A 122,998-nucleotide genomic window follows, 5' to 3' on the forward strand; every position below is an offset into this window, starting at 1 on the left:
TTCAATTTTGCCATGGAACAGATGGCTTTGCCGCTGGCCACTGCCGTGGGTCGCCTCCCGTGTGTCAGGCAATAAAAGCGACAGCGACGAATTTCGCTGATCGCGGTCGTTTGTCGCCTCCCGTGTGTCGAGCCCCTTAGTCCCGCCTCAGTTGCCTAGGAGGTAAGTCATCAGGAACCGCCAAGACATGTTCCAATTTTCATGTTCTTCCGAGGCGTCTGTTCTCCTTTTGTTAGCCATTTAGCTAGCTGAGCAAGCATACATGGGAGGTGTCTTGTAGCCTAGACTTAGTCAAAAATTTCCAAGAATACACCGCAGCATTTTCAAAAGGACGGTGGATCAGGAACCGGCCGCTACTTTGGGGACAAATTTCAAGTTTAAATGTAAGTCAACTAACTGTAGCTATCGGGCTGATATCTAATATATATATATATATAAACAAGTTGATATCTGAAATGTTTTTTTTTATATCCAAAGCAGTTAGCTATGGTTAGTAGTTGCAGCTTCAGTGGCTAGCGGGTAGTAACTCACTTATATTTTTAAATTAATAAACATATATACAATTTAAAAAGTAAAAGCCTCGTTATATATTTATATTGAAACGTATACGTATAAAATATAACGTTCTCTCCCGTGTCATGTGACGTTACGTGCCGCTGCGGAAGCCGTGGTCACATGATGCAAGTCTGTTCCATTTAACCGTTTTCTTTGACCAAGGAAGGACAGTGTCCTCGTAAGCAAGGCGCCCGGCCTCGCAAGACATCACCTTGCGAGGCCGGGCACCTTGACATTGAGAAAGACCCCTAATGTATGCTAAAATGTATACAACAGGTACAACACAGAACCTCTTAATGCATCTGAGTAATTGCACCATTGAATCAAAGGGGAAATAGTACTTTTGCCAAAATCATCCACAATCCTTGAATGCACTTTTGGCAAAAGCAACCCGGTCATACTGTCATCCATCCCATTTAGTTATGATATGCAAGGAGAAGTCTCTGGCTGCTCTCAGTCATGCAGTACATGATAACTGCTGACGCTGGGAAAACCTTCAGCAGAGGCCCCACATGGACACACAAAGATTACAGCTGATATCTGCTGAAACCTGCTGTTTGCCTTGACACAAATCCAATCCCTTGGCAGTTCTGCAACTGTGACAATGCACTGAAATCATGAAGCCAGCCGGCAGGGTGGCCGGCCCACGCCTGATGTTCCCTGGGCGCAGCATGGAGCCGGGCTGACCGGCGATGACAGATGGGGCGATGAGATACCAGAGACCTGTTAGGCAGCCACTATACCCCACAGACTGTGTGTGGTGACAGCAGCGAGCCACCTACAAAGGACGGAGGGGGAGAAGAGGAAGCATATGTGAGAGGAATGATGGGTGGGAGATATAGTGCCAGGCAACAGACTCCCAATTCACACAATGGGATCAGACATGGAAGTCTTAACCGACAGCTGCTGGTGAGGCTAGGAGGCATGTCAGGACATGAGATTTTTTTTTCTTTTTGACCTCAATTATACAAATGAATCAGATTGTGCCTTTTGTGCTTTGGATTTATGTACCTTTTGGTCCTAAAAAAATCCTGCACTGAATCACATATTTCCAAGGCCGTTAAATGTTTCTTCATTTCCTTTGAGACACTTCCTAAATCAGAAAAACCAAAACCATCCATCTATAATTTTATTTTTAAGAGAATCATTAAGTAGGACTATTTAACAAAAAGAAATATACCAAAACATTCATCAACAGCATCAAACGAGTTGATCTTACCTCCTAGCTATGTCAAGCAGAAAAATGTATTTACTTTATTGATTTATTTGTGAAGGTGATTTCTTTCTTAAAACTCTGAATGCGCAGAGATTTTTACCATTTGAAATTAACACCAAACACTCAGTCGTTTTAGGCATAATGCAGGCCTTATTCGATCATCAAAACATTACCAGAGGCATTCTTGTGAGGTCAGACGGACACTGTTCTCCTGGTTTGTCATTGACCTCCTCTATTTTTAAAATGTTCGTCATCTCATAGCAAGGAACTAGGAGATTTGTTGCTGAAATTGTGGCAAGGACAAGTTAAAACATTAAAAGCACAAATACACCATGAGGAGAGACGTATAGTATCCATGTGTCGTATCTATGCTAGCAAAACAATACTAGATGGAATCTCACAGGCCAGCCACACCCTGTTAGCACGTTCCTGTGCAGAGGTAAATTTAGTGTTTGGGAGGTTATGAATCCATTCAGATTATGAAATATTCTGTTCAAATTCTGTTTGACTTTAATTTTCACCCACTGTGGTTGAGACAAGCTAACAGCTAATCAAAGAAGCATCAAATAACAACTCGTAGCAGCTCAGTGTTGAAGACCTATGAACCGTGTTGCTTTTTAGTCACCGTTTTTTAGTTTGGCTGTTTTTAACTCATTTCTTTGGCTTCACATGAAATATTTACCATTCTTCTCCATAGTGCATCAACAACTTGGTTGTTGGGGACAAAACCAACCTCACATTTCATGAAATGCCAAAATATGACCTAACATGGAGGTCTAAATTATGGCTGTGATGGTTTTGTCTGTGACTTTCTTTCTTTACTTGTTGAACATTGCGTTTTAAGTGTATTAACATCATTTCATCACAACTACTTTCCTGAAATGAATGAATGGGTTTGTTTTCTTGAGATGTCACCCAAAATTTTCCAAACTATCACACATTTGCTGACCCTTGGGTGGCCTCTAAGGCCCAGTTCACGTAACCAGACATTTATGAAGATGTTTTACCCGATTCCCTACTTTCATACAATCGGATGCGTCTGATAATGGCTCTACAGATAATCGTACCGGATATTCCTGCTGTGTGTCAAGAGTGCTCTGGTCTGTTTGGATGGACATTGGAACCACTTTGATCACAAATCGGGGATGTTTTGCTTGTTCGGTTGTCTTGCCCCAATTACACGGACAAACAAGCATGCTGCCTTTTTGAATGTGACATGCAGCCAATCAGAAAGTGAGGTGCACATTCCTTCTCTACCAAGTTTGTTTACTTCAAAGTCACGATTGATTCAATTCAAGTGTATTTATACAGCGCCAAATCACGACAAGAGTCGTCTCAAGGCACTGCACACAGTAAACATTCCAATACAGTTCAGGTCATTAAGCCAATCACTGAAATGTTTCCTATATAAAGAACCCAGCAGGTTGCATCGAGTCATTGACTAGTGTCAGTGACTTTACAGCAATCCTCATACTAAGGAAGCATTTAGCGACTGTGGAGAGAAAAACTCCCTTTTAACAGGAAGAAACCTCCAGAGGATCCTGGCTCAGTATAAGCAGTCATCCACCACGACTCACTGGGGATCAAGAAGACAGAGCAGACACACACACACACACACCACCCACCCACACACACATCTACAACAACAACAACATATATACCAAGTAGTGTTTCTATGGTTACCTTGTGATTTCTTAGTAAATATTCTATTTAGTAAGAGATAAACCTTTTTGTATTTATCCTAGAGAATCTATAATTAATTCAACAGGTCAGGCAAGTCTTATGTGGTGTATAATTTTGCCGCGTGGCCACACACGGCAAAACCTAAAGTGTAGGATTTTTAATCATCACAGGTGGTCTTTAACAATTTAAAAATCTTGCCTTGGTAATGGAGTGTGAAACACACACACTCAAGTCAAACTTGCCCGTGAGGAAGATAATACTTAAGGTTGACTACTTCGTAAAAGATGCCAAGTTTTAATACCCTTCTGTCAGTAGCTTGTTAAGACTTCAAACTTTTGAGTTCCTCTCCATTCTTCGAAGTTTCTTTTCGACTACGACTCGTTTTTCGTACCCCTTAAATTATGTGTACACGACACGCATCACAGAATGAAAATACAATGTCTTACATCAATGCTAATTACACAGATCTATACCTTCTCTGTTTGCTGAGACTCAAAGCTTGTGCATATAATTAACAAATGAGTTCAGAGTGCAGGATGTTGATTTAATTTATCTCTGTCTTCAGCAGCCAGCTGCTTCTCAGTCGGCTGAACACATCAATTCAATCTACATAACTAAACAATGTCAAGGCTATTTGTTTTAATGTTTTATATCAACGTATCTCAGCTGCATCTGCTGATATTGGAAAGTTTCACAGTCAGAGCTGTTCACAGTGAGCTAACGTCAGGGATAGAGTCCAACTCTGATGAGTTTCATTTAACCCTTTAATATTTAACACATAAAAACAACCATCCAACTTCAGGATGTTTAGACTCAGTATTTTTATCTTAGCACTTTTTTACCCACTTTAGGTGACAACCTAAATGCATCAGTTTGACAAATTCAAATCATGTCTTTCAGGAGTGACGAGCTATAAAATAGCCCAAAGTGGGGTTTTCCATCTTTAAATTGTTTGAGTATCTTATTTATTGTTTTACTCCAAGTGTGGTCCATGCAATGTTTTATTAAACCTTTACATTATTGTCAGATTTCTATTACAAGGAGCTATGTGATTACTTATAGGCATAAATATCACCACCAGCAGCTGAACGTTGCACTTCCTGTGCACCCGGGGTCACGTCCGGCAGTTATGGCTTTGTATTTTAACACAAATGTAATGTGAAACTGACAATGTTGCTGTAATTTGTTTCCATGCCATGCTCACATGTCAGGCAGTAATGATTGCATTTTTGCCCACCTCACCTGCTCTATTTAACCTCCCCGCCACAGAAGCTGTGCCAGATTAACAGTTCTGTGTTTAGATGTCCACCAATCCTTCCCCGCCACTGTTTGATCTTCTGATAATGACCTCGCTTTTGCGCTCAGCTTTCGTTGTTCCATCTTATGTTTGCCCTCAGGTCGTCCCGTGCCCGATCACCCTACCGCCTGCCTCGGTGTTTCTGTCACTCGCTTACCTTCTGATCACTCTTCTCCCAGCAGACAGATTCTGCCGTTTGGTGAATCTTGCACAGAAACCTTCCTGAACTCTTGCGTGAGTTCTCTAAAACCAGGTGCAAAGAGCAATGTTGATTTGACCAGCCCGGCCCCTTCTGAAAATTTCAAAGTTGCAACGATCTTATCAGAAAATCCTACCTTTGTGCGCTCTGGTCTGCTCGGAAGGGCGTTGGAACTGCTCTGATCATACCTCCGGGCGCTGAAACATGCAGATTTGGCCTCATTTTTGTAGTACCTGTTGAATGTGACGTCTAGCCAATCAGTTTGTTTACGTTAAAGTTTTATCTCATGAGATTTCCCATCTGAGACTGCACTATTCATAAGTGAAAGCAGCTCATGTGTAGTGTGTGGTGTTGAGTTGCTGCACCACACACTGTAGGATGTAGGAGGATTTTTTGTCACTTTGTGTGTGGTCTCTCTGGTTTAATTAAACATTGCATGGACCACACGGAGTAAAAAAATAAAGATGCTCAAGCAATTTAAAGACAGAAAAACCCCACTTTGGGCCATCGGCTTGAACACTGTTGCTAACCATTTAAACATTCTCCTGATTATAACAGTTTACTTTCTTTGACATTGAATGTGCTACTACTAGTTTACCCATTTAATTATATATTCACTAGGATAAATACAATCAACTACGGGGTGTATCTCAGTGTCTGAAATGTCAGCCAACAATGAGCTGCTGACTAGAAAATAATCCAAACGTGAATGAGAGAGATGGACGTGTGAGAAAAAAGTATACTCTCTACGGTTAGGATGAAGAGATTGCAATGCATCACAAAGCCCATAATTACTCATGTACTGTTTAATTATATTAGTGGATTGCCAATTGCGCTGAGTCCCAGCTGTACTGAGCCTGTCTGTTGAAGAATTAATCCAAAAATTAAAATCACCTCCAAGTATAAGTGGACAGTCCAAGTGTTCGGAGAGTACAGAGAAAAAATTATGAAAGAATGAAGGGTCATCAATATTTGAACAGTAAATGCTGACAATACATAAGCTTTGGTTCTGTACAGATATTTTTAACATTATAAACTACCCTCTGGATCAGAGATTGTGTCCAATACTGTGAAATTGATGTTTTTGTGTATTAAAATAGCTACATCTCTTTGCCTAGAGTTATAGCAGGCAGAGAACATGCTGGGAAACTCAGGTGTTTTAAGTTCATCTGCGGATGTGGCAGATCTATGAGTCTCTTGTAATAATATTACGTCTGCTTGCACTCTCTTTAGTGGATCAAAAATCTTTAATCTTTTCTCTATGGAGCCAGCTCCATGTACGTTCCATGAGACAAATCTTAGTGCACCCATAGATGTGTGTGTGAGTAGCTAAAATATGACGCCTTCATGTGAATAAGATGGAATAAGTATCTAAATGTATAAAATAGTATGTTAATAAATAACAGAAAAGTAAATAATAATAATAAAGTTCCAACATTGTTTGTGGTTGTATTATTTGACGCGTAAGTTATGATATTGTGCTGTGGATTTAATATATATATTTGTGTGTGTGTGTGTGTGTGTGTGTGTGTGTGTGTGTGTGTGTGTGTGTGTGTGTGTGTGTGTGTGTGTGTGTGTGTGTGTGTGTGTGTGCCGGGTCTGACGCAGTGTTGGAAAGTTGTGTGGTTGTGCCATACAGGTGTAAAGGTACAGAAGCAGGTAAAGAGGAAAGGACAATACAGATACAGGTTAAAAAAGAAGAAAGAACTAAAAAGAAAAGGTGATAGGGGTGTGAAGTGGTGATGAACATGTGATCTTATCTAGAAAACGGATTTAGCAGCTGTTTAATCCTGACGAGCTCAGTGAATCCTGATAAGAATAATAAATGTCTGACCAGATGTTGGGCTAATACAGCCAGTCAGTCACTCCTCACTCCTTGTAAAGCTTATTGTCCACATAAAGCTTATCCACTGAGATGACAGCCCTCTTCCCATCCTGGATAAACTTTTTGCGCAGCGGAAAGAGGACTCGGCGCCGATCCAGGATTTCCTTAGGGAACTGGTCATTAACGCTGAAGTCTTTCCCTTTGAGCTCTCTTCCGTGACTTTTAACAATCTCCTTCTGCTTAAAATGTTCAAATTTAGCCACGATGGGACGAGGTCTTCTGCTGTCCACTCTTTTAGCTCCAAGGCGATGTACCCGGTGAAAGGTGATGTTTTTTACCGTTTCTTCGAGTGTCTTCATTTGGGTCTGGAGAAAGTTTTTATCGTTTGCTCGCAGTTCTCCGCCCCTCCCGCCTGCTCCGGCAGGCCTGCAAACACCAAATTATCCCTCACGCTACAGGCTTGAAGGTCCAAAACAGTCTCCTTCAGAATCTTGTTGTCCAGAGTGATCCGCGTCATTCCCTCTTCCAGGGAAGAAACGGACTCCCGCAGAGACGCGTTCTCAGCGGCGAGCCGCTCCACCTGCTCCTGGCTGAACTCCAGAGACTGACGGAGGTTCTGAAACTCCTGGTGTAGAATCTCAAGCAGATGAAGTCGCCCCTCAAATCCCAGAAGCCGTTTATCTATAGAATCTAATAATTCCAATATGTCCTTACGGGGAGATGAGGCCTCAGGCGAGTCCTGAGGACGGCTCCTCTTGGTCCCAGGTGTTTCAGGCTCAGCTGCTGATTTCTTCGGACCCATAACGAATAACTCAAAAACTTCGTCAGTATAATTTAGTAAACTTTCTAAATTTTCTTCACTTACCTCCAGATTGAGTGAGTTATATTTACCAGATTATTTTTTGCATTGTCAGTAGATAAATTAGGCAAAAATGCATCTTAATTGTTTGTGGATGTTTGCTAACGAGCTGCCATCAGCTTCAAACGCTGCCGTGTATCCGGTGATCGGCCGTCAGCGCATGCTCAGCTCCTCCTCTCCCTTCTGTTATTTGTTTTGCAAAAGCACTTCCTTTCATTTCTCCACCTCACCCACAAGTACCTCAATTTCTGCTTCTGTGAAATTGTACTTCCTTAATCTGCCTTGATTTACAGTCGCCATCGTCATTGGCTGAGCACTGTCTGCAACAGCCACAAGGCACTTTGCATTGACTATTTATGGCAGTAAGTGGGCGTGGTGAGGGTGGGATGTGACTAAAAAGCAGCTGAGAACCTTTCTAGATAGTTTCTGATTATGAAGCGGAGATTGCGTGCAGCTGTGCATACTCCATGTTTGATAGATCACAAACCTACTTAAGTACATTTTTTTTTGCTGAGCTTAAGTATGGTTTTAGTAAGGATTCTACGCAATGTTTGATAAATGAGATCCCTGACCTGTATTGGAATGTTTACTATGTGAAGTGCCTTGAGACGACTCTTGTCGTCAATTGGCGCTATAAAAATAAACTTGAATTGAATTGAATTGAAAACTGAATCATGCTTTGAATACTGTCTGAACATCCTGTCATTTTCAAGGTTCAAACATTCAGATACAACAGATGCAGCATCGAGGAGGTGCTCCCGAAGGGTTCAGTGACCAGTCTTTTGTTCCTACCAGTTACAGACTTTGAATGCATCTTTTAAAACAAATGCTTTTTTGAGTTACCAGGTCTCTTGTGGCAGATTTTAAATTTGCAAAGTGTTATGATTTGGTGGTTATGTAATTTTTGCAGGATAATGTGTGTGTGGTATGAGTGTCTGCCCTGAGACTGGGAGATTATGGACTCAAATCCATGGATGGGTCATACAAGACTTTAAAAATGGGACCCAAAGCCTTCCTGCTTTACACTCAGCTTTGAGGGGTTGGACTGGGTGGTTAAGCCACCAAATAGTTCCCGAGCACGGCCGTGTCTGCAGCTCACCACTCCCCCAAGGCATGGGTCAAATGAGGAGAACAAATTTCACACACCTGTGTGTGGGACGTTAACTTTACATTTAACTTAACTTGTAAATGACCGTGTACAGAATAAGTCATTGTAAAGGTTTGCAAATGGATGTCTCAATTTCTGCTGTCACATTTGAAGAAATCTGAGATGGCGCTATTCACTGTGGTCTTGGCTTGCCCGAGACTAGCCATTAGCTTATCAATCCTGCATGATGTAAGGTTCAGGAAGCTTTTTACACAGAATCAAACTTCAAACTGGTCAGAATATTCCTTTAAATTCCTCTTTTACTTCATTACACTACACTTACCTTGCTCTCCTGGGCTAATCTACTGCGTCAGTCATCCATCTCATGCATATGCAACACGCTGCTTATAATGGATATTAATGAAAATAATTGAAAGACATAATTGGTTTATGAACTTTTTATCTTATAGCTACCAACACACAAAGTAAGAGTGCAAAAATACAGCTACAAAGTTATCAGGTATGACTAATTAAAGCATAATTAAATGTAAGTTGTCCAATATAATCTGAACATGGACATCCACCAGGTGCCTTTGAGGTTTTATGAAACTTGCAGCACCTCTTTAAGACAAATGAAGGGAAAAAGGAAGTAGTGCGGTGCATCCTAACTCCGCTCTGGCAGCTTTTTATATTTCATCTTTCATGTGGGCATATTCACTGGCCTGACTCTATTTATCAGTGTGTTTTATTGCTCTTAAAGCTAGAGCAGATCTGTGATAGCTCATCATTACACCCCTTGAATGATTTCACAGACTATAGATTCATTTGGTCCAGTGAATAATGTGATTATATGTGCAGAGTAGTGCCAATAAAATTCCTGCTGAGGCGCACAGTGTGGCATTAGTGCAGCAGACAAAGTAGATACAGAAGTCACACTAAAGTAATAGACTGTGTGTGTGTGTGTGTGTGTGTGTGTGTGTGTGTGTGTGTGTGTGTGTGTGTGTGTGTGTGTGTGTGTGTGTGTGTGTGTGTGTGTGTGTGTGTGTGTGTGTGTGTGTGTGTGTGTGATGAGAATAGTGGGGGAGACAGAGCGTCATATCCTGTTATGATTGCAGAGGTGTCATGGTGCAATGAGCTATTATTCACATTACAAGCTGACATCGGGAGATGATTGGTGGGGGGGGGGTGTTCACTGAGAGTTGGGCACGTGACAGTAGCAGCAGTTACAGAGTGCTTGTTAGCCCAGACAGAAACAGTTCGTTATCACTGGCTCAGACTGCAGCCCAGACTCTTGTATGTGACACCCGGGGACGCCGTGATCATCTCGCTCATCACTCACAAGCATACTGATGTCGGAATTTCTGCATTCAGCCCTGCAGCCGTATTAGTGGAGAGATTTTTCTTTCTGTTTGACTTAAAGTGATGTTGATAGGATCATCAGACATGATTCTTAAGGGGATTGCACTGATCAAGCAGAGTTCTGTGTGGAAATGCACCTATTCTAGATTCAAAGGCCAATACCAATTTTTGACTCTTGTACAGTGCTGACCCGCTGATACCGGTTTAGGTTGATTCAGTTGTATCTGAAAGATCTATAATTAATATACGACTTAACTAAAAGTTAAGGGTCTGGTCTTGGTTTGACTTCCTGCCAGAATTGACACGCCAAAAGGATCCCTGCACTGCGCGAGCCTTTATCGCGCTTCTCAGGTGATGTGATCGAGACCATAGGTTAACAAGGGCGCCGAACAGAAGCGCTCGTTGTTCTACAGTGCTTCGTGGCGCATTGTCGGGCTTCCGTGTCTGATGTGATCCAGGCGTAACACAGCACAACTCAATTTGGCTCTACTCAACTTTACACAGTTAGAGAGGGACTTCATCACAACAGGACAGCTCTGGTGGTGGTTTGGGGGGGGGGGGGGGGGGGGGGGGGCTTCATCAGAGCAAGGTAGCAAGATCTGTACCTGACATCATGGTATCAAGGTCATGGTAGCGATGTTGAACGTATGAGATGGACCTCGCTTGAACATTTTGCTCAATCTGTGGCTTTTTGTCAGATTCCTAGAAGAAAAGCCCCAGAAGACGCTGCAGGTAGCAACCACCCCTAAGCAATCAGTGACACCCTCGCAAGAACGGACGGAGTATGCCCTCTTTTCTAAACATCCGTCGAGACGGAGAACAGAAGCTTGTGATTGGTCAGCACGCCGCTGTCGTCTACAGCGCCGCCATTGCGCCCTCAAAAACATAAAGAGCAGAGGATATCTAGCGGCAGACAGAGAGAAGCTTGAAGAATACCTCACGGAAAAACTCTAAAATGTGAAAGTTTTATTCCCCCGTGACTGGAGGAGTGTACAAAGCTCAAAAATTATAGATAACTTATTTTGTAATGTTTCAGGGGGGTTGGAGAGTGTTGGAATCATAATGACTGATATTAGTGATCATCTGCCAGTTTTCACATGCTACAAGAATGATCAGATTAGACATAAACCTCAAATGGAAAATCTTATAAGGGATCGGTCACAAAAAGCCATAGACTCATTTAATAGAGCCCTAGAACAGCAAAAATGGGATGAAATATATATATAAATGATGTAAACTTGGCTTACAGCTCTTTTACAAGAATACTGTGCAGTCAATATGAAAAAAACTGTAAAATAAAAGAACTTACAAAAAAAGATAATAATAAACCATGGTTGACAAAAGGACTGCAAAATGCCTGCAAGAAAAAAAGCCCAATACAGAAGCTTTTTAAAACAAAGAACCAGCAAAGCTGAGCACAGATACAAAAAAATATAAGAATAAATTTGTTTCAATAATAAAAAGACAAAAATAATTATTATTATAACAATCTACTAGAAAAAAATTAAAACAATATAAAGGCAACTTTGGGAATAATAATGTTATAAAAAGAAATTAATCAGTTTCAACTGTTCTGAATTTTTTTTTTAATGAAGACACTGAAATAAACGATCCAAACTAAATCATCAATGAATTTAATAAATGCTTTACTAATGTGGGACCAAGCTTAGCAAACAACATTCCAAAAAGAACTATTATGACATAGGCGAAAAAATTATAAGTCACAAAAATAGCATGTTATTAAATCCAGTGACTAATGAAGAAGTAAGAGAAGTTGTAAAAAAAACTCATCAATAAAAGAACAACTGACTGCGACAATTTAGACGTAATAATAATAAAACACATAATAGAGAATATTATCCATCCTTTTACTTATATATGTAACTTATCATTTACAATCGGCATATTTCCAACCAAAATGAAAATAGCTAAAGTCATTCCGCTTCACAAAAATGGAGATAAGCATATCTTCTCCAACTACTGACCTATATCCCTTCTGTCACAATTCTCAAAAATATTAGAAAAACTATATATTATCAGATTGGATGCATTTCTGAACAAAGAGAATATCTTAAATGACAGTCAGTATGGGTTTAGACCAAATCGCTCAACTTCAGTGGCACTAATGGAATTAACAGAAGAAATATCGGAAGCCACTGACAAAAAAAAACATTTGATAAGTATCTTCATTGACCTAAAAAAAGCATTCGATACAGTAGATCATGACATTCTTCTACAAACACTTAGTAAATATGGCATAACAGGAACAGCCCTAAAATGGATACTGAGTCATTTACATGACAGGAAACTATGTTCAAATAAACAACATCAAATCCAATCTGGATAATATTACTTGTGGAGTACCACAAGGGTCGGTACTAGGCCCTAAACTATTTATTATTTATATAAATGATATTGTCTTTACATCTAATATGTTAAAGTGTATCTTATTTGCAGATGACACAACTTTTTATTATACAGGAGACAATATTGATCAAACAATAGAAGTGATACAAACAGAGTTGGAAAAAATCAAATTATGGTTCGATGGAAATAAGCTTTCATTGAACACAGATAAAACATATTTTATGATATTCAGTAATAGAAAGTTGAATATAAACACATTAATAAAATTAGATGAAATCTGTATTAAAAGAGTAAAGGAAGTTAAATTATTGGGAGTCAAAATTGATGAGGATTTATCTTCGAAACCACATATGAACAATATCAAAACTAAAATAGCTAAATCAATCGCAATATTACACAGAGTGAAATGGTCACTAGATGACAAATCCCTATATTTATTATACAATTCATTGATCATACCGTACTTGAACTACTGTGTTGAAATTTGGGGAATAACATATAAAACCTATACATATTCAGTTTTTATCCTACAAAAAAGCAATAAGAATTATAACAAGAAGCAATTACAGAGATCCATCCAGCCAATTATTTATCAAATTAAAAACATTAAAATTTTACGATCTAGTAGATTATACTATTTTGAAATTTTTGTATAAAGTCGACAAAAAGCACCTTCCAACAAATTTGATCATAAGTTTTATGGAAAGAATGAGTAGTTATGATTTGAAAGGCTACAAAATATACACAATACCAAAACATAGGACAAATATAAAGGAACGTTGTGTATCAATATATGGAGTCGAAATGTAGAATAAATTAAGTACCGAAATCAAGAATTCCAAAACAATATATACCTTTAATAAACATATCAAAACTGAAATGCTTAGCTTATATGATGCTATGAGATAGACGTATTTATGAAGTAGAGAAAATGAAAGTGAAAACACACATTGTATGTTCTACTTTGTTTCTTTTAGCTATTATTTTTTGTGTGTTTTATTTTGGATTATTTGTTTTCTCCTTTCATTAATATAAGAAGAAAAAAAATTGTGTACATATTTGTTTCCTCTCCATTTTTTGCCAAAGCTAAATCAGTAAACCAGGTCAGACACTTTTTTCTAACTATAATAACTTTGTTGTCATTTGTATTTATTTTGGTTAAGGGGAACAGATAACATAAGTTTTGCTTCTTTCTCTTCCTTTTTCATTTTTTGTTTTCACAAACCTGTTTTGTGTTTTGTTTTTAATTGTGAATAAATGAAAATAAACTAAATAAATAAATAAATAAAAGACACACAGCAAGCATTTATTCATGGATCAAAATGACGGGAAACGTGGGTTTAGAGGTGGCGAATGCATGAAGAGGTGGAGGAGGACGAGTGACAAATTTGTCTGTATTAAAAAGTCTCTTAAATACAAAAAAAACACAATATAAACACATTATCTTGGACCGGGTACATGACAGGAGACCACAGAACAGCACTACGCCCTCTGTTGTCCTGGCGGGGAGTTGCTTTGCAACACTCTCCAGGAGACAAAGAAGTCCAAAGGCAAAACGTCTCCGTCCATCCGTGTGTGTCTCTCCCTCGTGGAGCTGAAGGAGAAGTTTAAATTAGGTTTCAGAGGTCGCTGTCTGGAAAAGGTTAGAAGCCTGAGTCAGCAGTTGACCTGAATCTGCGGTCCCCAGGTCTGCAGCCATATACTATTGGTTTTAGGCCCAGCTTGGTACGCTTGGAAACATTTTATTTTTACTAATTGCACACCTTCCCCGGGTGCTGTGTTTACACTTTGTGCTTTAAAAAAGAAAATGGAAAGTCCCATCTCCCCAAACAGCTAAGATCTTTTTAAAATGTAATTAACGTAACAATTTGACACACAAATTTCTGAAAAGGCTAATTTCCCTTATCTCTGTCTGCAGGATCTCCATTTATCTCACCTGAATTAGCACCATTGCTGCACCATCTGCTTCACTTCTTCCTGCGTTTGCAGCTTTTCAAACGATAACTATTGTCCCCCGGGAGAACCCCTGCCACATAATAGTGTAATTTGTATTAATGTTTTTATTAATATTTTATCATGTATAGACCCTTTAGCACTTCAGTGAATATGTTCATAAAACATATGACTGTGTCAAATGTGCTTTTCATGAAAGAAAATTCTTCTCACTTTTATCTTTTTAGTTTTAAAGACCAAGTTCACTGAGAAACTATTTTCACTCGTTATTTTTTAAATATGGTCAAACACTCTTGAGTTTCACTGTCGTGGGTTCGTCCTACAAAATTTGTAGAAAAGGTTCCACAACGGAAAAGAAATATCAATGGCCAGGTCGGTAGTCAGGAAGTCGTGTATTTATTTACACACCTACGATCCCGTCGTCGTCTTCCTCCATTTACCCGGGTCCGGGGCGCGGGGGCAGCATCCTAACTAGGGAGCTCCAGACCACCCTCTCCCCAGCCACCTCCACCAGTTCCTCTGGCAGGACTCCAAGGCGTTCCCGGACCACAGTAGAGATGTAACCTCTCCAACGTGTCCTGGGTTGACCCGGGGGCCTCCTGCCGGCAGGACATACCCGAAACACCTCCCCAGGGTGGTGTCAAGGAGGCATCCTGACCAGATGGCCAAACCACCTCAACTGACTCCTTTCAATCCGGAGGAGCAGCGGTTCTACTCCGAGTCCCTCCCGAATGTCCGAGCTCCTCACCCTATCTCTAAGGCTGAGCCCGGCCACCCTACGGAGGAAACTCATTTCAGCCGCTTGTATCCGCGATCTCGTTCTTTCGGTCATTACCCAAAGCTCATGACCATAGGTGAGGATTGGGACGTAGATCGACTGGTAAATCGAGAGCCTGGCTTTCTGGCTCAGCTCCCTCTTCACCACAACAAATCGGCTCAGCGTCTGCATCACTGCAGATGCTGAACTAATCTGCCTAACGATCTCCCAATCCCTCCTACCATCACTCGTGAACAAGACCCCGAGATACTTAAACTCCTCCACTTGAGGTAGGACCTCTCCCTAGACCCGGAGTTGGCAAGCCACCCTTTTCCGGTCGAGAACCATGGTCTCAGATTTGGAGGTGCTGATGCTCATCCTAGCCGCTTCACACTCTGCCGCGAACCTACCCAGCAAGAGCTGAAAGGTCAGAGCTGGATGAAGCTAGGAAGACCACATCATCCGCAAAAAGCAGCAACGAGATTCTCCTGCCACCAAACTCGACACACTCCACACCACGGCTGCACCTAGAAATTCTGTCCATAAAGGTTACGGACAGAACCGATGACAAAGGGCAGCCCTGGGGGAGTCCAACCCTCACCGGGAACAGGTCCAACTTACTACCGGCTATGCGGTCCAAAATCATGCTCCTCTGGTAAAGGCCCGTAACAAAAGGCCACCCACGCCATACTCCTGGAGTGTCCACCACAGGGTACCCCTGGGGACACAGTCTTAAGCCTTCTCCAAATCCACAAAACACATGTGGATTGGTTGGGCAAACTCCCATGCCCCCTCCATCACCCTTGCAAGGGTATAGAGCTGGTCCACAGTTCCATGGCCAGGACGAAAACCACATTGCTCCTCCTCAAGCTGAGATTCAACTATCGATCTGACCCTCCTCTCCAGTACCTTGGAGTAGACCTTTCCAGGGAGGCTGAGGAGTGTGATCCCCCTATAGTTGGAACACACCCTCAGGTCACCCTTCTTAAAGATGGGGACCACCACCCCGGTCTACCACTCCACAGGAACTGCCCCCGATGACCACGCAATGTTGCAGAGACGTGTCAACCATGACAGCCCTACAACATCCATAGCCTTGAGATACCCAGGATGAATCTCATCCACCCCCGGGGCTCTGCCGCTGTGTAGTTGTTTGACTACCTCAGCAACTTCTGCCCCAGAGATTGGACAGTCCATCCCCAGGTCCCCCGGCTCTGGCTCCTCCTCGGAATGCGCGTAGGTGGGATTGAGGAGCTCCTCGAAGTCTTTCTTCCACCGCCCGACTATAGCCCCAGTTGACATCCCCACTGTAAACAGTGTGAGCGAGTTGCTGCCTCCCTCTCCTGAGGCACCGGACACTTTGCCAGAACCTCTTTGGTGCCAATTGATAGTCTTTCTCCATGGCCTCACCAAACTCGTCCCATGCCCAAGATTTTGCCTCAGCAACTGCCACTGCTGCACCCCGCTTGGCTATCCGGTACCCGTCGGCTGCCTCCGGAGACCCACAGACCAGCCATGCCCTGTAGGCCTCCTTCTTCAGCCTGACGGCTCCCCGAACCTCTAGTGTCCACCAGCGGGTACGGGGGTTGCCACCATGACTGGCACCGGCCACCTTGCGACCACAGCTAGCAACAGCCGCCTCAACAATCGCAGAGTGGAACAAGGCCCACTCGGATTCAATGTCCCCCACTGCTCTTGGGACGTGGTCAAAGCTCTGCTGGAGGTGGGAGTTGAAGACCGTCTTGACAGGTTCTTCTGCCAAGCGTTCCCAGCAGACCCTCACTATGCGTTTGGGTCTGCCACGTCTATGCAGCATCTTCCCCTGCCATCTGATCCAACTCACTACCAGGTGGTGATCAGTTGACAGCTCCGCTCCTCTCTTCACTCGGATGTCCAAAACATACGGCCACAGGTCAGATGATACGACTACAAAGTCTATCATCGACTTGCGATCTAGGCTGCCCTGGTACCAAGTGTATCGATGGGCATCCTTATGTTCGAACATGGTGTTCGTTATGGCCAAACTGCGGCTTGCACAGAAGTCCAATAACGAAACACCACTCGAGTTCAGATCAGGCGGACCGTTCCTCCCAATCACACCCCTGCAGGTCATGCTGTCATTGCCCACGTGAGCATTGAAGTCCCCCAGCGGGGCAATGGAGTCCCCTGATGGCGCACTATCTAGCACTCATCCCAGGGACTCCAAAAAGGGTGGGTACTGTGAACTGATATTTGGCCCATAAGCACAAACAACAGTCAGGACCTGTTCCCCGACCAGAAGGCGCAGGGAAGCTACCCTCTCGTCCCCCGGGGTAAACCCCAACACACAGGCAGAGAGTCTCGGGGCTAACAAAAAGCCAACCCCAGCCCTCCGCCTCTCACCCGGAGCAACTCCAGCAAAGGAGAGTGTTCAAACCCTCTCAAGGATTTGGGTTCCAGAGCCAATGCTCTGTTGAGGTGAGTCCGACTATATGTAGCCGGTACCGCTCAACCTCTGCCACAAGCTCATGCTCCTTCCCCGCCAGCGAGGTGACGTTCCATGTCCCAATAACAAGTTTCCTTCTCCGGGGATCGGACCGCCAAGGCTCCCACCTCGGTCTGCCACCCGATCCACACTGTACCGGACCCTTCATGTTCCTCCTGCGGGTGGTGGGTCCACAGTTGGATGAGCCCATGTATCCGGTTCGGGCTGGGCCCGGCCGGGCTCCATGGGTGAAAGCCCGGCCACCAGGCGCTCGCTCACGGGCCCCAACCCTAGGCCTGGCTCCAGGGTGGAACCCCGGTAACCCTTCGGGCCGGGTACTCCAACGCTTTGTTTTTACATCCATGAAAGATCTTCTGAAGATCTTCTACGATCCCAAAGTGCAAAACAAGGCCAACATTTACACAGCGAAATAAAATATTTATAATGAGCTCTGTCCTAACAAAAAATTTTCCCCGCTTTCTTATTCTACCGAGCATTTCTCATCCAGCATATTTGCCCAAAAATGACGACAGTCTGCCGGTCCAAACACACCTTTTTTTTCCTTTATTTATTTTCATTTGTTGACATTAAAATAAAAATACAGAACTAAATTGCTACAAGCCAAAATGAAAAAGGGGACAGAAAGAAGAAAAACTTATGTTATCTGCACCTTTTACCTAAAGTAACATTTATGCAAATGCCTCTCGTACGGCAATTACTTCCTTGTCTGCCCTTCCACCCCGCCCATCTCCTTTTATCAGTGAAAAACACATCCATTTATACCATATCCAAGAAAACATTAATAAAACGGGAACATAACATTCCCTTTATAGCTCATTCCCTCCAAGAGCACAAATTACAAATGGTAGCAGTTACAAAAACCCACATTTCATGCATAGACACAACTTAGAACTTCATTTCAGACATCAATATGGGCATATCCAAGTGTGCACCCCTGGGTGTGCCACATACTGAGGAAACAAAAACGTGTTTTCATGGGACGGCACTACCCCGTCACATTCACATACAGGTTGAATCGTCTTCTACCCCTATTTCCTGCATTAGCCAACAGGGAAATGCTTGTATTAGATCTTCGTCACACTGTCACTTAACATTCATGGATTCACCCATTTTGGCTTGGGACAAGGAAGGCTGTTGTTGCTTTATCATCCAGGAAACAGCACATCTCGAGCAGTAGAAGCTAGCTGTTAGCATTAGCAACTCTACTGCAAAGCAGAACTCCTCCATGCTTATGCTATTTGTGAACATAAAATATTCATGTTGCAAAGCAAATTAAGTCAGTGGTAGATTCTTGTTGGTTGTCCAATCAGAGAGAAGATGTCCGAAATTCAGGAAGTGAGACTCAAAATCCAGCCTTCTTCCCCTTCGGCTAAGTTATTCTTCTTGAAACAAGAGCACCACACTTTTTTTCCCCACAGAGCGACTCAAAAGGCATTCATTCATACTAGAGATTTCAGAACATAATAAATAAAAAAACAAGTGAAATTGTTCTTTAATACCAACATAATATAAAAGAAATGGTTGCAAACTTAAGTTACTGTGACTAGTTAGAATAGATGGTGTAGGAAAACTCTCAAAGTCTGGAGTTTTGTGACTAATCTTTCTTTGTTACTTTATTTTAAAGTTACCAGGAAGTGACTAGGGCCGGGACGACGCGTCGACGTAATCGATTACGTCGACACTGAAAATACGTCGACGCAAATAATTTGCCTCGATGCGTCATCACGTTCAAAAACAAACATGGCAGCAGCGAGTAGTGGCAACATGAGCGGGGCAGTCGACTTAAATCACTCAACCCGAACTCGCAGTTCAAAAGTATGGGACTATTTTAACAGAAAATGAAGTGATTCAGTCATTTGCCGGCTTTGTAAAGTGGAAATGGCCTATCATATAAGCACGACGGCTATGCACCGGCACCTCAAACGAAGGCATCCAGGAGCAGCTTCTGCAAACGAAAAAACACCGTAAGTTTTCAACGTTTTTTTTCTACTAACGCTGTTTTATAACATCCAAACACCACCACGTAGCCATGCATTAACTCACACACACAAGCAGACCCACTCACACACAAAGATAAACACTCAACCCCTGGAACTCACTAACCCTCATTTAAGCTGCTTAGCAGTAACATATAGCAGCAGCTTTTACCTGTTTTGTTTGTTTTTATTCGTGGCTCATGATGGCCAAATGAGTCGGAATGCGCACGTGCTGATTATGAGAATCAGCGAGAGCTGAAAATGTGGGAGAGCGCTAATTGTCCACAGTAAAAATGTTAACAAAGACAATGTAGCACCTGCTAAATGTAGCCGTCGTGGACATTATTACAGTATTGTTGAAGTGCCTGCAAAAGCAAAAGGACAACGGACTCTTGATTGTCAAGTTTAATGCCTCATCCTGTTCGAACGTTATTTTTATACATCATGCTCCTCCAGCTTGTTGATCTTATAGATCTAAGTTGCACCATCTAATGACTACAAAAATGTGCAGCATTTTGTGTTAAAAACCTCTTTTTTAACAAATCTTATAGATTAAATATTTTGATTAAACACTAAAATACAGATCTTCAAATTATTATTTTGATATTATGCTTTCTACATAAATATTTTTGTAATAATTTTAATTTATCTGTGTGTTGTCTGTGTGATTTATGTTTTCAGGAACAAACAGAAAAGTCTGGAGGACTACTGTCAGAAAAGAACACCCTGCACCCCCCAGGAGGTGGCTGTACTTACTGAGAGCGTCCTATCTATGATTCTGAATGACATGAGGCTACTTGCTGTGGTTGAGGGTGAAGGATTCAAAGAAATGTGAACCACTTTTCAACCAGGTTACACTCTGCCTTCTAGGCGCCATTTTACAAGCATGATGGAGAGAAAGTATCAAACTTCAGTTGAGAAACTAAGGAACAAACTAAAAAAGGCCTCATCCAAAATCTCCTTTACCACTGATGCTTGGACAAGTCTAGTCACAGAGTCCTACTTAGGTTACTTATGTTAGATTTTGTTTGTTAAAAGACGCCATTGCTGCTATTTATATATTTTTTGTTATAAATTTTCCTTGATTTATATGAATCGTTTGCACAACATTTAATTTTTTGTTAAATGTTATCTCTAACAAGATTGTACTACTATTACAACAACTTTATTTTTGAATTTTTGTTATTAAAATGTGTTCAAATGAAGAAATTTGCATTTATTTCATTGAGATACATAAATTAGTAATAATCAAACTGCTATACAAGTCAAATAATTGGGAAATAATCAATAATTTAATCTAATCAAATTAACAAATTAATCGTTAGATTAATCGATGCATCGAAAAAATAATCGCTAGATTAATCGATTACAAAAATAATCGTTTTGCCCAGCCCTAGAAGTGACCGGAAGTTCGCTATGGCTGTAGATATAATAGCTTTAAGTTCATCTCTCTTGAGGCTCACGTAGCTGTAGGTTTAGGTTCAGGGTTCCTCTCTGCAGTATGTTGCTGCCTGGGGAGTAGTAATAGTGGTTAAGTGTGTGCGTGGACGAACAGTAAGTGCGCGTCACCATTTGTTTACTTAGGGCTCATTGGGTTTGTTAAGTATTAAGTATTTCGTGTGATGAGACCGCTGTTCATGTACCTTCCCTCGTGACCGCTCGGCGCTGGTTCGCTAGTGTGCCTCTAGTACAGTTGGAGACATAATTGTGAGTTTTCACTTGAAAAATACACTGACTTGTAGCATTTAATACTTTAGTTTTATATATGGCTGAGTCAGATGGATAATGCCAAACATTTTCAAGCAAACAGGGTCATTTTCTGGCACTGAAACAGACAAATAGGGTAGAAATTTACCTCGAAAACCCACCAAGATACTGCTGATGGCTCTAAGCCTATTTAAAACAGAAGTCTCAAAAAGTCAAAAAGTATCTATGTTTACAAGCACGCAGTCAAATTAAATAGGTTGAGCATGCACAGAGTTGTCTTTCCCTGGAAACAAATTGTAAACAAACGCCATCTTGTTCGCACATCTTTCCCCTTGCATTTTATTTGCTTATTCTGTAGCTTTGTCAGTTGACTAATGTTTTTTGCCACCATTGTGGACCTTCTTCATATTTTTACCTGTATGTTTTTGTTTTTACTGATCGCTTTAACTAAGATGCAGGCTCAGCGGATAACTTCTGTCCAGCCATGTTTTCAACTTGTCCTGAGCGGCTGCAATGGCGGAAAGACATCACACTGAAGCTGTGCACATGCCCAGTGGGGGGCATTATTTTACCCCAACAATCTGAATGAGTGTGTACATGGACGTTAATAGGAATGATAATTGGACCAATCCACCTCTCCCTATCGGAATGAAATTATATTCCGATCAGGCCGTATCGGATCAGAATATTCCGACTGACATGTTGATATGAAGATTTTCTGATCTGATAGGGCATTCATTCTGATTACTTGTGCTGATGTAATCGTAGCGACTGAAAGATATGTGAAACACTATGGGAGGGGTTCACAACCAAAGACATGGGTGAACTGCAAAAAAATTGGGACATATTCATGACATTTTTAAAGAAACTGCTGCAGCCTGTATGCAAACACACACGTACATTTATAACACTTCTTCCAAAACTACCAATTTGCATATTTTCCTTTCAATATTGTGTCTCAAATTAGTCACTAGCAGCCCAGTAAGGTGCTGGCTTCTGAAAAATAACAGGAAACTGTGTGTGTGTTCAAAACTGCCACCAGAAAGCATCTGTTTGTATATTTTGATCACGTTGAGATTTTGGTTGTAATTCTAAATATTGTTTATTCACGTTCAGAGCGGAGGAATATCTGCTGCATTCTAATTAGAAAAGAAAAGCAGCTTTTCTGATTTATTCTGATACCAGACGCTGTTGACAGAGTCACAACAGAGCGAAGAAGTTATGAGGACAAAGAGCAGGTGCGTGCGTGCGTGTGTGTGTGTGTGTGTGTGTGCGTGCATGCATGTGCGAGGGTGTGCATGTGTGCCTGTGCGCGTGAGGAGTGTGTTTCGGATTCCTGACAAGCTTTTAAGAAGTTGGAGCAGACAAAGCTGTCACTCACCAGGGATATCAGGTATAAAAGCGCTTTCTGCAATAATGCAGCATAAATAAAAGAGAAAACCGAGCTTCTGGGTTTCATGGACACTTAGTAAAAAAAAAAACTTTCATTTTAAAGGAGGATTAAAAGCAGTATAAACATTTCTATGTAACAGCATCTAACACCTTAAAGTGTGAAACTTAAATATTTGTAACATTTGTTTAGCATGATATTCATTAATATCTACTTTTAGTCTTAAAACGTTCATATAAGTCCCAGTCCCCAAGAATTTTACCGGACCTTCCAGACATGCTCATTTCTCTATTTCACTAAGCCAGCCCAAAAGGACCATTGTCCGGGCCGTTTCCAGGAACAAACGAGTACTTGATTTGGCATACATACTCGGAAAAGACCCGGTAGTCACTGGGTGGAACTTACAGTTAACTCATGCTGATTGGTTGTAACTCAGTAGGAAAATACATCAGCAGATGTCGCCCAGCAGCCGACGTTTTTAAACTTGGAAAAGTTGCTGGTGAAGCAGGATGGACGAAAATGAGAAGCATTAACACTGCTTTAAAAACCCCAACCCCAAAAATGTGGCAGAAAGCGCTCCACAACGCCGTAATGTTGGCTAATTTCTGTTCTCCGACAGAGTGCCATAAAAAGCCTGTGCTTCTAATGGTTCATCGTGTTACATTACACAGCCACTTATCCCTATTAGCCTAATTAATTCAATTATGGTAAACTCTGACAAATATTTAACATTATTAATGTCTGTGGACGCTTTTTTGCAGTGACATAGCTCCCTGCTGAAATTATCAAGATATGCCGACGCCGTAGCACAGGCCGAACCATTGTGTTTTCTCGTCAGCTTCCCCCTTCACAGAAATATCCTAGAATCGCTATAGAGGAAATGTGGCTATGGGAGTATATATATACCAGATTTATCTTTTAAATAATACAGGATTTGTAATTACTCCTCATGCAAATATGTCTACTATTTAAGGGGTTTTCTTTTAATTAATTCAGTGAAAACATTTATACAGCACCCAGAAGGCTGTTGGATATTAATTTTTGGCTGAAGATTACCCATCAAAACAAATATTATGCCAAAATAAAAGGTGCCAGAAGGCCACCCCGTGATGGCCGCTAAATCTGCGTGACTTAACGAGGCGTCCTTTCTGTACACGGTGATGATGACTGAACATCAGGCAAAAATCAGCTCTAATCTTCTGAGTTTTGATACCTGTGACGCAGGGATTTAATACATCTAATAAATGGATACAATTGCCACTAAATGATGGTGAATATGAAACATCTTTTAAGGTAAACAGAATTTTTCATGGTTCCATGGAATCTTGGGACTTTGTACCAAGTTTCCAAAAATGTTTCTGAGCCTTTTTTAAATAGTTTTGGAACTCACAGGAAGACTCTAAACTATCTTTTGTGGATAATGAGGAACCCACTGAGTTCTTAATACATACATGAAGAACTTGCCAAGACTTCGTCCACTTTTTGGTAGATCTTTCTGCATCACATAGAGTCTCCTCTGCTTTGGGGTAAAGAGCCTCCTACAATAATGACAGAACGCCAGATTATTCTACAGGACTCGCCGTCCAACATCTTGTCATTCTCCATGGTTCATCACTCTCCTTTCTTTGTCAGAAATGAAAAAAAAACTCCCATATGGCATCCGCACAAAGTAAAATGAATCACGCTAAATGATTCACAAGCTCAGGGCACCTTCTGTGGTCCATCTCCTATGCACATGTGTTGCTTTTAATAAGTGCCTGCCACAAACTCATCAGCTTTTTTCACCAAATCGACTGAGTATGTAACCTATTCTAAATCGGACTCAAATTACGCCTTGGTACAATAAGGTTTTACCTTTCTATGGGCTGGCGATTAGGGTTATATGGGACTACACAGCTGTATAAACTCTATGCTGTGGCTTTATTTATTTGTGATGCACATCCTACCTCAGATTGGGCAAGCTTTGGGTGTCGATATGCTCCAGTTAACGTTATTCAATTCAATTCAAGTGTATTTATATAGCGCCAAATCACAATAAGAGTCACCTTAAGGCACTTCACACAGTAAACATTCCAATACAGGTCAGTTCATTGAGCCAATCAGAAAAACGTTTCCTATATAAGGAGCCCAGCAAATTGCATCAAGTCACTGACTAGTGTCAGTGACTTGATGCAATCCTCATACTAAGCAAGCATTTAGCGACAGTGGAGAGGAAAACTCCCTTTTAACAGGAAGAAACCTCCAGAGGATCCTGGCTCAGTATAAGCAGCCTTCCTCCACGACTCACTGGGGATCGAGAAGACAGAACAGACACACACTAACACCAGCCCACCCACACACACACACACACACACATCCACACACACAACATATATACCAAGTAATGTCTCTATAGTTATATTGTGATTTCTTAGTAAATATTCTATTTGGTGAGAGATAAACTTTATTGTATTTATCCCAGTGAATCTATAATTAAACGGGTAAACTAGTAGTAGCACATTCAATATCAAAAAAGTAAAGTGTTATTATCAGGAAAGCAAGACGATGGCCCCCTCCATGAGGCCACCACAGCTCAGCAGAACACCATTGTAGCTTCTACTGGGGAGAAAAACATAAAAGAGAAAAAATAAAGTTAACAGCTGAAATAGCAGGATATAATACAGTTAAAGAGCAAATTGTAGAAGAAAGTAGTAGAGTGTGGAAAGTGGTCAGTATGTCCTCCAGCAGCCTAAGCCTATAGCAGCATAACTACAGAGATAACTCTGGATAACCTAGCCTTTTAGATGGAGGCGTGTTGGAGGCAGGGCAAGGGAGAGCCGTCATTAAACATCCAAGATCATCCATCTCCCTGTTACAGATGGTTGCCCCATTTAAACACTTTCTCATGCACTCTAAAGGTAGTGGATTGTTCGTGATCTAAAATAGCTCAAGTTTAATTGTGCAACTATATATATATATATATATATATATATATACATATATATATATATAGTACATACAGTATATATCTATATACTGCCCTTAGGAGCCATTTACAGAAAGCACGCTGTCTCATACCATCTTTACGCTGACGACTGTCAAATCTACTTTTCATTTAAGCCAACTCAATCAATGAAAGTTCTGTCTGATTGTATCCTTGAGGTCAAGCAATGGCTAGCTGACAACTTCCTCCATCTTAATGACTCCAACACTGACTTAATCGTTTTCAGTCCTTGCAGTACCATGGCTACTCATCAACCTGACCTCAACTATCTCTCACCTAATGTATCCTCTGTAATTTCCAACCTTGGAGTACAAATGGACCAGGCTCTGAAGATGGATGCCCAGGTCAATAACACAGTTAAATCATGTTTTTTCCAACTAAGACGCATCTCGAAACTAAAGCACATCCTGAGTGTCCGTCTTCTGAAATCTGTGGTCCACACTTTCATCACCTCAAGGCTGGATTACTCTAACTCCTGCTTATATGGCATCAGTAAAGCAGCTCTTTCTAGACTTCAGCTGGTCCAGAATTCAGCAGCTAGGTTGCTGACTGGAGCACAACACGTTTCTCCAATTCTGAAATCTCTCCACTGGTTGCCCATGCAGTTCAGGATAAATTTCAAAATTATGCTTCTGACTTACAAATCCTTGAACCATCAAGCTCCTCCATATCTGTGTGAACTTGTCCATTACTACAATCCGCCGCGTGCTCTCAGGTCTGAAGATAAGCTCCTCCTAGCTGTTCCGAATGCACATTTAAAAAGCCGTGGAGAAAGGGCTTTCTCTGTCTGTGCACCGAAGCTGTGGAACGCATTACCACTGCTAGTGAGGCAAGCACCAACAGCTAGCATTTTTAAATCACGCTTGAAAACTCACTACTTCAACCTAGCTTATACAACATAATTATGAACCTCACTTACATCTACACTGTTTAAAAATGGACTTCACAATATCAACTTCCGTACTATTGAGGTTCTTTTTTAAAATGTTTTTCTAATTTTTTATTCTCCCTGTGTCTTATTGATTTTTAGCTGTTAGTTTGGGGAATTTTGTTGTATTTTCCTTTTTATCTTTTATCTGTGTTCGACATGTTTGTATAACGCCGGTTTAATTAACTAACATTTTTAGTGTACAGCGCCTTGTTTGGTTGTAATGCCTTGTTGAATGCGCTTTATAAATAAAGTTGGAATTGGAATTGGAACAGTGATGGAAGCTGGGTGACCCTCTCAGGAAAACTGAACCTGTTGAATATTCGTTATCTTCAGTTGTCTGACAGGCTGCATCACAAATGTCTCTAAAACATATAGATAAACAGAGGAGTTGAACTTATTAACAAGCCCAAATCATCAGCCTTCCACCACCATGCTTGATAGTTGCTATGAGGCCAAAAGTGTCTGACAAGTTTGAAAATATATCTTTTTTAAATTAGAGTAAATATGGTGGAAATGGGCTTTTGTCATTTCCAGGTTTTGTGTTTTGTTCATTAGACTTATTTCACATGGCTCCATTTTACCGACTTTTGTTTTCATAATGATCAAACTGCATAAAAGAACTCAATGCTAAAAGATAATGAACTCGCTTTTTATGATGGAAAAATCTAGTCCCCAGAATTGATTTCTCCGAAGTTCCTCAGCAATGCTGGCACAAACTGTTATAGTCGACAGCAGCTGGTGAACAAGAGTAGAGGCAGGTTGTTGTGATGAAGAGGAGTGAGAACATTTCACAAAGACGCCGTACAGAGGTGTTTAAAAAAAACAGAAAAAATAACAAAAGAACAACAGCAGTATTCATCTGCTGTCCACTTCATCATGTCCTGTTATTTTTTCCACTCACTATGATGCGATGTGCACCACAGTGGTGCCAAATTCTGCCTTTGGATAAAAGCATCTGCCAAATAAATAAACATGAACATCCCGTTACAGTAGCTGGACAAATGATGGAATTATAGTTTTGGTGAAAATGTTAAAATTATATGGCGTAATACAGCAACGTCCCATACAAATGTTGCAAATGACCCATCAGCTACTGCTCTACATGAATTAGGGTCATTATTTAGAAAACTGCCTGATTTGTGGTCATTTTATGTTTGCTATTGTTGACTTTCTTTGGCAGCCATCTTTAATTGGGTTTTTTACGGATAATTAATCAGCTAGATGAACAGCCGGTGATTATTTCCTGAGATATTGTGCTAACACACACATAAACTCACAGAGAGGCTGAAAACCAGTGGCGCCCTCAAGGGGTGGCCAGGGGTGGCTAGAAAATTGCTGACCATTCCACTGGCCAAACCAGAAGAGACCAATGTTGTATTAATGTTCACACAAACTATAAATTCATATTATTTAATCATATGTGAAACCCAATTAAATGTACAATTATCAAATAAAAAGAGGCATTTATGTTTCTGCTGTTCACCATTTTTAAAACAAAAGTCAACATATCTCTAGTTTTTGTGGAGTTTTTTTGTGAAGACAGCAATTTAAGCATTTTAAAAAATCTACAATATATTTTAAAATAACATGCCAAATAACTGTTTGAAATGTCTTTTTCTCAAATAATTGTGTTCTTCAAATTTGAGGATAACATGTTGGATGCATTTTTAAAAAAAATGAATATTAATAAAGGAGCATGCAATGCACTGCCACAGGCTAACGCTCCTAAAGTTACCACATGAACCAATCTGGTGTGCCACCCCCAAAATACTCTCTGGCCCCATCTGGCCACCCGTATGAAAAATATCTGGAGAACCACCGCTGAAAAAATCTGCAGTAAATCACAACAATTATTGCTTTTATACTTTGGGAGCCTATATTTAAGGTACTACATACAATTTATCTGCCTGCTTTTAAAATGTGTTATTTTTTCCAATATTCTGAATATAAAAATGATTTGAGAGAAATATAACTATAAAGACGTTGCTAAAAAGACAGCTGGTTCTCCTAATCCTGATATCTGCTGATATCACATGCTCGTGTTCTGGTGGTGAGGACAGTGGGCATCTGTTTCTGATTTGTGCTGCTGTCAAGAAAAACTGATTGATGGTTTCAGCTCTCCAAAAGGTAGTTTTGACAAATGTAGCCTGTGAGCGGCTGTGACAGGCGGAGATCCTGCAGCCAGAATCCTTCTAAATTAGCGTTATTTTGATTTATTTCATTTTATTAATTGTTGGTTCTCCTCTGAGTCTCCTGCTGTGTCATTTTCTTGGCCAAAGTGGGGGAGTTTAGCCCAGACGGAGCGCTTTCTTTTTCTGCTCTGTTTAATTTAAATTGACCAACAATCTCTGCCCTTTATGCAGCTCTATGAAAAGTTCAATGTACAGAGAGAAAGAGCTGAAGCCACAGAAGAGAACCCACTCTGGAAAAAAGAAAGGTTGGCAGCTAGTTTTAGTCTGCCTCTCTGGCTGTCCTTGCAGGGCCTCCTCTGGGCTGGAGCCTCCTGGGTGTTCTAAACCAAATATGGAGCACTGAGACGATTTATCTGGATGGTTGACAACTTCTGAACCACTTACCCGGGCTGCTTGTGTCCCCGATGAGAGCCGGTGTCAATGCCGTAAAGGAAGCTCCTGCCAGAGACACGATGAGGTCACCTGATCTGGGTTTCATTCCGTTTATATGGAAACTCGGTCTGAAATTTGCCAAGTAGTAGCTTTTCCAGCTGAAACTACTAATTATGATCATAGAAGCTTTTATCTACTGGAACCACGGATGAACATGCAGTAACAATACACAAGTATAAATTACACCACAATGACTACAAAGCAACGCCAAGCAACTACACCCATACGGAAGAAACTTCAAAGATTCCTGTGTGATCTACAAGTTTTGTGCAGAAGAGACATGCAACCATAAAGACCAGTCTGCAGCAGAAACATGGAGTCCTGCAGCAGATGGTCTGGCCCGAGCAGGCCTCTGATCTAAACTCTGTGTAGTCACGGTCTGGAATTACTGCTGATGCAGCTCAGATCCACACAAAAACTGTGTCAAGTTCACAGAGATGCTTTAAAGCTGCTCAGACCTTTCATAGATCATGTTTTTTCTGCTGCTCACAGCACTTTGTTGGAGTTTCTGGATCCTGACTTTTAAAATTTTAAAATTTACTTCAGCTTGTTGTCCTGTTTCTGTGATGCACCGATTGGAAACGTTTGTTTTGTGAGAAACTTTGTTGATTCTATCATGTTTATGTCATCTGAAGTAGATTAAGTTAAAACAGTACAAACAGTTATCATCATAGCTGTTGTCGACAGCTCATTGAACAGCTTCAATTTGTAAAATTAGAGATTTGTTCCATGTGGATTGAAGAGTTTGATCGAGGCTAGCTACAAAATGAATCACCTTCACCCCAAAACAACTCAAACCAAACAGTTAAAGTATCAGGATTAGTACCTTCTTCAGAAACCTGCATGATCCAGTACTATTCATGTCCACTGCCCTCTGGTGGATGATCTATAGATGGCAAGGGTCTATTTTATTTCTTTAATACTGTTATAGTGTTTTATAATTACATATAAAGAGAAAACAAATTCTCACATAGTTGATATTAGAGATACAAATTGATAAAAAGATCACAAAAGTGCCGTAAAGTGTGTGTACACTTTTTTTTCACTAAATGTGTTGTGGTCTCTGGCATGAATGAATGTCTTGTGAGCTATTTTCCATGGAACAAAAGCTCTGGTGATCTTGTTTCAGGAAGCAGAAGCTGGAGGTGTCAGGGATGTGAGGGGTGGAAAACATGGGATTTGAAATCCTACTCATTACTATTCATATTCTGCACAAACCTGGCCTCTAATTGGCTAACAGCAACGCAACTCTTCCACTTCCACTGTTTGCTCTTCTTGGATTGAAAAAGGCAACGTAATAACACAAGCATGAACATGCTCTGCCATGTTGTGGAGTTGCTAATGCTAACTGTTAGAATCTGTTAGCTGAGATGTGCTCTACTCTCTCCTGGATGTTACATAAACAACAACCTTCCATGGCTGCAAGCCAAGGTGTCACATCCTCTCCGTTTTCATCTTCCACGTAGCTCTCTACCCACAAATCCTCAGCCTAGAACTTCACTTCCCATCATCCCCCTCTCTAAAAGGGAGGAAGTACAAACCACAGATTCACTCAGTCATCGATTCAGGAATCTAATTCAGAGATCTGAGCTATACAACTCATCCTACCAGCCTACCAACTGTTTATTTGAGCCTCCCAGCTCTTCAGGCATTTCGCCTCAGCTCATAGTAAGTCAATTCCTTACTTTTCGGAACAACGCCGCGTTTCCGTTCACACTCGGGTTCGGCTCTGTTGCTCCTAGATTAACTGTGTGGCCGCAGCTCCCAACGCTCGTTCTTCCGCATCTGGGTTCTCCCAACCACGCTACACTCCCACACCGATGACTGAGTGAGTCTGTGGTTTGTACTTCCTCTTACTAATGACGGTGATGACGTAGGAGGAAAAGCGGTGAGAGGGGGATGATGGGAAGTGAAGTTCTAGGCTGAGGATTTGTAGGTAGAGAGCTAAGTGGAAGATGAAGATGGAGAGGATGTGACACAAGGTTGGTGAATGCATATGGTGAGACGTAGAACTTTGTGGCTTTTACTGACCCAAAAGGTTCCCTGTCTATTGTTTTTCCAATTGCTAATGCAGGAAATAGGGGTAGAAGACTATTTTCCAATTTTTGTGAAACCCAGAGACCAATTGCATTTCAAAAAGAAGTATAACTTCCTCTTTAATTTTCCTTTTTGCAAATGTGTGTTTATAATTGCATCAATCTAAACAATAACAAATGCTGTCTGGAATGTTCTATAGAAACGTCCATACCTCTAAAAATACTGCATGCTCAAAAACTTTATGCAAAAGTTAGAGCCACAATATTGCTGTGAACATTTTTGTGATAGGAGTACTTTTAGGGGGGTAGTAATCCAATTTGGTCCTCAGACTACCCTTTAGCACATCAATCTGTCCAGAAATAAGCTTTGTTTCATCAAATTGAGGTTTTTCACAGAGCTGTGTCCACAACAAATGTTAATTGTTCCAAACTCTTTAACAGAATCTAGATCTGTTTCATTTGTTGCCTACATCTTTAAATATGGTGTAACCCCCAACGCACACACACACACACACACACACACACACACACACACACACACACACACACACAGAGAGAAAAACATAAGACACTTAAAATTTACTGGATCCCATTTTTTAGTTCCCTTTTACAATGACAACTTAAGTGGAGGCGACCGCTTCTGCTGTGGTTTTCCCCTCTAGAGTGCGGTTTGCGGTCATCACTGATCCCACTTTAGCATCCATGGAGAAACAACACAACGCCTTCAGAGAGTAATAACCTCCCAGCGCCCCTGTGGCCACATTTGGCCCCGGCCAGTGGTTAACTTTACAATCTAATAGGAAACATTTCCTTTTCAGCTCTCTCTCTCTCTCTCTGATAGCTTTTTAATTGCTCACAGTGACACTGTCACCTCTCTGCCTAAACTGCCTGGAGACCATGTTGTGTTTGCTGCATTGAGAAAGCCCTACGAATGTAATCAAGAAATCATCATAATTAGAAAAACATAATTGTGAGCAGTTATTTGGTTTAAAATGACCCAAGGGCACAGAGTAATCTCTTAAAATGCATTCTTGTAGGCAGCCAGTGGCAGTGGGGCACAATTAAAAACCAGCAATATTGAGACTCTGGGATTATTTCACAACAACTATAAATGAGAAATCGAGGAGGGAATATTTCAAGAATTTATCTGGTGATTTCAAATAGTTTTAATTTACTGACTGGAACAAAAAGTCAAGAGACAGAATGTAAAAGGTCAGAGGGTTTTCTCGCACGTCCCTAAAGAGAAGCTTATTTGTATCATCCAATAAAAACAATTTCCATCCTAATGATTTCCTCTTGAATAAAATAATTTCTTCTCAGCTTTTCTTCGTTTTCTCAACTCCTCTTCCTGCATATATATAGATTTACTCATTAACTTGTCTTCACTTAATCGTTCTGCCGTCTAGTCTGCATCCTGGGTCCATTCACACCACAAAACCAAAAGAAAAATGTGCTTTATTATCTGCACTGTTTCTCAATTCTGCATGACTAAATGAAATTATCAGACTTTAATTAGTTGCATGCCATCTCCTTTGCAGTGAACAACAAGTTAAGCTCAGTGAAATAAGTTAATTAGTTCATATTAAGCTTTTTACCCACTTGTGACCTCATCGGGTCAACGTGTTTGTGACAGGATTTTTGTGCATGATTTGAATAAATACCACTCCTGTTGCAGGATGCAGCCCTCAGCTCATCACTTCTCAGGATTTCCTGAGAGATTTCTAGCATTTTCCAGCAGGCACTGCTCCCGCCAACCTTTCCATTTTTACAGTTTGTTGCCTAAGCAGCAAAAGGTGCTTGCATCATACACACACACACACACGCGCGCGCGTGAGTGTGCATAATTGTGGGTTTTGTACAACATTACATAAGTGTTGTGTACTGTACCAAAGCTAACACCCAGTTAGCTCAGAGGGGTTGGAGACAAGCTCTGACTTTAAACTCACTGGTGTGTTGATTTCAAATATTTCAGATAAAATCAGGTCTGGTTCAGTTAAAAAGCTTCAGGAATCTGGAGATAACCGCATCAGCAGTTTGACTTGAGCACCTCCTCCTGAGACGGTGTAGTCAAAGACACCCACGCCACCCTGAGGGGACAGGTTGTGGGTGAATGATCGCAACCCGGCTAGCATCATTAGGAAACAGCTGTGAGGCAACAGCAATGCAGAGTGATAGACGCAAACATCCAGCAGGAACATGCTTACTGTGCACTTCCAGGTGACACCTGGGAAACGAGCAGAGCATCATTTCTACATTTCAGTATTTGTCATACATTTGTGCATGAAATCTGAGTTGGGTGACTGTTTATGTTTATGTTTATGTATTTAGCAGACGCTTTTGTCCAAAGCGACTCACAAGTGATAATCGGCATGTTGCCCATGAGGCTAACAACAATAACAACAACTTGACATCAGTCATGGAGAGGAGGGAACAAGGAGTGGACAGTAGAGAGGGGGGACGGGTGCAGGGAGGGTGCTAGTTAAGAGGATGCTCTCTGAAGAGCAGGGTCTTCAGGAGTTTCTTGAAAGTCAAAAAGGAAGCCCCTGTTCTGGTAGTGCTTGGAAGGTCATTCCACATTCGTGGAACGATGCATGAGAAGAGTCTGGATGGTCCTGAGCGTGGTGTAGGCACTGCTAGCCGACGATCCTGTGATGACCGGAGCGGCCGGGCCGAGATGTACGCCTTTGCAAGAGGACTATTTCTTCAGATAGTTCAGTAGATCTCTTCATTAATGTTTACTAAAATAATTTCAACTCTATTTTATTAGAGAATGCTCTGTTAAACAAACCTGCACTAAACCTACAGGAAACGCTCGTGAGCCACAACTTTCACTGGAGCGGTTCGCAGCGGTTGTAAATGAGCCTTCATGAAAATCTCCTCTAAATCTGAGACCATGGTGGCCGAAATGAGTTTTTTTCTGGAGGGTGGCAGGGCTCTCCCTTAGAGATAGGGTGAGAAGCTCATCTGGGGCTCAGAGTAGATCCGCTGCTACTACACATCTAGCAATTTTCTAGGGGTGGCCATGGCCACACCTTGGGGAGCGCCATGGCCCCCTGGAGGAGCTGGCCCAAGTGGCTGGGGAGAAGGAAGCCTGGGTCTTGCTGTTTAGGCTGCTGCCATACATAGGTTGGCCAAATAAAGAATGTAAATGAGCCTCGTCTCTGTCAGTGCGCCCCAGGGCAGCTGTGGCTACATTGTAGCTCATCCCCACCAGTGTGTGAATGTGTGTGTGAATGGGTGAATGACTGATTGTGTTGTAAAGCGCCTTGAGGGGTTCCAGGACTCTAGAAGGCGCTATATCAAATACAGGCCATTTAAATGGGCATCAGTATGGGTCTCAACAGCTTTTGTCCATGGTTTCCATGGAGGCCCCACATGAAAAACATGGGTTTTCAGAAGGTTTGACTCATACGTATACTTGGGACCATGAAAATGTTTGGGACAACCCCTGTGGGGCCACCATAGAGACCACAGACAAATCCCATAATATAACAAGCTAAAGAAGTAATAATTTAGTTTGTCACAAACAGAAAAAATTTGTCATTTTACATTTTCTAAGAGACAGAACATAAACTAGATGGAAAACTCTCAAAAATGATCTTTTTCTCACAAAATATTATAAATAAATAAATAAATAAAATGATTCAGGCCAGTTGGATTTTAAAAGCTCCAAACCAGAAAACTCCGTTAAAATTCTTCAAATGGTCCAGGAGGAAGTTTTGACGGGTCAGAGTTTATTCAGCCCAGCCGAGAAGGGAATGTAGAAGAGATGAAAGCGTCACATTTACCTGATGCAACGCGCCATTAACGCTGAGTAATCTCAGACAAGAGCTGCGGAGTGTGAGGAATGGGAATGAACACATGTTGTAACAACTACATACATCTGGGATGTGCAGGTTCAAAGCTGACAACATAGCCAGGAGGGAATTTATCATCCACAGAACCAAACAGCATCTAGTGCAGGGGTGTCAAACTCATTTTAGCTCAGGGACCACATTGAGGGAAATCTAGTCCCAAGTGGGCCGGACCGGTAAATAAAATAAAAAAAACTTCAGATTGTTTTCTTTGTTTTAATACAATCAATATAAAACAAGGCTGGAGCCTGAGGACAGTGTAGTACAAGTACAACACCTGAAGTGTACTTGAAAATTTGAAAAAAATTAAAAATCAATAAATAAAAAAAACATTCCTTAGTGATTCAAAGAGCTTAAAGATCACATGGCTAGATCAGTTTCATGCAGCACTTAAAGTATATTTGACTCATTTTACTTTACATCTTTTAGCTTTCACCAGCACATCAATATCAGAAGTCACATCCTGAGTGGCGGCCAACTTCAGGATGTGATTCAAGTTCTTGTGTGAGCCTTGAGCGCAGCTTTGTTTTATTTATACTCATTACAGAGAAAACTTGCTCACAAAGATACGTTCATTTTCACTCTACATTGTAAAGTATGAAAATAAAGTTTACACAACCATCTCGCGGGCCAGATTTAACCCGCTTGCGGGCCGGAGCCGGCCCGCGGGCCGCATATTTGACTCCCCTGAGTGGGTTCTGCTCATGAGCAGCACCTTTAATTAGATGTTTAAAGGGACAAAGATGCAGTTTATCAACAATCTAAAACAGTTCTTTCAATCAGTAAAAAGCTTGAGAAATGTTCTTTTGGCTTTCATCTGTCCCAGGAGCCCTGATACAGTCTGCTCTAACCCCCTAAACCAGCCTTGCTGTGAAAACAGCTGTTTACCCCTCCCACTTCAATATCATCAGGCCAGCCGCTAAAAGGGGCGTTTTGGTTTGTAAACAGGAACGTCCCCTCCTCATTCGCTCCTGAAATGTTACTTCACCTCCGATATCTCAAAATAAGAGATTTTCTTCGCTCGTCTATCTGTTCTCCGTCTTTTTTAATACAGGTGTTGATCATCTGTGCTCCCCCTGCCCTTTCATTTTGTGTTGCTGGTTTGACGTGAGCGCGCTCCACGCTCTCCGAACCCGAACCTGCATTTAAGTCTCGCCTCCTGCTTCATCAGCAGTTCATACAAATAATAAACTCAAAACGGGAGACAAGGAATTAACTCGATATGGAGACTGTCAAGGCGGGACACAGACTTTTCTCTTCCACTTCGGACTGTCTCTCATGAGAAGCTCACCTGAAGCACCACAGCTTGACAGGAAAGAGCAAAACGGCTTTCCAAAATAAAGTCAAATTTAAACGTTTCATGACATTTAAATTAATTTCAAACTACTATTATTATTATATTATAGTTAGCATCAATGTGCAAATACAGGCTATATATTCCATGCTTTACATTGTATAAAAATTGCTGTTATGGTTGGACTTTTATGTTGAAGGGGATGTTCTTGGCCGGTTTTGAGGAAAGTTATGGTTCGGTTGTTTAGAAAGAGAAAACGAGCTAGTTTGAACGAAGATTGTTAACGTTGTTTGTCCTGGAGTTGAGGTGTGGGTTGCGACCAACAGTAACCCGGAATAAAGATCTAAAACAGAAAGAACAAGTTGGAATCACTACAATATCTTAAAAAAAATCAACAAAAATGTATAGCTGTGGCGGCTTTTATTTTGCCGAGGCTGTGCGACACAATCAATTAGTGTAGACTTTTATTTTGCCAAACGTATCTGTAATGAACTAGAGGACCTGCGATGACACGAAACACAGTAAGACGTTTTAACAGTCTTTATTAGCCTGAAGCTAATAGGAGGAGTTACCGGAGTAAACTCAGGTACGGGCAGAGTCGAAGGCAGACGTGGGTCGAAGCCAGGTCGAGACGAAACAGACACAAGGAGCAGGCTACAGATGTGGTCGAGGACAGGCGAGGGTTGTGGTGGCATGCAGAGTCCTTGGCAAGGGTCAGGCATGGAAACGAGGTCAGGAGCATGGGCGGCGTTAGGCCCAGCTACTTGGGCTGAAGCCCCGGATGTTTCATGGAAATCCCCGGATCTAAATCGCGGAAGTAACATGCAGTACTGAAGTCCAACAGAGAGGGAGCAGCTGGCAGTAGTTTGTATACAGCCTGCCTGAGCCTCCACCACTGAAGAAGAAGCCCTTCAGCAGCCGGCTTCTTCTACACTCTCTGCCTGAAACGCATGAGTGAAGATGGACATAAGGACATTTTTTAGACAAAAAGTACCGCGACAGAACCCCAGCTTTGATGAGACTGGTGCTGACTCAGGTTTGTGAGTCTTATTTGAAAATATTTGTTGTGCTGCTGGTTTGCCTAAAGTTAGCTTATCAGGTAACGTTGTTGGAGAAAGAAAGGGAATATTTGCTATCATCTCACACTAAACACTAACAGGAACAATACTCTGCCCTGAATATGCTTAATATGTAGCTTCAGATTAAAAATTATGTGGTTCAAGACATATATGATGTTGACTAGTGCGTGTCACGTGTGTGTGTGTGTGCGTGCGCATGCGTGTGTTAAGCCCCGGATGTTCTTCAGTCCTTAATCCGCCCCTGGTCAGGAGGCTATGATGAGGCAGGATGTAAAAAGGCTGGAAGATTTACTAGCAGGAGCGTTCAATAATCTTGCAGAGTGCTGGTGGTTGACTGTGGAATATATAGCTGGTGAGGCAGGTGTGTGGTATGAGCTTGATGGTGAGTTGACGGCGGTTGCTGGGGAAACAGGGCTTGGCTGGAGCTTGATGAGGGGACTAGGTGTGATACATGAAGGCTGATGAGGTGAATGATGGTGCATGGAGGTCAGGGCATGGCAGGATCATGACAGTAGCAGGGAAATAACGTATTTTGAAGCCCATTCTGATTGGTTAGTGAAAAGCTACAGTAACCCCCCTTAAGGCGTTTCTGTAGCCCAAGCAGAAATGCCCCGTGGCCGGCTGGACCATGCTCTCCCACTTGGCCAGGACATGAATATGCTAATGAGCTGCTTGCTGATTGGTTGATTTAAACCAGAAGGCCTCAGACATAGATTCTGCAGATTAAAGGAGGAGGGGCTCTACATTATGACGTTTTAATGAGGTTTCTCAGAAAACAAGTTTTTCTCTGGCATTTAAATGTTCTAATTTACATAAAAAGTAGGTCACACACGGCTTTCACTTTTTGGCATGCTACTTTTGACCACACAAGCTGTCTTAATTCACATACAAGTCGTTGAAGTTTAGAAAAGTCCCATTTCCTCTGACGGCATAAAGACTCGTTTTTCTTCAACTTTCTTTGGTTAAAATAAGAATAAAGAATCCATTAGGCACATTGTGGCTGTATGTTAGAGGAAGGTGACAATCATCAATCACAGAGATGAGAGAGGCACCAAACAAGAACGTCTGTGGGTCAATCTATCCGTAAAGAATTAAAGAACAACTAGATATATCTCAATAATGCCGTGTTGGATCTACAACTCAACTTCCCACTCAAGAATCCATTTCTCCAAAGAATGCTCAACTTTTAATTACACAGTCTAATGTTTGTTGCGTTTTTGATGGGCAGCTACCGTTTTGCGTCTCACCCTGTCAAGAGAAAAACTGTACAAAAATGTCAAACTGTTCAGAGGAAAACAACAGCAACATGCACCGTCCATGGGCTGACAGGCTGCTATTACGCTGTGCTGAAGTTCTGAGTTTGCCAAAAATAGTCAAACGTGGATGATGGATTAAAAAAAAACAGACATCGAGGAGCCGTTTAGCGAGGGGAGGCGATAAGATTTGCAAACATCGTGCGTATAATAAGTGGCAGCAAACAGATGGACATTAGCAGCTGCAGCCATCTATCAGCTTTGATGCAACAAATACTGTCTTTGCAATGGGATCTGTAAAGAGAACGAGTGTGGGTTGGTTTCCATGGTGAACAGGGCTAATCAGCCATTTCTCATCTTACTGAGTGACACAAAGCTCCGAACACCCCCCCCCCCACACACACACACACACACACACACACACCCCACCCCCAAATGCCGGGTGGGAAGCATTAACTGGAATGGCAACTTCCCTCTTTACCTTGACCCTGCAGGCAAACCTAAAGCACTAAACACCTCTCATGAGATTCAGAAATAAGATAATTACCACCTCGCCTTAATTCGCCATTTCAACACGACATCCGACTGAGCAGAACGGTGTAATCGTCCTTGTCTGGCTTGTGAGATTGTTAGTACTCTGACAGAAAAGAGACAGCAGGCCTCCTTCATTTGCCTCGCGATGAAACTCATTCTCAGAATATACAGCGAGGTAATTGAGCGATGAATTCCTTTTTGCACCAGTACCACTCAATGACACTGATTCTGTGGTAGTAATATATTATCTCCCCCTTTGAGGTAATTTATCCTCAGAATGACATCCAGTAGAAAATGAACATCTCCCTTTTTATCAGACCTGAAATCAACCAAACTTTCCAGTTTTAACTCAAACTGCGTCGAGGAGTCTTCGAAAAAAAAAAAAAAAGAATAGAGTCTGCTGTGTCCATCGCTGCTTCTCATTATGTTAAGTCACGTCTCCTGAGTTTGACTTGTGATTGCTGCGATTCCCTAAAGAGGAGAAATAAATGAGTTTCCCATCAAGTAATGCGATCGGCCGTGGTTAAACCTGTTTCTCCAAAAATATGATTATCTCTGCAATTATTGAGAAACCTCTACATTGGATTATTCTGCTGGAGGAAAACACATTTATGTGTGATAATTGAAGTCTGACGGAAGGAAAACAGCCAGAATATTAAAAGAAAAGGAGTTCAGGAGGATTTTTATGTAAGTTTAAATGACACAAATTTCACCGCCATGATTTGCTTTTATTTTCTGATTCAAGATGGAAGATCATGTAAGTTAAAAGCAAACTCTTTCAAAACATCTCAAACTTTCCACCATCTGCTTCCTGAACCCTCCAAAAGAAAGTGTTTTCTTTAAAGATCATGATAAAAATGTGGTTTTTATCATATATAGTGTAAACTCTAGATGTGGAACATGATGCTGCTGTTCTGTCTGGGGTTTGAAGAGGTACTCACATGTGTAAAAAACCTGTTCTCCTTGCAGATGAGCTGGACAGATACTAGTATCTGTGTGCAATAGGATGTGAATCTCTACATTTGTCCTGCGAGTGTGCAGCCAGAACTGCAGCAGTCAGTTGCTGCAACGAGTTCTGATCGTCTCAGCTGAATCCAGAATATTGGGAGGCTACGCTGATGCTTAAAGTTCCTGAACAGACATCTGTGTTTAGAACAGTCATTTGGTATTGGTTTACCACACCATGGTTTAATTCCTGCTTCTTTCATCATACGTGATATTTCAGTTGTGCACATACAAGGTTTTCATGTAGTTTGTATCCATATGCAAAGTTTGAAAGACCAAGTTTGTTCTTTTTTTTTGACACATTTGCGGTGGTCTCTAGTTTTAACAAATAACACAAGCCTGAAAAAGTTCTGCTGTGTGGAGGAGTTGCTAATGCTAACAGTTAGCTTCTACTAGTCGAGATGTTGTCTGCTGTTTCCTGAATGCTAAACCAACAGCCAGACATGAAAATGGGTCAAGGGTGAAAAAGGTGAAGAGGCTTGCCAGGCTAGGGTCACGCATTACCGGTTCACTCGTATTTACTAATGAATTTATTAATTGGTAGAGTTGGGGGCGTCTTAACATACTCTGTAATATTTCGCCCCAGTGTTTAATAGTGAAACTGATTTATCTGTGAAACCATCGCTGTCAAACCATTGGAAGCCATTTTTGTCGAGGTGAGGGACTTTCATGTGTGAACAACAGCCTTCCCTGTAGCGAGCAAAGATGGGTGATTCCATGAACATTAGTATACAATGTGACGTAGATCTGTCAGGCTTTTCTAATCTGAGCATCTTCTATCAGAAGCTAACGCAGGAGATTGAGGTAGAAGACAATTTTAATGTATAACCTGCATGTTAAACTCAGAGTAACCGATTATAATTAAAAAATAAACAAATTCTCAGTGGACTTGGTCCGTACCCTTTATGAAGAGTGTACATTTAACAGGACTTCACCCAGTGTTTCAATTTTACAAGCAATGATTTTTATTTCATTTGAACTCAAACACATTTTGAACTGAAACTCTAAATTAGAAAAGACAGCAGTCAGCCAGAAACAAGGAGGGGATCATCTTTATTTCAATCTTTCAAAACTTGTACTAAACATGACAATCATACTTCAAACCTAAAGAAAATGTTTGGCAGAGATTTAGGCAACTACAGACTAGAAGGCAAGGTGAGGAAAGCATTTTCACAGTAGAATGTACAGATAACGGACCCCCCCACCCACCCCTTCTGAAACACTGAAGCCATTTCTAGGCTGAAAGTAGAAAGTGTTGTGCTCGCCCAACTACAGGTGAGAAAAGGATGCAGAATTTCTTAAATATTCAATATTTAATGAGAATGTTTGTGCTGAAAAAAGCAAGTTTTCTTTATTTGAAAACAAATGAAAAGCAAATCATATTTTTGAGTCTAAAAGCTGGTTTGTCAGGGTCAGAATTTAAAAGAAAATGGAGCCTGTTGGATTTGATCTAGTATGTATCTTTAGTCATAAAGACAACAAAGAGGGTATGTAGATAATCTTACGACTAGCCGACACAAACAGGGATGTAACAAAAAGCTTCTTCCATATTTAAGCACCGTGTGCGTCTCACCGCACTTGGATGCAGCTCCAACCTGCCAGGGAAAATTCTTTAAAGTAACCGGTGACGGAGGACAAAACGAAACATGCAGACAGACAGCTCCTGTCTAACTGACGGCTAAAACGCGGTTAGGAGCTGCTGATGCAAGTTATGGCTTCTGCTTGACAGGTAGAACCCATCTACACGAGACAATTTCACTGGCATGGGCAATTTCTAGAGGGGACAGGAGGCAAAAATGGGAGAAAAACATAAAAAAAAAAATCTGACATTTTTGTATAGAGTAACACAAATTTCATTTCCAGCTCTTTTTATCACCTTTCAGGAAAAATTGACAGGAAAACAACACAAATTGCAGGACTTGTCTCGGCACTTCAGCACTCCTTAAAGAACAAGAAGAAATGTTTTCAGGCAAACACGATAGAAAAAAAGCTTCGTATTTATGGCGGATCTTCCTTCTCGGGCACTTCCTTTTGTACACGTAAGCTTCAATCATTGGAACGAAGTAAACTAAATATTTAAATAATTTTATTTGATTTTTAAAGGGAAAGTGTTTCTCCTATTGAGGGTGACGGAAGAATAAAAGCTTTGGGTTGCAAGAAAAAGTTTATATCAGGGACCTGTTTGGGTTTTTAAAACTAATAATGTAACATTAAATAAAGCGTAGCACATCATGTGATTTCATATCAATAACTGTAAGAAGGTGTGTTCACAGCCATCCCTGCTTCTGGTGATTATTGTTTACACTCCATTATTGAAAAGGCTGTTGTTTTGGATTCAGGAGCTCCATCGAGCAGCCGCTCTCGCACATCAATACTCGGAACTGTAGGGTAGAAAAACAGTTTGTGCTGAAGAGGCTTGGAGCGAGAAGGGAGATGGAAAACAAAGAAGCAGAACAGCATCACACAGATAAGTCTGAGTTTCATGTCACTGCGTTCCAATGGGCCAATCATCTTCTGCGCCTGTGTTAATCAGTTTTCTTCTCTTCAGGAGCTTTTTCTCCTACGTCCTCCTCCTCTTCAGCGGGGCCTTCCAGCTCAGCAGCGCGTTGCCTTTCCTCCTCCTCCTCCTCTTCTTCCTCGTCAGTTAGCCCCTCCCTTTTGAGAGCATCCATGTCTTCGGAACCATCATCAGACTCGGCTGTGCAAATGCCGTAGCACATCAGGCTAATTACGCCGAGCGGCAGGCCGAACAGGAAGCAGCCCAGGAGAGGAGAGCTGCGGAAGACAGACTGATGGAGGAAAAGAAGGAGCACAAAAGAAAGGAGGGAGGAAATTTAGGGAAAAACAAACGACGATTTCATGGTTTCTTAAAAACAAATTGTTCTTCATGTTTGTGTACACCCATTAGTCATCTGCATACATGAATATTCCATTTTCAAGCAGTACTCTTTCTTGTCCTAATTAAGTCTAAATTAGTCAGACAAATTAAATAAAAACTGTCCAGCTGGGATCCAGATCTCACGCTGAATTCAATTTATAGCAAACAGTGTTTTTAATGACCTCTTTAATGATCATTTACAATCACAAATCTACCAGATAATTAGCAACAAGTGTCGCAATTTAAATGGGAATGTTGTCAGTAAACAAAGTAAAACAACTCAAAGACTTTGAATTTTTTTTTTGATGCTGGCTTCAAAAGTCATTTAGTCCACACTGAAGCTGTCAGCTGATTTCCAACAACTGTTTAGAAACCGTAAAACCTATAAAGCAATGTGTATATGAAATATAAAGATTAAGCAGCCTAAATGTTTTTAACTGAGCCAACTGCAGTAACTAGGGTTCAAAACACAGAATAAACATGTAAATATGGCTAAAAGTGTCTGTTTTGCATTGGAAATTTTAGGTGAAAAAGGCTATTTGTGGCTTCCTTCCAGCTGTAAAGCTGCTCAATCTAACGAACAGCAATCCAAAGTTTTCAGTGAGGCCAATAACTATTTGTTTACCTGATTTTGGGGTTCTTGTGTCCTAGAATTCAAAGCTACATTTACCTTGCTTTTGTTGAATAAAGGCAGCTTGTCTGATGTAGCATACCAAAAAGCCTGCGCCATTTCCAGCCTGCCTTTCTATGAGAATTATTACTGTTGTAATGGTAACGGAGAAATGGTTGGGTCTGAGAAATGGTGGTTTAACACATCATAAGCTTAAACACACCACCTTAAATCTACCTGTCCCAACCATGGACAAATAGTAATCCTGGACATAGCACCACCCATTTGTCTCATTTCATCACATGTCTCGCCACGCCAAGACAATCCAAAAACGGTAAAAGGGGTGGAGCTGGGAGAGGGACTGTGAGCTTATGCTCCGCTCCTCCGCCACAGTCGAAGATCACCAGATTAGCTACATGCTAACCCAAAGCTAATGGAGGTTATTGGGCGCTTTTATCCAGAGAAACGTGGTTGAGCGACTCCAAAGTTAAGGAACATCAACTCAAAGAGCTGCAATGTTTCTGTAGTCTCCCTCAGAGAGCTCTACAGGCAACCAGCATGACTACAGCCATGCATGGAAGCCAGGCAGCCGAGTGGTTTGGCTTCGCCGGGAGACGGGGGCCTCCTGCGACTAGTAGCTGCTCCCGGCCAGGAAACTTGAAAAACCGGGTGCCTGCCTCACTGGGCTGCCTCCGGGAAAATGGAGTAGCAGATTTGCGGATCTCTGGTTGCAGGGCCAACACTGCTAAAGGGAGAAACATTACCAAACCTCCTTTCTGCAGCGGTGGATCTTTGACCAAGCGGTGTTATGTTAAACGCACAGCATTTTCCCCCATTCAATGATGTAAATAAAGTAGATATATAATTTTACTTACTGATAAATGATAGAGACTTCTTGGGTGATCTCTTACTATAATCAATGCCACAGCTTGCCCTCTTTGTCTAAATAATCCCATTACTACCATCCAAACATAAACGTAACACAAACATAAAGTTCGGAGAGTGGATGATCACTAACGTGAGGCCGAGGCCTTCCTCGGAGCTAGAGTTGAGTCTGGCCATTATCAGGGCTCCTGGTCCATTAGAAGCTCCAACCAACTTTTAGATGTTATATAGAGAGCAGTATAAAGCAATTTCCATTTGTAAAATAAAGTTGCTCTAGAACAAATTTAAAGGCATCAAAGCAATTCTCTTGTCCTTAATAGCAAACACCTCTGACCGTAAAGATCCTTGCCAGTTAGTGGAGGGAATGCTTTCACCTAAAACTGCCCCAGCTGTGTTGCTCCCATCAGAATAAATTAGATCCTTCACTTGAATGCCATCTACTTTTCACAGTCCAACATGGCAAACACCAACAATATAATCCCACAAATCTATAATTAGTGTTCTCGTGGCTTTGTCCATTATTATAACACGTCTGTGGCGACTCTAGAGACGGCTAAGGACAAGCTTGTCCACCACCATGAAGACCATGTAATGCTGAATCAGTACAAGAACAAAACGTCAGTTTGTATCTAATTATGTATCTACCACAACCAAGTGCTAACAGGAACACTAGTTAGTCTGAGCGCCTCTGGGAGACGGATAATAGAGCTGCCAAGCACAGTTTGACATGTGCTCCGTCCATGATAGGCACTTAAGGGACACAGGACACACATCAACAGAGTCCAGGAGAAAATAAAGGTCAATTAGGTCCCCACAGCTTAGTGTCCTCCTCTCCCAGTGGACCAATCAAGCTCTGCTCTTATTTCAGTCATAAAAAAACACACACACCAATAATTTATCTGTTCCCTGTAGCTGAGCTGCTCTGGAGTGACTCATTGTTTAATAAAAGCATCACACCTCTCCAAACAGACAGTATTTACTGATCAAAACATTTCTGCTGAAAACTCAGACGGTTTTAAGCTTTTAAAGATAAATACTAAACGTTATTCATTTGAGATGTGCTCAGGAGGCGGGTCACAACTCACACAGGCTTTAATGTTTTAGTCACACTTAGATGTCGTGTCTTTTCAGCATGTTTGTAATATATTATACAATTCATGTTTCCTGCTTGTTTTGTTTGGTACTCGAGTTCAGAACGTTTAACCCTTTTGAACAAACAAGCAGTTGTCCAGCTTTTCACTTTAATTTCAACGGCGTTCATGAAAAATCCTCTTCCACCGTTTGCATTTTACAAACTAATGACACATCAGCTAAAAGAAAAAAGTCTTTCACAATTTAGTGACCTTGTTTTAGTTGGCAGTAGTGGCAGATAAACTGGAGAGTGCATCAACAAGCCGAGAAGAGAAAGGTTGGGAAAAACTGAACATTCCTGCTTCAGAATAGTGTTCCGAATCCCGCTGAGAACAGGAATGTTCTGATTTCAAACACAGAAAATCAAGTTTGATTTTTACTGTGAACAAAATAACTCATGAATAACTTCAAATACAGGTTTGAATCTGATCCAGAGACAGTCAGGAATATGATCAAAACATTAGGACCACAACAGTCCTCAGGGATCGTTTAGTGACCCATCTCATTAATGAAGCTCTTAGCTGCTTTTCATTCTCCTGAAGACTATTTTAAATACTTAAAGCCTGGGGACATTAAAATCCCTATAATAAAACTTCACTCCGTTTTGGCATCTCACATATTTATTTAGCTTTTATTTGTTCTGACCTAAAATGTGTTTTTGTTCCAATTCCACATAATTTTTAATTCAACAAAGAATGCCTCCTTCTCACAGAATAACAGTTGCAGCCTCAACATAGTTTTAATGCTTCCTTATTAATATTATAGAAAAACTCTGTTGTTAGCTATATTTATTTTTTGCAATTAATTGGATTAATAGAGATTATCTGCAGATCCAAAAACTTGGTGCTTCATTGCCTGTAACTGGATACAAGTGACTGCTGCTCTGTTTTCCTAGACGAACCGCTGCCAGATCAGGAGAATTACTGCGCTGGTTACAAAATGCTTTTGTTCTCACTTACCTAACTCTGGGGAATACGGAAAAATACAACATTTCACTTAGGGGTGGATTATCCCTTTAGGTAAAACAAAGACACGATGTTGGATAGTTCTACTGTGAAACAGAAGTATGACAAAGATGTCCGGTACAAACCTAAGAAGACTGCTGACTGAGCTATTCTAGCTAAGCAAGAGGACTTCAGACACGTTCTGCACATGCTTCCCTTTCTTATCAGTTCTTCCTAAAATGGACAATTCAGAGGGCAATATTAAGTTTGGCAAACTGTTAAGTATAAATGTGTCAAGTAAAAAAAAGCGTAACAGCACAGCTGTGTTTGCATTGCTCTCACTCCCTTTGCTAAAATAAACACCAGTTCTCCCAAAAGAATGAACTACTTGGAGCTAAACTGGGAGGAGAGTTAAGTTGAGCCTCCTGGCCCCTCCAACACCCTGCCCCCACCCCCCCACCCACACAGATACTCTCCACTGCACGCCCATCCTTGTCCTCTAAATGCTGTATTTTTCTTCCTGACAGTGAGAGCATTCGTCTAGCAGGACTGCAGAAAGGATGCAAACACATGTAGTGAAGGTGAAGCGCAGCACAACAAAACACCATTACTCTTTATTAATGGCTTTAGTACAGAGGTCACAGACACGTTGAGGTCAAGTGGACTTAAACAAAAGGAACATTTTTGTTTTTATCCTAAGCTCACTTCAACAAGCTCCATTAAGCCAGGAGCGAATGTAACGTATATTTTTGAAATTCACTTGAGAAGCAATTTCTGTTTCTTAGCGACTTTTAACAACACTTGTTCCTATGAACCAGTGGTGTTGTGCTGCATGTTCTAGAGGTTTGTTTGCTATAATGCACCTGATTTTAATATGCGAGTGATTAACAAGCTTTTGCACCTGCACTGTAATTTTTCTATACACAGAGTAATAGAGCTTGTTTTTCCCTTCTTGCTGACAGTTTCAGCTACTGCGGTTCCTTCATCAGAGCGTCGCCGATGCTGTCCCAGTCCCGACCAGCGGTGGGAATCAAAAACCAGCTCTTGTTGAGAAACGGTTCCCACTGTCTCAGTTCCTAGGAATAGTTTGCCATTTATGCAAACAATTCCCTTATCAATTGTAGTTGGTGCAAATGACGTCACCACGCCTGTTGCCTCATCCACTGCTATTGACGACTAAAGTCATCATTAGCGTTTTTTTTTTTTTTTACTGTGTGGGCGTCGGAACCAGCACAGTCAGAACAAAAATTCCTGCCCTAAAGCCGATCTTCATCCGCGTACGTCACACGTCACGTGATCAGGAAGCAGAAAATCCACGTGTTAGGATATTGTTTTGGGCCGCTGCTGTAAAAAAAAAGTGAGGCGCGAACCAGAAAAGCTTCTGCCGATCACAATTCAACAACGGATTATGAAAGAACGGATAATGCTCGAAACGCGCAGATTCTTCCTGATGTAAGAGGTGAGTTTACTCTTTGTTTTGGTAGTTTTGGCGTTAATATCATCCTAGAGCGCAACGTTCTGTGACTCTTAAAAGAACTGTAAAAACACTGAAAAATGCAGGCAGCGAAGGGCTTTACTGATCAGGAAACGGCTGGCAGTGAATGAGTTAAGCATTTACTCAGCAGGTAACAAGGCGCCTAAGCGGCACAAAGGCTCTAAAGTCTGGTTATACTTTACAAGTAAGGACGCCAACAGGGCAACTCGCAATACTTGCAAGTAGATATTTCATCAAAGGGAGGAAACACTATGAATATGCAAAAGTATTTGTGCACAAAACACGCGATCACTTAAAGTGAATGTCGTGTTTTTGAACATTTTGGTGTCGTGCATTGGCCGTGGGAGCGGGGGATGGGGGTTCATTTCATAGTCATGGCGCTAGAATGTAGAGCATATGTAGGAAAACACTGAGTGTTTTTCAATATCAAGGCGCCTGACCTCACAAGGCGGCATCTTGCGAGGTCAGGCGCCTTGCTTATGAGGCTACGGTCCTCCCTTGGTCAAAGAAAACGGTTAAATGGGACCGACTTACATCACGTGAGGTAACGTTATATTTTATATGTATAAGTTTTAATATAAATGTGTAATGAGCTCTTTACTTTTAAAATTGTGTATGTACTGGTTAAATTAAATATGTATGCAAGTTACTACCTGCTAGCCATCAAAGCTGCAACTGCTAGCATCTAACCAACCATAGCTAACTGCTTTGGATACAAAAAAAATTTTTTTTTAGATGTCAGCCCAATGGCTAATTCCAGTTACATTTAAACTGGAAATTTGCCCTCGAAGTAGCTGCCGGCTCCTGACCTGCCATCCGTTTGAAAATACCGTACTGCATTCTGGGCAGGCTACAACGCACCTCCCATGTATCCTTGCTCAGCTAGCTAAACGGTTAACAAATAGAGAACAGATGCCTCTGTAGAACATGAACAATGGAACACGCCTTGGCGGGTCCTGATGACATATCTCCTAGGAAACAATGGCAGGACCAAGACATCAAGGCAAGGTTCCTTAACAATGAGAAACACCCACTGACTGCCTACCACGTTAGCATCATTTGCCTTACATGCACATCTCCACACTAGCAGACTCCAGCAACTAAAGTCGAACTTGTGGTGAGAAAAGCTACAGCAACACCACACCGTACAAGAAGATGACTCTGCCTTCACAAGGAGCATGAGGGAGAACACCTTCCAACTGATACCAGGTAAAATTGATTATCATTAATTAACAGACAGTAATAATGCAGGAGACTGTGTGTGATTAATTTTTTTTAACTATTTGGGAATTGATAAGGAATGGGATTGACTGAGAGAATCGACAATGACATAGATATTGATGAAAACGTATCCATTCCCACCCCCTAGTCCTGACGCTCTGACGAAGACGACAGCAGTAGCTGAAACTGAAGGTAGAATCAAGCTCTATGTTTATAGAAAAGAACAGAACAATTTTTATCAGAAAATCGACACAGAACCAATGTAGCAAAGGTGTTCAAAGGTAACTCAACCACTGGCATACTGGAGCAGGGGAACAACTGGATGGTGGCCCACGAGGATCAGAACTGGGCACCACTGTTAAACACTAAGCTAAATTTAAAGCAATAGATATGTGAATAATTATTGGGACTTTCATTTAGATAAGTGGTTTTCTCCACACTGGTAGCAACACTAACTTGACCACTAGGTGGTGATAATGGGCCAAAAGGTTTTCTAATCAAAACAATAGTTTTTATAACGGCCATAAAAAAAACAACAGCTGTGGATTACCACAGTCACAGTCGAGTTTTACCTTCACTATCAGAATCCACTGAACACTTAGGGAAATATTGTCCGATTGTCATCATGTAGCAGATTAAAGGGGAAGCTCAAAAACTTACCATAATGGTGGATTTGGCATCAAACGCCACGCGTTTGATCCTCTGAATGAAGCCATCGCCTCCATACGCCTGCAGGAAGACACAATCCAATAAAGATTATAGCGTGACGGTATTATGTCCTCTAAAGAAAGTTCATCCTCTTTGAATTTGTGTGTGTTTTTTTTTTGTCAGATTGAGAAATGCAGTCATGGGGTGTAAAAAGAGCAAAATTTTCAGTGAAGTTTCAGAATATATTAAAACAAAATTGACTGGTTGTTAACAGGTTTGAATTCCACCTCAGATGGAAATGGAAAGCACTGTGACTGGTGCATTACATAATATTTTACTAATTCAAATGGTGTTATATTTTAGAATCAGATTGTTTTCATTGTGTTCTGCACTTCTTTGTTTTCATAAGGACATTTCATTTCTTATTCAAAAAGTTGTAAAAGTATCAAGCACCAAGCTTTGAAACTGTAGTGAGAACCTTTCTGAGATGAGAGATAACTCAAATATCTTTCATTCCTAGTGAGATCTGTAAGAAATCCTGATGATGAAGAATAATACTCAAGCAGAAATTGTAACACTGTTCAGATTTTGTACTTCTTATTTTGAACAAATAAAGCTCCTTGAATGAGAAGCAAAACCTCCAGAGATAAATCAAAAACACATAAGGGTGTAAGAAAATACCAATATTGCAATGTTTTGTGTTAAGATACAGAATCAATATTTAAAGTGAGACTGGTCAGTTTTGCTTTTAGCACCCCCTAGTGTTCTGTTACTGAAACCAAAAGTGAAACTTATCTCGACTCATCTGGTTAAATTAAATCTCCTCGCTGTGTGTTTGTCTTTTTAACACCTTAATTTAACGGCTGAAATGTCTCCCGGCCTTCAACAGTGTCTACAAGAGCGGTTCATCGATAAATCAAACAAATGAGCTGTGTTCATGATCTCAAATGTGCTGGAAGCAGACTGCAGTGCCAGGTATGTCAGCTCCATTTTACTAAGTCCAACAGGGACCGAACCGGCACTCTGAAATTGCAAGTGTGATATTCTGGCCAGAGGGTGGTAGGGCTCTGAGTGACTTGGGAAGGGTCATTTTAGCACACACTGGCTAAAGAAAATAATTTTTTTTTAATTTGCATAGTTGCATCGTATGCCTTTAAAAGCAGTGTATTGACTTTTTATTGCGTATTTACACGCAAACATTTACTGTATTTCTTTTAGGTGGTGAAATTCCTAATCTGGTGATCGCTAGGTGGCAACAGTATTTACCGCCTTCATTCTGACCAGATCTTGCGATAACTGGATGTGTCTTGGAAGCGTCTGGGCTGAGTTTCCCAATAAATCCAGTCTCAAAAATAGCAAATATCATCTTCCTTTAGAAAGAAAATAAGAAAACGATCTTTTATATAACACGTCTCAAGATACAAATCATGAGGCGCTTCACAAAAACAAAAACAAATTAAAATATAAATAATGATTTAAATAATTTTTGCAAAATATGTTTCAAATGAAAAAAAAACTAAACATTTTTGTTAAAAAATGTAAGAAAATGGAGAGAGAAAAAGAATAGGAAAGAGGGGAATTAGTGGATCCTGGGAAAGGCGGAATAAGAGCAGAATAAGGAAAGGGTGATGACAAAGGTCCTGCAAAAGCCAGCTTGATCAGGTTTTCAGCTGCTTTTTAAATGAGACCACTGAGTCCACTGATTTCAGGCTCGGGGGAGAGTGGTCCAAAGTCTGGGGGCCACAGCAGCAAATGATCTGTCACCTTTGGTCTTTAGCCTGGTGCTGCACAACCAGTAGGCTTTCGTCACTCATTCACTGCAATTGACGACTAAAGTCGTCATTCTAAATCAAACTGCTCACTCTCATTGATGACTAAAGTCATCATTTGCTTTAGAGTTGATTTCCATCCAAGTGTGTCACACGTCATGTGATTAGGAAGCGGACAATCCATGTATTAGGAGATAGTTTTGGGAATCCGCTATGCTTAAAGCAAGGTGCTAACCGGAACATGCTTCTGCAGCTCACACTTGGACAACGGATTGATTGAAGAATAGAAAAACTAGAAACACGTTGATTATTACTGATGTAAGAAGTGAATCTACTCTGTCTTTTGGTAGTTTTAATGTTTACAAGATCATAGAGAACAATTTTCTGTAACTCTTCAAAAAAAAAACAGTAAAAATGCTCAAAAATGCTGGCAGTCAAGGACTTTCAGATCAGACAAGGACTGGCAGACGATGTACTTCACATCGTCTATCGTATTGCCAGATTCTTACTGATACACACCCCTACTGAATAAATAATTTTGTTACGTAGTCATGAAATCCCTGATTAACTAAACAGGAGCACGTTTTCACTGTAATACATGGGATAAAATGAGCGACTCTATCCAGCTGCTCTGCTCCATCTGAGCTCATTAGTTAGCTAAAACACCTGGGCGGTCAGACCTGATGTTAATTCATCACGATGTCCAGGTAATTAGCTCTGTGGACAAGCTGAAGGTGGGGAAGAGATCGTTTCAGCTGCACGCTGATCTCAAACTGTGAAACGGTTAAGAGAGTACTTTAAAAAGCTTTTACAACCACTTTCGTGGTTTTATACCCTTAATGGAAGAGAATTAAAATAAAGTTAAAAATCAAAGTAAGTTGTGTGATTTACTAAACTCTAGATCTTCTGAAATAATTGCCACCAACTGTCATTCCTGCCTTTGTTTGACTTTGAGCTTTGAATGATGCAAAGCCCCAAAAATAATACATTATATACACTCGAGAGTTAAAGAATCTGCTCTTTACATTCCATAAAAACACCCTTGAAATCCGCAGTGACTACAGCCAGCAACACACTTTCCAACCGCCATTATTCTGTGTCATTCTTCAGGAGACGTGAGCTGGTCCTCGGAGACCTCGTAGCGTGACGTCAAGAGCCTAGAAAGGTCTGGGAACTGGACGGTAGAAACTTGCAGGTTTCTGCTACTGTTTATTTGGTGGGAGTCGGTTTGTTTTATCAAGTAAAAAAATAACTCCAAATGTTTTTGGAAGAAGAAGAGAAAAAAAAGAAAAGAGGAGACCTTCTGGCTGTTTGTCTTATGGTTTCATGCATCTGGTGATTTCAGTGTGCAGCAGGAAAAAAGGGTTCTTTTCCAGGTTAATGCACAAACTAACAGGCCTGTGTAGTAATCTCAGTGTTTGATTTAGACGAGAATTCCTGTCTGAGCAGAACAAATAAACATGCAAGAGGAGATTGCAAAAATATTTCTTTTGGTGAGAATATTCTCTCAGGAGGACTTCTAATGCAAGACAACATGCTTGATTAATAAAGACTACTGGTGTGATTACAATGGTACAACACAGAGGAAAGATGGGGGGGCTGAAGGAGTTATTCTGAGCTGAATGCATAAATGGAAAGCAGGGAAGGGAGGAGAGGAGTGGAGGGTTCTGACCTGTGCAGAACCGTTCAGAACGCCGCTGATGAATTGGACCAGCTGCTCCATGGTCTCGATCGGCTCACTTGGCAGGAAGTACTGCTCATTGGACGTGTTGAGGATGATAACGGAGGGCACCGCCACCTCACTGAGGGAAAACAAACAACACAGCTTTTAATCTTAAACCTCAGAGGCGACATCATCAAAGTAAATCATTAGATGGGAATGAATTGGAACACAGATAATTTAATAGTGAGAATTATTCCTCCAGTACAACAGCAATGACGTTTGGCTTCTTTAAAGGTCTTGTTCACTAAGAAACTGTATAATATTTGTTCTTTTGTTAATACGATCAGGGTATGCAGGCTGAATGTGAAAGTGTTCTTCAACCCCCATCACCCTCGCCATAGATAACAGGCTGGAAAACGGTCGGCTCAAAAAGTCTCTTCTACATCACCAGAAAAATTATCATCCATGGCCTCGTCCACCGTGGACAGCAACCGCCCACGGTAAGGCTGTATTGATTTTGTGGCCAGGAGAGAGTAGAGCATGTCTCAGCTAGTAGAAGCTAAGCGTTAGCCACTCTGCAACATGGTGTTCATGCCTGTGTTATTGGTGGAGACAACACAACAGCATTTTATTTTTATCCTCAAGAAAATAGGTTTTCTTTCAGTTTTGGGAGTTTTGTTAATGATGGCAGAAGAAGAGTTGTAGTTCTGTCAGCCAATCGGAAGCGAGAAGTTTGGATATCATGAATGAGTTAGACACGTTATCTTGTCGTTTTCCACCTTCCGACAAACTTTAACCCCTTGAATATCAGTTTTTCCACTAAAAATGACTCACAAGTTATTAGTTTTTACTAGTGTGTGGATGCATGCATGGTTGAATGACTGTTGTGTTGTAAAGTGCCTTGGGGGACTCTAGAAGGTGCTAGATAAATAAAAGCCTTTTTTTGTTTTCAGAAAAGAAAAAGTTATTGAAAAACCAGTTAATGACACCCTTAAGCTAGTCTCCCACTGGGCTGAAACTGTTGCAAATATGAAAACTTTCTACTGGAATCAGACCAAATTTGAGCAACATTGGTTTCAATGTTGCAATTAATTCCCAGTGTGTTTTAATTATGTCTTGATTTGTTCTCACTTACTGCTCCTATAATTAACATTTTGTTGTGTTTAGCATGTCACATTCGCCCCAGTTGACGTCAGCAGCTCCCCATCCCCACTGTAAACAGTGTGAGCGAGTTGCTGCCTTCCTCACCTGAGACGCCGGACAGTTTGCCAGAACCTCTTTGGAGCAGATCGATAGTCTTTCTCCATGGCCTCACCAAACTCCTCCCACGCCCGAGATTTTGCCTCGGCAACTGCCACTGCTGCACCCCGCTTGGCAATCCGGTACCTGTCTGCTGCCTCCGGAGACCCACAGACCAGCCACGCCCTGTAGGCCTCCTTCTTCAGTCTGACGGCTCCCCGAACCTCTGGTGTCCACCAGCGGGTACGGGGGTTGCCACCACGACTGGCAACGGCCACCTTGCAACCACAGCTAGCAACAGCCGCCTCAACAATCGCAGAGTAGAACAAGGCCCACTCGGAGTCAATGTCCCCCACTGCTCTCGGGACGCGGTCAAAGCTCTGCCGGAGGTGGGAGTTGAAGACCGTCTTGACAGGCTCTTCTGCCAGGCGTTCCCAGCAGACCCTAACTATGCGTTTAGGTCTGCCAGGTCTACGCGGCATCTTCCCCTGCCATCTGATCCAACTCACCACCAGGTGGTGATCAGTTGACAGCTCCGCTCCTCTCTTCACTCGGGTGTCCAAAACATACGGCCGCAGGTCAGATGATACGACTACAAAGTCTATCATCGACCTGCGACCTAGGCTGCCCTGGTACCAAGTGTACCGATTGGCATCCTTATGTTCGATGGTGTTCGTTATGGCTAAACTGCGGCTTGCACAGAAGTCCAATAACGAAACACCACTCGAGTTCAGATCAGGCGGGCCGTTCCTCCGAATCACACCCCTCCAGGTCAAGCTGTCATTGCCCACGTGAGCATTGAAGTCCCCCAGCAGGACAATGGAGTCCCCTGATGGAGCACTATCTAGCACTCGTCCCAGGGACTCCAAAAAGGGTGGGTACTCTGAACTGATATTTTGCCCATAAGCACAAACAACAGTCAGGACCCGTTCCCCGACCAGAAGGCGCAGGGAAGCTACCCTCTCGTTCCCCGGGGTAAACCCCAACACACAGGCAGAGAGTCTTGGGGCTAACAAAAAGCCAATCCCAGCCCTCCGCCTCTCACCCGGAGCAACTTCAGCAAAGGAGAGTTTCCAACCCCTCTCAAGGACTTGGGTTCCAGAGCCAATACTATGTGTCGAGGTGAGTCCGACTATATCTAGCAGGTACCGCTCAACCTCTGCCACAAGCTCCTGCTCTTTCCCCGCCAGCGAGGTGACGTTCCATGTACCAAAAACCAGTTTTCTTGTCCGGGGATCGGACCGCCAAGGCTCCCGCCTTGGTCTGCCACCCGATTCACATTGCACTGGACCCTTCATGTTCCTCCTGCGGGTGGTGGGTCCACAGTTGGATGAGCCCATGTATCCGGTTCGGGCTGGGCCCGGCCGGGCCCGATGGGCGAAAGCCCGGCCACCAGGCGCTCGCTCACAGGCCCCAACCCCAGGCCTGGCTCCAGGGTGGGACCCCGGTAACCCTCCGGGCCGGGTACTCCGACTCCTTGAATTTACTTCCATGAAAGATCCTGTGACGGTGGAAGGAATACTTTGAAGAGCTCCTCAATCCCACCTATGCGCATTCTGAGGAGGAACCAGAGCCGGGAGACCTGGGGATGGACTGTCCAATCTCAGGGGCAGAAGTTGCTGAGGTAGTCAAACAACTACGCAGCGGCGGAGCCCCGGGGGCAGATGAGGTTCGTCCTGGGTATCTCAAGGCTATGGATGTTGTAGGGCTGTCATAGTTGACACGTCTCTGCAACAATGCGTGGTCATCAGGGGCAGTTCCTGTGGAGTGGCAGACCGGGGTGGTGGTCCCCATCTTTAAGAAGGGTGACCTGAGGGTGTGTTCCAACTATAGGGGGATCACACTCCTCAGCCTCCCTGGAAAGGTCTACTCCAAGGTACTGGAGAGGAGTAGGGCTGCAACAACGAATCGATAAATTCGATGAAAATCGATTACTAAAAGCGTTGGCAACGAATTGCGTCATCGATTCGTTGTGTCGCACAACTCTTGCAAAAGCGCCCCCCCCCCCCCCTTCCCGCCCGCCGTTGCGCGCAGACCAGAGCAAGTCAGGTCAGCGCGAGGGAGAGCCGCAGATCAGCGCGAGGGAGAGCCGGCAGATCAGCGCGAGGGAGAGCCGGTACCGGCAGATCAGCGCGAGGGAGAGCCGGTACCGGCAGATCAGCGCGAGGGAGAGCCGGTACCGGCAGATCAGCGCGAGGGAGAGCCTGCAGACTTGCGCTGCTGCGAACCGGTTCCGCAATGTTGCACAGCGATCCAGGCAGCTGCTTCCAGCGCACGGTCCATTCTCAAAGTGGCGCAACCAAATAACTATAATTAGCACACGATCGTTCTTGTCTGCACATGTTCTCGATTTTCTGTCTTATTTGTGCCTGAAGCGCGCTACTGCGGAGCTCATCACCTGTGCTGCGGTGATGTCACCTCACGCAGCATCGAAAACGCGCTCTGCGCTTTGCGGTCAGGAGATCCCTTTGATCTGCTCAAAAGTAACTGATGAGGTGAAAAGGTAAGAATCCAGGCAACAGATTTTCTGGAGAATTATGAGGAGATGCAGGAAGATGAGAGACAGACAGGACAGGAAAATAGTTAAATAAAAACAAGAAAACAAAACAAAGTGTTGAAAAGTAAAAAGTAGGCAGATTTATCTCCACTACACGTTTTTACCTGTATAAAACAATAAGTTATACACATGTCATATTTATACATCTGATACAATTCAGGTCACCTTCAAAACTCAGTCACACACCCAGGGTCGTTTCAAAACATTTTGGGGGCCAAGGCAAAATTCCCCCCCTCCAATAACTGGGCTCCCCAGAAGCCTCTGTGTAATTCATACCCTTTCCAGGAGTGTTAGTTATACGGTGTTTATAAAAGCCCCTCAGACATTACTGACATGTTCTAATATTATCAGATGAAAAACTAAATTATCAGACATGCTGTCTTATCTGCTTCTTTTCTAAACTTGCAAAAAGTAACAAAACCATTTGAAAGCCACTATTTGTGGATTCTCTGAAAGTTTCCATGGAGTGTGTGACAACTTATTTTTTCATTGATCCTATCGTCTAATCTCACAGCTGAAACAAGCATCCTTAATAATCTGTGCACAGGAAGCTTACCGATGCTGTAGTAAAACAAAAGGTATAATAATTTATTATTAATAAAACCTTGTTGCAGCACTAAAGCATAAAAATGAGATTTTGCATTAAATATGCAAAATATTTACATATGAATTGTTTTAGAGCCCTTTTATTGGCAGAATCTGATATTAATTTAGTTCTTACAAAAAATGGGTCCCAACATGGTTTGTGTGGCGTTGCCATAGTGTGACGTCATAGGCACAGATCCCCTGTCCTCTTGTTTGGAAATGGAAATATGGTCACCCTACATTAAACAAACTGTCCACACGGGCTTTTGCGCTGCACAGAGACGCTTTGCTGCCTATGACTTTGAACGTTTGTTCAGAGTCAGTCTCATGCAGACTGACCAATGAAGAGAGGGCCTCAAGTTAAGACCCTCTCCTCATTGGTCAGTCCACACGAGGTGGGTCAAAGGTTACTCTGGGCGGGTTACGTGTTGTCAGGCATTCAAGTATTGAGTATATTTACTGCATATTACAGTAAAATTTTCTGTATGTGACCACATTATGGTGATCCTCGGGTCGTGATGATGGAGCCCTTGAATATTATTGCCCAGGGTACAACCAAGTGTTAATCTGGCCCTGGTTCCGCCGTCACATTCCCGCAGAAACTGGTTGATCACACTGGGGCCAGACTACTAGCATGTGGTTTTACAACCACAATGTCCTCAGAAGCAAAAATGCTTTTAAAAGGGAGGGAGGAGTCCTAACTGTTGCTGCAGGCGTGTTGTGTGAGAGTGCAGTTATATACTGGTTAATATGTTTTTGGGTTCAGTTGTTTTCATGTGGCCTAATGTGAGTCTATTTGGGATCATTGGAATGATCAGCAGCATTTCTTGATGCGACTTTATGGCAGTTGCCCAGGGCATCATCGCAAGGAGGATGGCATTCATTTACTTTTGTTTTATTTAGTATTTTTTCAGTCATTTTTGGAAATAGTGATCAATTTTGATTAATTCACAGCCTATGTTTAATTACATTTAAAATAAATGTCAACAGATGAGATCAAACAAAACAGATGAGAATTGCCCTTAAGCTGTTTAACTTGGACCAAGCATTTTAGGTCACAGATAGATGTAGCTTAGGGTCTCTGTCTATACACCTTATAAGACAATTTAGGTGATGGCATGTTGTTTTTCTGCTATTGAACTGTTTTCTAATAATGTTGTGTTAAATAAAGTGAAGGAAGGAGAGAAATAACGTTTCCCTAGCAGTTTTTAAAAATGTCCCCATGTACAGTAATCCGATTAATCGATTAATCGTGTTGAGACCCCATCCGATTAATCGATTATCCAAATAATCGTTTGTTGCAGCCCTAGAGAGTAGGGTCCGATCGATAGTTGAATCTCAGATTGAGGAGGAGCAATGTGGTTTTCGTCCTGGCCGTGGAACTGTGGACCAGCTCTATACCCTTGCAAGGGTGATGGAGGGGGCATGGGAGTTTGCCCAACCAATCCACATGTGTTTTGTGGATTTGGAGAAGGCTTATGACCGTGTCCCCAGGGGCACCCTGTGGTGGACGCTCCAGGAGTATGGGGTGGGTGGCTTTCTGTTAAGGGCCATTCAGTCCCTTTACCAGAGGAGCGCGAGTTTGGTCCGCATAGCCGGTAGTAAGTCGGACCTGTTCCCGGTGAGGGTTGGACTCCACCAGGGCTGCCCTTTGTCACCAGTTCTGTTCATTACCTTTATGGACAGAATTTCTAGGCGCAGCCGTGGTGTGGAGTGTGTTGAGTTTGGTGGCAGGAGAATCTCTTCTCTGCTTTTTGCGGATGATGTGGTCCTCCTAGCTTCATCCAGCTCTGACCTTCAGCTCTTGCTGGTTAGGTTCGCGGCCGAGTGTGAAGCGGCTGGGATGAGGATCTCGTCTCTCGTCTTCCTCCGCTTATCCGGGTCCGGGTCGCGGGGGCAGCATCCCAACTAGGGAGCTCCAGGCCGTCCTCTCCCCGGCCTTGTCCACCAGCTCCTCCGGCAGGACCCCAAGGCGTTCCCGGACCAGATTGGAGATGTAACCTCTCCAACGTGTCCTGGGTCGACCCGGGGGCCTTCTGCCGGCAGGACATGCCCGAATTACCTCCCCGGGGAGGCGTCCAGGAGGCATCCTGACCAGATGCCCAAACCACCTCAACTGGCTCCTTTCGATCCGGAGGAGCAGCGGTTCTACTCCGAGTCCCTCCCGAATGTCCGAGCTCCTCACCCTATCTCTAAGGCTGAGCCCGGCCACCCTACGGAGGAAACTCATTTCGGCCGCTTGTATCCGCGATCTCGTTCTTTCGGTCATTACCCAAAGCTCATGACCATAGGTGAGGATTGGGACGTAGATCGACCGGTAAATCGAGAGCCTGGCTTTCTGGCTCAGCTCCCTCTTCCCCACGACAGATCGGCTCAGCGTCCGCATCACTGCAGACGCCGAACCAATCCGCCTGTCGATCTCCCGATCCCTCCTACCCTCACTCGTGAACAAGACCCCGAGATACTTAAACTCCTCCACTTGAGGTAGGACCTCTCCCCCGACCCGGAGGTGGCAAGCCACCCTTTTCCGGTCGAGAACCATGGTCTCAGATTTGGAGGTGCTGATCCTCATCCCAGCCGCTTCACATTCGGCCGCGAACCTACCCAGCAAGAGCTGAAGGTCAGAGCTGGATGAAGCTAGGAGGACCACATCATCCGCAAAAAGCAGAGATGAGATTCTCCTGCCACCAAACTCGACACACTCCACACCACGGCTGCGTCTAGAAATTCTGTCCATAAAAGTAATGAACAGAACCGGTGACAAAGGGCAGCCCTGGCGGAGTCCAACCCTCACTGGGAACATAGCCGGTAGTAAGTCGGATGAGGATCAGCACCTCCAAATCTGAGACCATGATTCTCGACAGGAAAAGGGTGGCTTGCCAACTACGGGTCGGGGGAGAGGTTCTACCTCAAGTGGAGGAGTTTAAGTATCTCGGGGTCTTGTTCACGAGTGAGGGTAGGAGGGATCGGGAGATCGACAGGCGGATTGGTTCAGCATCTGCAGTGATGCGGACGCTGAGCCGATTTGTCATGGTGAAGAGGGAGCTGAGCCAGAAAGCCAGGCTCTCGATTTACCAGTCGATCTACATCCCAATCCTCACCTATGGTCATGAGCTTTGGGTAATGACCGAAAGAATGAGATTGCGGCTGAAATGAGTTTCCTCCGTAGGGTGGCCGGGCTCAGCCTTAGAGATAGGGTGAGGAGCTCGGACATTCGGGAGGGACTCGGAGTAGAACCGCTACTCCTCCGGATCGAAAGGAGCCAGTTGAGGTGGTTTGGGCATCTGGTCAGGATGCCTCCTGGATCCCTACCTCGGGAGGTGTTTCGGGCATGTCCTGCCGGCAGGAGGCCTCCGGGTTGACCCAGGACACGTTGGAGAGGTTACATCTCCAGTCTGGTCCGGGAACGTCTTGGGGTCCTGCCGGAGGAGCTGGTGAAGAAGGCTGGGGAGAGGACGGTCTGGAGCTCCCTAGTTAGGATGCTGCCCCTGCAACCCGCACCTGGATAAGCGGAGGAAGACGACGACGACGATGTCACATTCGCTTTAGTCTTCAGTTAGTCACCACTTCATTTTATCTATGTCTCATATACCAGGAAATCCCTGGCATCAGCCCATAAAACACCTGCCTTGGTTGACCTTTTGCCTTCATGGGTCTGTGCCCATTACATTTTACCTTTACCAACTATCCCCATATTATTTTACAGACTAAACACTAGCGGCGAGTCTGGGGGAAAGCCACTCTGCCGCCACACTGACACACACACACACAGGAGCCCTGTGGTCCACTCATCTTCATTTCAGCAGAGGACTCAAACAGTAACCTTCACTTTACACTCCTGAGCTCGCTAAGCTCCACAAATCGGCAAAGGAATTATAAATCTCAGCCAGATAAGGAATAAGGTCATAAAACAACTAATCCCTCCTCCACATCTCCAACACCAAAAGCTTAGCAAAGATAAGGTATCCTGGTGCTTAGATACACATGAACACACACACACACACACACACACACACACACACACACACATAAAGAGTCCATCACTGCTCACATCCCCACAATGATTCTCCACCTGACAACAAATTGCACACATGCGCAAACATATCCATCAGTGTCCCAACCCACCACCCAGCTGAGATCAAGAGTGCAAACACACACGCCCGTGTGGTAGAGTCATCAACGCCTCACTACTCTGTCCAGCTGAGATCTGCAATCACCTAAACACACACACACACATAATGAATGCTAATTTTTCTCTAACATCAAGCCCACTCCAACAGATGGCACCCATTTAAAGTAAATATGGATTAGCTTTTATGCCTCTAAGTGAGACTACTGGGAGGTTGGCACCATGATGAAGGGACAAACTTCAAGGCATTAAAGTCACTTTATTTCCACCAAAGGGGAAAAAAACAGCTGCCATATTAGAGCTCAACAGATACGGGTTTTTATGGCACATGTTGATCTTTAGAAGTCAGAGGAAACGATGGCTGATATGCAGAACTGCTTTATAACTTTCTGATCATTTCTCTGGGCTGATGCAGATGTTTTAACACTTTGGACATTATGGCAAATGTGGTCAAAACTTATAAATGTTATGTACAAGCTCTCTTAATCTCGCAATCTTGATTTTGTGTAATCTCGCAATTTTACCCAATGTCTCAGTTTCGCCGGGCAGCTCTGTAAGGAACGCTTTCCAGACCTGAACTTTGGTAAGTACTCAGAAATGCCCGGGTAGAGTTGCTGGGCGGGACTTGTGGTTACCTCTTGCTGATTGGTTGTGACTCAGTAGGAAATAATATCAGCAGACCTTGCCAAACAACTGGCATTTGTAAAAATGGAAGAGCTGCTGGTGACGTGGCAAAAATGAAAAACAAAATAAGCAACATTGTTGCTACTTTAAAATAGTCATTTCTAAACTCCCTAAGCAGAAAAAATCCCTCCACAACGCCGTGGTTCACGGCGCTTTGTGGTCTCTGACAGCGATGTAGAAATCAGCGCTTCTTCTGAGGGATGTCCCATGTCAAGCTACCCTAAGTTTATTATTTTATCTCCCATCACCTAAACGTGGCTCATGTGCTTGCTTCAACTATTTTTTAAATTATTTCATGCTCACTGGTATCAAGTGCTTTACCGAAGGTGGAGGCTGAATGCGCTTCAACAGAAAGTGCCTTGAAGATGATTTTTGGTAAAAAAAAAAAAAAAACTGGCGCTTTACAACAAACTGAAACGAAAAATAAGTAATAAATTGGTGTTTCTTTTTAACTTTTAGGGGAGAAGACCTTCTCAATCTAAGCAATGCCTGAAGCAAACGCTGCAAAAGTACACTTTATTTCAAGTAAAACTATACATTTCCCATTGAAAAGCACGTTTCAGAGGAGCCTTTTGTTTCATTCACTCTCCCTCATAAGAAGCCTTCCTCACACAAACTTCTAAGTTGGCTCTCATATCTTTAGGTTTATCACAGCCTATTTAAGGGGTTAGCGATAATCCTGCGGTTAAACAAAGGCTGAGATGACCTCCAGATTCAGAGTGGTGCTCGACTCATCCGTGTGTGTTCACTACTGCGTTTATGAGGCAGCGATGAAAGCAGGGGGAAGCATTTAGCTCGACGACGAGCTACCAGATAGACCGCTGCCACACAGTAATCGAGGCAATGACAGCGAGAGGGATGAAAAGCCATCAGATTTATTTCCTCGGCCCTCCTATGGGAACGGATTAGCGGACATTGACAGGCCAGGATTTCATTCCTCAAAGGAGGGCAATTAATCCTGTGCCTGGGCAGCCAAAGTCAGGCCCATAAAAACCCAGCTAAGTACATATTGTATATGCTGATGCAAAATTAGGCCTTCTAATCACCTCTTATCCTTAAATACACTCACTGTCTAATTCCAACTCAGTTCCGGAACTTTTGCTGGTTGAACGTGGTGGTATTTTAACTTCTACTATTATGCAGACATGATTACACGGGACCTGGGAGAGCACGTCTGCTGTAATCTCCCTCTGTTACAAACAATAAACATGCTCAAATTAAAGTGATGTCCTGCAAGCACACACACAACACAAAACGCGTAATGAGATTTTAAAAAAAACAGGACAAGTGCTGAAAGCCCTGCTGTGGTGTAAAACTATAGTGGTGGGGTTACTGTCTAATTAAAAGCATGACATGTCAGATGGAGGGAGCATGACACTCAGTCTGAGCTCAGGCCGGACACCGAGCAGGGTCCGGCTGCATCGTTAGAGCCGCTTGGTGGCAACTTGTTAAAACGCCGGACTGATATAGATTGAAGCCACACTGGGACTCCTCTCAGATGAAGATTTGCAAGGGCATCCATGTAGTTTATTTATTTTTTTATGTCAGAAGGTTAAAATTGCAGAGAGTGCTGAGAGAAGAAATGACAGTCTGTCTGTGTAATTGACTTCTCCACACGAGAGGATCCTTAATAGCAAATGCTGGGGTTACAAGCCGGCGCAGACCAGGATAAGTGGCTGACAGAAGGTAACATGAAGCTGAGAAAGAGTGGGATGACACGAGAGGAGAGAAGGAGGCTGAATATGAGACACTCACCCCATAATGAGGCTGTTAATGTAGTCGTTCCCATCCATGTGGCCAAACTGGAAGTCCCTGGAGATGAGAGAAGAAATCAGCACGGTCACTCGATTACGAGCAGGAGTTGTTCTGAATAATATTAAAAACACTTTTGTTGAGCATGATGGAGTTATGAAACATCAAGAGTTTTAAGAAGACTGCAGATGCTGATTTATGTCAGCAGGGGAAACATTTGAACTGTTTAGAGGTGATTTAAACGTATGTGATTAAATTCAGGAACCAAAATTACTCAAAACCCGTATAGAAATAATATACACAAACATAATTGTCCCTGGCGTAAGACCTATTTAAGATAAGGATAAAAATAATGAATGTGACAATAAGACTTTTTAAAAAACATGTAACCAGGTTTGAGAAAACATGAGCAGACGGTGATGCTATAAAAGCAGAAAAGAGCTGCTATGGAAACCCAGACTTCCAAAAGTTTTTTTTTTAACATTCCATGCACTGCCGGTGTGTTTTACCCTCATTCTGCAATTTCATCACTTTGAAGGCATGATAAAACCAAAGCATGCTACATGTGAAAATGTATTTCAGTTCTCGTTTTTTTATTAATTATATTGTTCTAGTGATTTATTTAGAGCTATAATTGTTGTAATTATATGGATTAGTTCCACAACCCAAGGAGGCAAACATCCAATAAAAGAAAAACAAGGAAAACAGGAAACTTTGTTGAAAGTAATTTTTCTGCTGCTGAAAATTCAAAATCACTTTTGTCACTGCAGGACCGGAAAAAAACCATCCCCAAAGTGCCATCATGTGCTAGCTCCTGCTTATCTTCTTTTTCACCACAGAAAAGACTCCGGTTATTTATTTAAATGATACAGAAGGAAGAGGAATTCAATTTGGATCTCATTGTACGAAGCAAAGAGCATTGTGGGTGGGCACGGGAAGGAGGTGACTTCTAAAATGACTGATTATGGAGGCCTCTGCATTTACATTATATACATTCTGAATCACAGCTACATCCAGGACGTTTGTCCCCTGGGTGCTAAACAATACCGCATAATGTGGTTATGAAAAAGTGAACAACATAATAAAACTGGTGGATTTAATGTTTAAAAAGCTGTTGAGATTTGAGACGATGTTGCTGACAACAGCAGGACAGTATGGGGATTAAAGTCGAGACGGAGACACAAAAATGTGACAGAACTGAATTAAAATCTATTTTTACCTCCTTTTAACTTTGCCACTTTTATATTCACAGATCTGTTCACAGAGAAAGTCCATCTTTATCTGGACACTTACAGAAAAACCATGCCACAAGGTGATGGGTAACTTCCTAGTAAGTCTGACAAGCTAAAGGAAAGCAACGGTTCCAGTTAATACTGCTGAATTTAAAGAGCATGTCACCCCCTACCAGAATCTTACTCTACTCCTACTTCATGTTTGAAAAATGCAACAAATATAGTTTCCTGGCAGACCGAGAGGGCGGAGCCGCTAACAAATACACACACACACACACACACACACACAGGCTCACAACGGCATTGTGACATCATAATGTACCTCTTAGCCAATAGCGATGGCAGATTTTTATTCAAATATAGTGCTGAGTTTTTACCTGAACACAGCACAACACTGACAGTTTTAAGCAGAATACTTCTGTTTTAACAAAGACGCACCAACGTGCCAAATTATTGACTACATGTGTCTACAGCACAATTAGGCAATCATTTATATACCATAATTTCTGGCCTACAAGCCACTATTATTTCCCTGTGCTTTGAAGCCTGCGGCCTGGTGCGGCTCATGTGTAGATTTTTGCTGGCCAACAACCACTAGAGGCACTCTCCAGCAGTAAAGTGAGACAGGCACGGCAAAACGTTATGCGCGGAAGAAGACGCTCTTTGATTTAAAGTGGTGCGTTTACACATCAGACACACCCTCGTCATGGAAAACACGTGGAGGAATGCAGCTTAAAGTGATCTATCTGGCCATCAAACAAGGAAACAGAGCCCTGCATGGGAGCTTGGCATAAATGAATCAATGGTGCAACGTTGGAGGTGGCAGCGGGAAGAACTCAATGTAAAAAACCGACTAAGGCTTTCAGAGGAAATAAATACAGATGGGCGGAATCGGAAAACATTCTTGAAGACTGGGTGAACACACAAAGAGCTGACGGCCGAGGTGTTTCCACTGTTTCCACTGTGCAGATCATTACTAACAGGCATGTTTTGAGTGCAGTTTTTATTTTCTAATCATCCAGGGCTTATTAATGCTGTGTCAGCGCTGTTCTTTTCTTCTAAACATGCATGCAAATTACCGGTAATAATGTGTCAGTTTTATTTTATAACCATCCAGAAATATTAACGCCATCAGTGCTGTTTTCTTTTCTAAACTTGCAGGCACGTTCATCCGTGTTTTAAAATTCATTTTGTTGAATTAAAACAACAATGAAAAACTTCCGTGTAGCGTCTTTCTATTTATCTTATGTTATGGCCGTGCATGCGCTGTGAGCCGGAGACCCGCATGTGGCTGCTGCACAGCGGCTTGTATTAGAGTTTGGCGTGTGTGTGTGTAGAAAACCTTTTTTTTGCTGGTGCGGCTTATATTGAGGTGCGCTCTATAGTCTGGAAATTACAGTAGTTTATCAGCCAAAAATAAAGTTGATTTGGGGGTTACTTGCTCTTTAAATTGAGAACGTTGACTCAAAAAGTTACTTTCAAACTTTTGAACAAATATCTGAAGTGACCAGTAAAGTTCTCTGAAATGTGTTTAGGATAACTCTGAGCTTCCATCACACCAAATTTTGTACTTATATCCATAAAATTGTTTGAATTAGACATTTTTCTCCAGAATTTGTTAGCATAGTTAGCGTTGGCAGCCATCTTGAATCAGAGCGTATCTAAAGGCTGAGACGCACGTCTGATATTTAATTTCTGTAAGTTTCAAATAAAATCTATCGTGTGGTTATTGAGATATTCACCACAAAGCTGGAGAGGGTTGACTCCAACACGCTTGACTTGATGTAAAAGATTTAGCTAAACTCTCATGGGACCAGTTAGCGTTGGGACAGTGTTGAGGACGATACTTAGCTACTACCACACAAACCTCTAGCTCGGTATCTGCTTTTCTGCCTGAGTTTTAACCATGTTTGTGTTTTCTAGGGTCAGCTGGCGGTAGCAGCCATCTTGAATGAGGTTAACTCTAAAATTCAATTAATTATGGATGTACATTAAATCATTTCTTTATGACCATGAAACCAAAAGAACTAAAATGACTGGAGTCAGAGACAAAAATTCACTAAATTGTTAAATGTTGACGTAATAAATTTTATTTCCAGATCTAATTATGATACCCAGACATTGGGCTAAAGCTGACACCTGACCGACCAACCAATCCAACACCAGTGTTAAATAAAATATGGGAGTTTTTTTTTCTACCTGTGACAAAGAGACTGGGCTGATAGTTCTGTGTGCGAGAACACAAGAGCCACCATACTGTTGCACCTAGCAAGATTTATGGTGGGGGGATTACTGTTTCACCCAAGTCACAGAATCAAATTGACAAATGTGTGAGAGGCAGCATGGTGGAGCACGCCATGCTGGAAACAGAGGCTGTCATGTTACACGTCATGCTTCTGATTCCAGCACAGCAGAAAGCCATTTCAAAGGACACACTCAGATGGAGAATCACTGCGTCGGTTCTGCACAGAGCAAGGACATAAATAAAGAACGAGTCCAGGCAGTACAACCAAAAGAAGGGGTCTTATGTGTGATTCAGGTGAGAAAAGTTTTATTTTTAAAGTTATTGTTTTCCATCGTTACTCATTACTAAAATAGTATCCAAGCACAGACGGTGAGGTGGAAAAAATAAACCAAACATAAACTTCTAAAGTTTTATGTGAAGAAAAAAAATCCATGAAAATTAAAAATCCACTCAGTAAAAAAGAAATGCAAGAAGTGGGTGAAAAGTCATCAACTAAAATAGCTTCTTTTTCCTCGTCACCAAACTACATCTAGATCGGTACTCAATAGCCACTTTCATGGGACTCACCGTGGCTGCACATCAATGCAATGCCTTTGAATGCACCATGGCAGCATGGTGAAGCAAGAACATTGCACCATTCGTGCCACCAAGACTGACCCTGACATTACCAAACCAGACACTGTTCTCTCCATCCTTGAGATGTCCATGAAGATAACAAACAGGACCAGAAACGAGGGGTAGTCCTGCTCAAGTCCAACCCACACCGAAAAGGAGTTCAACGTACTGCTGAGAATGCAAACATTATGTCTAACAGAGGAAATAAGTGTATTTTTTAAATAAAACAGCTTTAGGATATTCTCTCACTTGGAGAAAGCTGATGCACTTAACATCATTAGCAAATAATTACTTGTTTACACAAAACCTATTTTAAGTCACGTCTAGTCCAATATTTACTCTCCTCTGTGTTGTTAAGCTCAACTCTTTACAGAAACCTGCTTCTTTTACTGTGTTCTCTTGCATTTACTGATTAGTCCAACAACATTCTGTTGGATTTTAAGAAGCTTTAAACTGAAAACAGGTGGGTGAACAAGAGCAGAGTGAACTGTGAGACAGAACAGTAAAGTTACGGGACCTGAAAAGCAAAACAATGAGATACTAAGACCCAAAAATAGTCCGTATGGAGTCGGCACAGTGGGACGCTTTCACAGTATAACTACTTGTGCTGTAAAAGTGCCCATTGGCACTGGGGATAGGCTGCTCAGAGATTTGTAGCTCTAAACAGACTATCTGAGGAGTCCAGAGTCTTTCATGATCAAGAACCCTGAGTCAAAAGTCTCAGGTCATGTGAGATGAGACTTTTCTTTCCAAGATTTAAAAGCAGCAACCGGTAGATCAAAGTTAAGGCAATAATAAATGCTGCAGGATTTCAGCACACCAACCAGCCAAAAAGAAGAAAAAATCCCCACAAGTCCAATTTGTGCAAATGCTACCTCCTCCCTGCATGCACGCGTGCACACACACACACACAAGTGATGGGTGAGCTGAATGCCACAACAATGATTACTGCATCAAACAGCATCAGGTCCTTGAAATGTCAGTCATCCCCTGTGATCTCTTCACTTGGCGTACTGCCTCCACCTACCAACGGGGGCGACACTCCAGTCAGTGACTTGTAATTACGAGTGCCGTTTAGGTGTGTCAGAGCACTGCAGGCGGCTCTGATCTCAGTGGGGGGACTCCAAACTCGGACGTCTTCAAAAACAACACAAGGTAGCATGGCGGATAGTGGTGTAATTGATGATAGAGATCTGTGTAATTCAATCAGCCATAATGGGAATGCCTGGAGAGGCAGAACGCCTTTGATCACGGCGGTTTGAGAGGAGCACGTCTTTATTCAAAGGCAGCAGCTACTTCAGCGGAGCACATGCTGGCTTCAACCTGATTCCTCTAGTTAAAGGATGACCTAGCCATTGTTCTCACTGAATTAACACTTGATTCAACAACTCTGTTAAACTTGTGAGCGTCCACTCAGAAAGAACAAAAATATCAACGCTGGTAATAAATGGTTGTCTCCTTACAGATTGTGTCTGTTTCTGCTTTTTGGCACAATGAAATGCTTTGAAATCAGAAAAAGTGAATATAAAACAGCTTTTAAATGATGACTTCATTATTTAAGGTAAAAACTGTTGCTAAAACCTAATTAACTGGGATGATAAATCGTTTACAAAGCTGGGTTCAGTTCCACCAGCCACACACAGACCTGTAGAATTAAGAAATCACTCCAATAAAATCTGTCTGACAACATGAAGTAGGCTAAAAGATCTCAAAAACCAACACAGCATGCCTTGTTCTAGAGAAATTCAAGAACATAAGAACCAAGGACATCTAAAGTCCTGCAGATCTGACCTGTTTCAGAGACACTCGCATATGAAGGTCTGGTAAAATAACCCGGAGTTCTGATAGTGCAGCAGGCCTAATATGGCTCAAAGGATCTACCTCCATAGTGATGCTAAAGACGCCTTCCCTGTTAGGTTAAATCTGATCTTAAACATTTAAATTCCAACAGGAAATCTGAAAAGACACAAAGGTGTTTCCGCAGCGCCGCATACGCTGCTATATTTTTATCATTTGTTTTGTAACAAAGTTCCTCCTAGGATGGGAACAAAGTCAAAACAACATGACATAAACACCCGTTTGTTATTGCTCGACTAATGCTGGAGGAAAAAAAGTAAAATTATGCATTAATAAAAGCTGAGTTGAGTTTGTGATTGACAGCTCAAAAGAACACCTATATTTGGAAGCTGACATTTCACATAATTACCTTTCTACTGACTCGCTACAGAAAAAAAAACAGACGGGCTCTGACAACAGCGAAAACTTGCTTGTGAAAAGACAGGCAGCGTTCCCCGGCGAGCATACCATCCCAGAATAAATGTATAAATTGGATTTTCATCTCTGACCTCATCGTGTATCGTGCCTCACCTGTTAAAATGTTCTCTGTATTCCTTCGCCACCCTCTGCATCAGGGTCTTTAATCTAAAAGCAAATGAGAAGAGAGCGAAAAGCCACATAAGTCAGAGTCTGTCTTTATTTAGCTGGTGGCTGCAATTTGTGGGAAGCGCCAAACAATAACAGCAAGTCTTATCTTTATTAGAAACCTAAATGCAGCTATTGTGGGAAGTGTGGGAGCAATTTAAGAGGCTGGCTTAAAAAAAATCATACCTGTCACTCTGCTCTGTGGGGTCCTTCTCATGGATGACGGCGATTGCCACCAGCTTGCCTGAGAAGGAGAATTTGGGAATTATAATAAAATAATAAAAACCAGCCCATTTAAGGCACTCCGTGTGGGAGAAACATCACTTTACTAAAGAGAAGAAGCCTAGAAAGGGATGAATTCATTAATCACTTAAACATTTAACCAACTTTAGCTTGCTTGTGCAGGAAAAAATGGTCACATTTTGACGACAGGAAAACAACTCAGGTTTCATTCCAACTACAGGTCTAGCTAAATAAATAATAAATCCTATAAAAAACGTAAATGGTCTCTTCTGATTTGAGGCTGGAAGCTGGTTGACTTTTGGATGAGAGCGCCATCCTGCCCCCTGCTGTTCGCTGACATCAAACCAAGTGGAAAGGAAATTTATCTTCACCTCAGCATTTCTCCCAAAATAACTTAAGCGTGCACAGGTCTGTGTCTGTTTAGAAATACAGTAAAGAAATGTTAATTTATGGATCCGTTTGTCTGTGAAAGTGTTTTTTTCTTTTCCTTCCACTACAGTATGGCAGCACGGGAGTTCCACCTACGGGAATATGCATAATTAAGTCGGTGCAGTTTTTGAACACCTAACAAGGTGCACGCGATCTACAGTTGTAAAAGCTGGAATTTCTTTGGAGTTGGAATAATTGGCATAGAAGCATCATTCATCTTTGTACTGCCATGAAGCACACAGGGATTGTGCTACACCACTGAAGGCTTTAAACGTCAAGAAAAGATTTCTTTTATTAACAAAGGGTAAAACGTAACCCATTTTAAGTTGTTGTGTATATAAGATTTATTTTGTTGCAAATAACCATTTTATTGTGATTTATTCACTAAAACGTGACTAAGCGTTAACTTTTTGGTTCATGTGAGGTAACAAGCAGCTAGAAACACTTCTTTTTTAAAGATTCTCGTTAAAAATCATTAAAGTCAAAGGCCTATCGCTCGCTACTGAAGTGACAGCAGATAGAGTTAAGAGGTAATTATGAATAAAGCATTACAGTCTTTAATGAGAAAACCTCTAGGATGATTATAAAGATGTAACAGAACATAAAACGGTTTGTGAACGATATCTTTACTTCGAGTTAATTAATACGAACCAAATCCTTGATTTTTGTCCTGCACAGAAAGGACATTTTTGACTAAATCCACTTCTGTGACTTAGCACACATATTTGGAGTTTCCTAAAAATAAAATCAAATAAAATGCCACCCAACCCTGAAACATTTTTGTGCCCTGTAGGTTTAAAATTGTGCCATTGAGCAAGTTGTTCTGAACATTTGTGGGAAAGTACATCCTGCACTCTCAGCTCAGACGTTTCCAGCCGTTTTTATTTCTATGTCCACTCAACTTTTTTAAAAAAGCTGCATTTTCTGTACAACAAAGGTAAGATGAAATCCTGGGAATTTTTTTGACCATTTTTTTTAGTGAATAATCATTGTCAAAACAGAATTCTTCTAGGAAATGCTGAATCTGTTGAAATCACAATGAACTGGACTTTTTGGATATGACCAAATATGTCATTTAATTATCATGTCGAGCCACATTTACATGGCATGTTTTCTTGTCACAGTTAGTCGTCACACACTGGAGAAATATGCCTTCCACATCTGACCCATCCCCTAAGGGGAGTGGTGAGCTGCAGACACGGCCAAGCTCGGGAACTATTTGGTGGTTTAACCCTCCAATCGAATCCGTTAATTGCAGGTGTCAAGAAGGGAGGCATTGGGTCCCATTTTTAAAGTCTTTGGTACGACATGACAGACGCTGACAGGAACAAGGAGTTAGGGATGTAAAAAATATTGATATGGCAATATATCGTGATTTTTTTCCAGCGATATTATATGGATATTCAAAAGCCGTCTACCTAATTTTTGGAAGAATTTACATGCAAACATTTGTGTATTTTCTTTTCTTTTGGTGCAATTCACCAAATTCCACCAATGAAATGTAAATCTCTCTATCATGGTTCAGATAGCTCATGTTAAACATGTTAAGCATCAGTTTGGACTTTATTGAATATTGTTACAATAAATTCAGTCTAAAAAAATCGCTACTAACGTCCGACTGAATGTAAAGTAATATATCGTGAAATATCGAATCGTCTCCCCTGTATCGTGATATGTATCGTATAGCCAAAATTTCACCTGTACACATCCCTACAAGGAATATTAGAAAATCTTTGAATGTTTTTAAGTTGTAGCCCAGTGAGACACTGGTTTATGAATATGCCAAGCATTGAAAAGTACAGTATGAAATCCCCCAAATCCCGCCTCCACAAAAAAGTTTCCCCAAAAGATTTTCTCCCAAAATGTTCATGAAGTCATCTTGGGTGTCTAAACCCATTTTTGTGAATAGTTCAAATGTTCTCTGTGTGAATCCAACTGAAAAGTTGCACATGTTCTCATTATTTTGCGTGTGGTACTAGCTTAAATGTCCAAGCGAAGATTTAATTTTAACGATCGCATTAAAAGTTCAGGGTCAGAATACTTTTAGGCTTTCATCAGAAAGTTCTCCAACTTGTAGACCCACTCTCTATTTTATGATGAAATCTGCTAAAGCCAGCCCATAATCTAATAATCCACTGGTTTAGAGACTGTATTGTTTACCCAACTGATTGCAATGTTTTTTTTATCCAGTATAAATTTGCAGCAATGGGTCTGATAAACTGAAAAGTTTGTGTGCTAACATGTAAGAGGTTTCACCCCTTTTACATTTTTTTATCTGCCACAAAAAAGAAAACAGCATTGTAATATAACAGACTTTGCTTTCAAATTGGAGCAGTAACATCTCCGTGTCTGCATTTCTGTCCTTTAAATTATGACTTAAATAGATCTAAATTACAGTTTCAGGCTCGTCATTGATTTCTGTCACGCTAGTATTTAGATGTGGGCACCGAGTTCTGTCTCCACATGACTTATGTGTGGGATGGGATGGGGGGGTTCAAGCATAAAATGCCATCCCTCCAGCCTCACTGAGTCCAAGAGCATGAAATTTGATGCTCGGTTGAAAAGGTTGAAGACTTCAGTGGCTGCCTTTATTTTTTTTAGACTGCTTTCTGCATCTAAACAGCACATTTTTATTCGGTCACACGCTGTTTATCCAATTAGCTTGTTACAGTCAGGAGAAAGAAAAACATTTCAGCAACATCCAACTGCCTGAAGGGCATCAAGCAGCAACTTAAATATAACCTTTTTAACCCATTCAGGTCCCATAAAGAGCTTTACTGTGTTTACAGGCCCTTTTCTATTACAACGCACCGCTTTCTCTTCTCTATAATCACACACCAATTAGACCATCAGCTATGAGCTTGGTGTCTTGCCTAAAGATACTTAAACACACGGAGGGGCCGGGCTTCAAACCGCCAGTTAGCAGACCACCGCTAAGCCACAGCTGATCCAACCTTCTCAGTACAATGCTCATAAAGAAGGAAAATACTGTGTCTAATATTAGAAAAGCACCGCACCAATTTACTACTGTTTAAGAGGCTGTTTGTGTTTCGACCTTTCTAATGAATTACCTTTTCAAGGGAAAGTGTGTTTTGTATAAACCAGGCTGTTTATGCAGGGCAAGGACACCTTTTATTTTTGTTTGTAGAAAAAAGGACAGAGGTCATGTAAAATCACTAAATCGTCAAATCATTTTTTTTTCTAAAAACGCCACAACTACATATTTGAGGGAGGGGCTGCAGAGTTTATTACACAATAAAATTGTGCTGACACGCTTCAAGTGATGTATGCTGGTAGTTAATATGCAGTTGGAAAATGCTTACAAATGACTTTGGGTTCCTGGTCTTAAAGAGAATAAAATGGACCCAGGGGGACAAAAAACTGCAATAAAAAGCAAGCAGGTTATGCACACAGGTGTCAAAATAAGATTATTAATATCGGTCTGAAAACAAGAATCCTTGGACTAGTTTTACTTTGACATTAAACAAAAGTAGTGAGGGAAAAAAATCACTAATTGCATTTCAGATCTGGCTTTGATGCGAGAATCTTTAAATCTTTGTTTCACGAGACATTTAACTGAATATTTTAGAACTTTTTGCAGGACGTATTTTATGCGACAAATGTGTAAATATTGAGAAAATTTGTGATGAATGAGAAGCAAATTTCTAGAAAACATTAATCATCACTAGAGATGGGCCAGAATACTAAGATGAAAGAAAATACTGACAATGAAATGTTGCGATATTTCGGTTGATGAAACTGACGTAATATTTAAAAGAAATCTGTTGATTTGTTATTGCAAATATAAAAGCTAACATTTACTGTATTTCTTTTATGTGGTGCAATTCAAACATCCACTCCTAGGTGGCAGCATTCTGGTGGAACAACAAGATCTTGCGAACACACTCGATTGGTCTTGGAAGTGTTTGACCTGAGTTTTCTCATTAATTTCAGTCTTAAATTTCAAAATATGGTCAGGCTTTTAGTATCGCGATAAATTGTATCGTATCGCCAGATTATTGCCAATACACACACCTGGTGAATATTTGTGTGTGTGATACATTTAAAAACTATATCACAACTACATCAACAGCAGTCTTTCCCCTACATGCTTCTATTGAATCACAGCACGTCCCAACTTCCATCAACAGATCTGTTGCAGTGGTTTGTATTTTGAACAAACAGCTTTTTCACATGGATGGATGAGTGCTAAGCAACCACAATGCTCATGGGCTAACAATAAACTTCTTAGAGGGATGAACACCAGACAAGCTCTGTCAGAAGTGACAAGGGTGGCTATGTAGAAATAGAGGGCAATCACAGAGGGAAGGGCCCAAAGAGAGTGCAGTAGAGAAGGGGAAGGGAAGCTCTCTAAAGAGCGGAGTAGTCAAGAGTTTCTCAAAGACAGACTGGGACGCTCCTGTTCTGGTAGAACTCTGGTCCACCATCATGGAAAGACACATGAAAAGTCTGAAGTGTCCTGAGCATGGTGTAGGCTCTGCTAGCCAACGATCCTTAAAAAACTGGAGTGACTAAAGCCTAATTTATACGTCTACGTCTACATGGGTGCGGACAGAGGCAACACAATTACGCAACAGCGCAAGGGCTCTCCGACAAGCTCACAGAAGCTGACAAAGACATGCCCAACTTTTTATCTATGTGTCAAAAAGTGACAGAGACTGCAAGCTTGTGATCAGTCAGGACGCCGCTTCCTTTAAGTTGGTCAACAGCACCACAACAGTCCCCTCGAAAAAATCAAAAGACATCTAGCGGCAAACGAAGCAAACTGAAGAACGCATGCGGAAAAATTCCTAAAATATTGAACGTTTCTTCACCCGTGGAGGGTGAATGGTATTCGTGAACAGAAATGATGGGAAACGCGGGTTTAGAGGTGGTGACCGCATGAAGTGGTGGACAAATTTGTCCCTGTTAAAAAGTCTCTGAAACATATAAACACAACATAAAGAAAATAGTAAATACACAATCATGGACCAGATACATGAGTGTAATGGTGACAGAATACCACAGAAAAGTGCTACGCCTTCTGTTGTCCTGGCTGGGAATTGCTTTGCAAAACTCCCCCGATGACGGAGAAGTCTGACACATCAATACGTGAGCTGATGGAGATGTACAGGGTGGGCCATTTATATGGATACACCTTAATAAAATGGATATGGTTGGTGATATAAACGCCCTGTTTGTGGCACATTAGTATTTGTGAGGGGGCAAACTTTTCAAGATGGGTGGTGACCATGGTGGCCATTTTGAAGTTGGCCATCTTGGATCCAACTTTTGTTTTTTCAATAGGAAGAGGGTCATGTGACACATCAAACTTATGTGGAATTTCATAAGAAAAAAACAATGTTGGATTTTGTAGGCTAACATCAGTGACCATTGAAGCTCCTTGGATAGAAGGGTGATGTGTGCTCTCTTAGACTGAAGACCACATGCACTGTTGAATTCTTGACTAACTACAAATACCAACACATGTTACCATTATGAAACTGACTGAGTTACCTTATTATTAAAGACAGAACTGTTGAAAAATAAAAAGGATGCATGATGAACTTAAGATTATTAAAGCCAACATTGTCTAACGTTTTACCAAACTCCTGGTTAATTACAAGACAGGTGTGTTATTTTTTTTTTAATCACAAAGAATGAATAATGTCTCAGTCACCAAAGCTACTGTTTTAGGCCAAGTTAAATCGAGCTATTCATTAACCACGTTAAACACTACAAAATGTACCTCATATTTATACGTTTTAGAAAACTAAAACATTCAAATGAATAGGAGTTGTATTCACCCGTTTCCCCGAGCTCGTACAGCGTAAAGCCATCGATCTGAAGGTATCCCTGGAAACGCTCTTTGTTCACCCACGACGACAAGCTCCCATCCTCGTACTCTGCAACACGGAGACAGGATCGTTGAAAATACAAAAACAAACCAGAGCAGCTTATCGAAATTCAGGGAACACAACCTGCCAATATCAAAAGCAAAGCAGAAGAGTGTATCGATGGCTGGACTGTTCAGAAGATCACAATGTTTACAGAGCGGACGCTCAACAGGGGGTGAAGAACAAGACAGGCTGAGCATCCACGGATGCAGGGCAGCTAAACAATCATCAGAGCGGTCTAAGAGGGCGTCTAGGATCATAAACAACACAAAGGTCTGCAGAGAAGAGAATCAGTGCAGAAATAAAGATAAAAAGCTACTTCATGTATATATTTTCCATTCATCTAACAAAAGGATGTCAAAAGTTACACATTTTCAGTCGCTTTTTTTTTTCTATTATTGATTTTGACTGCTATTATCCACGTTCACCTTAAAAAGCAGGAAAAAAAAGACTATTTTCCAGCTTTAGTCGATGTTATATGTATAATTTAACAGTTGCATCAGACACAACAAAAATCAAAGTGTGAGAAAATATCCTAAAAGAAATTAGAAGAATTTCAAGTTTCGTTACTGAATGTAAACCACATGATTTGGCTTCTGGAAGCAATATATATATATATATATATATATATATATATATATATATATATATATATATATATATATATAATAATTTTATAGCAGCACAGTGGAGACCGGCTACAGGATGCTTGTAATTAATGTCAAATGTAGCCGGGGCCTCATTATGACATGTTAATAGGTTATCACGACCTTTGCGCTTCCATTTAAGTAATTACAAGCACTCTGGTGACTTTTAACATGAATCCGCGGGGCCTCGAAGGCGCTGTGAGCACGATACCGAACATGACAACCTAAAACCTCCAACATGCTTTTAAATCCTCAAGGTTACAGTAGTATTAGAACGTGTTTTTCAGTGCTGCAGCTGCGTGAAGGCAGAGGGGGCTTGTTGTAAAGCCTGCTGAGTCAGTCGATCAAGCAGACATTCCAAAGACTTCTTTCCACAGAGGTTTTGGCTTTATAGACAGCATGCAGCTGCCCAACGTTTCCCCCAGAAGCACAACACGAGGAGAGCGGGGAGAGCCTGTACAGCCTGATGAAGCTCTCCTACACCGACTCAACTCGCTTCACCTTGAAACAAATTAGAGCTGCTCTCGTTCAGGGCGCGAGCCTCAGAACATTTCACGCTGCCCTACAGGAGCCTGTCAGCCAAGAGTTCACGCAGCGGGGGACGACCTGTGGAGATGAGGGGCAGGAGGGGGAGTGAAAACAGACAGGAGGATGATCTGGTGTCAGAGTGTGGAGCAGAGGTGAGAGGAAGCTCTGTCAGGAGGAAGGTTAATGGCATGGAAGACCTCCTAGGCTATGCAAATAGAAACAGAAGCTCCAGGAGAAACGTGGCTTCATCAAAGATACCTCAAACACAGAAGGCTGTATAATAATCAGACTGCATGATAGAAGCAGCTCTTTAACAGGTTAGGACTTCTCTTTAATCTGACTCTTCAGCTCTTATCCAATCAGACTTCACTAGAAAAACAGAAGTAGAAAAACAGCAGCATTTATTATTACTACGGATAGACTGGTATCGGGTTGATATTTGCCGTTTTTGTATATTGAAACGGCCAATATACCTCTTTGGTAGATTGGTTTTAAAGTCAGGCACGTCCACGGGCTGCTGCCGTTTTTAAATGTATATTTGCATTCCTGAAAAACATCTGCTTAAAGCACTAATGAAGAGTTTCTTCTCAGAGGACACCACCTAGAGGTGGAAAAATGTATTACACCTGAAGCCAAACGTCCTGCTTCTGTGATTACGGCCGACAGCAACACCTCTCGTTCTCACCTGAAGCCGGCCAACAGAGCTAAAAAACATGGTTTTACAATATGAAACTAAATCTTTATTCATAAATATATTTTTAGACTCATAAGACTTGTCTACAAGAAATTTAGCCAATTCTGCTTTAATCTGGACACTTCCACATGATTAACATCTGTATGCAAGCGGATGTTTACTGCTATTGGCTATAGTGCTTAATTCACATTGCATGCATTGGGCTCTAAGGGAATGGGGGCAGGCAAGAAAAACAAAAACACGAATGTATCGACAGATTATCATTTTTACCGATTTCTAATAAATCGCACGTAATTCCTGACCCCAAAATTCCACTACCTCCGCTCCACTCCGGCACGAACTCCGCAGCAAAATCGGTCCCGTTGTAGTCAATCAGAGCTGTTCCACTACTGCGGCCGTGCGGCGCAGTGCGCCGCCCACCGTTCCGCCAAAAATAGGATCTATTCTATTTTTGCCGGACGCCGGAGCACCTCCGCAGTAAATGGACAGAAATCACAACCGCCCAACAGGAAAAGGAGCAAGCACAACTTCCGTTATTTCACAATAAATCAATAAACAAAAAGCATTTTTTGTTTCATATGCACAGGTTTAACAACTTTTAACAACTATCAATGGCGGCTGAACTTTAAATGCACAAAAATAAGCCATAAATACAGTTTCCACTATCAAAGTAGTCACACTTTGTTGATCCAAACACTGCTGATCGCTCAACACAAATGATGGGCATATTAAACAGTTCGTTTCGATGCTTCTCCCACACAACGGGTGTTTGGATATAACTTCCGCATTCATTGCTCGGACTGTATAGCAAGATCTCGAAAATCCTGCGCATGCTTGTTTGCGCACCTCAGGTCTCCGCACCGGAGCGGAGCCGTTGTAGAGCGGGTACCAGTAAAAATTGAGTTGGAAGTGAGCGGCTGCGGAAGGCGGGGGCGGAACAGAGCGGAGGTAGTGGAATCTTGGGGTGAGAGGGGTAAAAATCCAGACTGATAAAGGCTCTAAAACTATTGTCAACCTGAATGTGGTTGTATCCACCTGTTCAATATTTAATATTTCAATTTTTGAATTTAAATACTGTGCAGTGCACAAAGTTGGTTAAATTTTGTGTTCAGAAAGGTTCATAAATACTGTCGTCCACTAATATTATTAGTGACATTTTAGCATGGAAATAAGAAAGAAAAAGCCCATATGTCGGCCATCGGCTGACCGTGACCTCTACGTATCGGTATCAGCATTAGAAAACCCCATATTAGCACATCTCTAATTAGTACCTTTATTTTCTGTGGTTTATTGTTTAGGATGACGGTGAATCATTTGCTGCAAACCCTCTGCACTAAACAATCACCTAATAAACTATTGTGCATGCTAGAGAAAATGAATGCATTGTGACATCATTTAAAACATGGTCTCTTATGTAAATTTTATTTATACCAGCCTTATAATGGATGACGACCACAGAAACAACTGTATGTTATTTGTTTTTTCCTTCTGCATCAAGCCAGGGACTGGAGCATCTTGGACGTTCATCCAGATTCAAATAAACACTGCTGGTGTGCATTTTACCTGAGAAACATCACTGTGTTGGGAGTGCGAGCTCAACTCATCGGTTAATCAGTCTCTGCTATTAGTGTGCAAAAATGCTCCTCCTCACAGCTGCTGCCTTCATGAACTCTTCCATAAAAGGAGCTAAACCGTTAAGCGCCGATGCAGATTACCAGAAAGCCTCATGTGGAGCAGCGAGCAGGTCCAATTCAGGATTCAACATGAGTTTACAGACGAATGAAGCAGTTCCCTCTAACACTCATCCTGATTATATTTTTGGTTTTGTATGAAACTACCATGTCGGGCAGCGTCTTCATCTGTAGACACATAATGATCGCTCAGCGCCCGAAGCACAATGAGAGTCCAGACCGGCACAGCAGTACAACACCGAGGATTTCAGTAATCAAATATGTATGAGCCTCGGTGCTGGACTTTATTTTTAATGCTATTGTTCAAAAAAAATAACAAAAAATCAAAAGAAAGAGAAGTGCATGAGTGTAATCAAAGCTAAAAACAGCAATGTGTCAAATATGCCTATACACAAAGGGAGAGGTGGCGTCTGGATGGAGCGGCTCTGCTCAGCGGGATGTTTCCTTTAAAAATACACGACACAAACAGTACGTGTGAATTGAATTTCTAATATTTGAATCTGCTTCTTCTCAAGGTGCAAAAGCAGACGCCAGGGGAAAAACACAATGAACGCTGTTTTGCATTTTCTGCAGAGTTAAAAGCCAGATGAGAAAATAAAAACTAGAAGCCATGCAGGGTGGCATCCACTGGCTGGAATAACACTTCATATCACGTGCAAACATGTCTAGGAGGTTTAAGCAAATAACGCTTGATAACAAAGTTTCTGAGAGCATCATGCAAAGCGAGGGGAGCAGGAAGCCACACGAGGCGGCTCCGACTCATTTATTCTCCACCTGGACGCCGACAGACTGATCTACAGGAGCTGCATCTCTCCGCTCCGCTTAGTGTTTTCTTATTAAAACATTTCTTTAAAAAACTGAAAGAAGGAGGAAAGAAAGGCCGAGCCATTTCACCGTCTTCCACAAGTTTCGTATGCCGTAACCATGGCGACGCCAGACACTCGCCACAGCCTCTGCATCAGGGTCCTGGGGGAGTCGGCGGAGTGTGGCATTTTTGTCGTCAGTGTCAGCTGCGGCGAGCCACTGCTGCTGCGGTTCTGGAGCACGAAGCCCGCCTTCTGCAACGGTCAGGTGGAGCAGATGTGTGTGACGTTTAAGGTGGCGGCGGAGATGGATTTTCTTCTACAGGTGATAAACTGTGCGCCTAACCTTCCCAACAGCTACTACTGGGGCTCGTTTGTGTTGGCGCTGTGCCTCGACGCTCTCCCCGTCCAGTTCTGGCTCCTAGCTGAGACCCAATGCTGCATCGAGTTACAAAACCTTATAGAAAATTGTGGAAAAATAACTCTGCTGCAAGAGATTTAAACTTCTTTTATCAAACATGATTATTTCTTCAGACTTACTGCTTTTATTTCAGGTCTCATCTATTTTTGTTCTGAAACCTTGGTCTCCCACGCCTACTCAGAGCAGTTCATGCATGTCAGCCCAGAGACCAAACCACTACAACAGCACTGACCTAACCACACTGCTATAAAAGTGGACAGAGCTTCTGGCTGCTGTGTGACGAGCCGAGAGCAGCATGAGTCAGTGAGGTGAGAAAGAAGAAAAGGAAAAACTCACCATCGTAGGTAAAATGGCCGCCATCTTTAAAGACAACAACCGTAGGAAGCTCCGATAACGACACGGACTGTTGAAGACACATGAAATTAATTAATGTGGAGTCGGTTTTGTAGCTACTAGCAACCAAATGTCTCCATCCACCAATCATTTCTTTCCATTTTATTTTCAAGAAGCCAGATTTTACTTTAATCTCCTCAAGTGGAATTCTGAAAGCATTTTAAAGTTTTTCTTGTGCCTTAAACCAGCTTGTGTCGACACTTCTCATAAAACTAAACATAAACACATGGCATTTTAGTTGGAACAAAAGTTCCAGTTTTAGCTGTTTGACCTGCAAATACTAGTCTGCTGTCCCTGACAAACTCACCTCTAACGAGTAAACAGCCAGTCAGATCCTGTTCATCTGCTGTTCTTCACTTACTCCGTTTTTCTTGAGAATTTTAACATCTATAAACAAACTAACAATTTATGTGCTAATAAAATTAGTCTAAACCATTTTTTGATGGAAAAAAATACATTTTAGTGTTTAAAATGTTGTGTTTGTGTCATCTTATAGAATTTTTGCACATGCAAGTTGTTATGGCCACCAGTCTGGCCTGTGGTGATTAGGCAGACACTGCCCCTCCTCCTCCTCCTCTCCTCCAGGCTGCTGAGGAGCACAGCTGAGCTGAATCTGACCACCGACACCTGGGATAAAAAGGCTGTGGCTTCAGCAGTCTGGGAGGCACCAGTGCAGGAGTTCTGCTGCCCTCCAGACCTCGGTTTGGTTTAACCCCCTTCGATTTGATGACTTTAACTCTTTAAGGTTAACTCTAAGTTTGATGAGTTTTTTAAACATAAAAGGTTAAAACTCTGAGCTTATCCAGAAGGATCTTGTAGTGAGGGTATTCCCTCTTTGAGATCACCGTAGTTACTGAGTTATGATCTTACTGATCTCTGGTTTGGGTATTTTAAAGGTCAACTATGTTCTGGTTTTAAGACTTTTATCAACTTAGTAGTGTTTTAAAAAGCCTTCAGTTTTGGTAAAACTTAAGTTTCAACCAGGTGTTTTGTTTGTTTGTTGTCTTTCAGTGTTTACCTTTTTGAGAATTTTTTTGGTTTGGTATCATTTTAATAATGCTTACCATCTGTGTGCACTCTTGTTTTTAAACCTTCTGACGATTAAACACATTTAAGTCCACTATCATGTTTCTTATATTACCCCCCCCCCCCCCCCCCCCCACACACACACACACACACACACACCTTTACATTTTTAACACCTCCTGTCGAGGACGTAACGCATAAAATAAATGTAAATAAGTTGTTTACTTGCAGCAAAATACCTAAAAATAAAAAGTATTACCAACGACTGAAACTGTTGTTGCCTGTGTGAGTTTGTCTGTTTCATTAATAAACTACGAGGCTAATCTGAGTGAAACCTTCAGAGGAACCACTGGAGGTTGATTAACACGAGAAATAACATTTTAGTAAAATGATGCCGGTTTCATAGATTAAACAGCTGAAATGGTATGTATTAGTAGTTGAGAATCATTTTTAACACTTTCTTTATAAACGTTTTGAGTTCATAAGTCAGCAAAAAACAATCAAGGTTTTACCAGGCATTAAATCTGAAATTTAGAGAAAAAAGTCAGATGGCGATCAGCCTAATCGATGATTGATCAATTCAAAATTAAAAATAATAAAACCTTTTTTGGGGGTCTGTGAATGCACCATTACAAAGCAACAATAAAATAAAAAACTCACGTTTGTCCCAAACAGTAAACACACCATTTTTAAGAGCTACATCATGCTAGTAACATGCTTCCAGCAATAATAGCTTTCATGTTATTCCAGATTTTCTAATTGTTCTAGATTTTTACATAATATGCCTTTATATTTCTGTCTTTGAGCTGGAATGAGTTAAAATCAGCTTCAGCAGGTCAGAGCGCTGTGTGAGTCAAATCGGTACCTGCCCTGAAAACCAGAATCGATGCATCTCTGGTAAATATTAAGGAAAAAGTTGAAATGAGCTGAATTTTATAGAAAAACTATAGTTTAGTGAAATTAAAAGATCAAAGGAACATTTGGCTTCTTGGAAGAAAAATAATAAAAATGAGTTAGTTCAGGATCTTTGCACAGCACTGCAGCAGTGATGTAATTCACTCAGTATTGAGTTGAAAAGCATATAAATATCTCCCAGATGTACAATATTCAAGAGTACGGTACTATTTGAGGGTAGAAACATAAAAGAATGGGATTATCTGAAGACCTACCTCTGGTAAGGCCTCCTCTGAGGCAGAGAAGAAGTAAGTGTAAACAATCAGCTCCGATGCTACATCGTTGTACTTCTCCTGCAATGTTTAAACATATGTTTTTCTGCATAAATCAGAACACAGGTTGGTGCTTTTTGTGCTCTTACACTCAGCTACGATTCACGGCTGGGGGGGAAAAGCGCTGCTTACTTTGAGTGGAGAATCTGCACCGACGTACACAAACAGAACGTCGTGTCGTTTCATCATGTGTTCAAACATCTGCTTGCTGGGCAGAGCGCGAACCGCCGGTCTGAAAGAAAATAAAAGAAATATAAAACAAAATCCAGTTCACAACAAACATGATCCATTTATAAGGTGGGTTTTTTTGTGTGCTGATGGCGCCACCCGGTGGAGTGTTAGAGTATCTCCTACTCGGACTTGAGGAATCAAAGCCAAGCTTTTGATCATCCCTCTTGACATGGATCGGCTCGATTCCCCTCCAGGAGGAGAAAATCTGTCGGGTTTAGCTGATAGAGCGGCTTAAAGAGGAGCATCAGAGAAGAGCAGAAACACATGGGGCTGTGGAACAAATAAGGCCAGGGCTGCTTAAGCCGGCTTGGACGACTTTCATCACTTCCTTTGAAACGAGGGAAGTTCTGCTGAGTTTTTAGTTTCGGGTCATTTTGTGAGTCTGGGACTTACCCCGCCACCCTGTTGGCAAACTCCACGATATCATCTTTTGTTCTTGGTCCCTTGTAGCTGAAGGCGAGGTCACCCTTTAATCTGAACAGTGGAGACGAACACAAAACAAAACTGAGATGACATTTCTTCTTTGTTCTGCTACAATAGACTAAAAATTATCTAATAATTGCACAAAATAATAAAATAAGACATTTTCATATTATATTAATTTAGAGGGATTTCAAAGTTTTGAATTTATCATAAGGTTATGATATTTTGGAGATTAAGGTGGAAGCAAAAGACTATAAACTCTGAATTGAGGCTGTTCCAGAGTAATACATTAATTATAACTTTTAGACGTGGGACTACATTACGACAAAGCACTGTTGTAAGCCGCCGCTGCATGGCGCATGGATATAATACAGCCAATTTACGGCCAACGTTGGTCGATAATACTGGTAGAGCAATAATATCGGACATCCCTCAGTAAAATGGTAAAATTCCTCCAACGAGATTTCTGGGTTTGTCAGAATCTAGTCTATCACGAAGTTTGAACCCCTTCAATGCCACTTTTAGGTATTTAAGTCTCACTGCAGCATGTAAAAAAGGAAGAAAAACACAAAAGATTGATTTTTCTCCATCCTTTTAAACCTGTTTGATGTGAAATGGAGTTTAGGATTAGCTGCAAGTTAGAAAAAAGCACAAAAAACGAGTAACTTTTAGTAACTTCAAAGTGTTTCAGCTCAAACTGTTTCATTTGGCTCTGATTAAATCCATCAGAAGAATCAGATGTCCTGAAGGTTCTGTGTGGGACTGAGAGGTGGGAGGAGAGGACGTGTTTTAAGAAGCAGCGTGTTCTCCTGCTGGTGGGGGCCATCGGAGCGTCTGGCTGGCACCAGAACTCTCCACACGCTGTGACATTTGAACGAAGCTCAGCTGGTAATAAAGGCCGTGATGAACTCCCACACATTGATCTGATGGCGTGACAGAGCTGGCCGACTCATGTCTGACTTTAGTTCCTGCTTGATGTAGCAGAAATCAAAACTCGTCACAGCAGAATGTCCCGTTAATTCATTCATGAGGTGAGATCTGATGCAGCTGATGGAAACCTTTTGTTTTGATTTTAGAAGTTTTAGACGTTTTTAAGGCTGATAAGAATGCTGATGTTTAGGAAGCCGGACAGTTGACTGTGGATACAAAAAAACTTTTTTTTTTTTTTTTGCTGAACCCTTTAATGTCCACAGCACAAAACCGTAATAGGGAGCCCAAGTCTCTTCCCTTTACGGTCGGCTCATGGGTCCCCGAAAGAACGAAAAAATGAATGCAAGTCAACAGGGCTAAAAGAGCCATTTTCTAATCCGCTTTGCCCTACGCCCTGGATCGCAAATGTTGTACTGCTATTTAAATGAAAAGTATTGATGAGTGTTTTGACCATGCCTGTCACATACTTTGGGATTTATCAGCTTGTAAAAGTTCGTAAATAGCATGACAAACTAGAAATCAGCACGTCGCATATGTGACGTCACCACACAATCTCCTCTCCCCAGCGTAGCTGCTACTTACCAAATGACCAGATTTATGGTGGTTCTTTCCTCCTGTGGGAAGGATTTAAAGTTTGCTGAACTTAAAGCCATTTTTCCTCTGTTTTTCTCCGTGTCTGGTTTGATGACGTCACTTTCTTGAAGCGCATTTGTAGTCCTGGACTTATTTTCACACAAAACCTAAAATAACGTTTCACCCCATTCGAAAATAAGCACGTTCTTGGTATCAAAATGTATCTTAAAATTTTCAAGGACATCATATGTGAAATCCATGGCACAAAACAAGCTGAATTAGAAAATAGCGTCTTTAGCCCCGTTGACTTGCATTAATTTTTTCGTTGTTCCGGTGACCCATGATCCGGAGTAGATGGGAGTGACTATATCATTATTTTTACAGCTGATTCACACATACGCTGTACTTCAATTCGAATGATAAATAATTATGGCTAGGTCTGTTACGTAATTTGAGATTAATTAGCTTGTATAATTTGGTAATAAAAACATTACAAATCAGACATCGCATTTATGACATCTGCAGAATCTCTTTTCCTTGTTTAGTTTGATAACGTCAGCTTGGTTGGACGAACATTTGTAGTCCGCAATGTCTTTTCACATAAAATCTAAAATAACTTTTGCCGGCTGCCGAAAATACTTGACTTGTACTTTACTTCAAACTAACATGAAAAAAAATTTTTTATACAACACAACTCGACACAAAAGCAATCAACTAATAAAGTCTGAAAAGGAGTAGTTAGAAGTAAAACTTGTACATTCCTACCCCCTTCTCAGTTATTCTTATCAACTTATCTCAAAAACAAAATTTTAAAATTAAGAAACAAATCTATATAAAAATAACAATAATACAGAGTAATAAATTGATTAAACATACTCAACAATCAACTTCTTTTATTACTCCATTTAACCCAGCTCATCAACGTAATTATCCAATTGATGTTTTTGCAGCTCTTATTAAATTGATTTACCTTTACACATTTTTTCAAATCTTCACTCAAATTGTTTCATAAATCAACCCCACATATTGTTGTACACATACTCCTCTTTGTTGTCCGAACACTCCGTTTTTTGAAGTTTAATGCCCCTCTTAAATTGTACCCATTGTCTTTATCATTAAACATTTTCTGTATATTACATGGAAGTAATTTATTTCTTGCCCTAAACATGATTACTGCAGTTTTAAACTTTATCAGATTAAACAATTTTAACACTTGTAATTTTAAAAACAGTGTTGTTGTGTGTTCCCAATATCCCACATTATATACTATCCTTATTGCTCGTTTTTGCAGTATGGATTGGAATTGCAGATTACGCGCAAACTATGTCTAAAATTCACGGACATAATATGTTAACTCCATGGCACGTATCAAATGAGATCAGAAAATAACTTAACTGTCCATTGACTCCCATTCATCTTTTGGCAGTACGGGACCTGTGGATCTAAAGTAGATGGGCATGACTTAAGCTCTGCATATTGCATATGAACTTTGTTGGGGTTCAAAAAGGCCCAGGAGCCCCGATAAATCAGACAAATTTAATTCCATATTAAAGTGGAAAGACAGCATTGCCCCAACCACCCAGCCAGGACATGAATATTAAATGAGCTAGGTGCTGATTTGCTGCCTTACCCTAACGACTCTATAGTAGAGCTGGGCAATAAATCAAAAATGTATTGTTATCGAAATTTCTGACTCTTAGAGATTATTTTTCCCATGTCAACTGAATTGAAAAGTTGTGTGTTGGTTGGGAACATTCATGTCTGCACCACCTTGAGTCAAGTAAAGACTCAACGTAATACACGTGACAGCCCCATCTAGTGGACAACTTTTGTTCTGCAGTTATCGTCCATTTATCGTTAGAGGTGAAATTATCAATATATCATGATATTGATTTTAGGCCATATCACCCAGCCCATAGAGAGCCTAGGTCACTTCTGCATCATGGGTCCCCTGAAGAACGAAAACTGAATGCAAGTCAACGGGGCTAAAAATGCTTTTTTCTAATTGCGCTTGTTTTGTGCCATGGATTTCCCATATGATGTCCGTGAATTTCAAAGATACATTTTGATATCAAGAACTCACTTATTTTTTAACAGGGGCAAGCTTTATTTTAGGTTTGGTGTGTAATTAAGTCCAGGACTACAAATTTGACTAATTTGTAGTCATGCTAATTACGAACTTTTACAAGCTGATAAATCTCAAAGTACGTGACAGGCATTGTCAAAACACCCATCGTTAGGTTTCATTCAAATTACTGTACAACATATGTGTGATCCAGGGCGTAAGGCAAAGCAGATTAGAAAATAGCTTTTAGCCTCATTGACTTGCATTCATTTTTTCATTCTTCCCGGGATCCATGAACCGACCAGAAAGGGAGGAGACTTAGGCTCCCTATGTCTGCCTGAAACTAGTAACTCTGTATTCTGTGTGATTGTGTGTGTGTGTAGTGTGTGGAGGGAGCCACAAACAAGGAATTGACTGACGGGCCAGCGGATGACCATGGGGTAGGGCAGTGGGAGTGCAGACAAGCAAGCTAAGAGAGATTCAGGCAAGTTGTTGTGTTTGTAGACGAACAAGGAGGACAAGGACGATGATCTGGGGATGTATCTGATATTTAAGGTGAGGGATGCTCAGGACGTCAGCAGTAGCTCGTGCTAGCATTAACGATAGCTCAGGCTAGCTTTGTTCTGCGGTCAGCATTACCATTTATACATTGCCGACGCTGAACTGTGTTGTGATATACTAACATAAGGGTGTGTGTCTGCCCATCATGTGTTAAACCTGCTTTTCTCAGAACAAACCATTCTCTGTGGTTGTTACAGCATTACTAAGCAGGCTGCAGATGGCACAGACTCTTCGGTATGCTACATTAGGCACCCCAAGCTGCCTTTATTCAACAACAAGGTAAAGTGGTTTTAAATTCTAGGACTACTTTAAATTGTGCATAGAGGCAGGACTCCCATATTGCATTTTCAGTTGTAAATCTCCTTAAGAGCTGTCTGCAGGTTGTTGTAAGTTTGTGCTAATCAGTTAAAAGTCCTAATTAAACACACATGCACATCACACTGCAGCTTTTACAGTTACATTATTACAGTTACATTATTCCCTAAGTCCACTTGAATGCCCTGGTTTTGGTTTTCTGGGGATTACAGGGACAAAGACATGCATGCATCAAATAACCTTTAGACTGTTTTGTCCCCAACAGGTCTGTTAAGTCTTATGGTCAAGGCCTGTTTCTCCAGCGTGTTTTGACCTAATTCCCTGTGTTTTAATTATTTTTTATTCTTATTTTACTTTATTATTGTGAATGATTAGTGTGTTTTTATTTAAGAAGGTGCTATGAAAATAATTATTTACTCACTTAGACCACCAGATCAAATTAAAGCTAAATGCATTAACTTCCACAATCTGACATTTCATTAAAAAGGAAATGGATCCTTTTTACATTTTGCTGCTTAAAGAAACTTGTTGAAGGCGTTTTTGGTTTTGTTTATATTTATAGTTGAGAAAGTGACTCAAAAGTAATAAAACAGACATTAATCTAAGCCAACTTTCACTCATTACAAGTGAGTTTGTGCTTCTGTTCTGATGAGTCTGTACCTAAAAAAAAGCTAATTTATCACAAAAAAATCTGTTGAATCTAAATGATTGCACTTGTAGTGGAAATAGTAAAACAAATGACTTTTCCTAATTGAGTTCCAGCTGAGGAAGGTGGTCGTGTCACGTTCTTCCAACAAGCAGCATGCATTAAAGATTGCCAAGGTTGCATCAGCCCGCAGGGCCTAATGAGCTCGGGGGGAGAAACAAACTCTAAATCAACTCTCCTTGTGTCATCAGGGGAGGCAGCTCATGTTCTTCTATGGATGTTTCATCACTTTCTTGGTTTAATGTTATGAGCCCTGCTGTGATCCTGTGGCAGTTTCCCAAATGAGCTTGATGGAACTGATGTGGGAGCCCATTATGGCGTTGAGCTGACAAATGGTTTCGATTCAGACACATTGAAGGAAACTCGGCTCATTTTTCTCAAGTCAACATGAGTTTGGTCATCAAGCAGCTGGTGTCTACAAAAACTTGTGCATTTTAAGAAGAAAGTCATCTGAACTTCAAGAAATGATTTATAATCCAGAGGAGACACTGAAAACTGAAATAACTACATGGAGAATCTAAAGCATAAAAGCAACTGAGCAGCTACTCTTACGTTCTTTTGAAAGTTTTTCCGCAATCAACCCAAAAGAGCCAAATCTAATCAAATTGAAGTTTAAAATGTGTGAACAGAGTTTGTCCGTTATTATGCCACAAGGAAAACACAACAACACCTCGTTCCCTCCTGAATACAGATGCATCTCCACAGGCCAGGCCTTGAGGGACGAAACATAACAACAAGCATAAAGGATGACACCGAAGACACAACATTAACGTAAGAGAAAAAAATAAACTATTGGACAGCAACTGAAACAAAATCATAACTAGGGATGTCCCGATCAGGTTTTTTTGCCCTCGAGTCCGAGTCGTTTGATTTTGAGAATCTGCTGATACCGAGTCCCTATCCGATACTTTCGATACATAAAAAAATAAGAAAAGGAAGAAACTGTTCCAGAATGTTCCTTATGTTTTATTTAATTACCTTTTTATTTTTATTTTTAAGAACAGATCACTTCTGTGAGGTAGCTTGAACAATCAAGTAATAAATAAACTCTTCACTTTTGGACTTTATTGCAAGTATAAAAAGTCTAATATAAAAACAGATAGCACCTCAACTTCAAATACCTGGCAGGGGGCTATTTTGCCTCGGCCCCCAAAATGCTTAGATACGTCCCTGGGCATGGGATGGAGTTTTGAAGATGATCTGAATTGTATCAACTATATAAATACTACATGCTGAAAAATTATTGCTTTATACAGGTACAAACGTACAGTGGGATCAATCTACCTACATTTTATTTTTTTAAGAACTTTGTTTTGTTTTCTTGGTTTTTATTTTCCTGTCTTCCTGTCCGTCTCTGAACTTTCTGCATCTCCCAGTCCTCCAGAAAAACTGCTGTCTGCTTCCTTCTTTTTCACCTCACAAGTAACTTTTTAACTAGCAGATCAAAATGATCTATTGACCGCAAAAAAAGCGGAGTCTGCGCTGCCCGGCTGCGCGTCCACACGTCATGCTCAAACACAGACAGAACTTACCAGAGAGAAAATGGCATCAGGGGAGCCTGACAGCCTTTAAGGAGAACCATGTTGCTCTCCTGTAATCTGAACCCAGTATCCGAGTCCGGATCGGGGCTTGGATCGGGAAGTAAAGCCCGAGTCCCGATCGAGTCTGAAACCACGTGATCGGAGCCGATTTCCGATCATGTGATCGGATCGGGACATCCCTAATTATAACACAACTAAATCAAAAATCCTCCAGAAAATGTTTCCTAAAGGAGGTTTCCTCTCCACTGTTGCCACATACATGTGAAAACGTTTAAGCCACACCTGTCAAATTGGCAGATGTGGGAGTGTCTCATGCAGGTCATTTTTGAACCTTCGCCTTCGTCTTCGTCTTCCTCCGCTTATCCGGGTCCGGGTCGCGGGGGCAGCATCCCAATTAGGGAGCTCCAGGCCGTCCTCTCCCCGGCCTTGTCCACCAGCTCCTCCGGCAGGACCCCAAGGCGTTCCCGGACCAGATTGGAGATGTAACCTCTCCAACGTGTCCTGGGTCGACCCGGGGGCCTTCTGCCGGCAGGACATGCCCGAAACACCTCCCCGGGGAGGCGTCCAGGAGGCATCCTGACCAGATGCCCAAACCACCTCAACTGGCTCCTTTCGATCCGGAGGAGCAGCGGTTCTACTCCGAGTCCCTCCCGAATGTCCGAGCTCCTCACCCTATCTCTAAGGCTGAGCCCGGCCACCCTACGGAGGAAACTCATTTTGGCCGCTTGTATCCGCGATCTCGTTCTTTCGGTCATTACCCAAAGCTCATGACCATAGGTGAGGATTGGGACGTAGATCGACCGGTAAATCGAGAGCCTGGCTTTCTGGCTCAGCTCCCTCTTCCCCACGACAGATCGGCTCAGCGTCCGCATCACTGCAGACGCCGAACCAATCCGCCTGTTGATCTCCCGATCCCTCCTACCCTCACTCGTGAACAAGACCCCGAGATACTTAAACTCCTCCACTTGAGGTAGGACCTCTCCCCCGACCCGGAGGTGGCAAGCCACCCTTTTCCGGTCGAGAACCATGGTCTCAGATTTGGAGGTGCTGATCCTCATCCCAGCCGCTTCACATTCGGCCGTGAACCTACCCAGCAAGAGCTGAAGGTCAGAGCTGGATGAAGCTAGGAGGACCACATCATCCGCAAAAAGCAGAGACGAGATTCTCCTGCCACCAAACTCGACACACTCCACACCACGGCTGCGTCTAGAAATTCTGTCCATAAAAGTGATGAACAGAACCGGTGACAAAGGGCAGCCCTGGCGGACTCCAACCCTCACTGGGAACAGGTCCGACTTACTACCGGCTATGCGGAACAAACTCACGCTTCTCTGGTAAAGGGACTGAATGGCCCTTAACAGAAAGCCACCCACCCCATACTCCTGGAGCGTCCCCCACAGGGTGCCCCTGGGGACACGGTCATAAGCCTTCTCCAAATCCACACAGCACATGTGGATTGGTTGGGCAAACTCCCATGCCCCCTCCATCACCCTTGCAAGGGTATAGAGCTGGTCCACAGTTCCACGACCAGGACGAAAACCACATTGCTCCTCCTCTATCTGAGATTCAACTATCGATCGGACCCTCCTCTCCAGTACCTTGGCGTAGACCTTTCCAGGGAGGCTGAGGAGTGTGATCACCCTATAGTTGGAACACACCCTCAGGTCACCCTTCTTAAAGATGGGGACCACCACCCCGGTCTGCCACTCCCTAGGAACTGCCCCCGATGACCACGCAATGTTGTAGAGACGTGTCAACCATGACAGCCCTACAACATCCATAGCCTTGAGATACCCAGGACGAACCTCATCCGCCCCCGGGGCTCCGCCGCTGTGTAGTTGTTTGACTACCTCAGCAACTTCTGCCCCCGAGATCGGACAGTCCATCCCCAGGCCTCCCAGCTCTGGTTCCTCCTCGGAATGCGCATTGGTGGGATTGAGGAGCTCCTCAAAGTATTCCTTCCACCGTCCGACTATAGCCTCAGTTGACGTCAGCAGCTCCCCATCCCCACTGTAAACAGTGTGAGCGAGTTGCTGCCTTCCTCTCCTGAGGCGCCGGACAGTTTGCCAGAACCTCTTTGGAGCCGATCGATAGTCTTTCTCCATGGCCTCACCAAACTCCTCCCACGCCCGAGATTTTGCCTCGGCAACTGCCACTGCTGCACCCCGCTTGGCTACATTTTTGAACCACGTAGCACAATGTCCTCATGGCCTTCAGAGTTGTATGTATTCAAACGTGGGTTTTGTAGTGACCTCTGACTAGGGCTGGGCAAAAAAATCCCATGTCAATAAATTTGATAATAAAAAAATGAAAAGATGCGTGTAGGTTGGCAACATTCAAGTCCCTTTAAGAAGCTGTACCACCTTGAGTCACCAAGAAGGATCTCTTAATAGATCATTGGAAAAAAAATGTCTGCGTCAGCCAGGGACTCAGAACAAATTCTCAACAGTCGGCAGTTTGTGGTTTTCAGGAAGTTTATTTTATTTTGACAAGAGAAGAGAAGAAGCACGTCGGTCCGACGCACAATATTAAAACACAACGGTAATGTCCGACGTGCTATCACAAACACTCCACAACAGCGGCTCAAAGCAATCTGCTGGGTTTCTTTTTAGGAAACTTTTAACTAATTGGAATGACGAACTGATAGGTAGGTTCAATTGGAATGTTTACTTTATAAAGTGCCTTGGGATGACTCTTGTTGTGAGTTGGTGCTATATAAATAAAAGGGAATTAAGTTTGTATGTTTATCCAGCTCAAATGCAAGTATTAAATCAATCAATTAAACTGAGAAATGATGGCATTAGCGCTGCTGTAGACAAATTCTGAAACCAACATTAATCATCATCTCACATGGCCTGTTAGAACTTGGGTGTATGTGCTGTGAACTATTCTCATTAAATTTTATATCAAGATCTGTAAAATTGACAGAATTGTGGTTATTTGTTTGTTTTCTGTGGTTTCTATTGGCTTTGGCAGCCATCTTGAATTATTAATTAATGGTAAACAAACATCCAGTTTTCTGAGAAGTTCATTAAAATCCCACAAGTGGTTCATGAGATAATTCAATAACAAACAAGCACACACATATAGGCCTTTTCCAACAGCACTACTCAGCGCGAGTCAGAGGAAGGAGTTCGTTTTGGCCGCCTTTTCTAACAACACGGTTCTGTATTTTCCCCCTACTTTTCAGTCCCTGCTCCGTTGTGGTTCCAAGGGCTAAAGCTGGGCCGGCATCACGACTATCAACTGCTGATTGGCTACGGAGCGGAGTCACTGGTTGCACCAGAGCTTTCTGGCTGCTGCCTCATAACCTGCAGCCAATTCCTGGTTCAGAGTCTGACAAAAAGCAATAAAACTGAGCAGAATGTTCAACATCACCACCATTTTTTGTCAAGTTGTGGTTCACCTCATATGGAACTAGGATTGGGACAATATTACATGTAACTTGTACCAAGCGTTGTAACCTGTAACGTGTTTTATAACTGTAACTTTCATTTTGTAGCACGTAATTCTTGTTTTGTAACACAAAACTTCCATTTTGTAACTTGTAATTCTTGTTTTGTAACACAAAACTTCAATTTTGTAACTTGTAATTCTTGTTTTGTAACACAAAACTTCAATTTTGTAACTTGTAACTCTTGTTTTGTAACATGTAACATGAAACTTTTATTTTGTAACTTGCAGAAATTAATCAATGTACAAGTTTGAAATCACAACTCCAGGGTTTCCCCCAGAAAATGAGTTAAGCCTGGCGCCATTGGCCATGGGGGGGGGGGGGGGGGGGGGGTCGCGTGCACCGTTCCACAGCGCTCCTCTGTGAGAGCGAGGGTAGGGGTGGGGTGGTTGCACACATTCTGCGATGGAGGGCTCTAGTTTTGCTGCACCGTTCGTGTCAGCGGACACGGTAGGGTCGGGGAGGGGAGCCCTGCAACTCTGAAAACACACATTTCAGTCTACAGTTACAAAACTTAAGTCTACAAGTACAAAAAATGTTGTTCCAATTCTAGCTTCCTTCCCAACGAACCAAGGACAGGCTTTGTCTGACCAGCCAATCGCGAGTCTTGGAAGCAAGCTAGAATTGGGACAAAATGTTTTGTACTTGTAGACAGATTTGTAATTTGAAAGTTGTGATTTGAAACTTGTACACTGATTTTTTTCTGAAAGTTACTAAAAAAAGGTGTCATGTTACATACCAAAGTTACATGTTACAAAATGAGATATACATGCTCCAAAAATAACTTACCTGTTACAAAATTAAAGTTACGTGTTACAAAACGTGAATTACATGCTACAAGACAAAAAGTCACAGTTACAAAACATGTTGCAAGTTACACATTTTAGTACAAGTTAAATGTAATATTGTCCCAATCCTAGTTCCATAACCTCACACCTTTTATTAATCGCCTCATGCTATTTTGTCTCGAGTAAATATTCCTCCCCCCTTCCCCATGGCTATGAGGGGCGCACTCACTTTCTGTCCCGGAGCTGGCAGGGAAAACCAACAGAATTAGGCTGAGTTAACCCATGCTGTTCTGAGTACTGCTGTTGAAATAATGGCTATAGAGACAGAAATATTATGGCCCACCTAGTTAAATTAGTCACCACAAGCATGAAAACGATAAAAAAAACTCACAACTTTATGGTGGGGTAACCGCGGACACCAAACTCTGACGCCATTCCTGTCACAACAAAACAAAAAATAGCATCTCAGGCAAAAAGATTTTTTCTTTGATTTAAATACATGCATCACCTTTTTATGACTTAATTAATATTTGTCGTTCTCAGATATACAACATATTTTACATTATTTTTTCTCATTGTTGGAAAAAAATGACTTTAAGGTAGCATTTATTAGATTTAATACATTCACTGTTTTCGCCACAACCTTGGTGTTAAAGTAGTTTTCTGGAGTTTTCTACTTTCAGAAATGATGTATGATTTTTCATTAATCTGTAAAAGTGATTGTCTCATCATGTACTGTGATATAATGTAAGCAATACATCTTTTTTTTTTTTTTTTTTGCTAAGCACGCCCCCTGCCCTGCTGAGATCCATGCAATAGGAAACTGAGCGCCGACCAGAACTAACCAATAGCGTTAGACTACCGCTCATGTGCTTCTAATTTAAGGAATACCTCAGCTGATGCAGAGCTGATGAACTTTTCACGGACAAGTAAATCTCAAAAATATAAATATATGAGAACACAACATGACATGAGAACAATACTTGTAAAACAACGTGTTTTAGTTCCGTTTGTTGGCTACAGAAGCACATAAATAAACAAGTTGCCATCTTAAAAAACGGATAGAGATCATTTGTGTGATATGCTTGTAGATGGTGCCATCGGATAAGAGAAATACTCCGGAAAGAGACTTTAAATTATGTAATAACTGAAATTATATCTTCATTCATGGCTACAGTGATGCTATTTTAATTATGTAAATCACAAGCTTTTGTTCCTAGAAAACTAAAAAATAACCACATCTTTGATGAACGAGATGAAACCGATGATGATTCGCTCACCTGAGTAAGCGGTAGCATCCATCTTACCGACACGAACTGGCGACCCAGAGCTCTTCAGCTCCGCTCCCACGTCAAACCAGATTGGCTCTAGTTTTTTACAATAACCGCACCACGGAGCGTAGAACTGGAAAAGACAAAAAATGTTTACTTGTTTGATCTTTAATCATTCAGATAAAATTACACTGACCTGACTGTTTTGACAAGCTGAACATTTTCAAGTATTTAAAGTATTTCCACTTTCAACCAGTAGGTGGGAAAAGTGGGGAAACTTAGTTAATGTCACTTTAATAATCCTTGCAATTTGCAGAACACATGAAAGACTTCTTAATAACAGAAGTCCCCCAGCAGCTCAAAACAGCTGTGAAAGCTACTTTTTCCTGTGTTGTGCTGAGACGCTAACTCTGATGCAAACCCCTTCAAGCCACCAAAGCTTTGGGATGCATGCATGACTTCTCATCGATTATTTGCTAACACAGAGGACAGTCAGCAAGCCCTCCCTTACTGGATCCCAACCAGACGGCCACCACTTCCGCTGAGGATGATCCAGACAGTGGAGGGCAGAATAGGGGATAAACCACAGCTCAACGGGCTCAGATCACTTTGTGTTTGTGTGATCATGTGTGTGTGATACCAGACTTACATCAACCAGCCAGATGTCATTCACTCTAGTGTCTTTGAATCTATAACAGTTAAAAAAAATTACATTTCATTTTGAATAACGATACAAATCTTAACACTTTTTGACAGTTAATATAATAACTAGAGTGACAAACCTTTTTTATTAAAGTTTAAAACTTTTGTCTGTTGCCAAAAGAAATAATTTAATGGTATTCTCACATTTGAACATCAGGAAGTCAAAAGGTGGGCTTTATTAAATATTTGGCCATCAAAACAAGAACTAAATTACTTTCTAGGTCCATCAAAAGCTAAACTAATTACTACAGCCCCTCTAAATAAAACACAAAACCTGCGTTTCCAGCCACAGACATGTAGTTAAATACAACTTGAAACTAAACGTGTATCAATTCTCAACATCCATAATAAACAGACTCGGAAACAGGCTGTCATGTTTCAGGAAGCTGAATGAAGCATCACTTACGTTTCATCTAGATCTTCAACAAACGCCAGCGCCGTTGAACATAATAAAGCAGCTACGACTGCAACGGCAGAAGAAACAAGAGAAAATCAGGGAAAGTGTTTGTTCATTTCAGTGTCAACCTACACCTCCTTTAGCTTCTCTTCCCGGCTCAAACCTCATGACTGACTGAAGCAGCATCACCAGGCAGCTACAGCTGCAGCTAACTGTGCTTCAGCTAGCGCCAGTTTCACCAAGAGGCTGCTTTAAATGTCGTTTTAGACTATTATTACAATAACGTGTAATTAAAGTGTTAGTGGTGCAGGGAATAAAAGAATGAACATACCTCCACAAAACAGAGAGGCTTTCACTTCTGCCATCGCTTCGAGCAGGAAATGCAGCGGCTAAGGCTGCTGTCTTTGCGCATGCGTGGGTGATGTAGCCGCCTGGAGAGGACATCCGGAAGTTCTACGTAATTAACGCAACTTTATTAACACGTTATATTTAATTGATAAATCCTCTGTTTTATAATATTATTTGTCAAAAATGTTAGAAATCATCTTTGAAACCAAATATTAGCCCTTAGCCCCTTTTCAAATAGAAGACAGATTGGAATAAATGCATCAAAATGTAGAAAAATAAAATAAAATAAAATTATATTTAATTAAATTAAATTAAATATTATTTGATATAATGTGTGGATAGAATGTCACTTGGGGTTGTCGAACTTGTATAAATGCCTCATTAAGCAGTTTTGCAGATGCTTGAAATGAGCTGTGTCACCATCAGTTCTTGGGGGTTCATTTGCTGTTATATTTGTTTGTTTGGGGTTTATTTATTTTGTTTTGTTTGTTTGTTAGTTAGTTAGTTTGTTTGTTTTCATTAATTTATTCATTTAGATTTTTTTTTTTACTTTCTTTTTCCCTGCTTTGGATTTTTTTTTTTTTTACACTTTTTAGTTTATGTTCGTGGATTTTTAACAAGTTTGGTGCAGGTAAAGACTACTTTTATTTACGTAAAATGAAGTGTTGTTTATCTCTCATAATTGTGACATTTTCAAAATGTACACGTCTTCCTCTATAGTTTTTTACACCTAAGAGTTTTTCCTAAAGTTATGTTGTGATTGAGATCAATATTTTCTTTTATACGTTTCTAGATGTTGTTCACTTTTCACTTTTTGAAAATGTATTCAGTTTTGTTCAATTTAATTTATCCAAATACAGTTTTGTTTCATTTTTATTTTATTATATGACTGGATGTATTATTACAGTTTGGCACATTGGGGTCAAAATTAGATGTGGGTGTAAATTAGCATCCGTGCTATAATCCAGGCTTACTCCTGGGTAAATGTCCATTAAAGTGCACTGTCCCAACCAAATGAATGAATGAGGTGACACGGTGTCATAGAATAATCCTTGCTTAAAACATAGCCCAATTCAAAAAGGGTAGACAGAAAATAACCTTTTTGAAATAAAACGGAGCAATTTTACAATTTTAGTTTGTTTCTTAATTTTGGCTAACATCAGCATGTTCTACTTGTACCTACCGCTAGATGTCACTCTAAAACCACAGATAAAGTCAAATTTGCACTAGCTCTGAGCCCTATTTCTATCATCCAATTTTATTTACACATTCATGGCAAATAAATGCAGTAATTTGAAAATCAATTTAATTCACAACTTTGCCTAAATCAAAATTTTGGATGAAATTTTCGGCTCCTGACCGACACGTTTTTCCCGTTTTATCAGTCTGATCACATTCATGCCAGACACAAAATCATCACAGGCTTTATTAAAAACACATTTATTTCATTTTTAGGCTTTCAAAGCCATAACATTTATCTGATACTGAGCTGCATTAATAGAAAATACTACTCTTACATATTTACACAGGATCCTCCTCATTTGACATGAACATGTAAACTTATTATACACAACACATTTAATTGTTAGTTGCACACAAAGTGTCAAAAACTTACAAAGTAAATCAAAAGTTTGTATGTTTTTCTCGACATTTTAAATCTTGATGAGCTTGAATGACTCTTGAAAAGCCTCAAACTGCACAATGAGCATAAATGTTCATTAAAACTGTATTTTTAATCCTGCTTTATCACAGCAGCCATAACACACAAGTAATGTAACAACTTTTATACCATGGCCATCAAAAACAGTCTAGAATAGGTCACAGTTTTTAAAGGAGTTTAGTTTTTATAGACGTTGAACCTTTTTTATTAACTCAAGCAATTATTGGCAAAATAAACGTAATTGAAAAACATTTAAAAATAAGTTTGAGCTTATTATCAGTAGAACTGTTGGATTTATTTGTGCTCAATCTAACGATCAATATCTTTATGAGTGAAAGAAAAAATAAAACAGCATGAATCTGTTGTGTTCCCCTTGCAAGAGCTTTACTTTCACACGGGATGACGAGAGACACTGTTACTAACCCCACTCTGGGTGTTTGTGCCAAGTTCCTCGGTGGTTCATGCTGTTGTATTTAAAGGCCTTTATTCTTCAACCACGGGGTCTCATAGAGAGGATAAAACCCTCAAAACAATGATTAATACCCCAAAGCTAATTTCGATTTATACCCTTTTAGTTCAGAAAGACGCTTCACGGTTAAATGTTGCTACCTATAACAACAGAAAACATATAAAGGCTTGATTATTAATTTGTTTGCTTTTCAAATACAATAAAGTTGTTTGTCAGATTTAGATAAAGACATTTTTGTTCTGCTTATTCCAGGCCAAGAAGCAAACTCCCACTCTCTCTGAGGCTGACTGGATTCACTCGTCGGGACAGAAATGACCTCAGAGGAGCCTTTTAACAAAGCTCTCTTTACCTCATTTCATCACTCATCAGATGGCAACAACAGCAGGAAAGTTGATTTCTGTCCCACAAAGTGGCCAAACCTCAGTCTCTGCCTCTTTCTATTAACTTAGTGGTTTAGAAAATGATAATTAACAATTATGATTTAATACAAAAAATAAAATAAGATGTTGTGTAAATAAGAACATTTAAGCATTATTCTGTTGAAATATGGGAAAGAAAATTGTAAATATGCTTTGTTAGTTTTAATATGTCATTTCTATAGCCCAGGAAACACTAAAACACCATTAAAACATTATAGCAAGAGCTTTAGATTCAAAACATCACACTGGCATCAGAACAAATACATGATCTGTAATTTCCATTAGGGATGCACAATATCGGCATTGATATCGGCCAATTTTTGAACATATCGGTATCTGTCCTATAAGAAAAACTGGGCTGATATTAACAGCCGATATTTTTCCCATCTTGTCTCCATTTGTTTGTCTGTTTCAGATGGTGAGGGGGGTGATGTGTAGTTGTTTAGTCCTATGACGGTGATGGTAATCATCTCAGAAGCATAAATGTGTGTGGTGTGTGTGTAAATAACATATTGGAAATTCCACTTTATAGAAAAATAGAAAAGCATTCAAAAATTCAACTTGCATCATTTTAGTCTGTACAAAATTTGCTTATTTCAGAAGCATAAATCGATATCGGCAAAAATTGGTAATCAGCCTTAACAGTGACATTATTATTGGATATCGATATCAGCCAAAATACTTCATATCGGTGCATGCCTAATTCCATACTTGTTGCAGTCTTGTGCCTCAACTTTTAAAATATCCTATCACGGACGTAATATCACAACTAAAAAAAGGTGAAGGAAAATAAATGTCAGTGGTAAAGAACCAATACCGATAAGATGACTAAAGTTATCTGAAGCTTTTTGATTCACCCTCAGTTGGCTCTTGTAGAGAACAATCATCTCAGGCAGCATTACAGCAACAGAGGGCATGTCCAAATCCAGGGGCTGCATCCAACCGAGTACACATTTTAAGGCAAATTACGTCGCACCGAAGCAACAAGGCCCAACAAATTCCAAGGACACTCCAAACGTGTCCTCCAATCCTTCTTCATTTTCACTGAATTTCAATGACAGGTCTGGAGTATGGAGATAGTAAAGGCTATCCCAGGATTTATTGCAACTGAACAAGATTTTCTTTCTGGTTATAATCACGGGAAAAGCGGGAACGGTTGCCAGGAACACGACATACGCTGAGGAAGGCACAGGAATAAATATGAAAGCTAGACCTTCCCAATTCACAGCCACTCATTCCCGGTCGTAGCAGTTGAGAAAAGACCTGGTAGAACGAGTCCTCACAAGAATACTTTACCTGGATTTGGACAGACCTACAATTTTTCTGACTCTGACTTCTTGGTGTAGCATAGACCAGCATATGATGTGTTTTGGTGCTGTTATGCTGGTCCAGCATGTGAAGCTGGTGATTGGATGCTGATCCACCATCTCAACGAGCACCAAAGCAGCTAACCAGCTATGCTGGTCTACGCTGGTCTTTCCAGCAGGGATGGAACACAGTCTGAAACTGAAAGCTGGTGAAGAGAGAACCATTAACAATGGTCACAGGTGAAGCTCCATCGTAGGCTTTCACAGAGGTTTGTACGGTAGTTAACACTTTGAGAAGATATTTATATCAGAGGACCATAGGCTACCCAACAAACCAGGCCAATGGTATCAGAAGCTGATACAGGAACAAATGACATGGTTAAAATGAATCAAGATTGCTGCCAAGTCAGTCAAACAATAGACGTAAGGCTTCAGATGAGGCACACTGGTGATGGTTAAAGTGGTGATGCTGTTTTTTGCCAAAGTTTTGGTCCATAAGAAACTAAAGCGATACTTTTGCTGCAGCAGCAGCACTGAACTGGAGCAGCTAGAATTGCATAGTTTGGTTTATCAAACTGCTATCAGTCAGCGTCATTCCAAGATGTCCGTTTCAAATGGGACCAAGTGGTAGTAGGACAGGTTGGTGACATACGCCTCTGTTTCTTCATCACATACTTCTGTTTCCATTGGTAAGAACTCTGTTTCATCCTCATACCTGGATAAAAAAACACACATTACCCAAAGAGCAGCAGCAAAGGCACTCTGAGAAGGAAGACAGTTCAATTCTAGGGGTTTTAAAGAGACAGTGTGTAGTTTCCTGCCACTAGGAGGCAGTACATATATTTCAGGGTAGTTTTACACCATATCACAGTGACTGTCGCTAGTTTCAAAAATATTGCGGTAATTGTTGTCACCTGTGGAGCGGAAAGCATGTGACCTTTCCGTGACTCTTCGGGTTTTGATGGTTCCATCTAGAGAATGCAATGCCGATTGTAGTTTTCTGGTGCAATACTTTCCAGATATGCTCGGGGTCCTTACCTGCCAATGATGTCATCATACTACGGCAATACCACTTGGCCAAACTTTATTGCATCTTTTTTCGATTCTGTTCTTTCACAAGTGTTTTGGAAAGAATTTAGCAGTTTTGTTTATTAAGTTCATGTTTCTTACAGTCTAAATGTTTTTTTAATGTAACTTACATAAGTCGTATGTCCAGCCAATCATCTAGTGCAGTGGTTCCCAAACTTATTTAGCCGCGCACCCCCTTCTATGTCCCGACCATGTTGACACACACCCCAGCCCCACATCAGGGCATGGCTATATATATATATATATATATATATATATATATATATATATATATATATATATATATATATCAGACGTCACGCTAAACCAGGGGTTGGCAACCTGTTCCCATCAAAGAGCCATTATTACCCGTTTCCCACAGTAAAGAAAACACTGGGAGCCACAGCAGCCGCGGCGTTGTGGGCGGGGCCTACCCTCAGACAGCAGAGAGCTGCTCACAACAGGTGATAGCAGCTGGTACCAGTCGCTCGTGTACGTCAAAGTTATCTTTCATAAGAAGATAATCAATGAAACGATTTATATAAAGTGGATCCAGAAGTTGTAGCCCGTCTCTGCCTACAATATTTTGATATTTTTCACCCTGTTGGTGGTTTTACTGAGTAGGTGCCCCTTTTGTCATACGTTTCTTTTTAAAACATGTTTAGACTGTTCAGAATACAAATCCAGGCTCTGTCACGTTTGATTGTTGTAATTAAACTTTGTAGGTGGGGAAGGTCAGAAAAGGATCCGATCATTTTGTTTTTCCCTCATTTACAGTGACGGAGACAACGGTGCATTGCGCCTGGCTCTGGTGTTAATCAAGTTAAATTATATCTCTTTGCAACAATTTTCACAAGAAAACAGAACAGTTAAAAGCAGGGCTTGTGTTGACCGGACAGTTCCCGTATTTGACCGTTTATTTTGACGGAGAAAGAATAGAAAGAATTACCCCGACGCATGCAGACGAACTGACACTTTATTCGTTTCGCACATCGCAGGTGTAGCTAAATCACTCAAGAAAAGATTTCCTTCTGAACATCTGAGCTGGACACCGCTCAGCGCAGCTCACTGTCAGTGCGTACATAAGGTGCACAGTGAGCTGAAGATGTGGAGAGGGGCTTGGAGCGCGTTGCAGAACCAGAGCGCATGCAGGAAGACTCCTTCCACTGAAGCAAGAGTTTTCCAAACCCGGTCTCTGAGAGAGACTCGTCACTTAGAAAATGTTCCCTGATGATGAAACTTTGGCTGAATTGTGCTTGTTCCTGTCTCCAATGTGGCGTCTGAGGAGAGTCCCAGAATCTCACATCGCCTTCAGCTCAGAAAGCGCCTATATGATTATGCACAAGCGTGACGCGTCAACCCGGTCACACAGTAGACCGGGTTGGAACTGTTCAGGTTTACGCAGACAATCTTTACATTTAGAATTAGCTTACAGATGTAAAATTTATGCAGTAAAATATAAAGCATTTTATTTAAATATCCATTCATTATTTTACAAGCACAGAGAGCTGCATAAGATGGATGGAAGAGCCGCATGCGGCTCCAGAGCCGCGGATTGCTGACTCCTGAGTTAGGGCATGTGCGGAGGACACACACACACACACAAGCAAAATATACTTGTTTTCAATTACGTTTATTGGGCCCACTTACATTTTCTTAGGCCCACCCACAAATGAGTTTCTGACTACGCTAATGGTGACTTTTGACAGACTTCTCTGAGCTCCGCAGCCATTACACTTTTCACCTCGCGCACCCCCTAGCGGCAGCTCGCGCACCCCCATCCCTGATCTAGTGTGAAGTCATCAACAGGTGCAGGACCCCGAGCTGGAAAGAAGTAAACATGGCTTCCAATATGGCGTACCCCAAAGACGCTAGACCCGCACCCTATGTACTTTAGACCTGATTTTTATGGTTGTATGGTACAAAGCGCCAATATTTTTTAACAAATGGACATAATTTTTATTCATTTCCAATAATGTTTCCACGGACATTTCCAGAGATTAACAGTAAAAACTACACATTGTCTCTTTAAAGTTGATGTTAAGGGTTAGAAAGTTACTTAAACGTTGAAAAGAGGTGCGAAATGTGTCTTTGTGAAGTACGCAGAGGAATGTGTTCCTCTTTTGCTTCCTACACTAAAAGGGAAGGAAGAGGTGTACAGACAGACTTCCTGTCTTATTCAACAGGGGTGGAGGGTCACAATAAAGGACTTATAATGCAACAACAAACATAAAAGTTACGGGAAATCTGGCATATATCAGCTGATCTAAGACTTATCTTTAGATGTACACAGGTATCAGATTAGAGTATTGATGTTTTAAGAAGGCTCACGTATGTTCTACAGAGTCCGTAGATGAAGGTCTCTCTTTTTCTTCAGGGATACTGTGATCAAAGACTATCGTCTCTGTGTTCGCCAAACAGAATCCATTTGACCGCATGATTTCTATGAGGTACAGAGTACAGTGTTACGTCAATTATCGGGGCCTCGAGGATGATAACAGCAGATCTTGATTTTATTTTATTTTTTACCTGATATTTTGATCGGATTCTGAAAGCAGGGCTGGATTCTGTGGACCTTGTCATTCCTGAGCACCTGATCGAGCGGCGAGCGCTCAAAGAAAGTCAACATCACCTCTGACCGGGAATACTGGGGAGAGAGAAGGTTTTCGTGGTCAGTGTATGGCTTTTAGAGTTTCTAAATAAATTTATAGAACAAACATGTCGCAGAAACTTTTAAAAATAAACATCACATTTCGCTAATTGATACATTTTTCTTTCCTTTTTGCATTCAGATAAGATGAGTGACCCTAGCAACAAAGAAGTAGTTTTCCCAGAGCTTAAATATCAAAAAGAAGACCCAAAATAAAAAAAAACCTGACAAAAAGACAGCAGATTTAGGTTGCGGGGCAGTCTCTGTCTTTTGCACAATTTCATTTAGTTTCATTTTGGACCGGTTTGAGTGGAAACGAATCCAAATACGAAGCCTCAGTAGGCTAACACTCAGAAAAAGAAACTGATGTGAAACTTGAGGAAAGGATTCAGATATTTGATGTTGCTTTATTGAGGTTCGTACACATGTGAGAAAACTGCAGAGCACAAACCAATTTCTGTAGTTTCTATGGTTACACCCCACCTGCATCATTTAGTCCGCTGCATCTGTGAAACACAATCCTAACACTCAGCAAGTTATTCCTTGATTTCTACCAACAGGGAATATTTAATCCTTAAAATGTGCTTTTATCATCAGGATGAACGTGAGATCCATGGAAAGTATGAAAAAACTTTAAATACAACATTTTCTGTGATGTCCTATGACAACACAAAGCTGTTGATTACCTAACTTTATGGTTTATAAATCAAAATTAGCATCACTGAGACAGGACAAATGTGCCATTTCCCAGACCAAACCTATAAGTTAGTTAAACTATTTAGCAGGTTGGGTTTTATTTTGTCACGTTTCCGACGCAGCCGTAGTGACTCACCTTGCACGGCATGTTGATGGCATTCTTTAGTAGTCCCTCCACCTCGTTCAGCTTCTCCTCCGTGTCGTGTGCCTCTTTGATTTTTACCAAACCTACAAAGCAAATATATGAATGACCTTTGGAAAAATTGTGGACAGATTTTAACTGCTTGTTCTATAAGGAATCCACGAAAGGAGGGACAAGAACGTGAAACTTTGCACTCAGATTCCCATCAGCCCCAGCTGCACCGGGAAGCTGACTAAGCCCACACCTAAGGTTTTTTGGGACACTTTCGAATGCTAACAGGTTCTCTTGGCGTCCTCTGATAAAGAAGCACATTTTCTGGTGATAATGATTTTATTATTATTATTCTAATTTGAAGTTTGTATATTTAAACTTTGAGTGAAATAAATTATTGAATTGAATTGAATTGAATTGTCATTATCAGGGCAATGGTAGCTCAGGAACGGGAGCTGGTTGCCTATAGCGATCGGAGTGTTCCTGCCAGGGTATTCTGTTGTTGTGTACTTAGGCAAGACACTTCACCTAACTTGCCTATGTCAGGGTATCTGCAGGTTTAAGGGAGCCGAATTTAAGACTTTTTAAGACCTTTTTTAAGGCCACTTTGACCAAATTTAAGCTATTTTTTTTTATTAAATTTAAGCTATAATTTCCAGCTATTGCCTGGAACCGGTGCTAACCACATCGCAAACGTGGGATTACCCACCCAATTACCATTAAACTTGCACTTCCCCATGGCACAAGCTCCCACTAGCTTAACCAGCTAATGTGCTCATCTAAAAATAGCCCTCTTTCACAACCAACTGAATGTGTACGGTTCCGCTTACGCCAACACCATACACAAAAAATGCTGAAGACTAGCTAGAAATTCTTGTTCATTGGGTCTTTGGTAATTTAAGACCTTTGGAAACTGTATTTAAGGATTATTTGTCATTTTTAAGGATTTTCAAGGCCTTAAATTTAGAAAAGAAAATTTAAGACTTTTTAAGGACCCGCGGATACCCTGCAATGTTGGTGGTGGTCAGAAGGGAGGATAGAGAGCAGAGATTGTCCTAGTGATAGTGACTTTGCAACATGGCTGAATGCATTCTGTTAGCCAATCAGAAGCGAGGTGTGTGCATATCATTAATAATAATGATCATTTCTGCCGTTTTTAGCCTACTTCTGCAACAGCAAACTTCTGCATCTCAGAACAACGATTCAATGACTTATAAGGCATTGATTAACACTAGGGAACACTGCAAATGTACTGAACAAAAGAGTAAACCACACCTTAAAGTAACAGTAAACATGTTTCAGGATTCAATCAATGGCAATTAAGGCTCTAAATTATTTAATCCATAGAGAACTTCCAGTCAAGTCAATGAAAGCCTCTGATATACAGAGAAAGTCAGCCATGTTGCTATTGCTATAACCTCCACATCCAACAGAGTAATCTTTCTACAAAATCAGCACTTGTAGTGACTTTTTCACTAACCTGAGACCATCTTTAGAACAAAAACTGTTGCTGTGGCACATGTTTACAGGACGGAATAACAGGGAAACATAATAACAGAGGCTGCCTAACAAAGTACAAGTAGCAGGATCCAATTTAAGAAGTTGCGGGGGAGTTGAATGGTCTTGTTTGCTGCTCCTGGGAGTGCGCGGTCAGGGAAGCGTCCTCTACTGCTGAGCTGACAAAAGAGTGAGGAGAATAAAGATGAAGGCTGCAGCCGCAGTGACGAGCCTCATGTAAACAGCAGTCAGTGATTTATGGAAGGACTGAGTAACTCACGCTCTTACCCATTTGTGGTGATTACATCATACTCAGGACTACAAGAGGACAGAATGAGCACTTAAATCACCCCCTTGAATACAGGTTTAACAGTTTTATTGGATCATTTTCTTTAAATGAGAAATTTTCTAACTTATCAGACAGACGTGAAATGTTTCGCCTTGCTTATTTTTCAAAATTTCAAACTAAGATTTTAGTTTTTGGCAGGTAAAATTTACATTTCTGTAAAACTTGACAAAGAAAACTTGAAAAATGTGCACCCAAACTACTTAATTTACGTTTAATCACTGATATAAGACATTCATAGCTCAAAAGTCCTGAATTACTGTACTTAGAAACTGCCAAAACAATGCTTATCAGTTAAGTGTTAAGTTATTGCAAAACCTTTAACGTAAAGGAGTCTGTCCGGGCAGTGGGTGCTGTCACAGCAATTCATAGCTTATAGCCATTGGCTGTTCTCGTAGCTACGGGATGGCAGACACAGCCATTTGGGGCTACGGGCACGCCCTCGTGCTGTGGCTACAATCGGAGCTCGGCCCTACTGTCTAACTATGCTGTCAGACAGAGGCAGTTTTACCATTAGGCATAGGTTGGCAGCCACCTGGGGCCCCCTTGTGTTGGGGGGCCCCCTAGCCCTGACCGCCGGCACCCCTCTGTTAATGCAACAATATTATTATTACCAACCTGTCGCCGCCGACGGGATTGGACATGCGCAATTCTCATTACTATAATTCCTGAACCATTCAAGATATCTGTAAAATTCTAAAAGTGCTGAAAATATTAAAAATAGGACTTTTCATGCATATACAATACATTACGGTAGCCACCGGGATTCCCTGTCTTGAGCTCAACGAATCACAACACAGATTCAGAGACATGCTGAGTTTGTCATCCAAAATGCTCTGTTTTATAACCTTTGAATGGCTGGTCACATTCAAAAAAATTCCAAAGGTTCCTAAAAGTACATAAAAGCAGCTTTCCAATGATCCATAGCATGAAGCAATCAGAGTTATGGAAATCCTGATGTACAGCCTGATTGAAACAGAGCACAGTGGAGCGCAGCGCCGCGGTGAAAGCGGATAACGGAATGGGGAAGCTAATTAGCATAAAAAGCCAGCATGAAATTATGGAAATGCCTCAATTAAAATCAACACGATCTATTAGGTGTCCCAGAGTGTCAGAACCCAAGCCCCCAAACCGGCCTCTCCCAGCTAACCGGCCTCCATCTTGGACCACATTTCCCAGCAAGCTCCTCGCGGGAACTCCCGGCATTCTCCCAGTCACACCCAAGCCTATATATGGAAGACGCCGCACCGGCTCTTCACTCAGTCATCGTTTCATTGAAACCCCTGATCAGAGTTCTCTACCGAATAATCCAGACGTCAAACATCCTTACCGAGTTCAACTCCCGTACCCAGTCGACCATCGTGACAGGATGACTGAGTCCGTAGATCCAGCGGAGTTCGAGCGCATGAAAAGAAAGACGGAGCAAATGGAAAATGAAATCATTCAGCTCCACGCCCTGATCGATCGGCTCCACACCAAACAAAACTCCCAGACCGATCTCATCCTACAATTATCCACAGCCCTCCATGCTCTCCAGCAGCAAGCCCTCGCTCCACCAACAGAGGGGCTGCACTTTAGTCTCCCAGAGAGGTGGAACGGAGAGACGGGGAGCCCAGACGGTCTACTCGCCACCCTCGACATGCAGTTTGAGTGCCAGCCAGGGCGCTTCCCCACTGCGCGCTCTCGGGTGGCGCATCTCACCTCCCTGCTCTCCGGACGCGCGGCTGAGTGGGCCGCTGCGCTTTATAATTCCAAATCACCGGCTTGCAATGACTATGCTGCTTTTGTGTCCGCCCTCAGAAAGACTTTTGTTCCACCCAGCAGCGAAGTGGGAGCAGAAACACAACTCCTAAAGCTCCGCCAGCGGGAGCGCACGGTGTGTGCTTATGCGTCGGGGTTCCGCACCATCTCCGCCAAGCTGCGGTGGGATGACTCTGCCCTCCGAGCCGTCTTCTTGGAGGGACTGGCGACCTACATCCGTGATGAGATGGCGGGAAAGGAACTGCCCCAGACCCTGGATGAAGTGGTCGATTTGGCGCTGCGCATGGATCAGCGGGTTCTGGTTCGGCCCAAGCCCTTCACTCGCCCATCCAGGGCACCTGGCCCTCTTCCTCGTTCCCCCACGCCTGCTCCCGGACCCGCTTCTACTGATGAGCCCATGCAATCAGGCCACCTTCCTCCAGAGGAGAGACAGCGACAGTGGCGCGAGGGTCTCTGTGCCTATTGTGGCTCCTCCCACCACAGACGCCTGAACTGTCCATTACGTTTGGGAAATGAAGGAACCCACTGAGTATCGGGGTCGCTCAGCCTGGGTCACCTTCAGCCCCCGCCTCTTCAAATCGACTCCTTCTTCATGTTACCCTCCTTCATGGTGAGACCTCACTTCAGATGCACGCGCTGTTGGACTCGGGGGCCGCTGACAATTTTATGGACATGGATCTGGCTAAGCGCCTACGGATCCCCATGACCCCCTTGGAGAGAGTTGTGCCTGTGACCTCGGTGGACGGTAGGCCCCTCCAACCCTATCCGATCCAAAACCGAACCCAGCCACTCCAGATGATTGTCCAAGGCCACCGAGAGACCCTCCAGTTCCTGATCATATGTGCTCCCTACTCTCCTCTAATCCTGGGATTTCCCTGGCTCCGTCTCCACGACCCCCGGATTTCCTGGTCCCAGGGCCGCATTTTGGAATGGGGGACCCAGTGCCAGGCCCACCTCTCTCCTCCTACATCCATGCCAGACCGCCCGGACGGTGACACTGGCCAAACACCGCCCAATCTGCCACTGCCCTACCGGGACCTGGCTGCGGTGTGCGAAAAGCGGCGCGCCACCACACTGCCGCCTCACCGCCCGTACGACATGGAAATCAAGCTGCAACCAGGAACCAGTCCACCCCGGGGGCGCCTTTTTTCTCTCTCTCCTGCCGAGTCCAGAGCCATGGAGGAATATATTGACCAGGTCCTCCAGCAGGGTTTCATTCGACCTTCCTCCTCCCCGGGTGCCGCAGGCTTCTTCTTTGTCAGGAAAAAGGAGGGTGATCTCCGCCCCTGTATCGATTACCGAGGTCTGAACAAAATCACAGTCAAAGACCGTCATCCTCTGCCGCTCCTCACATCTGCCCTGGACGCTATCTCCCAGGCGCGGATCTTCACCAAGCTGGACCTCCGGAGCGCCTACAATCTGGTCCGTATTAAAGCTGGAGATGAGTGGAAGACCGCTTTCATCACACCCACCGGTCACTGGGAGTACCAGGTAATGCCCTTCGGGCTGTGCAATAGCCCCGCCGTTTTTCAACGCCTCATAAACGATGTCCTCCGCGACATGTTGGGACGGTGGGTGTTTGCCTACCTGGATGACATCCTGATCTACTCCAAGTCCGAGGCCGAACACTTCCACCATGTTCGCGCTGTTCTAACCCGGCTCCTGGACAATAACCTGTTCTGTAAGCCCGAGAAGTGCTCCTTTCACCAGCGGTCCGTATCATTCCTGGGCTACATGATTTCAGATAAAGGACTAACCATGGACCCTCAGAAAGTCCAGGCGGTGAGAGACTGGCCCCTCCCGACGAGCCTGAAACAACTGCAGAGTTTTCTGGGTTTCTGCAACTTTTACCGCCGTTTTATTAAGGACTTTAGCACCATTGTGGCACCTCTCACTTCTCTCACCCGACCAAGCCCTCCGAGCCAACCGTTCCGGCTGACTCCTGACGCCGTTCGGGCCTTCCAACACCTAGTCGCTCGTTTCACGTCGGCTCCTATCCTCCGCCATCCGGACGGATCATGCAGTCCCCTTTGTGGTCGAGGTCGACGCCTCGGATGTTGGCGCCGGTGCCATCTTGTCCCAAGCCGGGCCCGACGACAGGCTTCATCCCTGCGCCTACTTCTCCAGGAAGTTTTCCACCACCCAGCAGAAGTACGGCGTAGGGGATCGCGAGCTGCTGGCCATAAAGTGGGCATTGGAGGAATGGAGGCAGTGGCTACTGGGCACCACTCAGCCGTTCACCATCTGGACGGACCACCAGAACCTGACCCACATCAGATCAGCCAAGCAGCTCAATCCTCGCCAGGCCCGCTGGGCCCTCTTCTCTGAGCCCTATGAATTCCATCTCGCCTACCGCCCAGGGACAAAGAACCAGAAGGCGGACGCCCTTTCCCGCCAGTTCACACATCCAACGCCCACGTCCGAGCCGGCACCTATCCTCCCCGAGCACCGTTTCTTGGCCCACCTGAGGTGGCCACTGGAGGAGGCTATCCAAAACGCCCTCCGAGACGATCCAGCACCTCCAGAGACCCCCGCGGGTCGGCTCTACGTCCCCACGGCCTGTCGCAGCGAGGCATTGTCCTGGGCCCACTCAACACGCCTGTCTGGCCACGCGGGCTTCTCACGGACTCTTAGGTTCCTCAAACGAGCTCTCTGGTGGCCACGTATGGAGAGAGATGTAAAGGACTATACGAGTGCCTGTGACGTCTGCGCCCGCTCCAAGACATCCAACCAGGCCTCGGTTGGTACCCTCAGACCTCTTCCGGTACCCAGCCGCCCCTGGTCCCATGTGGGGTTGGACTTCGTCACAGGGCTCCCACCAGTCAACGACCTTAATACCATCATGACGGTCACTGACCGGTTTTCTAAGGCTGTTCACGTCATCGCCCTTCGGGGCCTCCCCTCGGCCCGACGCACAGCTGAGTTGTTCCTGGAGAATGTGGTGCGTCTCCATGGATTTCCTGTCGACGTGGTCTCGGATCGTGGTCCCCAGTTCACGGCCCGGTTCTGGAGGGCTTTTTGTCATCTGTTGGGAGCATCAGTCAGCCTATCTTCGGGCTATCACCCGCAGACCAACGGCCAAACGGAGCGGGCAAACCAACAACTGGGTCGGTACCTCCGCTGCTTTGTCTCGGCCCAACCCTCGCAGTGGCCTAAGTACCTCCTCTGGGCTGAGTTATCCCACAATCTCCACACCTCCTCAGCCACTCTGATGTCCCCGTTCGAAGTCTGCTATGGCTACCAGCCCCCGGTCTTTGCCCACCAGGAACCCGAAGTTGCGGTGCCGGCCGCTCAATCCCTGGTGAGGCGCTGCAGGAACGCCTGGATAAAGGCGCGGGCCTCCATAACCCGAGCTAACGCCCGTTACTCTCACCAACACCTCCGCCGACACCGTCCTGGTCCCTCATATGCTCCAGGGGATAAGGTCTGGGTGTCCACGGCAGACCTCCGTGTCCGTGCCGGGTCCAGGAAGCTCGCTCCCCGGTTCCTTGGGCCTTACCCCGTGCAAAGGGTCATCAACCCGGTCACGTACCGGCTGCGGCTGCCTGCGAGTCTCCGCATCCATCCCACCTTCCATATCTCCCGGCTCAAGCCCTACGTGGAATCCTCCCTCCTTCCGCCTCCGGCTCCGGCGCCTCCGCCTGCCCGCTTCCTCGACGGTGAGCCCATCTACACCGTCCGGCGCATCCTGGACGCTCGCCGCAGGGGACGGGGCTGGCAGTATCTGGTCGATTGGGCGGACTACGGCCCTGAGGAACCCTCCTGGGAGCCGGCCCACTCCATCTTGGACCCTGCGATTGTCTCTGACTTCTGGGACCGCCGAGGTCGCCCTGGGACTTCTGGAGCCGTCCCTGGACCGGGGGGTCCTGTCAGAACCCAAGCCCCCAAACCGGCCTCTCCCAGCTAACCGGCCTCCATCTTGGACCACATTTCCCAGCAAGCTCCTCGCGGGAACTCCCGGCATTCTCCCAGTCACACCCAAGCCTATATATGGAAGATGCCGCACCGGCTCTTCACTCAGTCATCGTTTCATTGAAACCCCTGATCAGAGTTCTCTACCGAATAATCCAGACGTCAAACATCCTTACCGAGTTCAACTCCCGTACCCAGTCGACCATCGTGACACAGAGGGCTTATATCTTAAGACAGTGACCACGAAGAAGGACAGATCTCCAGTGAACCAGGGTATGAATGTTTGTTCAGTCTTTATTAATAAGAGAAAGAAGCTGCATGCTTCATAAAAGCTTTTATTTTCACTTCTGAAAGTGACGTCGTTTTTCGATGTAATCATCAAAGGAAGCAGAAAAGGAAATACAATGGAAAATGTCTAAAGGGAGGAAAACATGGACCAAAATTGAAAATAGAAAAAAAAACAAAGGCAAAAGCACAGAAGCACTGACAGGAAAAAGAAAGCAGAGCTAATATTGAAAGCGCTCAAAGGGAGAGAAATACAGGAAAAAAGACGAGGACTTATAAAAAGGGAAAATAACTCATGTCAGAAGATGGGAGAGTTTCGCAAATCCAGTTCCAGGTAAGATTGTCGAAAATTTTGTGTAAGGAGCCCCATGTCTGTGTTCGCCTTGGGCCCCCAAATTGCTAAATCCGCCCCTGCTGTCAGTTACAAGAAGACAGTAAATAATCGGAAAAGCAACTTTATGTAGGTGTACTTTTGAAAACAGCAACAAAATAAGGCTAAGTCATGAAAATGAGCAGAAAGAGATGTTTTATGTATGTTACATCCACTAAAATATGTTTTCCAACAAAAATTCCAACAATTTCCTGTTGAAGTGTCTATTTCCTGCTTGGACTTCCTGGCTTCATGATGCAGCAATCTCTGAGCTAATCCAATCAGCTAAAAGCATTTATCTAATGAATAAACTACATGCTCTTTCAGCTGATTTTGCTCTTTTCTTTTGAGAAACATGGGATTTTTCTTGGGGGGGGGGGGGGGTTACAAAAAAAAACCTTATAAAACAATATGAGTCTTTAATTAGACAAACGTGATTTACATTAGTCTTGCTGATGCGGCCATGAGAGTTCTAATGGGTTTACACGGTTTTTCATTATATAGGAGTTGTTAGATGTTGTAAAACTCACACAGTAAAAGCCACAGAGATCTTCTGCAGGGATCTGATAAGCTCCAGTCAGCAGAAGAACTCTTATCATTTGACTGGTATCTCAGAAGTTTGGTCAGTGTGTTACTTCTGCATACTTTAGTCAACGTGCAAGCGCTATGACCCAAAATGTGCTAAAATGCAACACTATGATCATTTCTGTGCAAAGATCACGCTAACACAAAAAGAATGATATTATTCAGGAAGAATCCCTATGCTTTATCACGGTGCATTTGTCACATATCAGACACAAAAAAGGCAGAAATTAGCTGGGCTACATAGAGCTGCAGAAACTAAAATACTGTTTTAAAGTCTAAACATGTCTTATTTACAGCCTCCAAAATATTTATGAATCTATCAAGAATAGTGAATTTTGTGCATATTTTCTTTAGAATTTTTTTTCCCAGAGAACTCTCTGAACTCCTGAAGTGTAAACATGGCTACTTATGTGAGTAAATAACCCGTGATGTGAAAAGTTTTAAAACTTTGCATGAAATTCAGAATATTAGAGCAGTCTTAGGCTGGAAATAAACTTGTGTTTTAGCCTCATGTCTTTGTTCGTACACTTACTGCTGCACAGCCTGTAGTACTAGAGGAGTCCACAAGGGGGCACAGTAGAGCACTCAGACTGGATAGAGTCCCAGGTTTGTGGGCCACAACCAAAACAAATATGGCGTAAATAGAGGAGATCAGTAACTGACTAATTTTGAGATTACGTAAAATACAGGATGAAAGACCTCTAAACCAGAAACAAAGTGACTGTGGTGAGTGTGGGTGTTTCCCAACGTCAAGGCGCCTTGCTTACAAGGACACTGTCCTTCCTTGGTCCAAGAAAACGGTTAAATAGAACTGACTTACTTCATGACTGCGGCAGTCACATCACATCACACGTGAGGTAAAGTTATATTTTATATGTATACGTTTCAATATAAACATATAACGACCCTTTTATTTTTTAAATTGTGTATTGTTAAATTAAATATGTAAGTGAGTTAATACCTGCTAGCTGCCGGAGCCAACCCTAGAGAACTGTACTGGATCTAAAAATATTTGTGATATCAGCCCAATATCTACAATTAGTTGACTTACCGCGCCTCATGATTTTTATCTTGAGAGGCGTTATAGAAAGGATATTTTCTTCTTCTTACATTTAAACTTGAAATTTGCCCTCAGTAGCTGCCGGCTCCTGATCCTCCTTTTGAAAATACTGTGGTGTATTCTGGGAAATTTTCAACCAAGGCCAGGCTACAAGACACCTCCCATGTATCCTTGGTAAGCTAGCTAAACGGCTAACAAATGGAGAACAGATGACTCTGTATTGGAACAGGTCTTGGTGGTTCCTAGGCAACTGGGGTGAGATCAAGTCATCAAGGCGAGGTTCCTTGGCATTGAGAAACACCCTGTGTCTTGCTCGTTTTGTGAACTCCACCTACTGGTTACTCATATACTGCAGCATTCAAATGCTTTGCATTAATTTAGGGGGACACGCACAAACGATGCTTCAAATCACTGCAAGTTACGCGAGGCAGCCATTTTAAACACATGTGCGCATCAGCAAACAGCAAGCTTATTTCCAGCCCTATAAGAGCAACAAGACACTTTATTCTTAGCAGTTCTAACTAGCCGTTAGCTTATCAGTCATGTAGGATCTAAACTCTTCGGGAAGCTATCTACAGGTAGGATTTTGATTCTTCATATCCTTTAACTGAAACATAATTCAAACTGGCTTAAAATTCTCCCTCATGGTCAAATTTTGACTTTTTTTTAATCCATGCTGAAAACAACACACCATCCTAAATCAAAGACAAATACCATATCATGTACTGTATATCTTTCTGGTTTCTTCAGTAAGAACCAGTAGAAAGAGGAGACTTGTGGTTCATTCTGAGTCATTTCTTGATGATATTGAGTTCATGATCCCGTCAAGCCTGAGCTAGCATGTGAGGTAGAGGACTAAATATGGTGAGTCCACTCACTCCCTGAGTCTCCTTCTCATCATGACATCAGTCTGAGAAGCTGTACACGCCTTCTTTGTTGCCTGGGTGCTGCACGGAAACAGGAAAACACGGCTATTGAGCCTGAAACTGGAGCTGAGTGGAGCAAGAAAGGCCAGAGCCGTGGAGCTAAAACAATCCTGCATAATAAGTCTAAATCTTGTGATTCCCAGGGAAAAAATGAAAAATGTTAAAGTGAGTAAGTGAAGTTATCCCCCTGTATCATGGCGTTGTTTACTTAGCTGTGATCTGGGGAGGAAGCCTGACCGATAGAGGAAAGAAGTCAAAAGTCAGTCATGAGATCTGAAACGTCTCTTTCCCAAAATACACTACACCCTGGGCCTGACAGAGGCAAGGCAGAGAGCTGTCAACAACTCTGTCAGCTATTTCAGGGCCTGGGAAGGAAGCGCAGCCTTCTACTAACGGGATGTTTCCGAAACATTTGTACAGCCTCAGTGGGCAGAGACAAAAGGGAAGTGCTAAGGAAACTCTGGGGGATCAAATGCACAGAATAAATCAAGAGCTCTGCCAAATCTGGAGGAAGTCAGGGTGCCACATGGTGGGCAGAAGCCCTGAAAGTTTGTTTTAGCTCACCAAAGGGCTGGCGGGAATAATCCGAGGGTTTTCTTTACTTATTATTTGTTTTCCTTTGAATTTCTGTCAGAAATGATGACAGAGTTTGTTTAATGAGTAAATGATGCTAACTTGTCATCAAGAAGGTGGATTTAAAGTTTGTTTGCAAATAATTCTTTATAATCAACCAAAATGTAATATTTTTAACCAATTATGTGCTTGTTGCTTGATATTTGTCTAAAACAACCACTAAATGTTGGACTTTTTAAACACATAATTATATTATTCATTTTTATTTGTCAAAGCAGAAACAAATCAAATAATTTCTTTGTGATCATTATGTTTTAGCTAATATGACTGGTGTTCATGTAACATAAGAAGCAGGAGCGTTTGTTTCTGTGCATTTTGCTGAATGTTACATTTTAGGGTTTTTTGTTATTTATAATTGAAGTATAAATATAACTAGTTAAAACTGGAAATAGCAGGTTAACAATTTATAAAAGACAACTGCAAAAAGACGTGAGCAAAGCCCAGAAACAAGAGAAAGATTATTTCCCTGGGAATAAAGACGGAACAGATGACATTTCAGGTCCTAAATATTAAGAATTGGAAACACATCATGAGCAGCTCCTGGTTTACAGCTAAAGGAACATCCTCATGTTGACTTTGTTAATTATTACCTAACTTGTCCAAATAAGCACACAGTACAGATCGATACGGCCATGACCTCCTTTTTGTCCTCGTTCACCTAATTTTGTTACACAATTTAACAAATAAAGAAACATAATTATGGATAAAGATGCTTCATATCTGACCAAAACGTAAATAACGTTTGTTCACAGTTGTTTTCATGAAGCATCCAACTATAATCCACAGAAATGTAGAAACAGCTTTAGCTGCATGGAGCAGAAGCATGAATACGTAGGGATTTAGAGTCCAAGCAGCAGCAAACTGATCATCGACCACTTGGTAAAGAATAATTTTATCTTATTGAGACATGAACTGACCCTAACAGGAAAAATACAGCTAAAGTAAACACAAAATGTTTAAATGACAGTCACTTTGTAATGAAAATTAAACTTAAATACTGTAAATTGTTATAAAGTAATACGTTATATTAAACAAATATTATTTTTTATCTTACTGTTGCATTATTATAATTTTTTTGCCTTTAACTGATATGAAATGCAAGAATAAACATTTCTAAAGTTCTCAAAAAGTAGTGATGCACCGATATGAACTTTTTGTGGCAATACCGATATCCAATATCACTGTTGTGGCTGACAACCGATATTTTCAGATACTTATATACTGACATTAATGCTTCTAAAATCAGCATATTTTGTATAGAATTAAAATTATTAAAGCTGAATTTACATTATGTACACACACCACACACATTTATGCTTCTGAGATGATTACGATCACTGTCACATGACTAAGCAAATACACATCACCCCCCTCGACCTCTGAAACAGGCAAACAAATTGAGACAAGATGTAAAAAATATCGGTTGTTAATATCGGCCCGCTTTTATTAATCAGACTGATACCGATATGTTAAAAAAAGATTATTACCGGCCGATACCGATACTGATGCCGATATATTGTATATTATATCAAAAAGTGATTCAGAAAACATTTTGTATTGGTTATGGAGCGAGAAACTGCTTTTATTCCGATTACTTGTTCTGTTATTAAATCTTTAAAGCCAATTTTATCATATCTGCTCCAAGTGTTGCCAAGTTTCTTAGACCTCATCTATCTCTTTAACAGGATTAGTACCTTCCTCAGACATCTGCCTCCTTGTGGAAGATCTGAGTGTTGCAGAAGATATGTGTCACTAATACTTTGTTACTGTTGTTTATGTATCTAATGGGATGTTTTTAATAGCTATACAACTGTTTTATTTGCATTTTCCACTGAATAAACGAACATTTAAATTTAAAAAAATATATTTTCTGTATCGTGCTGGCTTAAAAGAGTTGATTAAGAGTTCCTGTCCCATCACCAACCTTCTATCAGAGGACATTTGGACAGGTCCCTTCTGTCCTCTGGGAAAGAGTCCAGCAGCTTTTTAAACAGCCGTCCCAGATCTGAGTAACTCCTGTGGAGGTATAAAATGTTCCTGTCGGACCACTCGGTTCTGATCTCGAAGAACTCCTCTTCCTCCCCTCGCTGGCTGATGATGAGTCTCCGGATCCCGTTAACCCAGCAGTCCCGGACGAACATGTTGACCAGAGACGTGCCTTCAAACACGGCCGACGCCATCCTTCATCCCTCCGTCAGTCCCCCGGCATGTTAGGGAGGGAGAGGAGGCCCAGGAGTCCGGAGGAGAAAAAGAGAAGGAGGAAACTTTTCGGTCAGCCCTCCGTGTGACCGTCAGACAGCTGCAGCTGAGAATAAAAACAGGAGGAGGAGGAGGAGGAGGAGGCGCAACGTGGCATGACTTGTAGAAAAAAAACACTGGAGAATAAAATAAAGCCCCTGCAAAAAAAAAAAAAAAAGGATCTGGAAACATAGATGTTTATCTTCCTCACTCTGCAAAAAAAAAAAAAAAAAGAGAGAGAGAGAGAGAGAGAGAGAGAGAGAATCTCAAAATTTTGTTTTCTCTCTTTTTTCATCTCAAGTTCAGTTTGAAATTTGTTGCTTTCCTTTTCCTCCCCTCTTCCTCCCTCCTTTCTTCCTTCCTCCCTCCTTGACAACAGGCTGCAATTATGGAAAGAATGCACAGTTTGCAAAAACATTCTACTCCAGAAAAACAAACAAGATATCATTTAAAATATATCTAAATTTGATTAACTAGATATTAATTCATGTCATTTTTAATCCTCTCATATTAGATTGTCTTTCTTTGATTATCACGTGTTGTTATTTAATTTAACCAACAAATGAGAATAATTCCAGGTCATGTTCATTGCAAGGATTTGTGATTTTAACTAAAGTCAGGCCAGTGTTTTCAGTCACCAAATGGGAAGCAGAATACTGTTCTAGTGACTGAACAGCTCATCTGTTTAACTGGGAGGCCGAGACTAATAAAATATATTTTACTGGAAGTTATGGTCGAGGCAAGAAAGGACGATTCAGCTGTAATTAACGAAGGCGGTGAATGAAAAAGAGACAGTCTGAAACATTTCTGGTGAAAGCCATTCACAGCCATGCAACAGGAAATAGCGTGTTAATTGCAAATAAAAGCACGCATAAAACACCCCCTTAATGAATGCAAACATAAGTACACCTGCACACAAAGTAAAGACAGAGATTCAATGAAAAATAATAATAATTTGTTACCAAACAGAGGAAAAACTCTGTTTCTTTTATTGCAAAAGACTCAAATAAAGAAATTCACCATGAACACAAAGTCTTGTTTAGCTTCAACTTCGATGCTAAAGTTGCTGATAGCTCTTTGAATGACCTCAGGATGGAGAAATAGTTCTAATTAGAATGACTTGGACAAAGTCTCTGAAGATTCACAAGAGTTCGTAAGCCTTATCCTGTCAGTTTAGCATTACATGTTAATTTAGATAGAACCATGTTACATTTTCCAAGCACATAAACCACAAAACAACAGCTAGCTGCAGCATTTCCAGTGCAGACCGAGTTATTTCCAGGAGGAATATTACATTTCAGCTGGAAGTACTTTTTCAGATAAAAAGGATGTTGATGTGACGGTTTCGTGAAGTTACATTTGCATGAATCAATATGACTTTTTAATAACTGGTTATTTTAGATTGTTATTTTGATCTTGGCCCCACTTGAACTAGCTTTTAGCTTATCAATCCAGATAAAACTGATCCTTTTCTCGATTTTGATAGGACCCACTTTTAAAGATCTGAACCATGTTTTTTGAGTCATTGGTTCTACATATGAACATGTCAGATGGACCTATAAATAACAGCATGATGTAATACTGGGTTTTTTATGAGATGTTCTAAATAATGTTATTGTTCACCTCAGTGGTTGTTTATGGTGACAGATCTGCACAACAACAACTAAAC

General features: G+C 42.0%; 2 protein-coding genes and 1 long non-coding RNA gene across 3 annotated transcripts; 1 reads left to right on the plus strand and 2 right to left on the minus strand.

Annotated features, from left to right (window-relative positions):
• Window positions 1-42,604: 42,604 nt before the first annotated feature.
• On the minus strand, window positions 42,605-99,407 carry LOC107382575 (protein disulfide-isomerase TMX3). The gene is made up of 16 exons (XM_015954780.3): window positions 99,298-99,407; window positions 98,976-99,033; window positions 98,517-98,556; window positions 97,877-98,000; window positions 96,988-97,033; window positions 85,634-85,714; window positions 85,142-85,241; window positions 84,953-85,030; window positions 82,701-82,767; window positions 77,491-77,589; window positions 71,198-71,255; window positions 70,958-71,011; window positions 64,502-64,558; window positions 53,562-53,691; window positions 50,133-50,201; window positions 42,605-43,097 (listed from the first exon to the last, which is right to left on the minus strand). The coding sequence occupies exons 1-16, from the start codon at window positions 99,329-99,331 to the stop codon at window positions 42,834-42,836; spliced, it is 1,359 nt and encodes a 452-aa protein (XP_015810266.1). The 5' UTR covers window positions 99,332-99,407; the 3' UTR covers window positions 42,605-42,833.
• LOC139070596 (uncharacterized) lies at window positions 89,650-95,678 on the plus strand. The gene is made up of 3 exons (XR_011521087.1): window positions 89,650-89,786; window positions 89,990-90,071; window positions 95,545-95,678. It is a non-coding gene; the product is annotated as an uncharacterized lncRNA (long non-coding RNA).
• Window positions 99,408-103,529: 4,122 nt separating the features above from the next.
• pxdc1b (PX domain containing 1b) lies at window positions 103,530-121,402 on the minus strand. Its single transcript, XM_015954779.3, has 5 exons — window positions 121,016-121,402; window positions 107,720-107,811; window positions 106,767-106,884; window positions 106,569-106,680; window positions 103,530-103,884 (listed from the first exon to the last, which is right to left on the minus strand). The coding sequence occupies exons 1-5, from the start codon at window positions 121,269-121,271 to the stop codon at window positions 103,761-103,763; spliced, it is 702 nt and encodes a 233-aa protein (XP_015810265.1). The 5' UTR covers window positions 121,272-121,402; the 3' UTR covers window positions 103,530-103,760.
• Between the last annotated feature and the right edge of the window lie 1,596 nt (window positions 121,403-122,998).

Source organism: Nothobranchius furzeri, chromosome 7 (assembly GCF_043380555.1).
Source record: "Nothobranchius furzeri strain GRZ-AD chromosome 7, NfurGRZ-RIMD1, whole genome shotgun sequence".
In the NCBI taxonomy this organism is placed as follows: Eukaryota; Metazoa; Chordata; class Actinopteri; order Cyprinodontiformes; family Nothobranchiidae; genus Nothobranchius; species Nothobranchius furzeri.

Coding starts and splice junctions, on each gene's coding strand:
- LOC107382575 (XM_015954780.3), bottom strand. CDS start 99,331: ATGGCAGAAGTGAAAGCCTCTCTGTTTTGTGGAG. Junction 85,242..85,633: donor TTTGCCAACAGGGTGGCGGG/GTAAGTCCCAGA, acceptor ATTTTCTTTCAG/ACCGGCGGTTCGCGCTCTGC. Junction 71,012..71,197: donor CCCACAGAGCAGAGTGACAG/GTATGATTTTTT, acceptor ATTTGCTTTTAG/ATTAAAGACCCTGATGCAGA.
- pxdc1b (XM_015954779.3), bottom strand. CDS start 121,271: ATGGCGTCGGCCGTGTTTGAAGGCACGTCTCTGGTCAACATGTTCGTC. Junction 107,812..121,015: donor CAAATGTCCTCTGATAGAAG/GTTGGTGATGGG, acceptor TTTGCTTTGTAG/GTTTGGTAAAAATCAAAGAG. Junction 103,885..106,568: donor ACGGACTCTGTAGAACATAC/GTGAGCCTTCTT, acceptor TTTTTTATCCAG/GTATGAGGATGAAACAGAGT.